Below are 112039 nucleotides of genomic sequence, written 5' to 3'. Positions count from 1 at the left end.
ACGATGGCTTCAACAACCCAACATCCCTTAGTCATTATTTGGATGATGCAATGGTGGTGGTGATGAAGATGGTGAAGATGAGAACGATGATCATTAATATTTTATTTAATTTCAGTCAAGAATTTAAGGATTCAACATTGAGCAGTGCACAGCAAACTGAATCCATGCACAAAATAAGAACTTTTTTTACACCACAGGGTCAAAACTGTAAACTGTCAATTTTGTTAATTTGTATGATTGTGTGCAGTGCTCCCTTGTTAAAGAAGTATTGGTCTCAATAGGATTTCCTGTTTAAATAAGGTAAAAAATATATATATATATAACCTGCTAAGACTGCTTTTCACACCCCAGTCTGAGTTTATCTAAGTGGGTACACTTTTTGGAGCCTCTGAGGAAAGCTTTGAGACTGGTTTCCCAGTGTATATTTTGGTGTGGCCCAGTTGTGAGACGGTGAAACTGGATAGCCGTGTGAAAGCATTAGAGGAATAAGTCAACCTGCAATGGTTGAGCAGGGATACCGTAGGATATCTAAATCAGGAGTCATATGTGTAAACAGACCATAGAGGACTCTAGTTCCCAAAAGTCTGTTTTAACATCGGCAGCCCCATTGAGGACTTTCACCATTTTGAAGTAGTCAGCAGGTGGGACTTCCTATGGGTTAAGAAATGATAACATAATTCCATCCAGGTCATCAAAAGGGATCAGCCAATGAATTATACTTGTAAACAAACATTTCATAACTGCAGTTGGTAGTAAGTCGCCAACCTTGGCGTTATACCTGTTCAAACAACACCCTCCAGTATGCACCCTTTCAGTTTGTTTACCAACTCATAGAAGTCATAGAGGAAGAAAATGTACTACTTTAAAATGGAGATGGCCTCAATGGTGCTGGCCATGCTCTGAGAGATGCCATAATGGGACAGATACAATGTTACGTCGTCCAACTATATGAGACAGACACGTGATATTAGTCTTCTAAAACTTGATTGATAAGTGCCAAAGATGTTTTATCAGTGTAAACCCCACTTGCACAGCATTTCCATATTATTTATTTTAGGCTATCAAAAACTTGATTCAATGTTACTAAAAATAAAAGTAAAATGTATCTATTCAGTATGGCTAGGCTATATGCCAGGGGTCTGTCATGCCAAATAGTGTCCCCCTCTATGTGGTAAGGAGAAGGAGGCCGTTCTGACCGAGATGCATGCTGGCCATTTCGGAGTGAAGCGCATGATTGCCAAAATCAACCTACGTTTCTTCTGACGGGGAATTGTCAAGGAGGTGGACAGCTGGGCAAGTGAAATAACCTTTCAATCACATTCTATTATATCTGAAGTTATTATGATTTCAATTAATGTCATATCAGAGAGCACACAATGTTTCAATTTGTCACTTTTTGCTTAAAGGTCAGTACCCTGACTAGCCTGCCAGAAGACTGTGGCGCCGGAGTTGAAGCCCATCAAAGTTGTTTCACCATGGCATATGATCGGTAAGTGTCCCAATTCAAATTTTGCCCTGATAAGTTGTTTTGTAATGGTTTCTTTATTTGACCACAGCAGAGTTCAAAATTATAGAATATGTGTGCGTGTGTGTGTGTGTGTGTGTGTGTGTGTGTGTGTGTGTGTGTGTGTGTGTGTGTGTGTGTGTGTGTGTGTGTGTGTGTGTGTGTGTGTGTGTGTGTGTGTGTGTGTGTGTGTCAATCTGCATACTGTATGGCACAGATACTGGTAAGAATAAAGTAATCTTCTCTCTAACACTTTAAATGTTATGGTGGACCTCATTGCACCCTTCACGAAATCCAGGAATGGCAACAGCTGGTGTCTGATGGCGACCGATCACTTTACCAAGTGGGTGAAGGCAATACCCATTAAGGTCAGTAAAGGAAGAGCACGTGCTTGTCTCTAAATTCCCTTCTGTAACCCATTAAAAAGGGTGCTTGGAACCAAAAATAAATGTTGCTTTGTATGATACCCATCAATGACGAGACTAGCTAGGCCACCTCCAAGGTGATGGTGGACATCTTCAACACCCACGGTTCTCCTGAGGTCATCTTGAGTGACCGAGGTCGTGAACTCTGGACAGGTATGGATCTTATAGGTTATCTTCTGTCACCAATGGTTTGTTTTATTTATTTTTTACACATTCCATGGTACATTATCAGACATATTTCAATATCTTACATTGTCAATAGATATCGCTTTCCTCCCTCCGAGTACAATGCAATTGTATATACAATTATTGTATATGCTGTAGTCTTTCAAATTTGTGATTAACGTAGTGTTGTTGTTTGTCTATTGCTATGTTTGTATAACGTATTTTCAAATCACTGAAACCCCACCTGATGTGGTGGAAGTTGTCGAACCAGATCAGAACACCTTCGAGTACTACCTTCAGGCACGGACTGAGAAGGATGTGGCGGTTTTTGACCAGGTAAAAATTATTGTCTGCTGTTAATTTATTTTCTGGCCCTCCAAGAGATATGTAAGAAATGTATTTGTAATATGAAATATAATTGCATGTATTTCTGTCATCAATCAAGGTGAGACTGAACATGGACAAGACGCAGGAGAAGGAGAGTTACCGGAGCAGAGTCAAGAAGGGGATCAAGTGCTACGACATCCGGGCGAATTGCTTGGTTTGGAAGAAGGATGAAAGGAAGATGTGACCTGGGAAACCTCGCTGCTCTTTTGCTCCTAGCTGGGGTCACCGTCTGATAAAGTGAGCATAAAAAATATCCTCACTATTTGTATTTGCACACAAAATAACCTGGAGCTAGTTTTAGTTTCCCTAACACTGATATTTTTCTCTTTGTCTTCCTAGGGTTACCTGAGTGGAAGCAAACAATCTTCTGCAGTTGGACAGTTGGACGGTCGACCACTGGAAGCATTGACGCCCTACACTTCAGTGAAGCTCAACAGACAAAGTATGTTAAGCTTTGGTTGACATTTGAGAAAGCAAGAAATGGTAGTTATGCTGAGTTTATAAAAATGTACCTCTTCAATTTACCTCTCCTAATGACTTTAGGACCATTGACTGTCCGAGCCACCCAGGAGGTATCCCATCCACCAGAACCAGAGAGTTCAGATCAGTCTAATTCTCTGTTCTCTGAGTCGGAGGGGGACCAGCTTGAGATAGGCTATACCTTCAAAACTGTTGAAAAGTACATATCTTCCATTTATGACACTGCACTAATCCATCAAATCTTCTCAAGTAAAGTGTAACCTGTGTGTTTTCTTGTTTATGTCGCGATCACCTACCCTGTTCCCTTTAACTCTGCTCGTTCTCCAGGACCTAGGGGTTCTGCCCAACACCCAGACACTAATAGTTTATTGAATCCCATTGTGACCGGGGGACATTATTTGGCATGACAGTACCTGCCGCCACTTTGGCATGACAGGCCCCCAAAGTGGCGGCAGGTACTTTCTGGATCGAATCCCCAAGCTGACAAGGTAAAAATCTGTCATTCTGCCCCTGAACAAGGCAGTTAACCCACTGTTCCCTGGTAGGCTGCTATTGTAAATAATAATTTGTTCTTAACTGACTTACCTAGTTTAATAAAAGTTTTTTAAAAACAAAAAAACATTTTGATTAAAACAAATAATAATAATAATAATTTTTAAAAAGACACATAGAATCACCAGAATCACCAGGAATTCATTCAGGAAATCTGTTCCCAAGTATTCACACAAATAAAAAAAGAGAATGTGATCGTTTATCAATGTAATCCAGGTATGAAATTATTGTTATTTTCAAATTCAATCTCTTTTTCGGTTTAGTTGTCGTCAATTTGCAGTGTACACATTATTATAATTATTTTACAACGTTTCTCAAAGTCTGTTCAAGAACCTACATAACGTTTTGGAAAAACGTGTAGTTCAGCACAAACCGCAACGTAGCAAAAGTTCAAGCGACACCCCCCAGGTCTGTTCATGGACCTGGGTCCGGTTTCCCAAAATCATCTTAAAGAGGCAGTTTCCTACATTAATTTTTTTACTTGATTCTTGAAGAATGCCTCGTGAGCTTTGTATAACTGTCATACCACATCAGAACCCAACATATAAGCTTGTTTTACTCCAATATTGGTAAACAAAGTACATGTAAACTAACACTATATAGCCTCAAAACATGGTTAAAACTATAATTGTGATATCATGGATGGTCAGTCCTTGAATCCATAGCTCTGTCTATGAATTTGAGAGTTGTTACATTTCTCCAGTCCCATTCCTTGGCTTTTTACCGAAACAGGAGCGAATTCACGTGTTGTTGTTTCAGATGCTGATTGCCACTTTAAGGCTAAATTCATAATTAGATCCATAGGATAAATTCTATGGTTGTAAAATTAATTTAGGCTTAAGATGCTTTTGCGAAACCGGGCCCTGAACGTTTCCTTTTTTAAACCTAGGAATCCATCATGGCCATTCCTAAAATTTGCTCCAGCTTCACAGTAGTGTTTTCTGTTGTGACCTAGAAAAGGTTACACTCGTTTTTGAAATTGTACTGTACTCAATGGTCTGAAAAATCATTCCGAGACAGGCGTGACTTCGAATGCGAAAAAACAGGAAGAGGTGTGTGCTCGTGCAGCCTACAGTCTGTCTTTGGGTTAGGTTACAATTTACCCGTTCAGGGGAAAATGGCGATAGGAAATACAATAGCGTAGATTCCCAGTATTATAATTTCCAGAAATTAAACGAAGGTAAGAAAAGTGAAAACAATTAGGCCTACTTCAATATTACTTTGGCATGGATCTTCCTGATGTGATGTATTTTTAAGTTTGAGTAGCGAGGCAGTTTTTGCCATAGGTGGTATATATAGTAGGTCATATGGTTTTTGCCGATGCACGGAAACGCAAACCTAATGTCAGTGTGTCTGCGCCAGTGTTTGTTTTTGCGAGCAAGTTTGTGTTGGGGGTAGGGTTATTGGTCATGTCAGGAGACGGGGATATTTTATCAAATGCTTACATTTTGATCTTGGCCATTTCTCAATTAATTACAATAGGCTTTGGTGGAGGATTCGCCAGCTGATTCGATCCTGCTTATTTACATCCTGTGTATATTAAGGCACGGTGTAGCATGTGCGAGATATAGCTTAGAAACATAGGCCCCTACTTCAATCAGGGATGAGAAATGGGCTTCGAATCGTCCCATTATCCCAACTGTTACACCGAGTAGATTGAATGACGGATAGTTTTTAAGTAAACTGCCGTTTTTGTCTTAGTTATCAATTCTGAGCACAATCCATTTCTCATCCCTGGATTGAGGTATGTTTTCCCGAGCCATATCTGACGTCGGCACTGTGCACGTGCCTTAATATACACAGGAACGCTGCTGTCCCACCCTGGTGCAAGCGTGTCTGTTCAACAAGGAAATGCTCAGATTGGCTAAATGTTCAACCAGGCCAGCTTCTGAAAATATTTTCTGTCATGTAAATGTCAGATATTAGAAGATATATTCATATTACGTTATGTCAATATTCCTTGTATATATCAGGGCTGATGTGTACTATATTAACAGTATTATTGTTGTTGATCATTTTTTCATACTTGTGTGTTGATGATCAGTGCAGTGGTTGTTGCTGAGTCAGAATGGGAAACAACAGCAGCAGTGGTGAGCGGGCCAGTGCAGGTCAGGGTGAGAGGCCCTATCAGCGTGACGATGGACAAGGTGCCAAGGATGGAGCACGGCCCAAGATTATCATGGACAGCACAGATGATGCTGACCTGTTTAACACCCGAGAGGCTAAAAATGTACAGAAATATAGATAGTGAAGTCTAAAGGGGTTAATTCATTCAGATTTACATTGAAGTATTTACAAGGTTGCCTGTAGGGCAGGCTAAACCCAACTTTTTTTTCTGTGGGCCTCAATGTGTAGTGATGTTAATGTGAGTCCAATTGTGCCAGGCTCCTCAGGAGATCCAGGAGTTTCTAGCCTGGCAGCGGGACCTTGAGAGTGACAGTAAATGTCCCAGTCAGGCCAAGCCCACTGTGTTCCGTTGGACAGGCGGTGGCAAAGAGATCTTTGTGTCTGGATCATTCAACAACTGGGCCACCAAGATTCCCCTCAACAAAAGGTGAGCAGGTTTGGGGAAAACCTGAACAAAGCACTTTAATTTGGCAAAATGTGAATAGTTGATACGGATTTAAATTGAATGATGTTTCCTGCTCAATATTCTTTGTATTGTGTTATTTTTCTGACCCAGCCAGAACAACTTTGCAGCGGTTGTGGACTTGCCTGAGGGAGAGCACCAGTATAAATTCTGTGTAGATGGACAGTGGACCCTCGACCCGACAGGGGTGAGTACAAACCCTCTGTCGGAATGATATAATACCATTCCCTCTGTGTTCAGTCTTTCAACTGTATTTCATCCTTCACAGGCTGTGTTGACGACCAAAACTGGCACGGTCAATAATGTCATTCAGGTGAAGAGGACTGACTTTGAGGTGTTTGATGCCCTCATGATTGATTCTCAGGAATGTGCAGACATGTCAGGTACTTACGCTTGATTACCATCATAATTTATGTGTTTTACCAATAACATCTCCATTTAGTGTTGAAGGCCATTTAATTTCTGATGGTAAATTAATTAACGTGCCTAATTTCACCTGGTGGTTTACCTCACATTGAATCATAGTATGTGTCCCTGTGATTTCAGACCTCTCGAGTTCCCCTCCGGGACCCTACCAGCAGGACCCATACATAACCAAGACGAGCGACAAGCTCAAGAACCCCCCCATCCTGCCACCACACTTGCTGCAAGTCCTACTCAATAAGGACACTGGCGTGTCTGTGAGTGATGGTTCAGAGGCTGGAGAACACCTTCATTGGGAGTCATGATTATGGAAATATGTTTTTATTTTCTCTGATTGATGTCAATTTCTTAGTGCTAATTGTTTGTTTTCTATATCCTGAACAGTGTGACCCAGCCCTTCTTCCAGAGCCCAACCATGTGATGCTCAACCACCTCTATGCCCTCTCCATCAAGGTAAATCATTGCTGCTCTCAACTCATTTGTTTCCTCACTAGACCAGACATCTCAGCAGAGATGGGGTCAATTACATTCCCTGTTGTCAGTTGAATTTGACATAGAATAGCGCAATTCAAATCTTGTGTTAAATAGACCTCAACTCTGCATCTCAAGACATTCCTGCCTGATCCGTGTCTATTTTATTTTCTTTCAGGATGGGGTGATGGTTCTTAGCGCAACCCACCGCTACAAAAAGAAGTATGTGACCACACTTCTGTACAAGCCGATCTAATCATGCCATCATGTGCGTCCTGCCTAGAAACGTTTCAAATCTATTCTTGTATAATTCTGTTTTTTATATCGATGATTAAACTTCTATCTCAGATCATTTGTAAATAATATGACCACTTGACCTTTTAAGAGTTCAAATGTTCAGATATCTTCATATTAGCGCATGGAAAAAGACCTGCGTTTGCCAAACAGGCGCTTATCATGCTAGTTAATGGAAAAGTATCATTGTGTAATGGTGAGACAAAACCAGCTGCTACAACACTACACCAGAAAGTGGAGATAGCCATATAAATACACAAACCAAGGTGGACAAAACGTTATTGGATTCAGTCCAGAAATGACCTTGTTAGACTGCTTTTGCATATTGATTCTTGGTCTAACACCTTTTGATCTCACTTCCACTCGTACACTCCAATAACTATATTACAGTGCATTCGGAAAGGATTCAGACCCCTTGACTTTTTCAATATTTTGTTTTTCGAAAATGGATTAAATAGTTTTTCCCCCACTCGTCAATCTACAAGACTACCCCGTAATGACAAAGCAAAAACAGGTTTTTAGAAACTTTAGCAATGTATAAACAAAGAATAACGGATATCACATTTACATAAGTATTCAGAAACTTTACTCAGTGCTTTTTTTTAACCTTTGGCAGCAATTACAGCATCAAATCAAATGTTAATTGTCACATGCGCCGACTACAACAGGTGTAGATCTTACAGTGAAATTGTCACTTACAAGCCCCTAACCAACAATGCATTTAAAAAATATGAATAAGAAATAAAAGTTACAAGTAGTTAAAGAGCAGCAGTAAAATAACGAGACTATATCTGTCGGCACCGACAGAGATGGCCGCCTCGCTTCACGTTCCTAGGAAATATGCAGTATTTTGTTTTTTTACGTGTTATTTCTTACATTGGTACCCCAGGTAATCTTAGGTTTTATTACATACAGTCGGGAGGAACTACTGGATATAAGAGCAACGTCAACTCACCATCATTACGACCAGGAATACGACTTTCCCGAAGCGGATCCTGTGATTTGCCCACCACCCAGGACAATGGTTCGGATCCCAGCCGGTGAACCAAAACAATGTCGCCGTAAAAGGGGCAGACGAAGCGGTCTTCTGGTCAGGCTCCGGAGACCACTCCCGAGCATACTACTCGCCAATGTCCAACCTCTTGACAAATAGGTTGATGAAATCCGAGCAAGGGTAGCATTCCAGAGAGACATAAGAGACTGTAACGTTCTTTGCTTCACGGAAACATGGCTCACTTGATGCCCCCCCCCCCCCCCCAAGCAGACACATCGATGGCCCTGAACAAACGTTATTCCACTCTATGTAAACTGGAACCCACACATCCTGAGGCTGCATTCATTGTAGCTGGGGATTTTAACAAGGCTAATCTGAAAATAAGACTCCCTGAATTCTATCAGCATATCGATTGTGCTACCAGGGCTGGTAAAACCCTGGATCATTGTTATTCTAACTTCCATAACGCATATAAGTTGAGTCGTGGTATCACGACTCCATGTTGTTGCTTCCAGTCTATAGACAGAGACTAAAACAGGAAGCTCCCGCGCTCAGGTCTGTTCAACGCTGGTCCGACCAATCTGATTCCACGCTTCAAGATTGCTTCGATCACGTGGACTGGGATATGTTCCGCATTGCGTCAAACAGCAACATTGACGAATACGCTGATTTGGTGAGCGAGTTTATTAGCAAGTGCATTGGTGATGTACCCACAACAACTACTAAAACCTAACCAAACCAGAAACCGTGGATTGATGGCAGCATTTGCGCGAAACTGAAAGCGCAAACCACTGCTTTTAACCAGGGCAAGGTGACTGGAAACATGACTGAATACAAACAGTGTAGCTATTCCCTCCGCAAGGCAATCAAACAAGCTAAGCGTCAGTATAGAGACAAAGTAGTCGCAATTCAATGGCTCAGACACGAGGTATGTGGCAGGGTCTACAGTCAATCACGGATTACAAAAAGAAAACCAGCCCCGTCGCGGACCAGGATGTCTTGCTCCCAGACAGACTAAACAACTTCTTTGCTTGCTTTGAGACCAATACAGTGCCACTGACACGGCCCGCTGCCAAAACCTACGGACTCTCCTTCACTGCAGCCTACGTGAGTGAAACATTTAAATGTGTTAACCCTCGCAGGGCTGCAGGCCCAGATGGCATCCCCAGCCGTGTCCTCAGAGCATGTGCAGACCAGCTGGCTGGTGTGTTTACGGACATATTCAATCAATCCTTATCCCAGTCTGCTGTTCACACATGCTTCAAGAGGGCCACCATTGTTCCTGTTACCTAGAAAGCTAAGGTAACTGAGCTAAACGACTACCGCCCCTTAGCACTCACTTGTGTCATCATGAAGTGCTTTGAGAGACTAGTCAAGGACCATATCACCTCCACCCTACCTGACACCCTAGACCCACTCCAATTTGCTTACCGCCCCAACAGGTCCACAGATGACGCAATCGCAACCACACTGCACACTGCCCTAACCCATCTGGACAAGAGGAATACCTATGTGAGAATGCTATTCATCGACTACAGCTCAGCATTTAATACCATAGTACCCTCCAAACTCGTCATCAAGCTCGAGACTCTGGGTCTCGACCCCGCCCTGTGCAACTGGGTACTGGACTTCCTGACGGGCTGCCCCCAGGTGGTGAGGGTAGGTAACATCTCCACCCCGCTGATCCTCAGCACTGGGGCCCCACAAGGGTGCGTTCTGAGCCCTCTCCTGTACTCCCTGTTCACCCACGACTGCATGGCCATGCACGCATCCAACTCAATCATCAAGTTTGCAGACGACACTACAGTGGTAGGCTTGATTACCAACAACGAGATGGCCTACAGGGAGGAGGTGAGGGCCCTCGGAGTGTGGTGTCAGGAAAATAATCTCACACTAAACGTCAACAAAACAAAGGAGATTATCGTGGACTTCAGGAAACAGCAGAGGGAGCACCCCTCTATCCACATCGACGGGACAGTAGTGGAGAGGGTAGTAAGTTTTAAGTTCCTCGGCGTACACATCACGGACAAACTGAATTGGTCCACCCACACAGACAGCGTGTTGAGGAAGGCGCAGTAGCGCCTCTTCAACCTCAGGAGGCTGAAGAAATTTGGCTTGTCACCAAAAGCACTCAAACTTTTACAGATGCACAATCGAGAACATCCTGTCGGCTGTATCACCGCCTGGTACGGCAACTGCTCCGCCCACAACCGTAAGGCTCTCCAGAGGGTAGTGAGGTCTGCACAACACATCACCGGGGGCAAACTACCTGCCCTCCAGGACACCTACACCACCCGATGTCACAGGAAGGCCATAAAGATCATCAAGGACAACAACCACTCGAGCCACTGCCTGTTCACCCCGCTATCATCCAGAAGGCGAGGTCAGTACAGGTGCATCAATACAGGGACCGAGAGACTGAAAAACAGCTTCTATCTCAAGGCCATCAGACTGTTAAACAGCCACCACTAACATTGAGTGGCTGCTGCCAACATACTGACTCAACTCAAGCCACATTAATAATGGAAATTGATGTATAAATGTATCACTAGCCACTTTAAACAATGCCACTTAATATGTTTACATACCCTACATTACTCATCTCGTATGTATATAGTGTACTCGATACCATCTACTGCATCTTGCCTATGCTGTTCTGTACCATCACTCATTCATATATCTTTATGTACATATTCTTCATCCCTTTACACTTGTGTGTATAAGGTAGTTGTTGTGAAATTATTAGGTTAGATTACTCGTTAATTATTACTGCATTGTCGGAACTAGAAGCTCAAGCATTTCGCAACACTCGCATTAACATCTGCTAACTATGTGTATGTGACAAATAAATGTTGATTTGATTTGGTAGTCTGCTTGAAACGTGGGTATTACAGACGAGGTCAGGGAGAGGTTGAAAATGTCAGTGAAGAAACGTGCCAGTTCAAGGGTTTGCCTTTATTTTTACTATTTTATACATCAAACCTATGAAATAAAGCATATGAAATCATGTGGTAAATGAATAAGTGTTAAATACATCAAAATAGATTTTATGTTTGAGATTCTTTAAAGTAGCCACCCTTTGCCTTGATGACAGTTGGCGTTCTCTCAACCAGCTTAAGGTAGTCAACTGGAATGCATTTCAATTAACAGGTGTGCCTTTAGTTCATTTTTGGAATTTCTTTCCTTAATGCATTTAATACTACCTTGTGTTTTGACAAGGTAGGGGTGATATACAGAAGATAGCCCTATTTGGTAAAATACCAAGTCCATATTGAGGCAAGAACAGTTCAAATAGGTAAAGAGAAAAGACAGTCCATTACTTGAAGACATGAAGGTCAGTCAATATGGAAAATTTCAAGAACTTTGAAAGTTTCTTCAAGTGCCGTCACAAAAACCATCAGGCCCTATGATGAAACTGGCTCTCATGAGAACTGCCACAGGACAGGAAGACCCAGAGTTACCTCTGCTGCAGAGGATAAGTTCATTAGAGTTAACTGCACCTCGGATTGCAGCCAAAATAAATGTTTCACAGAGTTCAAGTAACAGACACATCTCAACATCATCTGTTCAGAGGAGACTGCGTGAATCATGACTAGAAGCTAAATTTAAATTTGCTATCGTAAATGTTAGCAACACCTTCGCCTTTGCGGGATGCACGGGGGAATATAGTGTAACCAGGAGGTGAGGCCTCATTTAACACAGTAAATTCATCAGGCTTAAGCCATGTTTCAGTCAGGCCAATCACATCAAGATTATGATCAGTGATTAGGTCATTGACTATAATTGCCTTTGAAGTAAGGGATCTAACATTAAGTAGCCCTATTTTGAGATGTGAGGTATCTCTTTCAATAATGACAGGAATGGAGGTCTTTAACCTAGTGAGATTGCTAAGAGATTACATTTGCAAACATTTCTAAAAACCTGTTTTTGCTTTGTCATAATAAGGTATTGTGTGTGTAGATTGAGGAAAATGTTTTATTTAATCTGTTTTAGAATAAGACAAAATGTGGAAAAAGTCAAGGGGTCTGAATTCTTTCTGAATGCACTGTATACAGGTATTCTCCAGTTATTACTTACACAGAATTCTATGTGTTCAATACAAATACAGAACTAACAAACACATACTCAAAATAATGCCATTCAATCATTTAATAGGTCAACAGTTTAATTGGCACAGTAAATTCAATTCCAGCAAACATGACACACATCCATGAAACAGGATTCATAAACATTCAGTGAATCTACAGTAGTTTCAGATGTTTGTACTGCTTCCAGAGGATTTGTCTTGGCTCAGGTGATACAGTGGGTTTTGGGGTCCAGGTTATTGTTCTCAGGGTTGTAGGTGGACTGGGCGAAGCAGTTGGCGGCGACTCGGTCACACTCGCACACTGAGGCCTGGCACACATCGTTGGAAGCTGAGGCGTGAGCAAACAGGTTTAGGCTCATGATAAACATTAGTTGCAGTTATAATCAGAAAGCTGAAACCTCACCTTTACTTCAAAACATCATTGCATCTGACAATATTATAGAGCTTGGGCAGATTGTATAGTTTATTGAAAATGTCCACAAATTATTTTATTATTTCTACAATTCAGTTGTTACCTGAACAGGAGACCTGCCCATTCGTGCAAGAGAATATGTACACCTTGATGTAAGGGACGTCAATGATGGGACGGCACTCTGGAAGATGCCTGCTCGCTCGGTAGCAGAGGTCATGGACCTCACAACACCTGAGAGAAGAAAGTAATGAGTTTTCTGAGATGCACAGAAACACCTGGTCATGATGTCCAACACAAGTGGAATGAAATCCAGTTACCTATCCAGGTCATCCTTGGGAGTCCCAGTCCCCCCCAAGCCACACCAACAGCCATAGTTACTGTACATGAAGGGGTTGACATCAGGCTGGGTGCATGTGATCATTCTGCCAAATTGCCACAGAGCCTGGGGCTGCAGTGAACCATGGGCTGCGTATGCTGGCACAGGAGGGAGGTGAAGCTATCAGTCACACTACTGCACATATTCCTGACATTGAGGTTCCAAATAAGAGTTACAGAGGGCACACACGAGTATTATTCTATCTGAAATCATCTCAGACTGTATGTATATTCTTAGGCACGTGAAAAAGTGGACAACAAGCTTCGGATCAATATTGAAATGTGACAGGCTTACCGGTCAGCAGCAACAGGAGGGATTTTGGATGCATGACAGAGGAAGCATTGAGGGTATACACCAACCTTACCACCTCTTATATTAGATGAAGGGAAGTCAAGGAGAACAAGTGCTAAAATGGGAGGTAAACTGGGAGGGGTTGTGTCATACAGCCAGGAATATGAATGATATCTCAGCTAAAATGCTTTCCTCAGGTTCTAAACTTGTTTACCCAATATTGCTACTGCTATCACGGATACAAATTCAAAACAGAAACATGAGATATGACACGTAATGGAAAACATGGGTTGAATGTGATTTCCACATGACACTAAAATGTCAGGATCTGTTATGCTATTGGGGGCTGCTGAGTAATACCAGCCTCGGATCTATAAAGTAGAGTTTAAGAAATTCAAATCCTAACTGAAATATTGGCTATTGGATGTTTTATGGCTGGATTAAATAAATATTTAAATTATCTATTGTATATCCAAGTCAAATTAGACTGATTCATGTCATTGTTCTTTTTTATTGCTTTCTTAAAGCAGCCATTGTTAGGGTTGAAATACCAGCATTGTCCTCTATCATATCAATTGCTAATACTCTGAAAGGTACATTTTGCATTTCCCCTGAAGTTCTTCCAAAGTACATTCCAGCAGACAGCTGTGTAAATAACAAAACACATGCTTAAATTCTCACACATTTCCATTACACAACTCCAGTCAAGCCTTGTACAATGACCTAATGAGTCTCCTGTATTTCTGCATATTGCTCTTGAAAAATATGTTTAATCACTGAGATTAACCTGGTTAAATTAAGGTTAAATAAATTAAACATGTAACCGGTATTGAAATGTGATTCAATACACCTTTATCACTATACACAAGTGTGTATTAAAATATGGCTGTGCAGTCTACTGTGCACTGTGTATCTCACCCTATCTAATCATCCAAAGCCTGCCCCTAAAGGCCATGATTCTATATATATCAGTTGTGTTCCAGATCAGTGATACTCTTCAACACCAAAATGAGGTCTTCTCACACTCTGCTGCTGTTAGCCTTCTGTCTCCCAGTCTGTAAGTATGATTAATTACACTGTATTTTAAGACAGAGCTTTGATGCTGTCTATGCTTTTTAATAACAGAGCAGTGTACAGTCATCCTGTCATAGCTTTCTTTGCAGAAAATATTCCTTTAGTCAAGTCAGTGTGCACTGCAAAATATTTAACTCACAGCTGGTTGTGCAAAATACATTTACATTAAGCAATAAGGGCTCACCGGTCACGTTGCCCAGTTCAACCATGATGCCGTATGGTTCCATTTGAGTGATTCACTAGTTTTTATTTGTTCCTGATATAAAAATGGTAATGTCCGGTGTAGATATTTGAATGTGCTCTGTCTGTCTGAGACGTGGCCTCTTGTGTGTTTCAGTGCTGGCGGTGCATGAACCCAACCCATGGGCACTATGGCAGTTCAGAGCGATGATCGTCTGTGTTAACCCTAGCAGCTGGCCTGTGCTGGACTACGCTGACTACGGCTGCTACTGTGGGAAGGGCGGCTCAGGCACACCTGTGGATGATCTGGACAGGTACGCAGTCATGGAGGGGAAGATGGGGTCAGGGATAGTGAACATGGCAAGAATCTGAGAAGAGGATTCATTTGAACCTGGAGGTTGTGTACACGGTGTAGGTGGATGGTGGGAGTTATACAGTGTGTTTGGGGGGGGGGGGGGGGCTATATACATTACCTTTAACAGGAAGTCAGTCATTATACTTGTATTGAAACAGATGCCCTCTGTGTGTTCCAGATGCTGTCAGGTTCATGACTACTGCTACTCTGATTCCATGCAGCACGAGGATTGCTGGGGCATCTTTGACAACCCTTACACTGAAATATATAGCTACCAGTGTGACAGAGCCTCTAAGACTGTCACCTGCAAAGGCGAGTGTGATCAGCATACCTATAGGATTCAAAAACAGTCCCTTTGTCAAAATATAACTTTTATTCTGCAACAGCACCCTCTTTAGGATGGTCTAGTCCCCTGCATCTTTTAAATTGGAGAAGCTCTATTTTCCTTCCCCCTTGAAAACCATTTACCATTACCCCATCTTTCTCTCTCGATTTTCCCTCTTCTTCCCCTCCCACCTCCTTATTTTTTCTTCTGTCTCTCTCTCATACAGAAAACAACAATCCGTGTGAGATGTTTATCTGCGAGTGTGACAGACAAGCAGCCATGTGCTTTGACAAGGCGGGGTACAACCCAGAGCATGAGCACCTTCCCGGTGAGCACTGCTAGTATGGTAATGCACGGGGAACCAGGACATAACCTGCAGTGGCCCACCTTCTCTTGAAATCAATAACAGCTGTTATGATCCAATGTGCCTTTGTATTGGTTATTGCTATTCATATACACCCACAGAAAAGACCTCAAAGAAAGCTATTAAATTCTGACATACCAAGGTTTAATTAAACTTTATTCTGTGAATAAGCTCACGTTATACACTGTGTGTTTCTTATGCTCAATACCATAATTTGTGATTGTTGTACAGTCACTGAAAGAAATCCATCCTTTCTCCTGTATCCTGAGACTGTCATGTTATATCAGTCGGGCAGCACTGGGATAGCTTACAGCTCATGTGTCAATGGCAAGCATGGGTCTACTGTTTCTCATTTCCCCTTTGCCTCACAGATGTAATTGTACATTAGGTTGCAGTCTGCATCATTCCAAAGCTTGCGTCGTCTGTGTGGACCGTTATGAAGCTGTCCACAGTCCTCTCCAATCACACCAACCTGCCAGTCGTCTGGCTGCCCTTTATCCCAGAAGCTGAGCAAAGACAGTAGAGGGAAGGATATTACATATTATAAACTGGGTGGTTCGAGCCCTGAATGCTGATTGGCTGACAGCCGTGGTATACCACGGGTATGCCAAAACATATATTTTTACTGCTCTGGTTAGGTTGGTAATCAGTTTATAATAGCAATAAGGCATCTCGGGGGTCTGTGGTATATGGACAAAATACCACAGCTAAGGGCTGTACCCAATCACTCTGCATTGCGTCGTGCATAAGAACAGCCCTAAGCCGTGGTATATTGGCCATATATCACACCCCCTTAGGCCTTATTGCTTAATTATAATGTCTGATGACTGTGTTTTTAGGATGTGATAGACAATATCCCTAGTCCAGAGGAGGCTGGTGGGGGGAGATATAGAAGGATGGGCTCATTGTAATTGGCTGGAATGGAATCAATGGAATGGAGTCAAACAAGTTTTTTTTCATGTGTTTGATGTGTGTGGTGTGTTTGGTACCATTCCATTGATTCCATTTCAGTCATTACACTGAGCCTGTCCTCCCACCAGCCTCCGCTGCCCTACTCTCATCATCCCAGTACTCCCTTACTGTGGAGTTGATTTGTAGTCAGTTCCATCCACCCAGGTCCAGTGGCCCTCTTGTGCTCTCTCCACAAGCCCAACCCAGTATCTCTTTTCTGCATCAATCACTTGAGAGATGTAGTCCTAAACAGCACAAATAAAGAACATTTAACATAGCCCACAGCTCTTGATATGAGACCAATACTACTTCACCTCCTTGGTCTTACCAGCTCATCCTCACTGTTAAGAACAAGCAGGTGTGCTCCCAGCTCAATACATTTTTCCTCTGCACTGTTCCAGTTGAGCTTCCTTTTTGATGCCAGGTAGCAGCTATCCTGGAAGGACCACCATTCTTCACTACAAGTTCCTGAGGAGGACACAATGTTTTGCACAATGGATAGGGATGGACTTTATCTATCAATAAGTCACTTACCTCTCACTGGAATCTGGAATTCATCATAATAGTTATGGTTGATAGTAGCTGGGTCTGAAAGAGACAAGAGTAAGATAATGAATGAAGGAAGGAGTGAGAGATTATGAACAAAGCATCTACAATGTTATCCACTGATAAATAGTGCTTTCGGAAACTATTCAGACCCCCTGACCTTTCCACATTTTTGTTACGTTACAGCCTTATTATAAAATTGATCAAATAGCTTTTTCCCCCCTCATCAATCTGACAAAGCAAAAATAGGTTTTTAGACATTTTTCAAGTGTATTACAAATAAAAACAGATATGACATTTACATAAGTATTCAGACCCTTTACTTGTTGAAGCACCTTTGGCAGCGATTACAGTCTTGAGTCTTCTTGGGTATGATGCTAAAAGCTTGGCACACCTGTTTCTCCCATTATTCTCTGCAGATACTCTCAGGCTCTGTCAGGTTGGATGGGGAGCGTTGCTGCACAGCTATTTTCAGGTTTCTCCAGAGATGTTTGATCGGGTTCAAGTCCGGGCTGTGGCTGGGCCACTCATGGACATTCAGAGACTTGTCCTGAAGCCACTCCTGCGTTGTCTTGGCTGTGTCCTTAGGGTCATTGTCCTTTTGGAAAGTGAACCTCCACCCCTTCCGGTTACTGGCCCAATGCTCTAACCACTAAGCTACCTGCCGCCCCTCCATTCATCTTTTCCTCGATCCTGACTAGTCAAACAAAAAACATCCAGTCCACGGCGGTCCTGTGGGCGAAAACAGCTAGTTGATGAGAGGTTGAAGGAGAATGGCAAGAATCGTACAAGCTAACAGGCGGGCCACAAATAGGCAAATAACGGCACAGTACTAGAGCGGTGTGCAGAATGGCATCTCAGAATTCACAACTCCTTGATCCTTATATTAGGTCCCACCGTTGACAGTGCACAGATCTGGGGAAGGGTACCAAAAGAAATCTGCAGCTTTAAAGGTCAACTAAGAACACATTTGCCTCCGTCATTCTTAAATGTAAGAAGTTTGGAACCACCATGACTCTTCCTAGAGCTGTCCGCCCGGCCACTGAGCAATAGGGGGAGAAGGGCCTTGGTCAGAGAGGTGACCAAGAACCCGATGGTCACTCTGACAGAGCTTCTGAGTTCCTCTGTGGAGATGGGAGAACCTTCCAGAAGGATTATCATCTCTGCAGCAATCCACCTGTAGAAAGGCCCATGGAGTTGGTGGAATCGTTCCTTTAATTCATGGCCACTTACTCAGCTGGGCCAGGGGCACTTTAATTAGGTCAAGTGGAAATGTCCGACAGATCTCAACTCATTAAAAGGAGGAAATCGCCATCGCCAGACCTTGCTGCTTTCTCTTCCTTAACTCTGTCTAATCCAGACATTCTGTGTGTCCATGAATCAACGTAAATCCACAGAATCTGTTACCTTTCATCTGAACTATCTGTTGCGATCGGGAGAGCGGGCCATCAGTTATTGTTTATAGTTATTAGCGTGGAGCGCAGCTTGGAGCACATGCTTCAAACCTATTGTGTTATGTCAATGGACAATGATCACGGCCTTACGGATCATCGCAGCCCAATTATGCCATTGACATATGGTTGAAATGTAACGAAATTACATGTACATATGAAGACAAACCTGAAAGGATGAAATATGAAACATCATTATTGTTTGCTGAACTGATCAATTATGATATCAAACTGATGGAGATTATAGATTAAATAACCGATACCTGATTGAATGATTTGTATTATTATTTTCATGATTATGATGAATACTTATGAGCCGAAATGACTCAATGACGATTCCTATTGACTTCTTAATGAGAATGATTGTTATGATTGTTATGATTTGATCTTTGTGATTATGAATTTGATTGGATACATGTTATTCTGTTTCCTTTGTTATGCAGCACAGACAAACTACCCAATAAATATACCACATTATGGTTAAAGGAATTCCTGCCTCAGTCTCATCCATTCCTCTGTCACCTGACCCATGACCACCTGTTCACCTTCACAGTCAGTCATTCTACCTGTCCAGCTACCCACACAGATTCCAATAATCTTTCATCACCAATCATGCCGTTATGGTAGAGTGGCCAGACGGAAGACACTCTTCAGTAAAAGGCACATGAAGGCCCGCTTGGAATTCGCCAAAAGGCACCTAAAGACTTTCAAACCATAAGAAACAAGATTCTCTGGTCTGATGAAACCAAGATTGAACTCTTTGGTCTGAATGCCAGGTGTCACGTCTGGAAGAAACCAGGCACTGTTCATCACCTGGCCAATACCATCCCTACGGTGAAGCATGGTGGCGGCAGCATCATACTATGCAGATGTTTTTCTGCGGAAGGGACTGGGAGACTAATCAGGATTGAGGGAAAGATGAACAGAGCAAAGTACAGAGAGAACCTGCTCCAGAGTGCTCAGGACTTATGTAAATGTATTATTATTATTTTTTCTAAAAACCTGTTTTTGCTTTGTCATTATGGGGTATTGTGTGTAGTTTGATGAGGGAAAATAACTATTTAATCCATTTTAGAATAAGGCTGTAAAGTAACAACATGTGAAAAAAGTAAAGGGGTCTGAATACTTTCCCAATGCACTGTATGTGTCCAAAAAACTAAAATAATTCCTGAGCTTTCTTACATATTCTAGATATAGGACAGACAATTCAAAACCTAATTTCTTATTATTTATTTTTGGAATGTCTGTTTCACCATTTATGAATGTATTATTCAATGTGTTTCCATGGTCTACAGTAGTAAAGGCCAAATTCAATATTTTATCAAATAATCTAAATTAAGTACATACAGCTGAAGTCGGAAGTACATACACTTAGGTTGGAGTTATTAAAACTCATTTTTCAACCACTCCACAAATTTCATGTTAACAAAGTATAGTTTTGGCAAGTTGGTTAAGACATCTACTTTGTGCATGACTCAAGCCATTTTTCCAACAATTGTTCACAGACAGATTATTTCATTTATAATTCACTGTATTACAATTCCAGTGGATCAGAAGTTTACATACACTAAGTTGACTGTGCCTTTTTCAACAGCTTGGAAAATTCCAGAAAATGATGTCATGGCGTTAGAAGCTTCTGATAGGCTAATTGACATAATTTGAGTCAATTGGAGGTGTACCTGTGGATGTATTTCAAGGCCTACCTTCAAACTCAGTGCCTCTTTTCTTGACATCATGGGAAAATCAAAGGAAATCAGCCAAGACCTCAGAAAAACAAATTGTAGACCTCCACAAGTCTGGTTCATCCCTGGGAGCAATTTCCAAACACCTGAAGATACCACGTTCATCTGTACAAACAATAGTACAAGTATTAACATCATGGGACCACGCAGCCGTCATACCACTCAGGAAGGAGACACGTTCTGTCTCCTAGAGATGAACGTACTTTGGTGCGAAAAGTGCAAATCAATCCCAAAACAACAGCAAAGGACCTTGTGAAGATTCTGGAGGAAACAGGTTCAAAAGTGTCTATATCCACAGTAAAACGAGTCCTACATCGACATAACCTGAAAGGCCACTCAGCAAGTAAGAAGCCACTGCTCCGAAACTGCCATAAAAAAGCCAGACTACGGTTTGCAACTGCACATGGGGACAAAGATTGTACTTTTTTGAGAAATGTCCCCTGGTCTGATGAAAAAATATATAACTATTTGGCCATAATGACCATTGTTATGTTTGGAGGAAAAAGGGGGATGCTTAAAAGCCAAAGAACACCATCCCAACCGTGAAGCACTGGGGTGGCAGCATCATGTTGTGGGGGTTCTTTGCTGCAGGAGGGACTGGTGCACTTCACAAAATAGATGGAAGGATGAGGCAGGACAATTATGTGGATATATTGAAGCAACATCCCAAGACATCAGTCAGGTTAAAGTTTGGTCGCAAATGGGTCTTCCAAATGAACAATGACCCCAACCATGCTTCCAAAGTTGTGGAAAAATGTCTTAAGGACAACAAAATCAAGGTATTGGAGTGGCCATCACAAAGCCCTGACCTCAATTCTATAGAACATTTGTGGGCAGAACTGAAAAAGTGTGTGTGAGCAAGGAGGCCTACAAACCTGACTCAGTTACACCAACTCTGTCAGGAGGAATGGACCAAAATTCACCCAACTTATTGTGGGAAGCTTGTGGAAGGCTACCCGAAATGTTTGATCCAAGTTAAACAATTTAAAGGCAAATACTTATTGACTGTATGTAAACTTCTGACCCACTGGGAATGTGATGAAAGAAATAAAACCTGAAATAAATCATTCTCTCTACTATTATTCTGACATTTCACATTCTTAAAACAAAGTGGTGATCCTAACTGACCTAAAACAGAGATTTTTTACTAGGATTAAATGTCAGGAATTGTGAAAAACTGAGATTAAATGTATTTGGCTAAGGTATGTGTAAACTTATGACTTCAACTGTATATACCTACAGGGCTCCTAAAATTCGCTATCTAAATTATCCATGGTATGACCATTTTTAAACAATTCCATATGTTAGCTTAGTACACACATTCCCCATGTACACATACAAATCAGGTCATGTCTGAAACAATGGGGCAATCTTTGATCTGGCCAATGGAGTTCTGAAATGTCATTTTTTCTTCCCACAAGTGATCATAATGCCATTCCATATGGTAGTGGTTGTTCTTACACTCCCTATGGAATAGTACATACAGTGAGCTCCAAAGTTATTGGGACAGTGACACATTTTTAGTTGTTTTGGCTCTGTATTCCAGCACTTTGGGTTTGAAATTATACGATCTGAAAGTGCAGACTGTCAGCTTTAATTTGAGGGTATTTACAGCAGTTTTTGTACATAGTCCCCCCATTTTAGGGGAGCAATTTTGGACAAATTCACTTATATGTGTATTAAAGTAGTCAAAGGTGTACTATTTGGTCCCATATTCCTAGCAGGCAATTATTATCTTATTATCTTATATATATTATTACATCAAGCTTGTGACTCTACAAACATGTTGAATCCATATGCTGTTTGTTTTGGTTGTGTTTTAAGATTATTTGGTGCCCAATAAAATAAATAATAATAATAAATATTGTGTCATTTTGGAGTCACTTTAATTGTAAATAATAATATAATATGTTTCTAAACACATAATGTGGATGCTACCTTGATTAAGGATTGTCCTGAATGAATTGTGAATAATGATAAGTGAGAAAGTTACACAGATATCATACCCCGTAGACATCCTAACCTCATACCATTACAATAACAGGGGTTATTGATCTTTGTGCCTCTGTAACTTTCTTACTCACCATTATTCACGATTATCCATAATCATGGTAGCATCCACATTAATAAAGAACTGTTCCAAAACACATTTTAGTCTTACTTATAATAAAAGTGACTCCAAAATGACACAATAAATGATTCTCCATTCAGTTCTTATTGTGCAAAACATATTCGGAAACAGAACCACAACCAAAACAAACTGCAAATGCATCAAGTTTGTAGTCAAAAGCGTGCCAGGAATATGGGACCAAATACTACACCTTTGACTACTTTAATGCACTAAAAGTGAATTTGTCCAAATACTTATGAATACTTCAAATGACTAGATACATAAAGTGCTTTTATTTCTAAATGGTAAAACAAATATGTATGACAATACCCTCCAATACATTATAAGGGGAAATTCTGTACTGTCGCCTCATATGAAACATTTGATCTCAAATTATCTCAAATCCAAAATACTGGGCGGCAGGGTAGCCTAGTGGTTAGAGTGTTGGACTAGTAACTGGAAGGTTGCAAGTTCAAACCCCCAAGCTGACAAGGTACAAATCTATTGTTCTGCCCCTGAACAGGCAGTTAACCCACTGTTCCTAGGCCATCATTGAAAATAAAAATGTGTTCTTAACTGACTTGCCTAGTAAAATAAATAAAATAAAGAGGGTAGTGTACATGTCTAATATAATATATAATCCTTCAACAAGGCTCTGAGGATTATTAGTCCTTTAGTAATAAAAGCCTTTAAACATCACTGTACCTGAACTGGAAGATGTGGCACAAGCACTTATCACAGTCTTGTTCAGGGACTCAAGGTAAAGATGGACATCAACTATCGCTTGGTTTAACTGAGAGACTTAGGAAAATGGAGGAAGGATTGATTGAAGAAAAAAAATATGAAATTATGAATTGGTAATAGAGAGTTTAACAATACAATTTGATTTGTCTTTTGGTCCTCTTGAATGATAAATGAACTGTACAATAAGCAAGCCTTACATTTAAGTCCAGTTATCAGCAGTAGTATCAACAGGAGAAGCACCAAGACACCATACAGGAGATGAACCACCCTGCTCTGCATACCTGAAATAATATACAGTGGAAAGAAAAAGTATGTGAACCCTTTAGAATTACCAGGATTTTTACATAAATTGGTCATAACATTTTATCTGATCTTCCTCTAAGTAGACAAACACAGTCTGCTTAAACAGTCTGCTTAAACTAACACACAAACAATTATAATTGTTCATGTCTTTAATGAACACTGTGTAAACATTCACAGTGCAGGTTGTAAAAAGTACATGAACCCTTGGATTTAATAACAGGTTGACCCTCCTTTGGCAGCAACAACCTCAACCAAACGTTTTCTGTAGTTGCGGATCAGACCTGCACAACGGTCAGGAGGACTTTTGGACCATTCCTCTTTACAAAACTGTATCAGTTCCACAATATTCTTGGGATGTCTGGTGTGAACAGCTCTCTTGAGGTCCTGCCACAGCATCTCAATGAAGTTGAGGTCAGGACTGACTGGGCCACTCCAGATGGCATATTTTCTTATGTTCAAGCCATTCTGTTGTTGATTTACTTCTGTCTTTTGGGTTGTTGTCCTGTTGCATCACGTAACTTCTGTTGAGCTTCAATTGGCTAACAGATAGCCATACAATCTCCTGCAAAATGTCTTGCTAAACTTGGGAATTAATTTATCCATCGATGATAGTAAGCTGTCCAGGCCCTGAGGCAGCAGTGGCTTCTTCCGTGGTGCCCGCCAATGAACACCATTCTTGTTTAGTGTTTTAGTGTTTTACGTATCGTAGACTCGTCAACAGAGATGTTACCATCTTCCAGAGATTTCTGTAAGTCTTTAGCTGACACTCTAGGATTCATCTTAACCTCATTGAGCATTCTGCACTGTGCTCTTGCAGTCATATTTGCAGGACGGCCACTCCTAGGGAGAGTAGCAACAGTGCTGAAATTTCTCAATTTATAGACAATTTGTCTTACCGTGGACTGTCTTTTTTAATGGGGCTCTAACCAAAATCTCCAATCTCGTCTCAATGATTCGACTCCAGGTTAGTTGACTCCTGATTAGCTTTTGAAGTCATTAGCCTAGGGGTTCACATACTTTTTTCCAACCTTCACTGTGAATGCTTAAATGATGTATTCAACATAGACAAGAAAAATACAATAATATGTGTGTTTTTAAGCACACTGTGTTTGTCTATTATTGTGACTTAGATGAAGATCAGATAAAATTTTATGTAACATTTATGCAGAAATCCAGGTAATTCCAAAGGATTCACATACTTTTTCTTGCCACAATACATGGAGAAAATGACATGGAATATGAAGGCACATTAACAGATATTGATTCACATAGATGAGTTTACCTCTTTGTGGGATGATTTTCCTCCGACTGTGGTTACTTTCAATGTCAGACGTACCAAATTGATCATACTGAATGGAATCCATTTCTGGAGGAGAGATTTCCATTTTGAAAATGAACGGAGGTCTTTAGTGCTTTTGTATGCCCTGACTCAGAATGAAACATGTCACTCATCGCGTCCAGACATTTCTATGCCCTGACTCAGAATGAAACATGTCACTCATCGCGTCTAGACATTTGCAATTTAGAGATAGAAAAGCTGGTAATCTGTAATGCATCTAAAGTTCAAATGTCCCAAATGAACCTGTGCTGTGGTAGTGAATTTATTCGTGCCAGGACAGTAAAGCAAATGAAAAGACAGTTAGGTGATAGGAGCTCTTGTGTTTTAAGGTCATAGACTAAATAGTTGAATATTAACCTCTCAATCAATAGTCTCTATGCTAACCTGCATCTCACAATCACATGAAATACAGACACCATAATGATTGATTTCCCAATTTGGATTATTATGTGTCTAAATCTCAACACACAGACTAGAGGAAAGTAGAGAATTATGTATTTAGAAAAAGCCGATTAAGTTCAGATATGATATGATTATTCAATAAAAGTCCAGGTTCGAAATGTAGTAGGCTACATACATATCATATCGAAAATGTTTAGGCAAAATCTGATGATGGTGAGAATGATTTTGCTGCCTACTACCAAACACAAACCCCCCAAAATCTTGGAACTCTGACACCCACTCTGCACTTATCCCTTACCTCACTCCTGTTATGTTCATGGAAATGTGAACACCTCTCAGCTGATCTATCAGTCTGTCCAGTCTTCTTATGGTATTTGACCAAAAGTTCAAAGTTGTGTTTGTGTTTAGTCCTCCCACTGAGTTTGTTATATGTGATATTGAACAAAGAACACAAACAATTCTGAGAAGTAACCAATCCAAGCTTGATATAAAAAACAATATAGAAGATTTGATAGCATAGGGCTAGGCTATATAAGAAGTCAAGATTATTATGAACTCATTCAGACAGAGTAGAATTTACCATACGGTTCATACAATTGGGTCCATATTTGATGATTTAGTTTACTGTAGATGCAAAACTGAAGAATCTGGTACAATGTTGGTTAGGGTCATTTTCTCACATAGTCTCTGCGTAGGGCTATAGCTAGTGGGCTACTGTAAAAAAGTTTAGTTAAAATCTCACTTTTAGGCCTCCCGAGTGGCGCAGCGGTCTAACGCACTGCATCACTACAGATCCTGGTTCGATCCCAGACTGTGTCGCAGCCGGCCGTGAACTTAAGTCCCATGAGGCGGTACACAATTGGCCCATTGTTGTCCGGGATTGGGGAGGGTTTAGTGTACTGTGTTTCCTCTGACCCATTGGTGCCTCTGGCTTCCGGGTTAAGCGAGCATTGTGTCAAGAAGCAGTGAGGCTTGGCGGGGTCATGTTTGGGAGGAGGCACTGCTCTCGACCTTCGCCTCTCCCGAGTCCATACGGGAGTTGCAGTGAAGGGACAAGACTGTAACTACCAATTGGAGATCACAAAAAAGGGGTAGAAATGTAATGATTAAAAAAATCTCACTTTTAAAAGTTTATATTCTGTTAACTCATACCCAAATACCCTTGTCTCATCGCGCACCAGCGACTCCTGTGGCGGGCTGGGCGCAGTGTGCGCTAACCAAGGTGGCCAGGTGCACCGTGTTTCCTCCTGCGCATTGGTGCGGCTGGCTTCCGCTGTGTTAAGAAGCAGTGCGGCTTGGTTGGGTTGTGTATCGGAGGACGCATGACTTTCAACCTTCGTCTCTCCCGAGCCCGTACGGGAGTTGTAGCGATGAGACAAGATAGTAGCTACTACAACATACCACGAAATTGGGGAGAAAAAGGGGTCAAATTCAACAACAAAAAACACAGCCATGAATAAAGAATGTGAAAGGGAAATATTTGCTTCTGCCAGAGGGTGGTCATATGGTTGTAGAGGTGTGTATTTCCCATTAAGATATTTCAAGCTAACTCATGCATTGTTTTGACTTCATTGACATTTTTTGGAAAGAAAAGTATTTCACTCTTATTGTATTGTGTCATTGACATTTTTTGGAAAGAAAATTATTTCACTCGTATTGTATTGTGTTTTACCTCTCTTTTCAGATGACCGTTCTAGGTGGTCTGGTTGTTGATTTAAGCAGAGCACGTTTCCCCTACATCACTTCCGTTCATCTGCTAATCGAGTCAGAAAGACAGTGAAAATGGCGGCTTTCGGACGAATTTCTCAAACGCTCCTGCGGTCCTCATTGATCCAGACTCGTCAACTCTCTGCCACAGCGGCCCATGGTCATGCAGAGCAAACCGGTAATGCCACACAAACATTGCTCAAAGGACACGATTTACGAATGACAAAACCATAGCATATTCTTGGAGGACGTGGTACCTCCGTGACCTTGCTAGCTGACGTTCACGCGAGGCAGCATACAGCTGCTGTATTCGATACCTTTAACTAGCTAGGTTAAAGAAATCGACCACATACCTAGCTACACGGGACTCGTTGTCAATTGCTAAATCCCCATTCTATCCTAACCAGGTGGCTGGATTAACACAATGTTTGACTAGTTAGCTAACTAGAGTTCATTTGCAGAATCAACATGACTCCCCGTTGAATTAAATGTTAACTACGATAGTTAATGTTTTTTAACTTTTAAATAACTAGATATTTAACGCTAGATAGCTAGAACTGTACACCCTATTGCTAGCTTTCAAACCTACCAAACATCTGTCTAGGTTTTGTTTTGAATGTCCCATCTCAGATGTAGCTAGCCAACGTTAGCGCAGTATGTGAAGGCAATGAAGAAACCAATTATTAAATCCGTTTCACAATTGTGATTAACAATGTCAGTCATTGATCAATTAGTGAGTTAAAGGCGTTTACTCATTTCGACCGTAACTGAGGCCTTCAGGGGTAGCTCTCCTGTTTGCCCTCCATGACCATAGGGGGTAGGAAACCTGTACCTCGAGTGCTGCCAGTACTGCAGGACTTTGTCAACCTAGCATGACACCTTATTCATCCAATAACCTCTTTACCAACAGTAACTTGCTTAATTCTTCATCTGTTCTCCCAGGTCAGCAAAATGTTAAATCTAAAAGATTAAGTGCTGTGGCACTCAACTGTGTGCAGTAGTTCAAATGTGGTTAAATACTCTACTAAACCTTTTTTATTTAACTGACTTGCCTAGTTAAATAAAGGTTAAGAACACATTCTTATTTGCAATGACGGCCTAGGAATAGTGGGTTAACTGCTTTGTTCAGGGGCAGAACATGCATGATCATGGTTGATCATGGTTTATATTTGTAAAAAAGTATGTGATTGGATTAGCTAAATTAGAGGCTCTTTGGAAATGGAAACTCACCAGTACACAGCCTGCACCTGTTGCCTTTGACATTGACATGTGCAGAGATTGAGATACTTCGGATCTCAGCGGAGCACACATTCAAAGGAAAGTCAAGTTACAGATTTAGTATTCCAGTGATTAGCTGTTTTCAACATGCCTGTCACATCACAATGTATTTAAACAGAACATTAAGGTTAAATGTACTATAACTGGCTTAAGTGTAAATGAAGCCTTTGTTACTTGTCAAACAATGTATATTTTTGTTTTCTTCTCCAGCCAGAACATGGAAGATCCTCTCCTTTGTGGTTGCCCTTCCGGGAGTTGCAGTGTGCATGTTGAACATGTACCTGAAAATGCAGCACCATGCTGCGCACCATGTGGAGCCAGAGTTTGTCCCTTACAGCCATCTTCGCATTCGCAGCAAGGTGTGATAAATTATGGCAAGATCCTAAGTAGTTATTGTTGCAAAACACATTTCTTTGATTATATACTTTTTAGCATGGTCTAATTTTGCCTTGAGTATTTACATTTGAGTCTGCCCCCTGTTAATTTACTTTGTCATTATGTTAACTTGATTCTTCTCTCACCAGCGTTTCCCTTGGGGAGATGGCAACAAGAGCCTGTTCCACAACCCTGAAGTGAATGCCCTCCCTGATGGCTATGAGGGACGTGACGAGTGATCTCTCCCTCAGACCACCTCACACACTGGGACCAGTCTCTTTCTTCAATTCATTACTGTTACTGGACCACACTCTCCAAACTGTTTACTCTTCTCTATTCTATTATGTTTACCTCTGTGCACCTGCCACAAGGGACCCAAAATCTTAGTTATGTTTTTCTGGACCATTTAACACAATTTCTGCTTAATTTAAATAAAAATAAATAATTACTACCAAAATACGTTGTGGTATTTTTAACTCTCAAATTGACACTATGTTTTTGTTTTTCTCCAAATATGTTAAAGAATAATGAAAGGAGTTTAGAACTTGATGTTTCAGAACGACACTGCTTGACTCCAATTACACCTGTACTTTCACATGACTAACTTGTATTACTCTTTCAAACCAGTAGGGTGTCACTAGTTACCACAGCCACAAAGTAAATTGTCTATCCTGAAAATGTAAAACAAATTACATTTGTATCAAAGGTGAGGCATAAGGTTAGCAGTGTGGTTGGGCTTGAAATGAGATGAAGAGATTGTATAAATGGGTGGGGTTTAGCCATGATCATGGCTGTGGTAACTGACGACCTGCGAGTAAATCTGTTTTCAATTCCGTTGTAAAATTGTCTGAAACTGTTGCAAAGGTTTATGAAATGTAAAAGTTTTCTGCTGAGTTGACTTTAAATGTGTTTCCTTGAAAAACAGGAAGAGTGCGTGAACTTCATTTGGAACAAGATTGTTGGAAAAGCTAAACGTCAGCCAGCTGGTAGCTTGCTTGACATGGCACAGTCTGCAAAGTGAAATGATGTTTTCCAGTAATACGTTTGGGCTATTCTTATCAGTTATTTTTATCAAGCAGTCTCCAATTGCTGGCAACAGTTGGTTCAATAGTGAATGCATAGCATATCAACAAACAGTATGCCTACCTATGCATTTTACCTGGGATCTAACTCAAATTCGACAATCCACTCGTATTATTAATCTGTCCTTAAATGTATGGCTGGAGAGGGATAAATGTGGGCAGCCTTTGAGCGAACCAGTACAACCCACTGACAGCTATGGCTGAGATCACTGCCTAACTCAGGGTGGGACTGTCACCTGATCTGAGGTTCTATTCTCCTGTATTTGATTGGGCTTCTGTCCTTAGTCAGCCATTCTATAGTCCCTACTTTTCTATTAGTAGTATTGGTATGGTGTTATGTAATTTTACACTGATTTCTTGGTGATTTAGAAATGCATTAACTTCCTGTATGATGGGTCGAGGGTGACCCAACAAGAGCTGGAATCTGCTACTTCTATCCTGAAGAGGTAGGGACATCAGAAGATGTGTTCCCTAGGCGAGATTATTGAAACTAACTGCGTACCAAGAATGATCCCTGTTTTTATGATACTATACCTATATGACGGCCCATAAGAAATCTTCAAATTGAGGAAATGCTTCCAGATAAAGTGCAATGGTCTTATTGATACATTCACCCACATCTCGGATGTATAGACCATTGTAATGAGAATGCTCGTCCACTAAAACCAGTTAAAATGCCACAGTGTTGTTTAGTGATGTTTTTGTCTCTCCATCCCCTGTGTAAATGTCATCATTACTCACCATGCTGCTCTCTCTCAGGCCTTAAGCTGTTAAGTGGAAATACCAGACATCAGTATCTGTGACCTCGATCAGCTTATAAATCACTTTAGTTTTTATAACGGCCCTATCCGCCAGAGTTACCAGGTACAGTCATATCTAACACTTATCTTAGCTGAGTACAGCAATCTGTCATATCCATGTCAAATCAAATTGTATGTCACATGCGCTGAATACAACAGATGTAGACCTTAGTGAAATGCTTACTTACGAGCGCTTAACCAACAATGCAGTTTAAAAAAGTCTTAATTTCACATTGTGGATTATTTTTTTGCTAATGCTAAATATGTCTCCCTCTGATTTGCCTTGCATTTAGATCTACAGTCAGGAAGATTTTGCAGTTCGATGGGCACAGTACCTCTACCACTTACAAGGAGGCTCCATTGAACCCCACCACATCTTCAGTTGCTTGAGCACCATTGACTCTACACATGTAAGTAATAAGGAGTTTGTTGATATATCGATACCTATTTCATTCATCTTTTATGTTCATTAACTTCTGGCCTAGCCTGGCAATTATTTCCTTGTTTCATGTGTGACATTTTGATTCTCAGATTGACCCACTTCTCCTACCCACGGCTGCCCTAATTCTGCAGGCCTGTCAGCGCTGCCCTCTAGTGTTAGCTGGTTATTTATCCAGGGAGGTAAGCTGTCTGACCTTTGCAGCACCAAAGGACTGGAATAGTTAACCACAGATTAGAATCAGACACTAACTGTATATACATGTCTCAAAAAACAAGTCTTTGCTCCACAGGGTTGACAGCACACAGATGCCCCATAATCTCACAGTGAAAGTCATGGTTCATGAAACTGAAACTGAAACGTACAACCAGATAACAATGGCTGATAATTTAGGTGCTTCTCTCCTTTGAGATTTTAGCAATCATCTTGTGATCATCTTAATTTGTTGAGGTTCCTTCTAAGTTGTGTTGTTGTATTATGCATCACTATCTGAATACAAAAGCTATGCTTTAGAATGGTTTACAAAGTCAGCAGTTTAAGTAACAGGCCTTGACATACATTTTTGCTTATACTTTGCCTTAGGACCAGAGACCCGATGGACTGAGTTCCTCCAGCTCTTCTGGCAGCACTCCTCTATTTAGCGCAGAGACCTCCACCACTGTGTTCCTGACCGCCACCACTGTGTTCCTGACCGCCACCACTGTGTTCCTGACCGCCACCACTGTGTTCCTGACCGCCACCACTGTGTTCCTGACCTCCACCACTGTGTTCCTGACCGCCACCACTGTGTTCCTGACCGCCACCACTGTGTTCCTGACCGCCACCACTGTGTTCCTGACCGCCACCACTGTGTTCCTGACCGCCACCACTGTGTTCCTGACCGCCACCACTGTGTTCCTGACCGCCACTGAACTACAGTATCTGCGCTCCTCTTCTGTGTACAGAGCATCCAGGTACTTCACCCCCCTCAGGAAGAAACCCACCTCCATCCTCCAATGTAGAAACACTTTCCTTCGTAACACTTTATTTAGATAGTCTGTAAAGCATCTACAGATGGACTATCAGTAACAGTTCAACTATCTATCTACTAACCCTAGCTCTAACCCTAACCTTACCAAGCAGTTGCTAATCAACGGATTAGGGTTAGACACGTTTGGAATGGTTGCAACCCTGAGTGTAAATTGTTGAGACTCTTTGTCCTACAGATCCCAATCTACTCCAAGGGAGGTAAAGTGACCCAGGAAGTCCTGCCTCCTGTCAAGAACCCTATCTGACACACCAACCACTGATCCATCTGACCCGGACCCCACCCACTATCTCTCCACTACCCTCCACTCCCGGGGTCATCCATAGCTGATGAGTTGCTATTTAGCCCAAGTCCTTAATTTGACACTCCTGGCCCTCTCAGCCCCTCACCTATCAAGGTCGCTCCAGAGACCTCTCATCATACCTTGTCCAATGGAAAGCTGTCCCATGAGGTGGAAGAGGGTGAAACAGGAGGTTCGTACGACCACAGTTTTAACGACATAAAGGGTGGGAGCAATGAGTCAGGTCTTGCGGGAGAAGGCAAGTCAATACAAAACAACGACAGACGTCACGTCAATGGACAGAATGGAGGTAGTATTGCACTGGGTGGAGAAAAGTCCACAGGAGAAAAGCCCACAGGTTCAGTGGTGAGAAGTCTCGAGAGCCTGGCAGTCAGAGGATGGGGAATGTGGGAGATAAGGCATTTAGGGTGAAGGAATGATAGGGGAGTTAAGTCCAGCAGGTTCCCCGCCCCCCGCCTCCCCCTTGCCCTGTGAGAATTCTACAGATGCCCCTTTGCTCCCCATGGCACTGTACCAGCACAGGGTGAGAGGGCTGGTACTGGCCCTACTGGTAGAGAGACAATTCCACAGCGACACTGCAGCCACAGAGGAAGTGGTGAGGAACTGTTGGGGAATATGGGAGGGATATGAATGTTTGTTTATGTATGAGTGTTCCACAAGAGATTCCCTTGTCTGGACAACCGCATGTTCAACTGTTAGAAAATTAAATAGAATATCTCCACTATTGCCCTACATGTTATTACAGCAGTTTTATATTTTGTCAAACCATTAAATCAGCTATCACCCTGTGGTTTATCCCCAGTATCTCAGAAGCCTGGCATCTTTGAAGGGACTGGAAGCACATCTGAGGACTACTGCTCCAGGGCCTCTGGCCCTCAGGGACACTACACACTGACTGTATACAGAACATGCTCACAAGTGAGGCTCTAATATTCTCAGAGCTCTCTGAAATGTTGTCAAACCACGGTATATTCCATAGCTCTATTTTTTTCTAGCTGTCCTATCTGACTTTGACCTTTTATCCTCTCTCTATTTGTCTGTTGCTTATGATATTTGTGGAACTCTATCTCCCAGCGTTGACCTTACTGCTGGAGTGAGTAGTAAACTCAGTGCTTTGCAGTAGCTGATTGGGATGTTTTGGGACATTTTGTGGGGCTGTGGTGCCTTGTGAAAATTCGTTTTAGCTGATTGTGGAATCTTGGGGCATTTGTAGTACTTAGTGGTGATTTAAGTTAGTAAGATGCTGTATAGTGTATATACCACCTCTGTCTTTTACTTTCATGATCATCCATGTTTGTGTGGTATTTGTAATGAGTGCTTATGCTGTGTCCCTGCAGGCAACCTGTCTGGTAGGCCAGGGGGAGCCCAGGACCGTTCTTTTGTGAAAGCCACATCGCTGCTCCACTCGCATTTCTCTCACACTGAAGCTCTGCAGGAGGCTATTGTCAGGTCAGTATGACTGGCAGGGGGCTCTCTCAACATGCATTACTCCTCCTCAAGTCAGATGATGGGGGAGGGGGAACAGGCCATCATTATGCAGTTTGTATTATCTTAAGATAAATCCCTGTTCCCATTGAGTTGTAATGTGTCTTACGTAATACAAGAGTGCGGGTGCAGCTGTGTACGGGACCCACAGTGTGGCCCAGGAGACGTACTTCCTGCAGCAAGGCGGAGCGGTGAGAAACTCTGGCATTCCCGACCACCAGGACAATGCTTTCTCTCTGCCTAGCAAGGCCCGACACAGGTTACTGAAGCACAGGGTTAACCTGCTCTGACCAACTGTGACAAGTTCCACCAGAACCACTGTCTACTCAGTCACTTCTCTGAATATGCTTCTCTCTAAATTCATTTCAAACAATGAACTTACACTGAACATTTTTCTAAGATAAACACTGTGTAAAGAGTTTTAGGAAGTTAAATGATTTACAAGAACCTTGGTCAAGTCGTATACTGTGTTGTATTGATGTGCAGAGGACCATGATCTCTGTCAACACTGCAAAGGCATTTTGCACAATATATAATGAAATTCCAAACCAACACACCACATGAAATGTGAGCTTATAGAGATGTTGTGGAACAAATATTCAATGTACAAACATCATGAAGACATCATGGCTGCCGGGTTTCCTAATTACTGTAATCCTTTTCATTTGGATAAAGATAATCAGCTACCCGTGAATCCTTCACCACCACCCACAATGTATTTAAAAAAAATAGATATTATGTTGTACCTAATGACAAGACAAGGTCCATACATCGGTGTTAATTTAGAGTGGATATATTGTAAATAATCATATTTGAATTAATGTATTTGCAATGCTTGGAAGGAAAATGCTTGCCTTTTGACCAAGGCATTTTTTGTGTGTTAAGAATCATCCATTCATTATTTTTGTTGTTGTTACAAACATAGTCAATCTTTGTAAAGAACCTTACGGAATATTATTGGCAAATGATTCATGTGCCCCATTAATCAGAGAGTATCACATTTAGTGTATTCAATGGCTTTTGGCTTGATTTCAGAGGTGGTCAAAATAAACTCTACAATGAAAACCCAAGAGTACACTCTCAAGACAGAATATTACACAAAAAAAACACACAAACAATATGACATGATATCTGTAATTATATACAATACGTTTTTCCTACATACGGTATAATTACAGATATCATGTCATATTGTTTGTGTGTTTTTTTTGTGTAATATTCTGTCTTGAGAGTGTACTCTTGGGTTTTCATTGTAGAGTTTATTTTGACCACCTCTGAAATCAAGCCAAAAGCCATTGAATACACTAAATGTGATACTCTCTGATTAATGGGGCACATGAATCATTTGCCAATAATATTCCGTAAGGTTCTTTACAAAGATTGACTATGTTTGTAACAACAACAAAAATAATGAATGGATGATTCTTAACACACAAAAAATGCCTTGGTCAAAAGGCAAGCATTTTCCTTCCAAGCATTGCAAATACATTAATTCAAATATGATTATTTACAATATATCCACTCTAAATTAACACCGATGTATGGACCTTGTCTTGTCTAAATGAGCTGCACATTGCACTCTAAACTACAGGGGCCATCGTGGTCCCTATAGTGCCATAACGACGATAGTACTGTAGCAACAGGCACACAGCTCAAGCTAAGCATAAATACGGCGCCCACAGTACTTTACAAACCCTAAAGTACGAACACTGTTATCATGGTAATTATATTGCTTTGGGTGAAGGGGACGAACAATGCCTAAATGTAAGTTTTCATGAAATGTAAGATAGCTGGACTGTCTACGTGCGTAAATATATCAAAATAGAATGTAACATCGGTTTCTGTTCCTAGTGTCCTGGAAATAAGTAGTCTCGAAAACCCAACCCTAAGCCATAATCACTGTTGCCTATGGTTGGGTTTTCGAGACTATCAAATGAGACCTTTCTTGACGGTCCAAATATAGTGTAATTAGGGTCATTAGATACGCGGTAGCTGAATTTGAATGACTGGAGTCGGTGTTTTCGGAGTGCCTTATTATGCAAACTCATTTTATGGGTCAGTGGGGTGCAAATGGGTAGTTAGGGGCACGAACAAAACAGGGGGGTGGAGAAACAGAATTAAAATTCTAAGTGGCAGAATGCCCCATTGTCAGTGGAGGGGCATACCCTATAAACCACGCAGATAAGCGGTCTTTTTCAGAAACACCGCACCACTGGACGGAGCTGGTACAACTGTGGAGCTCTCCAACTACGGACCCATCACCATGGCTTCTACCACATGCTCTTGGATTGCCTTCATTGTCTTAACTGTGTCTACTAATTTCATTGGAGTACAGTGTCGCGCGGTGCAGGAGATACTGTCAAAGTCCTCCGCTTTTCAGGATGGTCCCAATACTTTACCCACCGATATCTTGAGACGATGGCGACGTGAGAGCGATGAGACGCAGCGGCAACATTGCGCAATGTTGTCAGCTCCTTGGATGGAAACCAGCGCGTACCCGATGGAATTGGCACTGCTACATCGTCTCCGGGTGCGTTCAATGGCCCAAGGAGGTTTACGGCGCACAGTCTTTCCTGAGCAACCACTATTTCATTTTGTCAGACGCGTCTATCATTGCTGCCAGTTAGGTTTTCATTGCAGAGGCGTCAAAGGGATTCAGGGCAGTATCAGTGGAGGTAAGAATCTAAATCCAGTCATTTGAAGTAGCTTCTTAGCAATTTATTAAGCCTACTCTTGGACTAAATTTGTATCTAGGCCTACTGTAGAGAATCTCAATTTTAAAGTGCCCGTAGACTTAGTTTTATAGAATATATAAATTATTCTACTCAGGAATGGGGCCACTCTCACATTCTCAGTAGTGCTTATTTCATTTAGGCCTTACAGTATTTTGTTGATCTTTTCCCACCCTAGATACAGATTTGGAGTTCCTTCTCAGTCAGGATGTTCTGTCAGTGACAGTCATGAGAGCTGAGATTCATCTCTATGTGTTGAATCCTCAACACCTGAACATAGAGCCTGTTCTTCCATACATGGCAAAACGCAAGCTTCCCACACGGTAAGAGTCCTGGTTGACATGATGACACACTCACTTAGCTGTCATACCTCAACTTTTTATATAACTTTATTCCATATCTATGGAAACTGAAAGTTGTAATTCTTAGGCTAAAGTACTGTGGGTCCTGTCTTAACCTTTTATTCCACAGATACAGTTTTGGGTCAAGGGAGAATGTCCTGGAGCTTCGAGTGGATCTGCTGTTCCTATTCCAAGGTCTTCAGGAGGCAGCTGGTGGTGTCAGAGGGGAGCCAAGTCTGGTTGACATGCGGAAAGTGGGGGAGCTTTCAAGCGGGGGTCCACGAGAAAGGCCAGTAGCTCCATGGTCTCTGCAGGACACCAATGCTGATCTGTTAGGGGAGGGGGTGGGCCCCCTGCTGATGGCCATGGAGCTGGGCCTGGCTCTGGCCCTGAATTGTGACAGGGGGGGAGTGGAGGTGTCTTGTGAGCACAATGGAGTCCACCTATTACACTCTCCATTCATTGCTCTCTCCTACAGATAAAGATGACACAAGCCAGTATTGTACACACCATCACATTTTACCTTAAGTTGCACCATACATAACCCCATCTCCATGTTGTCTCTAATGTCCTCAAGTCTATGAAGCTGCATTTATCTCTTGGTGGGCAACATGTCAACTTTTATTATTGATATGTGAAGGAAGTGGATCGGATGTCTTAACTACATAACTTTTGCAATAACCCTTTGCAAAATTAAACATTGTCTTTAATGTTGTGAGGCAAAATATATTTTTTATATACCCCAACGTGTATGTGGTTCTGTGCACTTCAGAAAATGCTTGAATATATTAACTTATCAGTGTTGTGTTTTGTAAGAAATAAATAAATTTGTAAAGATGTAAATAGTGTATATTATCACATATGTTTATTGGGAAATTGTTTTGGGTTTTCCTTTATTGAAATGCAATTGATTAAATTTGTGAGACTATGGGTGATGTGTCAGTGTCATTTTGTTGTTGCATTAACCAAAAGCGGTTCTTAAAGGAGTAAAGTCCTTTACAATGTGACCCCCGTAGCGTTATCTTGTTTCTTATGTATCTGTTCCTCTTGTTTTCAAGTTACAGGTGGGGGTTTCCTCTCTCAGCCGAAAGAGTACCAGATCAAAATAACGACCTTGTCTCGCTAGGCTTTACAACTTCTGACAGTTGGTGTGAAAAACGTGGTGCAGAAAAACTCCACCTGGACCACTATCATCAGAAACCAACAACTAGCAAATTCTGTGCATCTGTGCTGAGTTGCTGACACTTTCTTGTCCATGGTGTCTTGTTTGGCACACTTTCTACAAAATAATAATAAAATGCAGTACTACAGGATATTTCTTAACGTAGCTCTTTATTAGCTAGCTACAACTTGCATGTTCACTTATCTCCAACCATGATCAACTGACCATGACCTAACCATCTGGGTGGTCTTAACTAGAGGTCAAACGATTAATCGGAATGGCCGATTCATTCGGGCCGATTTCAAGTTCTCATAACAATCGGAAATCGGTATCTTTGGACGCCGATTTTGCAGATATATACTATTTTTTACAACTTTATTTAACGAGGCAAGTCAGTTAAGAACACATTCTTATTTTCAATGACGGCCTAGGAACGGTGGATTAACTGTCTTGTTCAGGGGCAGAACAACAGATTTTTACCTTGTCAGCTCAGGGATTCAATCTTGCAACCTTACTGTTAACTAGTCCAACGCTCTAACCACCTGCCTCACGAGGAGCCTGCCTGTTACACAAATGCAGTAAGAAGCCAAGGTAAGTTGCTAGCTATCATTAAACTTATCTTATAAAAAATAATCAATCAATCATAATCACTAGTTATAACTACACATGGTTGATGATATTACTAGTTTATCTAGCGTGTCCTGCGTTGCATATAATCGGTGCGGTGCGCATTCGCGAAAAAGGACTGTCATTGCTCCATGTTTCATTATTTATTTGAGGCTAAATTGATTTTATTGATGTATTATATTAAGTTTAAAAAAACAGTTAACCCACTGTTCATCACTGGGGCCGAGCTCCCTGCCATCCAGGACCTCTACATCAGGCGGTGTGAAAAGAAGGCCCAGAAAATCGCCAAAAGACTTCAACCACCCAAGCCTTTTGGCGATTTTCTGGGCCTTCTTTTCACACCGCCTGATATAGAGGTCCTGGATGGCAGGGAGCTCGGCCCCAGTGATGTACTGGGCTGTCCTCACAACACTCTGTAGTGCCATGTGATCGAGTTCGGTGCTATTACCATACGAAGCAGTGATGCAGCCAGTCAATATGCTCTCAATGGTACAGCTATAGATTTGAAGGTAGTAATGCTGAGTTTATAAAAATGTTGCACGGCAAGAGGTACCAGTACATAAAATCTGACACCAACAAGCTCTTGAACAGATTCTATCCCCAAGCAATATTGAGGGGCGGCAGCATAGCCTAGTGGTTAGAGCGTTGGACTAGTAACCGGAAGGTTGCAAGTTCAAACCCCCGATCTGCCGTTCTGCCCCTGAACAGGCAGTTAACCCACTGTTCCTAGGCCGTTATTGAAAATAAGAATTTGTTCTTAACTGACTTGCCTAGTTAAATAAAGATAAAAAATAAATCAAATAAATATGACTGATAAATACTTAACAAAATAGCAAAACGGGCCGAATTCACCTTGAATCTTTATTGACCTCTTCCCATGGCGGTCTGGTTGGTTCGTTCATCCAAACCTGGAGGATGATGATGGCCATCAGCACCTTGAAGGTGGCATAGACAGATTCTATAATATTGAACTCTGCTGTGGTCAAATAAAGCAACCATTGCAAAACAACTTATCAGTGCAAAATTTTAATTGTGACATTTACCGATCATGAGCCATTGTGAAACAACTTTCATACATTTCAAATCCGGCGCCACAGCCACCCTCAAACTTCTGGCAGGCTAGACGGACCTTTAAGCATGAAAGTGACAAATTGAAACATTAGGTGCTCTCTGATATGACATAAATTGAAATCATAATAATTTCAGATATAATATAATTTATAAAAGTTTCTCACTTGCCCAGCTGTCCACATCATTGGCAGAAGGTTGATTTTGGCAAACATGCTTTACACTCCGAAATGGCCAGCATGCATCTCGGTCAGAACGGCCTCCCTTTCCTTCATGAAAATCACCCTCCTGTGTTGCTGGCCATTCACTGTAGGTACATGTTATTGCCTAACAAATTGGAAGAGAAGAGTTGTTGAAATACTGAAGTCCAAGTAAATTTGCACTGCTGTCTTTCTCTCTGTCTCCATCTCTCTCTGTCAGTCTTCCACTTACTTCCCACCTCTCTCTCACTCACTCTCATCCTTTCTTTCTCACTTTCTTCCTCTCCCCCCTCCCTGTGTCTAGCAAAGACACCTAGTTAAGGGCAGTTGGAATTACGATAATTGCTTACACCTATCCATTTGATTGGTCAGGGTTTACTTATAGCTAGATACCTCAATATGACAGACATACTGTATAACTACATGTATAGTTAGCAACATGTATATGACCAACTAGTTAGATGGAAATGGTTGTTAAAAAATGGTAGTACATAGCTAAATCCTTCAAGTAATCTAACAGAAGTTGACTGCTTAAGCATTGAGGACAGCATTTTGTTGACAACATGGTAGTTTACACTATGTCTACTGTGTGTGAATGATGGAATAATCTTACCCCAGCTGTAGGTCCATTTGAGCGTGTGTCGTCACTTAGCCCTGCACATCAACCAGTACTGGGACCATTGGAAACTTGCTCAACAAAGAGCTGCTTGAATGTCTTTAAGTACAAAATGGAGGAAGTTAACAATCTAAGGCTTAGATTGAATTCAAAGTTGAGACAAAGACTGTACCACACAGACTAGTACAATAGCCTACACATAGAAAGGAACCTAAAGGCACATACAGTACTACCCGACAGACATGGCGGGTGTGGACCAGTGTTGTCTTGGCTACAGTCTTCTGGTTCACAGCTGCTTTTAAATGCATACCAATTCATTTAAAACACACCATAGTAGGTTAGACTAAATAAGATTACATAACCTTGCCTACGAGCTATACTGATGATCTGCTGTCCAGAGGGTAACAACAAACATATCAATATTTTCCCAACACACCATAGTAGGTTGGACTAAATAAGATTACATAACCTTGCCTACGAGCTATACTGATGATCTGCTGTCCAGAGGGTAACAACAAACATATCAATATGTTTGTTGGTGTAAGCACATGGTTGACTCAAGAGGATGCTAATCAGTCCATCTCTGAAACCGCTCAAAAAGAGAGACTAAAATCATACAGCTAGCTAGGGCAGCTACAAGTCAAGCAGTACTAGAAATAGGCTACCCACAAACATTATCAAGAACACCTAGCTCTAGCTTATCTAGCTAGTTACCTAGCAAGCTAGACTGGTGGTTTATAAAAGTCAAAGAAAGCTCAACTCGTTTTTATGAATTACTCATGCATTTAAAAAGGCTAGACAAATAGACAGCTAATGTAACCTCGATTTGGCAGTCTCATCTAGATCATCATAACCCTGGTGAGTAACGTGAAGCTTCAGACAGGAATTTGTTGTTCTGCATGACAGCCACATTGTCAATTATATTTATTTATTTTATTTGGGGGGGGGGGGTGTTATATATTGATAAAAGTCACCTTGTCCGAGAGTGATTAACATGGAACCATTTCTGTGTTTGACCGCTAGGTTTTATGGGTATTATGACTCATACTGTGGGACTCAATTAATGTGGCACTTTAGGAGAACTAACGCAGCAGGTTAGGAGAACTAATGTGTCAGGTTAGGAGAATTAATGTGTCAGGTTAGGAGAATGAGGTTACATTTAGGAAACTCTAGTTAACTCTAGTTAAGCCATGGAATGAGAGAGGCCTCTAGTGGCCAAAAGGCTGTTTTTGCATGGGGCAGCACCATTGAGGGCTTCCAGCATGCTTCAGACATTTTAAAGTAGTAGTCAACTGGGTGGGGATTCCTATAGGTTGTAGCCTCAATGGCGCTGCCCATGAGGTCACAGACGTTATAAGGGCTAATGTTGTGACGTTATAATAACGTTATTATTGTTTATTTCGCTTTTGTATATTATCTACCTCACTTGCTACTGGCAAATGTAACACATGTTTCCCATGACAATAAAGCCACTTGAATTGATGAAGATGAGTCCTCTATCTATCTCTATGGGTTAGGCTTAGCTAAAATGCTACACCGGTTTATCTAGTTGTCCACGCAATCAGCCACGCAAAACGGTGTCAACAAATCTGCCCAATTAGCTGATTCGCTTTCCACATTCCAACGTCTGTTGATCCACCCACTACTTTCGCAACGCCCACTTTCAGACACTCCACATAAAAATGTTTACCCATGACTCAACATTTTAAAGACAGCATGAAGTGTTCGAGCAGTAAGTCTAACAAAGTCGACTTCTTCATATACCCCCATATCAAACACTCACAAACTGATAGCATAACATGGGTACTATTAAAGCTGCAGTATGCAACTTTTTGGGCGACCTGACTAAATTCACATAAATGTGAATTATAGATCTGTCATTCTCATTAAAAGCAAGTCTAAGAAGAAGTAGATCTGTTCTATGTGCACTTTTTCTATGCTTCCCATTCTTAAGTTTATTTTTGCCGGCTATATCAAGTAGGACATAGGCCGCCATTGAAAATAAGACTTTGTTCTTAACTGACTTGCCTAGTTAAATAAAGGTCAAATAAAAATAAAATAAAAAGATGAATACAGGACTATTAAAGGCCCAGTACTACTTTGATGAAAATAAATAATTATAATTTAAGCTGTTTTTAAATTGACGTTGCTATACACAGTACCTACTGTATTTACCTCAGCCTGCTTAGTCAGCTAGGTAGCTAGACTGTTTTTTTTGTGCTAATGTTAGCTAGCTAACTGTTATTGTAGCTTTCTGTTTGTATGTAGTTTACACTTCAATGGCATCACTCGAGGAGATTTTCTTTTATCTTTCCAACCAGGCAAAGTATAATGAAGGCACTACTGACCTCGACAAGAGGCACAACATTTGTGGAGGGCAGAGAAATTCACAATTCAGGGTAATGTTAAGTTGTTATGTCTATTGTTCAATTTGTGGAACTGCTGTGATCACTCATTATCTTTAATGTTGTGATTCACAGACACACGATGACCACGATTTGAATGCTGCAACTGAGATGGAATGACGTCATTGGGACACACTCTGAGACCTCCAGTATGACTTGACTCGGGCCGGATATTTGTGACAGATCTAAAATGGGTGCCGAAGCACACCAGCACCCCATTTTATGTTTATTCTATGGCCAACCATCTCTCTAGCTCCCCATTATGCCATTTATGCCCCAGGGTCAATGGTCCCTCAACTTCAGACACTTTGAAACTCTCCATCTTATCTCTAGAAACCCACCCTTCCTTCACCCATTTTCCCTATGCTTCTTCCTTCACTTGTTAGGGCCAATTTCAAGTTTTCATAAAAATCAGTAATCAGCCTTTTTGGACACCGATTATGGCCGATTACATTGCAATCCACGAGGAAACTGCGTGGCAGGCTGACTACCTGTTACGCGAGTGCAGTGTCAAAAGGTCCTTGTGGCTGCAAGGAGACAAGGTAAGTATGCTACATAATTATGACATAACATTGAATTTTGTGCAATGTAACAGCAATATTTAGACTTAGGGTTGCCTCCCGTTCGATAAAATACAGAACGGTTCCTTATCTCACTGAATGAATAAACGTTTCTTTTTGAAATGATAGGTTTCCGGATTTTACCATATTAATGGCTAGTATTTCTGTGTGTTTATTATATTATAATTAAGTCTGATTTGATATGGTTTGACTGAATGCTCGTAAGCATTCATTCAAACAGCACTTTACTGCGTTTTCCAGCAGCTCTTAGCAATGCTTGAAGCACAGCGCTGTTTATGACTTCAAGCCTATCAACTCCCGAGATTAGAATGGCAATACTAAAGAGCCTATAAGAACATCCAATAGTCAAAGGTATATGAAATAGTAATGTTGTAATGAGAAATAGTTGACCGTCATAATTCCTATAATAACTACAACCTAAAACTTAACTGGGAATATTGAAGAACTGGGAATATTGAACCACTAGCTTTCATATGTTCTCATGTTCTGAGCAAGGAACTTAAACGGTCTCAACCTTTAAGTCTTTACTGAAGACTCATCTCTTCAGTGGGTCATATGATTGAGTGTAGTCTGGCCCAGGAGTGTGACGGTGAGCCCTTGCTGTCTCTGCCTGGCCGGTTCCCCTCTTTCCACTGGGATTCTCTGCCTCTAACCCTATTACAGGGACTGAGTCACTGGCTTACTGGTGCTCTTTCATGCCGTCACTTCAGTGGGTTGAGTCACTGATGTGATCTTCCTGTCTGGGTTGGCGCCCCCTCTTGGGTTGTGCCGTGGCGGAGATCTTTGTGGGCTATACTCAGCCTTGTCTCAGGATGGTAAGTTGGTGGTTGAAGATATCCCTCTAGTGGTGTGGGGGCTGTGCTTTGGCAAAGTGGGTGGGGTTATATCCTTCCTGTTTGGCCCTGTCCGGGGCTATCATCGGATGGGGCCACAGTGTCTCCTCACCCCTCCTGTCTCAGCCTGCAGTAGTTTATGTGTCGGGGGGCTATTGTCAGTTTGTTATATCTGGAGTACTTCTCCTGTCTTATCCGGTGTCCTGTGTGAATTTAAGTATGCTCTCTCTAATTCTCTCTTTCGTTCTCTCTCTTGGAGGACCAGAGCCCTAGGACCATGCCTCAGGACTACCTGGCATGATGACTCCTTGCTGTCCCCAGTCCACCTAGCCGTGCTGCTGCTCCAGTTTCAACTGTTCGGCCTGTGGCTATGGAATCCTGACCTGTTCACCGGATGTGCTACCTGTCCCAGACCTATTATTTGACCATGCTGGTCATTTATGAACATTTGAACATCTTGGCCATGTTCTGTTATAATCTCCACCCGGCACAGCCAGAAGAGGACTGGGATACCCCACATAGCCTGGTTCCTCTCTAGGTTTCTTCCTAGGTGTTGGCCTTTCTAGGGAGTTTTTCCTAGCCAACATGCTTCAACACCTGTATTGCTTGCTGTTTGGGATTTTAGGCTGGGTTTCTGTACAGCACTTTGAGATATCAGCTGATGTACGAAGGGCTATATAAATAAATTTGATACGTTAGCTTTTTTACATGACACATATTGCACTTTTTATTTTTTGCATAATTTTCTTTTGCATTATTTAAAACAAATTGAACATGTTTCATTATTTATTTGAGACTAAATAATATTTACGTATTATATTAAGTTAAAATAAAAGTGTTCATTGTTCATTCAGTATTGTTGAAATTGTCATTATTACAAATATAAACTCAGCAAAAAATAAACGTCCTTTCACTGTCAACTGCATTTATTTTCAGCATGTGTAAATATTTGTATGAACATAAGATTCAACAACTGAGACATAAACTGAACAAGTTCCACAGACATGTGACTAACAGAAATGGAATAATGTAATCAAAAGTAACAGTCAGTATCTGGTGTGGCCACCAGCTGCTTTAAGTACTGCAGTACATCTCCTCTTCATGGACTGCACCAAATTTGCCAGTTCTTGCTGTGAGATGTTACTCCACATTTCCACCAAGGCACCTGCAAGTTCCCAGACATTTCTGGGGGGGAATGGCCCTAGCCCTCACCCTCCGATTCAACAGGTCCCAAACTTGCTCAATGGGTTTGAGATCAGGGCTCTTCGCTGGCCATGGCAGAACACTGATATTCCTGTCTTGCAGGAAATCACACACAGAATGATCAGTATGGCTGGTAGCATTGTCATGCTGGAGGGTCATGTCAGGATGAGTCTGCAGGAAGGGTACTACATGAGGGAGGAGGATGTCTTCCCTGTAACGCACAGCGTTGAGACTGCCTGTAATGACCACAAGCTCAGTCCGATGGTGACACACCGCCCCAGACCATGACGGACCCTCCACCTCCAAAAGGTGTTGATATAGTTGTGTTAAGGCATGGCTTCCTTGTTTTGAGTCTGTTAAATGTGTTTCTCATTCTGCTGGAGTGACCTAGTGTTTTACATAAAACTTACCATACGCATTCAGTTTTTCCATTTGTAACTCACCCACCAAAATCACAATATGCTGTTTTACATTGTGTTACTTCTGCTGGTCTATTTCCTCATATGGAAAAGCAGAAGAATCTGTGTGCTCTCGGACAGTAATAATAGTTCCTGTGGTGCACTTCGATGTCCCATGTTTGTGACATTGATCAATAAATGTAAGGTTGACTTAAATTCAGAAGTGTATATATTATGTATGAAAGGCACATGTATGCATTGTTTACTATTTTGATTTATTTAAAACAATGTAATTGTTGGTTCAGGTGTTTGACGTGATTGATGGGGGACTAGGTGCCTTCTTGTCAAATTAAACATGCTTATTCATTCATGATTACGGATACATTCTGCAATGAGTTAATCTGGCTTTGAATCTTCAACAGAAAACGTCAAGTTAGTTCTAAATTGCTTTTATAGAGCAGTGCATTCGGACACTATGAATTTAAATATATTTCACCTTGTTCATATAGTTGTCAGAAATGATAAGCGATTAAATTAAAGACCTCCACTGGCTGAAGGAGAAGAGGATCTGGTAAAGTAAGTATGTTGCTAATATCATCTAGGTAGGTACAGTTGAAGTCCGAAGTTTACATACACATTAGCAAAATATATTTAATTTAAGTTTTTCACAATTCCTGACATTTAATCCAAGTAAAAATGTTGTTTTATTTCTTTCATCACATTCCCAGTGGGTCAGAAGTTTACATAAATTGGGTGCATTTTGGCCCATTCCTCCTGACAGAGCTGGTGCAATTGAGTCAGATTTGTAGGCCTCCTTGCTGACACATGCTTTTTCAGTTCTGCCCACAAATTTTCTATAGGATGAGGTCAGGGCTTTGTGATGGCCACTCCAATACCTTGACTTTGTTGTCATTAAGCCATTTTGCCATAACTTTGGAAGTATGCTTGAGGTCATTGTCCATTTGGATGACCCATTTGTGACCAAGCTTTAACTTCCTGACTGATGTCTTGAGATGTTTCTTCAATATATCCACATAATTTTCTTTCCTCATGATGCATGTGAAGTGCACCAGTCCCTCCTGCAGCAAAGCACCCCCACAACATGATGCTGCCACCCACATGCTTCACGGTTGGGATGGTGTTCTTCGGCTTGCAAGCCTCCCCCTTTTCCTCCAAATATAATAAAGGTCATTATGGCAAAACAGTTCTATTTTTGTTTCATCAGACCAGAGGACATTTCTCCAAAAAGTACTATATTTGTCCCCACGTGCAGTTGCAAACCATAGTCTGACTTTTTTAATGGTGGTTTTGAAGCAGTCGCTTCTTCCTTGCTGAGCGGCCTTTCAGGTTATGTTGATACAGAACTCATTTTACTGTGGATATAGATACTTTTGTACCCGTTTCCTCCAGCAGCTTCACAAGGTCCTTTGCTGTTGTTCTGGGATTGATTTGCACCTTTCTCACCAAAGTACGTTTTTCTCTAGGAGACAGAACGCATCTCCTTCCTGAGCGGTATGACGGCTGCATGGTACCTTCAGGCATTTGGAAATTGCTCCCAAGGATGAACCAGACTTGTGGAGGTCTACATTTTGTTTCCTCAGGTCTTGGCTGATTTATTTAGATTTTCCCATGATGTCAAGCAAAGAGGCACTGAGTTTGAAGGTAGGCCTTGAAATACATCCACAGGTACACCTCCAATTGACTCAAATGATGTAAATTAGCCTATCAGATGTTTCTAAAGCAATGGCATCATTTTCTGGAATTTTCTAAGCTGTTTAAAGACACAGTTAACTTAGTGTATGTAAACTTCTGACCCACTGGAATTGTGATACAGTGAATTGTAAGTGAAATAATATGTCTGTAAACAATTGTATGAAAAATTGTGTCATGCACAAAGTAGATGTCCTAACCGACTTGCCAAAACTATAGTTTGTTCACAAGAAATGTGTGGAGTGGTTGAAAAACTAGTTTTAATGACTCCAACCTAAGTGTATGTAAACCTCCGACTTCAACTGTATATACTACATACTTAATGAGTATATACTACATACTATAAATTCAATGTAGTATACTGTAAACAAACAAGTATCCTTTCAGTTGAGCATACTAGTTCTTCGCCTGTCTACCGGAAGTTGATGCTGTTGCTATGCAACCTTTTGCTAGCTAGTTAGCATAACATTATTACTAGTTAGACATTTTACGACTTCAGGTGTGTGTTTTTAATTCAATCTGGGGTGCCAGAGTGCGGTCGTAAATTCAGAGCATTGCCAGCTTGTCCAGCGCACAGGAAGAGGAGTATGGTTGATTTGAGCATCCTGTCCTTATGTAACCGATGTGAAATAGATAGCTAGTTAGCAGGTTGCGCGCTAATAACGTTTCAATCGGGGACGTCACTCGCTCTGAGATCTTAAGCACCCAAGCTAACGTTGGCTAGCTACTTTCATACAAACATGGGACAACTCTGACCATTTTACTCACCCTAGCAGAGCTGGTTAGACAGTGTTTATGTTATCAAGAATGTTGGTGACTAACTGTGCAGCTGGCAACAATTTAAGTACGCTTTTTGGCCGTCATATTCGACGGGTGTTGAGCACGAGTAAACGCATTACTCTGTGCTTGTACTCAGACGAGTGCGCTCTGAAATAACAGTAGATAACCCGAATGTCAATTGAGAATGCACACGACTATACCATTTAGCTAAGGTAAAAATGAAGGGGATAATCAAGTCAATAAAAGTTGGGTAATTAATTATTTCGCCTATAGTTAACATACTGTCAAGTTTGATGTATAAGCAGCTAGCTAACATTCCGGTACATACTGCTGTAATGATATGCTATGTGGTTCGTAAGGGCAGCGTAGCTAACAAATTATCAGCCAACATAACGTGCTAGGTAACTTATTTTGAAACATTTGTAGTTAAAGCAATGAATTTGTATCCGCTCCGCTGCATGTTTTCTACCATTTTCTTCAGATCTGAAAACGCACATTTCCTGAAGAATTGCACTACGTATTACCTTACGGAAATAGTGTCCTCTGTGTGTATACTTCATATTTTGGCGTATTTAGTACGATATCCGGGAACTTTAGGCATACTAACTATATCCATACTATGACCAATAAGTACACTATATACTAAATTCACGTCACAAATAGTACGGGTAGTATGAGTATTCGAACATAGTTTCACTCTTTCACGTTCATTTTCCTACCTGCTATGTTAATAATTAACATTAGCTATCGATTAGTTCAAAAATGTTGGGTTGTTACTACATTTCCCATAATCCCTCCCCGTACAAAAGAACAACCACGCCGATCTCATCTGGGTCTTTATGGTTCCTGTTGCCATTATTAGGAGATCGCCCATGCGATCATATTTTTGGTGGAAAACTGCACAAGTGTCCGTTTGGACGGACCTTGGAGAACGGTCGAAGCCTTGTTGGGGCCAAGTGTTTCCCAGAACGCTAAAAAGCAGAACTTTACGGGGTCTTGGCCCCGCTGTGTGAGCCTTCGTTTTCTCTTTCTACACCGCCTCCATTACTGAGACGCCCAAATTGTGTCTCTATTTTTCTATTGTTTGTTTTGTTGTCAATATGTCGCCGTGATGGAGTTTCTGTGTTTGACAGAAATGAATCAGGGTCTGACCCGCAGTCGCAACAACCCGGTCTCCTCTCCCTTTGCCCCATTTAATGCTAGAGCGCACGGACGCTCTCTCCCTGGAGCTCGGCCTAAACACCGCTCACCGAAAAGAGACAACTATGGAGAAGAATCCAAACAGCAATGCCAACAGCAACAAGGTTCCGCCCCGTTCGAGTTCTACAGGCCCAACAGCCGGCGAATCTAAACCGAAAACAGGTGAACATTTTAATAATTCAAACCAAATCCTAGTTAATCTTTCCTGACTGGTTTAACTACCCAGCCAACGTTCTCTTAGCTTGCTAACTTTAAAGCTGGCCTAGCTGTAGTGCATTGTTTGTTTACTTGATATGGGAGATGACGTGTCTTGACAGAACGGGTGCGTTCGCTCTGGCTATCCGATTTCAGACCAGTCTCGTCTGAGTCTGCAAAAGTTCAGAATAACTGAGGTATTTACGAACGCTCAACATCCGTTGAAGGTGTCAGTATTTTTTATTTAACTTTTATTTAACTAGGCAAGTCAGTTAAGAAGAAATTCTTATTTACAATGACTGCCAACAAAAGAAACCCAAACCAGGACGACGCTGGGCAAATTGTGGCCTTCCCTATGGGATTCCCGATCATGACCGGTTGTGATACAGCCCGGGATTTAACCGGGCTCTATAGTGATGTGATGTGCCTCTAGCACTGTGATGCAGTGCCTTCGACCGTTGTGCCACTTGGGAGCCCAAGTCGGCAAAGAAGTCTGCAAAAAGCTATTTCAATTGTAGCCACCCTTTGACAGCTTTGCACGTGCTTGGCATTCTCTCAACCAGCTTTGAGGTAGTCACCTGGAATGCATTTCAATTAACAGGTGTGCCATGTTCAAAGTTAATTTGTGGAATTTCTTTCCTTAATGCGTTTGAACCAATCCGTTGTGTTGTGACATGGTAGGGTTGGTATACAGAAGATGGCCCTATTTGGTAGAAGACCAAGTCCATATTATAGCAAGAGGAGCTCAAATAAGCAAAGAGAAACCACAGTCCATTATTTAAGTCATCCTGAAAATTTCAAGAACTTTGAAAGTTTCTGCAAGTGCAGTTGCAAAAACCATCAAGCGCTACGATGGAACTGGCTCTCATGAGGACCACCACAGGAAAGGAAAGGATAAGTTAGAGTTACCAGCCTCAGTAATCGGCAATTAACTGCACCTCAGATTGCAGCCCAAATAAATGCTTCTCAGAGTTCAAGTAACAGACACATTTCAACATCATAAATTAAGGTTCAATAAAAAATGAACTGTTCAGAGGAGAATGTGTGAATCAGACCTTCATGGTTGAATTTCTGCAAAGAAACTACTAAAGGACACAAATAATAAGAGACTTGCTTGGGCCAAGAAACACGAGCATTGGACATTAGACCAGTGGAAATCTGTAATTTGGTCTGATGAGTCCAAATTTGAGTTATTTTGTTCCAACCACTGTGTCTTTGTGAGACGCAGAGTAGGTGAATGGATTATCTCTGGATATGTGGCTCCCACTGTGAAGCATGGATGTGTGATGGTATCCGGGTGCTTTGTTGGTGACACGGTCAGTGATTTATTTAGAATTTAAGGTACTTAACCAGCATGGCTACTACAGCGATATGCCATCCCACCCGGTTTTGCACTTAGTGGGCCTATCATTTGTTTTTCAACACGACAATGACCCAAAACACACCTCTAGGCTGTGTAAGGTCTATTTGACCAAGAAGGAGAGTGATGGAGTGCTGCGTCATATGACCTGACCTCCACAATCACCTGACCTCAACCCAATTTGAGATAGTTTGGGATGAGTTGGACCGCAGAGTGAAGGAAAAGTAGTCAACAAGTGCTCAGCATATGTGGGAACTACTTCGACTGTAGGAAAAGCATTCCAGGTGACCAACTCTTGAAGCTGGTTGAGAGAATGGCAAGTGTGTGCAAATTTGTCATCAAGGCAAAGGGTGGCTACTTAGAATCTCAAATCTAAAATATATTTTGATTTGGTTAACACTATTTGGTTACTACATGATTCCATATGTGTTATTTCATAGTTTTGATGTCTTCGCTATTATTCTACAATGTAGAAAATAGTAAAAATAAAGAAACCCTTGAAAGAGTAGGTGTGTCTAAACTTTTGACTGGTACTGTATATTCAATAAATAATGCTGATATCTAACCACAGGTTAACTATTGTTCAGTTGAGAATCTAGTTATTTAAAGGGTCTGTTTCATGCATACACTGAGTGCTTACTTAACACCAGAGGCTGGTGGAGTTAAAAGTGAGCTTGCCCAATAATGGACTAAAGTAGCCTTACATTACAACTTCTAGTCCAAGGACCTTACATGTTCTGTTTAGAGGTGAATTGTTCTTGTAGCCAAAACCGCTAAATACTCCATTGACATGTGAATTGATTCTCAATTGCATTAAGGTTCTAGAAACCTAAAGCCCTCTACTTTCATATCACATCAAAATCATTTCACAAATGTGAAATATACACTTCATGTACACTGTTTTATAACAGCTGCAGCCAACAGTATTTTCTTTGTCACAACACGTTTGTAGGGTCAATCTTCAGTTTACACACAGGTGTTCGGACATGCAGATGGCTAATTGGCACAGGTATGTCTCTGTTTTCCGTAAAGTATCATCAAAATATGGCCGAGTGGGAATCCTAACCCTATAAAGGTGTGTAGTAATTTTAACCTTTTTGCTGATTTGAAAGATAAGTTACTATGTTTCCATAACCGTACCGCAAGTGACGCGTTTTATCTTTCGGAACAAGCTTCGGGGCTCTTAACAAAAACCCCGGGCCACCAGATACTATTGTCATTAGGTGCTAATGTAGTTAGTGTCTATGCATTGGGTAAAAGGGAGTTATAGACAGTGGAGGACGCCATCTAGTTTTAGCAATGTAGATTGTCTCCCTTTGCCATTCATTTGGGATTGAGGCATATGTTTTTAACAGGAGCTACACAACATGTCCAACAACTCCTGACAACTTTGATTTTAGAGTGATCTATCACTTTAAATGTAAGCAATTATGAGTTGACTTGCTCTGGCTTGTGCTTAAGTCCATGCAGCCTACCCAGTGCTAGTCATGTGGGTTCTCAATATCAGCTTTCACAGTTTGCTCAATGTTCACTTTGTCTAGGATTTTGAAAATGAGATGGCTTGCAGGATTTTGTTTCCTTTTCACCAATAGGCCTTTCAGTATTGTTGTCTTTTAGAGACATTGCCTTCAGAAAGTTTTCACCCCTTGCCTTTTTCCACATTTTGGGTTACAACATGAATTTGAAATGGGTTAAATTTAGATTTTGTTTGGTCACTGGCCTACACACAATACCCCATAATGTCAGTGGAATTATGGTTAGTAGCTTTACAAAAAAATGTAAAGCTACTAACCAATAATGCAAAATAATTATTGGCAAAGCAATTAACTTTTTGTCCTGAATACAAAGTGTTATGTTTGGGGCAAATGCAACACATTTACTGAGTACCACTCTCCATATGTTCAACCATAGTTGTGGCTGGATCATGTTATGGGTATGCTTGTAATCATTAAGGACTGGGGAGGATAAAAAAGAAACAGAATGGAGCTAAGCACGGGCTAAATGTTAGAGGAAAAACTTGTTCAGTCTGTTTTACACCAGACACTGGGAGACCAATTCACCTTTTGGCAGGACAATAACCTTTTAAAAACGAGGCCACATCTACACTGGAGTTGCTTACCAAGAAGACAGTGAAAGTTCCTGAGTGGCAGAGTTACAGTTTTGACTTAAATCTGCATAAATCTTTGGCAAGACTTAAATGTTTGTCTTGCAATGAACAACAACCAATTTGATAAAGCTTGAAGAATATTGAAAAGAATAAAGGGCAAACAATTTACAATCCAGGTGTGCAAAGCTATTAGACTTATCCAGAAAGACTCACAGCTGTAATCGCTGCCTAAGGTGATTCTAACATGTATTGACTCAGGGGTGTGAATACTTATGCAAATTCAATATTTATGTATTTCATTTAATACATTTACATACATTTATTAGAATGTTTTCAATTTGTCATTATGGGGTATTATGTGTAGATGGGTGAGAACATCTATTTAATCCATTTTGAATTCAGGCTGTAACATAACAAAATGTGTTTTAAGTTAAGGGGTATGAGTACTTTCTGAAGGCACTGTAGGTATTTCATACAACAGTAATAATATCAGCAAGATCTTCATAATCTTCACCCCTTCCTTAGATTGATTTGTTTTGTACTTTACATCAGAGTGCCTCAGGGAAATTGTGCGAAAGGCAGATAAAGCAATGCAAATAATGCAGTCCGGTGGGAAATTCACTTTAGGGTCCACTGGCATGAATACGGTTCAGCAGCTCAAATCAGCAGGATCGGGGGCATTGTATTTAGGAGGCCATGGATCACTAAAATAATGATTATGGTTATAAATATTATGGGGACACCTACACATTTGGCACCCAAGCACGAGTTATCAGTATTAGAGATCAACCGATTTATTTTTCGATACCGATTATTGGAGGACCAAAAAAAGCAATTTTCCCCTTTCATTCTCCCCAGATGGTAAGAATAATGGAAGCTCTAAGCGCTACAGCCGCAAACGAGAGCCCTCCCTTCCCAAGAGTGACAGTTTCCCTGGCCCTCGTCGCACCAATTCACAGAAAAGCAAGAATTTTGACAAGAGGCCCACCCAGAGAGGTGAAGCCCGGCAGTATGGCATTACAGGTGGAGGAAGACGTGAAGAGGTGAGCATTCACAAGACTTGACAGTTATTTATCCTTTTTTGGATATGGAATAACATCAGAAGTCTATTAAAAAGAGCGCTTAGTTAGGTCCTATATGTATCTTTCCACATTGAATTAATATCAGTATAATTGCACTTATTGACAAATTAATGGTAGAATTATGAGTCACTGAACGGTAGAAACAAGGCAGCATCAACCCACATACAGTAGGACATCTAACTGGAATTGTATTATTCCTACCTGTCAATCAGAAAAGTTGGGCTCTAATTTTCTTCTCCCTTCCCCCAGGTAGCAGAGTGCCGCCGGGCCGAGTTCAGCCCGGCTCAGTTTGCTGGACCCAAAAAGATCAGTTTGAACCACTTGCTCAACTTCACGTTTGAGCCTCGTGGGGGCCATGGTGGCCTAGGAGGAGAGAAACACTCCTGCTGGGGCCGCCACAACAAGTGGGGCCACAAGCATAAGCCCTTCAACAAGGAGCTTTTCCTCCAGGCCAAGTGAGCTCCTGATCAATTCAGTCTACTTTGTACAGTATGAATTGTTAGGTTGCTATTTATTAACTAATTTGTGTTTTTTTTTTGTGCCTTAGCTGCCAGTTTGTGGTGACTGATGACCAGGACTACAAGGCTCACTTCACTGACCCAGACACTCTTGTGAACTGGGACTGTGTGCAGCAAGTGGTAAGTTCCGTACACCAGACCTCTTTGGCTTGAAATCGCCACATCTAATTAGACTTTTAATGTAAATATTATTTCCCTCCAGCGCATCTACAGTCATGAGGTTCCCTCCTGCCCCATCTGCCTCTACCCCCCTGTAGCGGCTCATATCACCCGCTGTGGCCACATCTTCTGCTGGCCATGCATGCTGCACTACCTGTCTCTCAGTGACAAGAGCTGGTCCAAGTGCCCCATCTGTTATGAGTCTGTACACTCTGACGACCTCAAAAGGTTAGAGAGAGATCGATGTTAAACAGCCTTATTAGAAAATTCTGTATTGCTACCTTAGGGAAATAAAATATTGTGGTTGAAAATGGTTAGTAAAATGCTCTATCCCCTCGTATCTCACTGCAGTGTGGTTGCAATGGAGACCAGGCAGTATGCAGTTGGTGACCTCATCACCATGCGCCTAATGCGAAGGGAGAAGGGGGCTCTGGTGGCCATGCCCACCTCCCAGTGGGTGAAGGTGGAGGAGCCTATTTGCTTTGGAGGTGAGAGATTTTAATTTTAGCAGATGGTCTGAATATCCAGTGACTTATAGTTAGTGCATCCATCTTAAGGTAGTTAGGTGAGACAACCACATCAGTCATAGTGAGTACATTTTTCCTCATTAAGGTAGCCATCAGCAAAGTCTGTGCTAGTAAGAAAAGACAGGTGTTAGTGCAAAGAAGGCAAGGTTGGATGATGACCAAATGTTTACCACATAACTGTCTGTGGTATGCTATATGTGAGTTGTTGTACCCCTGTGTTGTAGATGTGCACCTGAGCCCGTACTCCAAGCTGCTGCTTGCCTCTCAAGAGCAGTTACTGGGCCTGGTGGCTGAGGAGAAGTTTGTTTTGCAGGCTCAGCTCACCCTGGAGGAGGATGCCATAGCCTGTTTCATCCAGAGCGCCCTGTGCAGTCTCCAGGTAACACTGACAAACGAATAGCTTGTCATTTAAAACACAGGTAGTGTATGCTGCATTGTTACCCAAACTTGGTTCAAGTCATATAGGCCTAGGTAGCATGAACTAATCCCCTCTTTCCTCTGCTGTGGTCCAGGAGCGAGAGGAGGCTCTGCTGAAGCACCAGAAGGCATGTACTAAGGACAACATAGAACTGTCGAGTCTCACTCTGGCAGACCCCCCCTCCCCTGAGGAGGAAGTAGTGACAATCTTCAGCAGTACCAAGGTAAGTGTTGCCATTTAAAACTCCTTTATGTAACATTACTCTCCAAATTCACCTGTGTTATTGGGTCTGAGAGATTATCTGTGTTTTACTCTTTACAGCCGGTGCTGCAATACTCCTCTGCATTTGATGATGAGGTAGCAGAGGTTCCAGAGGAGGACCCAGAGGATGTGCCTGGTGAGGAACCAGAGCTCCCGGAAGGGCTCCTGGAGAGAGTGCTGGAGGAGTCCACTGAGGCCTCTGGGGATGCAGCTCCAGAACCCCAGCCTGCTGAGGAGAACCCTCCCAGCCAGGCTGAAACAATGCGCCCCCAAACCTCAGAGCATGGCCCCTCCTATTACTTCTACCAAGGTAGGATACCCTTTAGCAAAATGTCTTCATCAGTCTCTCCACTCAATGCCTACCTTGTCATCTATATTGTCATCAAAAGTCCAGTCTCTGTACTTACTCCTTTCGTTCTCCCTTCAGCGGAGGACTGCCAGCAGATGTTTTTGCACCCAGTGAACGTGCGCTGTCTGCTGCGTGAGTACGGCAGCCTGGAGGCCAGCCCTCACACCATCACTGCCACTGTGGTGGAGATTGAGGGGCAGACTATCACAGAGGTAAGTGATTAGATCTGTAACATACTACTTAAGTATGTTTATTCATGAAATGCACCAATACTTTTTTTTTCTTCTGGCTCATTTCATTGTTTTCATTCTCTTGGCTACAGGAGGTTCGCCGTCGACACCGCTACCTGGCTCACCTACCGCTCACCTGTGAGTTCAGCATCTGTGAGCTGGCCCTGCAGCCCCCCACCCTGTCCAAAGAGACCCTGGACAGCTTTGCAGGTTAGATATCCTAACACACAGTCTATTCATGGGTTGTTACAGTACTACTCCTCATATCCAAGTCTTCTTTCTCCGTTACTCTTATGTGACTCAGATGACTTGGAGAAAAGAAAGCGTCTTAGACAAAAGAAAGCAAGGGATGAGAAGCGTAGGGAGAGGCGTATTGAGATGGAGGAGAACAAGAAGCAGGGGAAATGTGAGTACATTTGACTTTAGGTTGTTTCTCAATGTAGAATGTGTAATTAAAAACCTGTGGTCAGATGGGATATCTTAAATTTACGGTCTTCTCTCTCAGATCCAGAGGTGCATATTGGGCTGGAGAATTTTCAGCAGTTCCCGGCATTTGGATCACCACTTCACAATGGCAGTCCACCTGTGTACCCTGAATTTCTGTTAGCCCCTCCCTCATTCCTCAGCAGCAGCCCTGTCTCTGGTGAGACCAACTCTTTCAACTGTCCCGTCTTAGCGACTTGAGATTTTGTGACATGGAATTCATATTTTGGACAAAATATAGCGCATTACAAACAGTGCCTTGGATGTGTGAGCCTTGTGAACTGAAAACACCATTTCCCTGTTGCAGATGGGCTGATGTTCCCCAGTCTGAGTGGACACAGCCCTGTGCCCAGCGTGGGCAGTGTGGAGGATGACTCTAACTGCATGTCGTTCGCTCAGGTCTGTTGGCCTAACTCATTCATTTACTCACTCCTAAATGTATTATTTTCATTACGGACTGATTACCTTGGATGTCAGGATGTATCACGGCCTTTGGATATTGACAATGAATACCAGTAATAGACCATTTGTATAACTTTCTCGCTCATCCCTTATTCTCCCCTGAAAAGATGCTGAGAGATGGGAAAGCCAGGGTAGATGCTGGGCCATGGACCACCTCAAAGAAAGGTGACAACTACACATCTAAAGCCTTCCATTTCTCCTGTGTCTGTTAGTGCTTGCTCAAATCAGTTGGCCAGACAAGTATTGTCAGCTGAAACCTATATTGGACAGCGAAGTGTCAATAATGGGCAGTGTTGGACCATGTTTGACTCCTCTTTTTCTGTTCTGCTCCCTCATACATGCTGCTGGCTCCTCCAGTGGCAGATAGTGATGGAGAGAGTGATGGAGAGAGTAACCGGGTCCCAGTTCCCAGCTTCCAGAACTCTTTCAGCCAGGCCTTCGAGGAGGCACTCCTGCAGCACCAAGGTCCAACTGCTCCAACCCAGCCGTTGGTCATCCCTGGTCAGTCTTTCACTGTGTCTTTGCTTGTGAGTGATTACTTATTTATGGCATTAGACTGCATACTCATCTCATTCCTCACTCTCTTTCAGAGGAAAAGAGAGGGAAAAAGAAGAAGAAACAGAAGCTTCTATTCAGCACCTCCATGGTTCACACAAAGTAGACTACACTGAAGTTGAGACTTCTCCCTTTACCCTCTCACTTTTTATTTGATCCATCTCCTGCTATCACTCTTGTCATTTTTCCATGCAGCTCTATTTTAGAATTATAAGCAATGGAGAATTCTTTTTTTTTTAGTATGTAGCCAAAGGAAGTAATACCTCCACCACAGTCCCACTCACTATTTCTTCACTGGAACACCATGAAATTGTTTTATTATGCATTCTACAATAGTGCGAGCGTGCAAAGATTTGTTCCACAACAAAGATTTTGTCAGACATACTTTGGGGTTAGACGGATCAGTTTACCATAGTAGGATCTACTTAAGGTTGATTAAAATTGAATAAGTTTAAGGGATTCATTTTATATTTGGGGTAGCAGTCAGCCAATGAACTCTTCAGATTTTCAATCCTGAGTCTGAACACTGTCAGCCATGAATTTGGTCTTCAAACAAATGTCTACTTAACTAACTAGTAAAAGGCAGAAGCTGACGCACACCTCAAACACTTTTAGAGGTGCAGACTGAGCGTAAACTAAAAAAATAGGCGCACACTGTTTCCAAACATTTTAATGGGTATAGTAACCAGCATTGCTGAAACATTGGTTGGGAGTATAATTAGTGTGCCACTATTTTTATACTAAACTAACAAAATCCCTTCCAATGAAAGTTGTTATATTTGAGCTTCATGCTGAGATGGCCTGAACATAGCAGAACCTCTATGCATGAGTCTGATTCTCTTAAGTCTGGAGGGAATGTAAGGAATACAGTGTAGCTTGTATTAAAGGGTCTTGAAAACCTGTTGTGTGGGTGGCTGAGAAATGCACTGTAGACCTTGTTTGATTTATTAGACCATGCATATTAATTTTCTTCTCTTTGTTCAGTTTTTCCCTTTTACCACAGGCATTTTGCTGTCCTTTTCCTCATTTTACTTTGAAGAACTAGTGTGTGGTCCAATTTGTAACATTGTCTTTTTATCCCCTGGTTTCAATTCAGTATTGCAAATATAGTTTTTGTGTGAAGCTAGAGATTTGCATACTTTTGATTGCTTGCTATATGAGTGAAAAGGTGGGATTTAAAGACACTATGTAAGTTTTGTTTGAAGGTTATTTTATTTACCTTTTTGATTATTTGGGGGCAAACATGAGTAAACATGAAATAGGCTTACATTAACTGGCCTGACATTGGAATGAATAAAGGGTTATGCTCAAGCAAACTAATTGTCTGGATATCTTTGGTATTGCAGCAACAATGAGATGGTATTGATGCGCCATTGTACTAGGTAACTAGGAAGAATGGGTTCATTTTTGAAAAATGTATCGGGAGTTGAAAGAATGTCCCTAATTAGAACCTACCCATATATCGAAGGAGATGCATTTACATCTCACCTGTCGCAGACCATGTCAGTGTAGTAATGAAAACTGTCCACATGGTGGGACACCATACTGTACCTACCAACTTGTAGCTAGCAGGCAGCCAGCCAACTACAGTATCAAAACAAATCCCTCACCTCTACTACCAAGTTGGAGTGAGCCAGGTGGCAAGGGTGTGAGGAGAGAGAAAAGTAAGTCAACTAGTTAGAGATGGCTATCAACTCAACTTGTTTAGCCAGTTTCATGTGTATCTATTGAAAGCTCATGTCTCAGAATAGCTGCGATTCAACCAATAATTGTCTTGACATTTGGTGCTGGGAGTCTCCCAGCACAATGTCAAAAGACAATTCTTGGTTGAATCGCAGCTAGTCTACGAGCAACCTGGCTACTAGTGTGTTCGCAACAGGTTCGCCTCTGCCGGACTGATATAACGTTACCCTTTCCCACACCGCAGATCGATTGACTGAGGTTTGGTAGAATAAAATTATTAGGTCCCTGGTGAAAGGTACGGATAAACACGACAGGTGGATGGATTTCTCAGTGAAGTAAGTTAATTTCGCTTTCTGTATTAAGGTTAGCTAGCTAAGGACTAAAAGCTGCGACGGGATAATAGTTCACACCAGCCAGGTTTTGTAGCTGTAGATACTCATCTGACGATTGTTTTAACGAATCGATTCGCATAAAAACGACAGGGATACGCATGGCTAAATTGGTAAGTAAGCTAGCAGCTAACGTTAGCTACATTGAGCTAATTGTCAGATAGCTAGCTAACGACATCAATATACTAGCAAATTATGCCACGCTACGTATCACTTGCTAGTTTGTACTTTTTCTTCTCTGATCTTCATGGTTTCACACTTGCTGGATAATATTGTAATGTTGAAGTAGTTTGTCTGTTTTGCCAAATCAGTAACTGTAACCTTATACTAGCTAAGCTCCGACATAGATAAGACTCACTACTCGTTAGTTAACTTTTCGCAAAATTACATGAAATGCATTTTAAAGAATCGATTCAGGATCGCATGTAGCAAGTGTTACATCAAAGGCTAAAAGTTTGTTAGCCTACATTTTCTTTGTGCTCTTGCGCTAACGTTAGCTAAACAACTAATGAAAACGTTAGAGAACGTGTAGGGCCAAGACGAGACTGACCGCCGAATTAAATATCACAATGCATTATGTTATCACTTTCCTGGGCAATGAACTATCATCGATCTGACAGAATAAGAGTGAACACGTTAATAGGAAAATAATCGCACCCCTATTTTCTACACCCCCACACTACTAGTCTCTCACAAGCAACTTCTCATCGGTTAAAGTGTGTGTTTTTTTTCACCTGTATTTAACTAGGTGTTGCTTAGTTTTTGTTCACACAACAGTTTGGTAAGTATTTTTCCTCTGCTAAACCAGACTGTCATTGACATGACAATGTTATCCACACAATGCCAAGGCACAGTACAGGAAATTAGGTTTCATTTGAACCATTCCAGATGCCTTTGTATTACATGTGTATGCTAGTGTTACTCATAACCATTTCAGACAGAAGATGTGCTATATTTCCTGTAATATATATTTTTTTAAACTTTCAAACAGACCCTTATGTACCACTTTCTTGCAGCCATACCGTTGGTATACATATCAGTGGGTAACTGGCAAATCAGGAGAGGTGGGAGGGTGTTTTCATTTATTTTACCAGATAAATTGACTGAACACATTCTCATTTACAGCAACAACCTGGGGAATAGTTACAGGGGGATTAATGAGCCAATTGGAAGCTGGGTGTGTTTAGGTGGCCATGATGATATGAGGGCCAGATTGGGAATTCAACCATGTGGTCTGTTTGCATTTCAAAGAGGTATTAAACACAGAAGTGTTAATTTTCCTACAAAAAAGCAGGGAACCATTCACAGATCTGGTACCTGTATTTTGCTTACAGGGTCTGTGACTAGGTCTTCATGTGGCTTTTAATATACCATGTTTTTTGTACCCACTACCCTATTTAGATATATATATGAAAAAGCTGGTATAACATTTTTTTTTAAAGCAGGCATGGTAAATTAGTGGTATTTTGGGTCTGTATGAAGGTATGCCAATGGTGTCACCTAATGAGTAATGACTAGTAGTGAGTACAATATATGTATCCAGACCACACTGTCAAATAGATCCTTAGTTCCTCTTAAGAACAGTAACTAAAGTCTAAAAGTGTCTACACTTACCAATATGATAGAGGACATAGTGGTGTGCATGCACCACACACTGACACTAGCAGGTTGCAAAAAATAAATGTAGCCTAATTCAGATTTTGGCTCAGAAAAGTGCTAGGCCTAATATTAAGTTCTCTATTGTTCTTTACGTTCCTCTCTTCCTCTTAGGATCTTATCTTTTCCTTTCATCTCCCAAATTACTTTTGTTCTCTAGTAGTCAAGTCACCACCAAGTTATTCCTCGTGAGTGTCAGTGTGTGTGTGTGTGTCCCTAATCGTTGCTTATGTTCTATATATGTTTTTCAAATCAAATGTAGGCTCAATGCCGTGTTAAAGCCTGCAGGATTGCTCTATGGACATTGCATTCTAGGCCTTATCTCAACCTTTGTTCTGCAGGTGTACTGCACTCATAGACAGATTCTCAGATCACAGAGGCTCTGGTGTGCTGTCGTTCTAAATTATATGTGGTGATGTCCATGTAAAATGACCCATGAGCACCAACGTAAAGTTCATAGGATCATGTCAAACTGGGTGTCTATTTTTATTTTTTTTTCCATCCTAAAAATGTTAACTAAAGCAAAGGCTTTGGTTTCTGGGCAGGTGGGAAAGGTGTCTCAGAAAACATGTACAAGAAAAAGTCTTAAAAGGTATTAGATATACATCAAAACAAAATGTTGAAGACCCCAGCCAACTAATATCAACACTTTTTTTTAAAACTACAGGACCAAAAGTATGTGGACACCTGAATGTCTATAATGCTGTAGCATTCAGATTTCCCTTCACTGGAACTAAGGGGCCTAGCCCGAACCATTATTCCTCCTCCACCAAACCTTACAGTTGGCATTATGCATTCGGGCAGGTAGTGTTCTCGAGGCAGCTCTAGCAGGGCAGATATTTGACGAACTGACTTGTTGGAAAGGTGCCATCCTATCACGATGCCGCGTTGAAAGTCACTGCGCTCTTCAGTACGGGCCATTCTGATGCCAATGTTTGTCTATGGAGATTGCATAGCTGTGTGCTCGATTTTATACTTTCTCTGCCATCTGTAAGTCTAAGAAACATTTCCTTGTGCCTTGAACACACATCTTGAACAAAAATATAAATGCAACATGTAAAGTGTTGGTCCCATGTTTCATGAGCTGAAATTTGATATAAGTATTTCTCCTTTGCCAAGATAATCCATCTACCTGCCTGACAGGTGTGGCATATCAAGATGCTGAATAAACAGCATGGTCATTACACAGGTGCACCTTGTGTTGGGGGCAATACATGGCCACTCAAATGTTTAGTTTTGTCACAACACAATGCCACAGACAATGTTCCCTCTAACTTGTTTGTCAGGTCTGTTGAGCGCAAACTTGAACGTTGTGAGAATTCTGTGCAACTTCCACCGCGCATTTACTGTGAACACTGAGGCTGTACCTGCTTTATGTTAGTTTTAACAGTGGTCACGTAGGCTACTGTTGTTATTTGATCATAATGTATGCCTACCAGCGTGGCCTACCTTTTAAAAAAACAATGGAGAAAATGCATCCCATAACATATTAACATGTTAATAGCTGTTTTATCATTTAGCCTACAGTAGCAACCAATGTGTGGTGTTCAGTGTAGGTCGACATTCCTTCAGACTTTTGGAGAAAAAAACCATGCAGGGCTTGATATTAACCTGTTTATCCACTTGTCCTAAAGACAAGGAAATGACTGAAAATGTTGTGATGTTTGATGCAAGAAACCACTTTACAAAATAAAATGCATCATTATTCCCATACCATTATTACAGAGAATCAGACAAGCTATGCTACCCTCTCCCTATTGGCTATGTACAGTGAGGGAAAAAAGTATTTGATCCCCTGCTGATTTTGTATGTTTGCCTACTGACAAAGAAATTATCAGTCTATAATTTTAATGGTAGGTTTATTTGAACAGTGAGAGACAGAATAACAACAAAAATCCAGAAAAACGCATGTCAAAAATGTTATAAATTGATTTGCATTTTAATGAGGGAAATAAGTATTTGACCCCTCTGCAATACATTACTTATTACTTGGTGGCAAAACCCTTGTTGGCAATCACAGAGGTCAGACGTTTCTTGTAATTGGCCACCAGGTTTGCACACATCTCAGAAGGGATTTTGTCCCACTCCTCTTTGCAGATCTTCTCCAAGTCATTCTGGTTTCGAGGCTGACATTTGGGAACTCGAACGATGATCCAGCTGGATGTGGAGGTCCCGGGTTTCTGAAAACCAAAGAATTTCTGCACAAATTGTCAGCCACCTCAGGGAAGCTTATCTGCATGCTTGTTATCCTCACCAGGGACTTGACCTGAATGCAGTTCGGCATCGTCACAGAGATACCGCGACGAGATCCTGATGCCCATTGTCGTGCCATTCATCTGCTGCCATCAACTCATGTTTCAGCATGATAATGCACGGCCCTATGACGCAAGGATCTGTACACTTCCTGGAAGCTGAAAATGTCCCCCGCAGTTCTTCCATGGCCTGCATACTCACCCGACGTCACCGATTGAGCATGTTTGGGATGCTTTGGATCGACGTGTACGACAGTGTTTTCCATTTCCTGCCATTGAAGAGTTGGACAACGTTCCACAGATCACAATCAACAGCATGATCAACTATGCGAAGGAGATTTTTTATTTTTATTTTTAATTTGACCTTTATTTTATAGGCAAGTCAGTTAAGAACAAATTCTTATTTTCAATGACGGCCTAGGAACAGTGGGTTAATTGCCTGTTCAGGGGCAGAACGACCGATTTGTACCTTGTCAGCTCGGGGATTCGAAAATGCAACCTTTCGGTTACTAGTCCAACACTCTAACCACTAGGCTACCCTGCCGATGTGTTGTGCTGCGTGAGGATATTGGTGGTCACACCAGATACGGACTGATCCAAGCTCATACCTTTTTATTGAGGGTGTCTGCACCCAGCAGATGTGTATCTGTATTCCCAGTCATGTGAAATCCATAGATTAGGGTCTAATGAATTCATTTACATTGACTCATATCTTTACATGAACTGTAACTCAGTAAAACCGTAGGAATTGTTCCATGTTGATTTATTTTTATTTTTGTTCAGTATATTTTCTAAATTCTCTCCCTCATGAGGAGGGAGGATAATGAACATTCACAGAAGTAACAGGTCGAGTTAGACCTGTCTTTTTTTTTTTATGAAGCGATTTGAAACTCAAATTTCCCAAAAATCGATAATGGAATTTCTGCAATTGAATTTGCTACAATGGGAAATCATAATAGTCACAAACCACTGGTTTGTTAAACTATGAAATTAATGTTTTTTGTTTGGCACACATTTAATGCCCATGTCAAACACATATCTATCTACAATATTCTCTTCCCCAGTTGCGATGAGCTTATTTTGAATCTGTCTCATAACAGGGCTCATTCTATGTTTTTACCTCATTTGTCTCTAGGTGAAAGGTAGGCTAGTCCCTACTCAATTGAACTTGGTTAGATCTGGTCCAGATTTAAAATTTGTGTTTGTACTTTAAAAAGCAAATGAGCTGTTTGCAAGGGCAATTGTGGTTGTGCAGTGCAATTCTTCCAGCCAGTGGTTTTTCCTCCAGTCCCTGCTGTGTTGCTGGACCCATCTACAGGGAATGTTTAGCATTCCAGCTTTGCAAAAGCGTTTCCTGTCAACAACCACTGCCTCAATTTATCAGCCCCCTGCTAGCAGTAGGATACTCTTTCCCTTTACTCTTTCTTTTCTTTCTCTTCTCCATGTTTTATCTATTATGCAAGTTGTGAAATCTACAATTTTTGTTTACATCCTTCAAAATGTATGTTAGGGTATTTCTCTGTCTGTATGTTTCCATAAATGAAAAATGCTAAGTGGATTTCCGGTGGGAGGTCTGAGACTATAGTAACGATGCTGAGGTCTGTGCTACACTTTGATGTATGCAGTCGCAGGGTCTAATGTTACAGGAAACAGAGTTCCTTCCTTTGTAATGACACCAAATTGTGCTCTCTCCCCAGGCACCTACTCCTTACACCAGTGTGATATGACATCACTGAGTGGTTACCACAGAAACCAGGGCTCCACTGCAGACGGTTGACAGCCAGTCAAGTGAGTGATGATGGGATTGCCCATAACAACTAGGACGTGTGTGTGCGACCAATAACATTTGCGACCGATGACATTTTATTTGAACTGCAGTCAATCCCTTACAGAGAAGCCTAACTCAAGAGAAGAACATGTGGAAAACATGATCAGATCTGCAGGAGCCTCTTAAAGGGCAGGAGTCCACCAAACATTGTTGCTTTGATGTTCTTGCTCTCAAATCAAATGTTATTGGTCACATACACATATTTAGCAGATGTTATTGCGGGTGTTGCGAGAAATGCTCTCCCTCTTGATGATGGGAACATGTGATATGACTGTGTTTACTGTACGTTAATTAACAGTCAATTACTGTTTGACCAACAATTATTTGCTTGACAATCACCGGCTGATAATGTAGTGACCGCCTCAGTACTAGTAGAGCACTTTAGAAGGGGAGGGGCCAAATATCTAATTACTTGTGTAGCTTTTCAATGGAATTCCCCTTTTACTGCCATAGGTGAGACCTGCCTTGCATTACTACACTGACTGAATGGAAAAGACAACAATGACACTCATAGGAGAGTGAGCCTTCCTGCCTCACTGTTACTGCTGTCTGGTGCAGCTCTGTAATCTTCAGATTACTGTAGGTCTTCAAAAGGAGCGTCAGACGGTCATTGTGATGGCAGGATTTCTGCTGTCTCAACTGTAGCTACATTGATATTTTCAGTTCTTAGGATTATAAGGTTCTAGCTACAAAAAGATGATTCTGAGATAATTGCCTTTAAAGTTCCAAACCCTAATTGGTTTGGTGTCAGCTATTTTTATTTTGAATTTAGAGTACTATATAGTTCACTGTCTATGTCAATAATTACATTTTGACAAAAATGCAGATAGAACCTTATAGTCCCAAGCTAACGATGTTGTCTCAGACTTTGTGTACTGGTTATCTCTGAGTCAGACCCAGTCGCGGCAGATGGAGAAACAGTAGATGGAAACGATGCTGGCAGGGAACTGAACCTTTCACCGTACCCGGGGAACTGAACGCTTCCCCGTACACGGGGAACTGAACCCTCCAGAGGTGATGGATCTCTCCCTCTCCCCCTGGCTGAGGCCTGCCATACTAATGAATGGCCTGTGTTTAACAGCCCATCTGCTTCTAGAGCAGCCAGCCACATCTATGGGTGCATGACGCCTCCCAAGGCAAAGTCCAGAGTAGTGCCAGATAACCAAGACAGCCTTTACTTCCTCTGTCCCATGTTCCTGATGTGAATGCACCAGTCGTAATACAGTCATTGCATTGCATCAGAGAAAGGAGTGGCAGTATGACTCGCTGAATAGATCATTTATTGGACTTTGTTTATGGTTTTACTGCTAGACCAACAGTTAATGGCCAAAGGTGCTGATAGAGATTTGTACATTCCTCTCCCTAGGTGTTTTTCCACAGGGATGGCTGCACAAGTGGAGGTGCAGACTGGGGAGGTGGAAAGGATTGGTGTAGGGAGACGACTGCACCTCAGCCCTCTGTCTGACTCCAGCAACAAGAGCCTCACGGAGGGTCCCTCCAACACCCAGGCCTCCCTCATCATCACTCCAGAGCCTAGTAAGCCTGTCCCTACACCCAAACCACGGCTCACTCCCAAACCTTTCACTGTGGAGAAAAACCCCACCATCCGGCCCATACTTGCGCCTAAGCCTAATACCAACCCCCGACCAGTGCCCACTCGCCCTACTTCTTACAAGCCTGACTCACCCAGCACCCCAAAACTTCAGCAGCCGAATGTCACCAGCAAACACAGGCCAGGGCCGACCAACCCCAGCTGTCCTGCTCCTAACTCCTACAAACCCTCTCATAAGTTGAGCATGGGACAAACCACGAAGCCTGTAGCCCAGCCCTTCAAACCCGCCCCTCTTCTAACCCCTGGGGACCCCAGCAAACCAACTCCCTCCCAACCGGTGCGACGTCAGAAGCCAGCTGCGACAGGCTTGTTCCACTCACGGGGCCCTAAGAAACAGCCTTCAGCAGAATGGTCCGGATCCACCAAACCGGAGAAGGAAAGGAACAAAACAGGATCCAGTATCAGAGCGGGGGCAGCCTCTATGACCAGAGCCAAGTCTATGGGCTTCCTCAGTCAGATAGGGCAAGATGAGGAGGAAAGGAAGGGGGATGAAGGGCCCAAGGTCACAGTTCAACTCCGATCCCAGTCTAGAGCCTCCAGGCCCAGACCTGTGTCGGCCATCTTCCTGCCCTCTCCCACTCAGGCTGAGTCGCCCACCCCAGCTGCTCGCTGGGCAGTGAGACGTCCCCTCTCAGCCGACCTCACCTCCAAGTTTGAGTCCATTGGCCTGTCGCTGCACCACGGCCGACCTGCCAAGCCCGACAGAAAGGAAAACACTCCAGGGGAACCGCTACGGAGGACAGAGGGGACCAATGTTACACCACCGGCCCCAGACAGCAAGCCCTCAGCCCTCGTAGGAGGGAGAGAGAAGAAAACAGAGGAAGAAGAGGAGGAGGATGATGAGGGAAAGGGTGGAGGCAGCATTAAGAGACGGATCAGTCTCTTGCTTGATTCCTCCTCTTCTTCCTCTCCTGTGGTTCCTCTCCGTGTTGCTGCCCAAAGACCAGGGTCTAACTCTCCAGTACAGCCCATCCAAGAGGCAGATGTAACATTGGATGGTGTTAAACAGCGAACCAGGAAGCTTACTGAAGATACTGTTTCACCACCAGCCCAGACCCCTGCTGTTAAACCACAGTTCAAGTCCCACCCTCTGCCCCCTGACCTGACCAAAAGGTAGGAGCTCCTCACCACACTGTCTGTCAGTCCTTTTATGTGTCTCCCATTGGCATGTCTTATGTGATATGTGTGTTTCTCTTCATCAGGCTTGGCTCTGAGAGGTCCACAGACCTCGGCAGTCCCTCCCCCAATGAGGCAACCGCCCGCCGTGAGAGGGACACTGATCCTCAAAGGAGGGTAAGAGAGGCTCTGGGATTTGCTTAGGTTAATCTGGTGTAGGTGGTTTGGTGTAGGATTGCAGTGAGAATTGTTCAAACTCCTCTGCCTACCAGGCAAACCCAGTTGAAACACTACTGTCTATGATAGGCAAGCAACGAGGTAACAGTTCAAGCTAGAATCCTTACTTGGTGAAGCTGCCATGTTTGTTTGCGATATTACAACAACAATGAAGTTACTGCAAACAACCAACACTGTTTTATAAGATAGAACAGCAGAATATATACTGCAATTTTTTTTACAACGCTGCCAGATGCTCCTCACCTCAAAACACTACACTGCCAGACGCTCCTCACCTAAAAACACCACGCTGCCAGATGCTCCTCACCTCAAAACACCACGCTGCCAGATGCTCCTCACCTCAAAACACCACGCTGCCAGATGCTCCTCGCCTAAAAACACCATGCTGCCAGACGCTCCTCGTCTAAAAACACCACGCTGCCAGACACTCCTCACCTCAAAACACCACACTGCCAGACACTCCTCACTTCAAAACACCACACTGCCAGACACTCCTCACTTCAAAACACCACACTGCCAGACACTCCTCACCTGCCAGACACTCCTCACCTCAAAACACCACGCTGCCAGACACTCCTCACCTCAAAACATCACACTGCCAGACACTCCTCACTTCAAAACACCACACTGCCAGACACTCCTCACCTGCCAGACACTCCTCACCTCAAAACACCACACTGCCAGACACTCCTCACTTCAAAACACCACACTGCCAGACACTCCTCACCTGCCAGACACTCCTTACCTCAAAGCACCACGCTGCCAGACACTCCTCACCTCAAAAGACCACACTGCCAGACACTCCTCACTTCAAAACACCACACTGCCAGAAACTCCTCACCTGCCAGACACTCCTCACCTCAAAACATCACGCTGCCAGCCACTCCTCACCTCAAAACACCACGCTGTCAGACACTCCTCACCTCAAAACACCACGCTGCCAGACACTCCTCACCTCAAAACACCACGCTGCCAGCCACTCCTCACCTCAAAACACCACGCTGCCTGACACTCCTCACCTCAAAACACCACACTGCCTGACACTCCTCACCTCAAAACACCACGCTGCCTGACACTCCTCACCTCAAAACAACACGCTGCCAGACACTCCTCACCTCAAAACACCACGCTGCCAGACACTCCTCACCTCAAAACAAAAACAAAGGCGCTGCGACGAACAGTGGTGCTGTTTCTCCAAATGCGAATTAGATTTTTAATCCCTGGTCTTCATTAACCAGGTTTCCATCCAACCTTTTTATGTGAGTGAAGTACAGATAAAATGTCTGGTAAATGTCACAACACGCCCAATGGAAACAGCTAAGTTGTCTGTAAACTTGACCAATGTCGACAAAACAAAATACGCTAGACAAGGTGGGATCTTTTTGTGTCGGTATAATTAATTATGCAAGAAATGGCGGTGTAAATGTTTTTATCTGCAAATATTGATATAATAACCATTATATCGATGTAAACTTGAAGTCACGTGATGGCATGTTGTGTGGTCTTCCTACTACGAGTTGGGAAAGCATGCAGTTTATTAAGCTACAGATGAAATACGTTATGATGAACTTCACAGGGTGGTGAAAGTGCAAAGTGATTTAGCTTGATGCTGCTTTCAAATAAATATCATGATGTGTGGCAGGTAGCATCGCGGTTAAAGAGTTGGACCAGTAATGGTTGCTAGTTCGAATTTCCGACAAGGTGAAAAATCTGATCTGCCCTTGAGCAAGGCACTTAACCCTAATTGCTCCAGCATCGCCGTTAATAATGACTGATCCCTGGCCGCGACCCCACTCTCTGAGGGTGTCTCAGGGGGAGTGGGATATGCAAAAAAAACATGTTTCCATTTCACACACATACTTGTACAGGTTGCACACTTGTACATATGTGAAACAGGACAAATACAGTGCCTTGCAAAAGTCTTCACCCCCTTGGCGTTTTTCCTATTTTGTTGCATAACAATCTGCAATTTAAATGGATGCAACAAAGAGACCAAAGATAACCCTGAAAGAGCTGCAAAGCTCCACAGTGGAGATTGGAGTATCTGTCCATAGGACTACTTTAAGCCGTACACTCCACAGAGCTGGGTTTTACGGAAGAGGGGCCAGAAAAAAGCCATTGCTTATTTTTTTCTTTAAGCAAACACATTTGGTGGTCACCAAATCCCCACAGTGAAGCATGGTGGTGGCAGCATCATGCTGTGGGAATGTTTTTCATCAGCAGGGACTGGGAAACTGGTCAGAATTGAAGGAATGATGGATGGCGCTAAATACAGGGAAATTCTTGAGGGAAACCTGTTTCCGTCTTCCAGAGATTTGAGACTGGGACGGAGGTTCACCTTCCAGCAGGACAATGACCCTAAGCATACTGCTAAAGCAACAATTGAGAAAGCCCAGACCTCAATCCAATTGAGAATCTGTGGTATGACTTAAAGATTTTTGTACACCAGCAGGAACCCATCCAACTTGAAGGAGCTGAAGCAGTTTTGCCTTGAAGAATGGGCAAAAATCTCAGTGGCTAGAAGTGCCAAGCTTATAGAGAGAGATCCTGAGAGACCTGCAGCTGTAATTGCTGCAAAAGGTGGCTCTACAAAGTATTGACTTTGGGGGGGGGTTCAGTTTTTTGTAATTTTTTCTTGTTTCACAATAAAAATATATATTTTGCATCTTCAAAGTGGTAGGTATGATGTGTGAATCAAATGATACAACCCCCCCCCCCCCCCCCCCCCCCAAAAAAGGCAACAAAATAGGAAAAATGCCAAGGGGGGTGAATACTTTCACAATGCACCCTATTTGACATTTTACCTTTTAATACTTGGCTGCCTTTTGAGAAATATTATAATCTCAACATGTGGGTTATACCTGCGCTATATATGCGAGCTGTTGGTCAGGACGCACGTCACAATACCAGAGTGGGCATATTTAACGCAATCGTTTTTTGTCATGAGAAAACCATCAGTGGAGTTGAAAATGTGATGGAAACCCTTTTCACTTGTATTTTTTTTAATGGAAATTTAACCGCAGAAGTTATTTTTTATGTGTACTATGTCATCACGCACAGCCTTTTATCCACAACAAGTCAAATTGATGGAAAAGCATCTCTCGTGGGAAATGCTCATTGTTTTTATGCAGATTCTTGAATATATGCATGAAAATCTGTCGCCAATTGGAAGGAAACTTAGCTAGTGACACAAAATAAAGTGGTATCGTTTGCTATAAAACAGAATGAGAACCATTCCAGCAATTTACTAATTCCCATCCAATTTGAGTTTACTGGCAAATTACCGAAGATGTTGATAGATAGATCACAACACTGGGGGATTGGTAAGTGCTTGTACTTTTTGTTTCCTGTCTTGTTTTACGGTCACTGTTTGTTTGTTTGAGCAACATTTGAAGATGGTGTTAACTTAGTTAAAGCTTTGTGAATACAGTACAGTGGGGCAAAAAAGTATTTAGTCAGCCACCAATTGTGCAAGTTCTCTCACTTACAAAGATGAGAGAGGCTTGTAATTTTCATCATAGGTACATTTCAACTATGACAGACAAAACTAGGAAAAAAAATCCAGAAAATCACATTGTAGGATTGTTAATGAATTTATTTGCAAATTATGGTGGAAAATAATTATTTGGTCACCTACAAACAAGCAAGATTTCTGGCTCTCACAGACCTGTAACTTCTTCTTTAAGATTCTCCTCTGTCCTCCACTCGTTGCCTGTATTAATGGCACCTGTTTGAACTTGTTATCAGTATAAAAGACACCTGTCCACAACCTCAAACAGTCACACTCCAAACTCCACTATGGCCAAGACCAAAGAGCTGTCAAAGGACACCAGAAACAAAATTGTATACCTGCACCAGGCTGGGAAGACTGAATCTGCAATAGGTAAGCAGCTTGGTTTGAAGAAATAAACTGTGGGAGCAATTATTAGGAAATGGAAGATATAAAAGACCACTGATAATCTCCCACGATCTGGGGCTCCACGCAAGATCTCACCCCATGGGGTCAAAATGATCACAAGAACGGTAAGCAAAAATCCCAGAACCACACGGGGGGACCTAGTGAATGACCTGCAGAGAGCTGGGACCAAAGTAACAAAGCCTACCATCAGTAGCACACTATGCCGCCAGGGACTCAAATCCTGCAGTGTCAGATGTGTCCCCCTGCTTAAGCCAGTACATGTCCAGGCCCGTCTGAAGTTTGCTAGAGAGCGTTTGGATGATCCAGAAGAAGATTGGGAGAATGTCATATGGTCAGATGAAACCAAAATATAACTTTTTGGTTAAAACTCAACTCGTCGTGTTTGGAGGACAAAGAATGCTGAGTTGCATCCAAAGAACACCATGCCTACTGTGAAGCATGGGGGTAGAAACATCATGCTTTGGGGCTGTTGTTCTGCAAAGGGACCAGGACGACCGATCCGTGTAAAGGAAAGAATGAATGGGGCCATGTATCGTGAGATTTTGAGTGAAAACCTCCTTCCATCAGCAAGGGCATTGAAGATGAAACGTGGCTGGGTCTTTCAGCATGACAATGATCCCAAACACACCGCCCGGGCAACGAAGGAGTGGCTTCGTAAGAAGCATTTCAAGGTCCTGGAGTGGCCTAGCCAGTCTCCAAATGTCAACCCCATAGAAAATCTTTGGAGGGAGTTGAAAGTCCGTGTTGCCCAGCAACAGCCCCAAAACATCACTGCTCTAGAGGAGATCTGCATGGAGGAATGGGCCAAAATACCAGCAACAATGTGTGAAAACCTTGTGAAGATTTACAGAAAACGTTTGACCTCTGTCATTGCCAACAAAGGATATATAACAAAGTATTGAGAAACTTTTGTTATTGACCAAATACTTATTTTCCACCATAATTTGCAAATAAATTCTTTCAAAATCCTACAATGTGATTTTCTGAATATTTTTGTCTCATTTTGTCTGTCATAGTTGAAGTGTACCTACGATGAAAATTACAGGCCTCTCTCTTTTTAAGTGGGAGAACTTGCACAATTGGTGGCTGACTAAATACTTTTTTGCCCCACTCTGTATTCCTTTATTTCATTGTTTTTTTTACTAGTTTCGATTTTTGAAAATGTAATGTATTTATATAGTTTCTGTGTTTGCCACTGTAAGCCCCAAAAAATAACTTGATCTTCGTGCAACGTTTCCACTATAAGGACTATGTTCAAGGAAAATTCTGATTTGCAATTCGTCTCTCAAACAACCTGAACACGACATTTTCTCCTAATCAGTCTTTGCTCTAGTTATGGGAAAGTATGTCCCGTAGGAAAATGGGGCATGGAAGCGAAAAGGAACACCACTGCCACAGAGGTACAAAGAACTGTGAAACCTAACCTGGGGCATTCGTCATCTCTGCTGGTTCTGTGTGTTGGTTATGAAACATGTGGGGAGTGAAGCACTGGGGTAAAGGTCAACATGGAGAGGCTTTGATTACCACATCAGCATCACACCTACTTTTATGGACCCAACCAATAGGAAGTGGAATCCCCTTTCTTCCCAGACACAATGCCTCGCTCAGTCACTTCACTTTGTATCACGCTCTCTTTCTCTGTCCTTATGTAATATTTAAAACAAATCGGACTATTTGTCAAACAGACACGTTCACTCCCAGATCTTGTATTATCCACCAGCTAAGTGTATCTGTTGAAATTAATTTCTTGAAAGACAATGGCAGATGATATTGACTTTCAGCTATAAGAAAATTGTCCCCTTACCAATTTCTTATCCATAGTTAAGTTTATTGACATGAGCACTCATAAGTAAATTAATAACCAGTGAATAAATATTGAAGAAAGATTGATTTGAGATGACATGCAACTTGTTAAGGCAGTGCTCATAAGGATTATTGCAGAAGTGCCCACAGACTGTCTGACTTAATGTAACCAAACTCACTAAATTACTTATTTTTAGGTGGAGGACTCCGTTTACACCTTCAGTGACCAAAAAAAGGTGGATGACGACATCCGAGGCATACAAGAGCAGCCCCCCCAGACCACCTCTGACCCTTCAGCAGTACTGACTGAGGCAGGGCGATGGATGGAGAGCTGCCCCAGCAGTGGGGCACAGACGGTGCGAGCAGCCCTGTTTGAGAATGTGGTGGAGAGACACAGCGTGCTGGTGATGGAGGAGGATAGGGCACAGAGTGCCACAAAGGGCTGTCCCAAGAGAAGTGTGTCCCTCAAACTTGGGGATGGGGAGAACGACGGCAGCCTGGTCACCGCCACCTACCGCAAGCCTGTGTCTCCCTCCAGTCCACTTCTTGTAGAGCACTTGTTTGACACTGTGCAGGCGGTGGGAGAGAGGAGAGCCGTTAGTGAGAGTGTCCCTTTGGCTCAGCTCGAGGACAAAGCCATGACCCTCCGTTCCAGGCGTTCTGAGGGGAATCGGTCAGCCAGGGCTGAGCCAGTGGAGGAGAGGCATGCTCAGGTCCAAGGAGTCCTCAGTTTGGCTCAAAGGAGAGCACCAGCCTCCCAACAGGAACAGGGACCACACTACCTGAGGGTTGGAGTTCTGCAGAAGTGGAATACCACTGAGATGGATAGGGAGGCAGAGGTAGAGAAAGGAAGGGAAAAGGAGAGGGAGAGAAAGGAGGATGAGAAAGAGAGGCAGAGGGAAGCGGAGAGGAGGATGCAAATGGATGTAGACAGGGAGAAGCCGACAGAGCAGGACAGGGAGAGAGAGGAAGTGGCAGCACCGAAGCGGTTGAAAATGCTGGAGGCAGATGAGCAGCCACCCAAGCCCAGGGCCACCTACTTTGCTCTGACCGGTCAGATCCAGGAAGCTGTATCCGTTGGGGACGAGGAAACCGAGAGAGGGAATGTGGAAGTTCCCTTTGACAATTTCTCTATGAAGTCTGGACAATGGGGCTCTCAAGGGAAGGTCTTACAAGTACGAAGGAACCCCTCTCTAGATGAAGCTTTTGGAAAAAGCTCCCAAGGTCAACAACAAGAAGAACTGGTGGAGCGGAATCAAACACAGGAAAGGGAGAGAGGAAAGGCATGGGACAGACAGACATGGAGGGAGGAGCTGGGAATAGAAAAACAAAAACAAGTAGACCTTGAGAAAGTAAAAGAGTTGGAGAGGGAGAAAGAATGGCAGAGGGAGAGCAAGGAGTTTGAGAGGGAGAAACGGACACAGCTGGACATGGAGAGACAGAAACCGTTAGAATATGCAAGAAAGAGAGAGAAGGAAAAGCTACAAGAATTAGAAAGAGAAAGACACGAGTTGGAGAACGAGAGTCTGAGTGAGAGACAAAGAGAGCTGGAAAGACAGCGATGGCACGAGCTGCAGAGGGAGAGCCAGATCGAGTTGGAGAGACAGAAAGAGTTTGAAAAGGAGAGGCAGAGACAGTTAGACTTAGAGAGACAGAAAGAGTTTGAAAAGGAGAGGCAGAGACAGTTAGACTTAGAGAGACAGAAAGAGTTTGAAAAGGAGAGGCAGAGACAGTTAGACTTAGAGAGACAGAAGAAGTTGGAGAGAATAAAGGAGATGGAGAGAAGGCAAATGTTTGAGTTTGAAAAACAGAAGCAGAATGAGAGAGAGAGGCAACAGCTTCTGGAGCTTGAAACGCAGAGACTAAGAGAGAAAATGGAGAGAGAGGAGCAGGAGAAGATGAGACAGCAAGCCATACAACACGAGGAAGACAGACAGAGAGAGTTGGAAAGGGAAAGAGTGCAAGAGTTGGAGAGAGAGAGGCAACGCGATCTGGAAAGACAAAAACAGAGAGAGTTGGAGAGAGAGAGGCAACGCGATCTGGAAAGACAAAAACAGAGAGCGTTGGAGAGAGAGGGGCAACGCGATCTGGAAAGACAAAAACAGAGTGAGTTGGAGAGGCAGAGACAGAAACAGTTGGACTTTGAGAGACAGGAATTGGAAAACCAGAGGGATAGAAAAAGGGAGTTAGAGACAGAGAGACAGAGGGTAGAAGAACTGGAGAGAATAAAGGAGATGGAGAGAAGACAACTGTTTGAGTTTGAAAAACAGAAGCAGAATGAGAGAGAGAGACAACTGCTTCATGAGCTTGGAAAGCAGAGACTAAGGGAAAAGATGGAGAGAGAGGAACAGGAGAAGATGAGACAGGTAGCCATACAAGAGGAGGCAGAGAGACAGAGAATCATGGAGAGGCAGAGGAGAGAGAACCAAGAGAGGGGGGTGCTGGACTCTTTACCTCTCAGACCTAAAATGCTGGATCTAGACTCTGGGTGCTGGTCTTTGGGTGACCTGCACTCCAGAGGCAGTCCCCACTCCCCTAGTGTCCGATGGAAGCAGCCCTCTCCCTGGGCAGATGACCACTACAGACCTGGTATCCTGGACATAGACTCATTCAGGTCCCAGACCGAGACACAACCCTTGCCCACTAGAGAGGTGTTCCCTGTTACTGGCATCCAGGGCTCAGACCCAGGTAATGGGGTGAGATCCCACCCCCACTCTCCAGAAAGGGAAGGTGGCTATAGGAGGGCTCCCGAGGGCGCAGTGGGGCGACCCAGTACTGTGTGGGCCCCCTCTCAGCAGGAGCTGTGGGAGCAGAGGCTAAGCATCGACGAGGAATCAGTGGATAGGCCCATGGCTGGACCAGAGCCACCCAGGAAGCCTGCCAATAAACCCAGCCTGGAGCAGCTCCTCCACGGGCTGGAGGACAGGGCCACGGCCCCCATCCTGGTCCCAGAGAGACGCTGGTCTGGTATGCCCAGTGAACCATCATTCCCCAGGAGAGAGCCCCACAGCCCTGGGTCCCCCATGGAGCAGACCTGGTTCCCCCAGGACTCAGAGCCCCAGGGGCACAGGGTAGAGGCCAGAGGACAGAGGAGATCTCAGGGCTCCCAGGTAAGAAACAGTATCATAAGGAGAGACATAGGCTATGTGAATCAGTGGCATCTATAGGATTCAATTAATTCAACCAGTACATGTGCTTTTGTGTAATGTTCTGATTATGGGGGGTGGCAGTACACTACCAGGATACACTTCCACACTCCTTCCCCGGGGGGCAGCACCGACCGGGGCAGGTGCTGTGCCAAGCCTTATTAAGCCCACAGGTGGAGGAAATGGAAAGATGATTAGGGTGCAAGCTTGCAGAACCAGGAGGATGCAGGGTAATTTTTCTCAGTGCTTTGGTTTTGTCCTTTTGTTGTTGTTTATTTTTGTATATGTATTTCTGTCACCATTTTGAACGAACAATAATCTGCTCGGGCTAGCTGAGGAGGCGTTAAGACTGAACCTAAGGCAAGGTTGCTGTCTCCTTGATACACGTGCATACAACACGGTCCTCATACGCTGATTTCTTTCAATCAGGTTACAGACCAGTTAACCAGGCGTAAGACCCCTAGACTTTCCAGCATATCAATATTAGCAGGCTAGTAAACTGTTCTGTAACAGCAACCATTCCATTTCATTCTACGCTCCCCATGTCTTAGGAGCTGAACCGGATGAGGTCTCGCAGCGTGTCCCGTAGATCAGCCCCGTCTGACAGTGCTGTGGAGGGGAGCCTGTCCAGGATGAGGAGCAGGAGTACACATAGAGAGAGAGGTGGACAGAGCTGGGTGAGTCCTGATGCTCTATTTCTCTACATACAGGTGTACACACACACACAATCACCTCATTTCTGACTCAAAGTTGGGCAAGTTTCAGAAATGAGCTTCTGCTACAGTGAAATTACACTGCTTCATCATGGTAACAATTGGAGCCCCCCAGTTCTATGTTTTATCACTGTTAATACTTTTGAGCTGAATCTCACAGAAAACCCTGGTGATTTGGAAAAAATGTTGGGTTGTGGGTTGTGTGTAGTACACCTGTGTGTACAGGTTGTGTAGTACACCTGTGTGTACAGGTTGTGTAGTACACCTGTGTGTACAGGTTGTGTAGTACACCTGTGTGTACAGGTTGTGTAGTACACCTGTGTGTACAGGTTGTGTGTTACAGTAGGGTGTACAGGTTGTGTGTTACAGTAGGGTGTACAGGTTGTGTGTTACAGTAGGGTGGAGTAGGAATGCAGTTAGTCACTGGGGGTAAAGAGTAAAGTGACAGTCAAAAGCAGAGAAATGAAATCATGTTTTTAGGCCTGTAATTCAGGATTATGTGCTGCTCATTTTGACAGCCTTCTGTTTGCATAGCTGAAGAAAGGCTCTGCAGTGACATTTCCCATTTGTGTGATAGACATTCCTTTTATTCAAGCACCTGTCTTAATACTTTAGTGTTTGTGCTCCTCTTTACCACTGGTACACTACAGAGACCCATGCACCATGTAAATAGCCTGTGCTACAAAGCAGATTCCATTCAGAGACAAGGCTGCCCTGTCCTCCCCTCCCCCAATAAGCCCTCCCTGTCCTCGCCTCCCCCAATGAGCCCTCCCTGTCCTGTCCTCCCCCAATGAGCCCTCCCTGTCCTGTCCTCCCCCAATGAGCCCTCCCTGTCCTGTCCTCCCCCAATGAGCCCTCCCTGTCCTGTCCTCCCCCAATGAGCCCTACCTGTGTTACTTCATGCTGTTTTCTGTGTGTCTGTCACCTCCTGCTGGTCTGAGTGGTGCTGCATTTACCGCAGGGATTCTAGTTTTTAATTGTTTGTAGACCAACTGCAGACACAAGTGTGAAATACCTGGTCTAGAATGAGTTATTATTGTAACCACTACCAGAACATTAAGCTAGCCAAGACCAACAACAGACTATACATACACAGACAATACTAAACCATGTCATGATTCCAAGATGGCGTAGCAGTAAGTCGTCCTGTCCTGTCGTGTCCCTGTATATATCGTTTCTTTTTCGTTTTTTACATATTTTTCTCCGCATATCTCTTTAAAAACATTTTGCTAAACCTAAGCTTCCAAATACTCTTCTGCAACCCGCCTCACCCAATGTAGCTATTTTTCCTAAAGTATTTATATTTACTTCGGAACCCCTCAACTGAAGCTAGCCAGCTAACCACCAGCTATGCTAGCGGTCTTCAGCTAACCGGTCATCAGCTAACCTGTAGTTCGGAAAGCTCTCGCCAGTTCGAACAACGCGACTCCAACCAGAGCATAACGGACCTATTTATTTTTCATCCCCGGATTCATCCCCGGATTCATCCCCGGATTCCCACCGCAAACGGAACATCTTTCAGCTGGATTTTTCAGATGGATCTTCACAACTAGCTATCTAGACAAACCGCAACCCCGGATGTTTACTCCTGGCTAGCGTTTCCACCCACTTAGCTTGAAGCTAGCCCGGCCTGCGCACCTGTGCTACCACCGTAGCATACTCCTGAGCTACAATACCCGGGCCCACGACCGGTCTATCGATGTCACCGCATGAAGAGGAATAAACAGACTCACCCCATCGCGACGTCCCCCAAAGGCTAACTCTCTAGCCCTCGCTATCTCCCTGCTTGCTAATTCGGCCTGCTAACTGCTAGCTTGTCCAGCTCCGGTCCGCTAACTGCTACCTTGTCTAGCCCGGGCCTACAAACTGTTAGCTTGTTAGCACAGGCCTGCTAACCGCCTGAATCGCCGCGTCCCAAACGCTCACCGGACCCATATTTACTTTCTATCTCATTTGACTTTTAATTTGTTTATACCTTCCGGAAACCTGCCTCACCCAATGTGATACGGAATCGCTAGAATTTTTTTATTTTTAGAACACACTCAAGAACCTCCAGAAGCTAACCAGCTAACTAGCTACAAGCTATTTAGTCATTGTTAGTTTTTTTTTTTTTCCTGGATAACACTCGCCAGTCCAGCTTCCCTGCCCCATCCACCGCTGCCCCCTGGACACTGATCTCTTGGCTACATATCTGATGCACGCTGGACTGTCCATTAATCACGGTACTCCATTCTGCTTGTTTGTTTTATCTGTTGGCCCCGTTGCCTAGTCTACGCCATTTTACCTGCTGTTGTTGTGCTAGCTGATTAGCTGTTGTCTCACCTACTGTTTTAGCTAGCTTTCCCAATTCAACACCTGTGATTACTGTATGCCTCGCTGTATGTCTCTCTCAAATGTCAATATGCCTTGTATACTGTTGTTCAGGTTAGTTATCATTGTTTTAGTTCACAATGGAGCCCCTAGTTCCACTCTTCATACCCCTGATAACTCCTTTGTCCCACCTCCCACACATGCGGTGACCTCACCCATTACTACCAGCATGTCCAGAGATACAACCTCTCTCATCATCACCCAGTGCCTGGGCTTACCTCCGCTGTACCCGCACCCCACCATACCCCTGTCTGCGCATTATGCCCTGAATATATTCTACCATGCCCAGAAACCTGCTCCTCTTATTCTCTGTCCCCAACGCTCTAGGCGACCAGTTTTGATAGCCTTTAGCCGCACCCTCATACTACTCCTTCTCTGTTCCGCGGGTGATGTGGAGGTAAACCCAGGCCCTGCATGTCCCCAGGCACCCTCATTTGTTGACTTCTGTGATCGAAAAAGCCTTGGTTTCATGCATGTCAACATCAGAAGCCTCCTCCCTAAGTTTGTTTTACTCACTGCTTTAGCACACTCTGCTAACCCTGATGTCCTTGCTGTGTCTGAATCCTGGCTCAGGAAGGCCACCAAAAATTCAGAGATTTCCATACCCAACTATAACATCTTCCGTCAAGATAGAAGTGCCAAAGGGGGAGGAGTTGCAGTTTACTGCAGAGATAGCCTGCAAAGTAATGTCATACTTTCCAGGTCCATACCCAAACAGTTCGAACTACTAATTTTGAAAATAACTCTCTCCAGAAATAAGTCTCTCACGGTTGCCGCCTGCTACCGACCCCCCTCAGCTCCCAGCTGTGCCCTGGACACCATTTGTGAATTGATCGCCCCCCATCTAGCTTCAGAGTTTGTTCTGTTAGGTGACCTAAACTGGGATATGCTTAACACCCCGCCAGTCCTACAATCTAAGCTAGATGCCCTCAATCTCACACAAATCATCAAGGAACCCACCAGGTACAACCCTAACTCTGTAAACAAGGGCACCCTCATAGACGTCATCCTGACCAACTGGCCCTCCAAATACACCTCCGCTGTCTTCAACCAGGATCTCAGCGATCACTGCCTCATTGCCTGTATCCGCTACGGAGCCGCAGTCAAACGACCACCCCTCATCACTGTCAAACGCTCCCTAAAACACTTCTGTGAGCAGGCCTTTCTAATCGACCTGGCCCGGGTATCCTGGAAGGACATTGACCTCATCCCGTCAGTTGAGGATGCCTGGTCATTCTTTAAAAGTAACTTCCTCACCATTTTAGATAAGCATGCTCCGTTCAAAAAATGCAGAACTAAGAACAGATACAGCCCTTGGTTCACCCCAGACCTGACTGCCCTCGACCAGCACAAAAACATCCTGTGGCGGACTGCAATAGCATCGAATAGTCCCCGTGATATGCAACTGTTCAGGGAAGTCCGGAACCAATACACGCAGTCAGTCAGGAAAGCTAAGGCCAGCTTCTTCAGGCAGAAGTTTGCATCCTGTAGCTCCAACTCCAAAAAGTTCTGGGACACTGTGAAGTCAAGAACAAGAGCACCTCCTCCCAGCTGCCCACTGCACTGAGGCTAGGTAACACGGTCACCACTGATAAATCCATGATTATCGAAAACTTCAATAAGCATTTCTCAACGGCTGGCCATGCCTTCCGCCTGGCTACTTCAACCTCGGCCAACAGCTCCGCCCCCCCCGCAGCTCCTCGCCCAAGCCTCTCCAGGTTCTCCTTCACCCAAATCCAGATAGCAGATGTTCTGAAAGAGCTGCAAAACCTGGACCTGTACAAATCAGCTGGGCTTGACAATCTGGACCCTCTATTTCTGAAACTATCTGCCACCATTGTCGCAACCCCTATTACCAGCCTGTTCAACCTCTCTTTCATATCGTCTGAGATCCCCAAGGATTGGAAAGCTGCCGCAGTCATCCCCCTCTTCAAAGGGGGAGACACCCTGGACCCAAACTGTTACAGACCTATATCCATCCTGCCCTGCCTATCTAAGGTCTTTGAAAGCCATGTCAACAAACAGGTCACTGACCATCTCGAATCCCACCGTACCTTCTCCGCTGTGCAATCTGGTTTCCGAGCCGGTCATGGGTGCACCTCAGCCACACTCAAGGTACTAAACGATATCATAACCGCCATCGATAAAAGACAGTACTGTGCAGCCGTCTTCATCGACCTTGCCAAGGCTTTCGACTCTGTCAATCACCATATTCTTATCGGCAGACTCAGGAGCCTCGGTTTTTCGGATGACTGCCTTGCCTGGTTCACCAATTACTTTGCAGACAGAGTTCAGTGTGTCAAATCGGAGGGCATGCTGTCCGGTCCTCTGGCAGTCTCTATGGGGGTGCCACAGGGTTCAATTCTCGGGCCGACTCTTTTCTCTGTGTATATCAATGATGTTGCTCTTGCTGCGGGCGATTCCCTGATCCACCTCTACGCAGACGACACCATTCTATATACTTTCGGCCCGTCTTTGGACACTGTGCTATCTAACCTCCAAACAAGCTTCAATGCCATACAACACTCCTTCCGTGGCCTCCAACTGCTCTTAAACGCTAGTAAAACCAAATGCATGCTTTTCAACCGGTCGCTGCCTGCACCCGCATGCCCGACTAGCATCACCACCCTGGATGGTTCCGACCTAGAATATGTGGACGTCTATAAGTACCTAGGTGTCTGGCTAGACTGCAAACTCTCCTTCCAGACTCATATCAAACATCTCCAATCGAAAATCAAATCAAGAGTCGGCTTTCTATTCCGCAACAAAGCCTCCTTCATTCACGCCGCCAAGCTTACCCTAGTAAAACTGACTATCCTACCGATCCTCGACTTCGGCGATGTCATCTACAAAATGGCTTCCAACACTCTACTCAGCAAACTGGATGCAGTCTATCACAGTGCCATCCGTTTTGTCACTAAAGCACCTTATACCACCCACCACTGCGACTTGTATGCTCTAGTCGGCTGGCCCTCGCTACATATTCGTCGCCAGACCCACTGGCTCCAGGTCATCTACAAGTCCATGCTAGGTAAAGCTCCGCCTTATCTCAGCTCACTGGTCACGATGGCAACACCCATCCGTAGCACGCGCTCCAGCAGGTGTATCTCACTGATCATCCCTAAAGCCAACACCTCATTTGGCCGCCTTTCGTTCCAGTACTCTGCTGCCTGTGACTGGAACGAATTGCAAAAATCGCTGAAGTTGGAGACTTTTATCTCCCTCACCAACTTCAAACATCAGCTATCTGAGCAGCTAACCGATCGCTGCAGCTGTACATAGTCTATTGGTAAATAGCCCACCCTTTTTCACCTACCTCATCCCCATACTGTTTTTATTTATTTACTTTTCTGCTCTTTTGCACACCAATATCTCTACCTGTACATGACCATCTGATTATTCTTCACTCCAGTGTTAATCTGCAAAACTGTAATTATTTGCCTACCTCCTCATGCCTTTTGCACACATTGTATATAGACTCCCCCCTTTGTTTTCTACTGTGTTATTGACTTGTTAATTGTTTACTCCATGTGTAACTCTTTGTTGTCTGCTCACACTGCTATGCTTTATCTTGGCCAGGTCGCAGTTGCAAATGAGAACTTGTTCTCAACTAGCCTACCTGGTTAAATAAAGGTGAAATAAAATAAAAATGTCTTACCTGTGAAATGTTTTCACACACAGCTATGTGTAGCCTACTTGGACACCAGGTCTCCACAATTTCCCACGCCGAATAGCCAGAAGCCACAGGGCTCTTCACGCAGGCTCTATGTGGGAGTATGGTGAACTGTGGGTCAGAATCATTTACCTGGTTACATGTACATTGAACAACACAGCAGCTTTTCTGCAAAAAATGTACAATGAAGTTGGGTCTTTTACACTGGGGGTCCATTTATTGGCGTGGTTGAGGGGACCTCCTTGTTGAGTGAGTGGATTTGGAGTATCAACACGTGTCAATGACTTGATGTTGTGGTGATAGTGTTTCTCTGTATCGGTGTGGAGGTTGGGCCTAGTGTGAGTGCACACTATGGTCACCAGGCTCAGACTACATGAGCTGTCTAAGGCATCTACACTGGCTGTGATGGGGGATGATTCATCAGAGCAGGGAAACCAGGGAGAAGACAGACGAGACGGATACAACTGAAGTCATTAGGCCAATGTCCCTTTGTGGACTCTGTTTAGAGGTGACTTGAGGGCCGTCGTTTGTTGCTGGACAATTGTTATTAGCAAGACTTTTTTCCTGTAGTAAAATTGTTATCTTCATAGTTGGTGTTGATGAAACTTGAGTCTGTGTGTTTGTGGAGAGAACTGTGATTTCCAGCTATAGGATGGTTCCTGGAGGGAGTCTGTTCTAAAAGCAACAATGCTCCTCAGAATTGTTCTCCAGAAGTCCACCAGGGGGCACTTGTGGGCAGCTCTGAGTAGCAGTCATCAGCCTCTGCCCCAGTTTATTCTCAGGATGTTTCTGTTTGAGAATAAATCTGTGGTACTCGGTTGTTTTATAGACTAGAGTGTCTTACTTACTCACTAAGGCTTAATTCAGTGAGATGAATGCTAGGAACGGTGGAGTACTGAAAGTGGGAAAGGACAGAGTTCTGTGACCTGACATGCAGTTTGCATGAGTCAGGGAGACATTTGTTAGGCAAACTCTGACACACTGTCGTGATTCCTCCCTTTAGCCATGAGCTCACAGCTGCTGACAGCCACAACCCCGGCTCTTGAAAACCGCTACACCGGTCTCCTCCTTGCTCTTTTGCTCCCTCTCTCTTTCTTTCAGGCACGCATTCTCTCCATCTATCTGAAGGTATAGGCTCAACATAAAGTTCCTATCACTGTCAACCCTTCCTATGTTTGCTTTCTACCCCCTCTGCCCTGTGCTGACTCTGCCTGTGAGAATTCTCTCTTCCTCGATGCAAGCAGAAACATGCAGGCGAGATGGAGCACCGCAGAACATATCGCCCTCCCCTCCTGCACTGCAAATCAGGGCCCTCCCTCTCTCCGCTTCTCCCTGCCTCCTCTCTCCCCTCCCTCACTTTGTTCGCTCAATTTCTCCTTGAGCGTGAGTCCTGTAGTGCTGGGGAATGGGAGCAGGAGACTGACGCATTTCTCTATTGGCCTGTACCTGCAGGGGGAGAGGAAAGGAAGGAGAGTGCACTGGTCTTTGTCTCTCATGGATTTGACCTTAGCATCACAATCTCCTCTCCTGTTTGTGCTTCTATATCCACGGTGCTGCTGTTGGTGTGCTGGGTACTCCGAGGGAATAGGAATCAGTACAGCCTCCTGCCTGACACCAGCTGTTCTGTTCAGCACCGTTCTTCCTGTACCGTTTTCCACCAGGAAGACGACTGCAGTGTGGGGTCTATGGAGAGGTAGATTTTAAAAAATTGTGTTCCTCCGATTGCGGACGTGTCTGAGCGGCAGCTTCAGAGTCCCGCTGTGAGGGGCGTGAGAATCAGAACAGAGGAGCTATGTTGTGACATTGCATTGCACTTCTGCGTCTGTGGGTTTATTGCTGCTTCTTGGTCTGATCATCACTATGTGGCTCAAGAACCTGTTTGCAGACGGTGCAGCAGTATATCTGCTGTGAACGCATCGTCACACCTGAGCCTCTACTAGCTGGGCTTGTCTGTTAAACAGCCCTAACCCTCTTGGGTTCCCCGCTACGGTCTTGCCCTTCTGTATAGCTGTATGGAAATTTGCAGAACAACAGAAAGCTTAGAGTTCACCTCGCTGCCGATGATGGACTGAAATGGAGTCATGATGCATCTGACTGGCTGTGCTATCCCTTACAAACAGCCCAGCTACTGCAGCATTCACCTAGCTACGCACCTCAACAGTATCCAGGACACCAGCTCTCGTCCTGGATGACTACCTGGCTCAAGAACTCCCCATCGACCACGGTATCACACTGGACTCAGGACCTACAGTACCGGACCACAGCCTGACCGAGTGCTCTGTCCGGACTTCATTCTGTGACGTTGGTCTTTTAGTGATCTGAGATGGAGTACCTGGGGGACAAGCTGTCTGTGGCCCAGTCCCAGGTGTCTGGTTGGATGGGGAGCGCCCGCCGGTCCCTGCAGGGGGCGCTCAGCTTGGTGTCCAGTGCAGTGGAACGTAGGGGCACGGGGGCCGAGGACAGCCCCGGGGACTTCAAGAGGGCCAACTCATTACGTTCTCTGGCCTCTCGCAGCCGGGACTCTTTCCGTAGGTTCTCTCTGCGCAGCCAGCAGCGCCTGTCCCTACGCAGGCGTCCTGGGACCAGCACCCCCAACACCCCCACTGCTGTAAGACACACACAATTTGACACTTGCCCCATCAATCCTTCTCACCACCAACTGTCCTTTCGTCAGTCACTGCCCATTCCAAGCACCTCAAACTTGTCAAGGCCTTCTCTACTTGTGTTTTATGTCTGTCTATTTGTGTTGCAATGTGAATTCTCTCTCTGATCCTGGTAGTTCCTGACTGTTCTGCTTGTCTTCGCTGTTGAGTGCTCACCCCCCTCTGTGCCTCATCTGCTTCTGTGTCCTCTCTCTCGCCCTATGAGTCTCATACCATCTTTGACATAACACTGACCTTTGTCTGTGTGTTCACCATATCTCCCACTGCAACCGCAGTGTCACTGGCTCCTCAGGTCATAGTTCCCACTGCAACCGCAGTGTCACTGGCTCCTCAGGTCATAGTTCCCACTGCAACTGCAGTGTCACTGGCTCCTCAGGTCATAGTTCCCACTGCAACCGCAGTGTCACTGGCTCCTCAGGTCATAGTTCCCACTGCAACCGCAGTGTCACTGGCTCCTCAGGTCATAGCTTACTGTGGGTTGGAGTTGTTTCTCGCCCCCTGTCCCTCCCTCCTAAACTAGGAGGGTTTAATCTAGTCAAATCAAAGTTTATTTGTCACGTACGCCGAATACAACAGGTGTGGTAGACCTTACAGTGAAATGCTTACTTACAGGCTCTAACCTATAGTGCAAAAAGGGTATGAACAATAGGTAAGTAAAGAAATAAAACAACAGTAAAAAGACAGGCTATAAAAGTAGCGAGGCTACATACAGACACCGGTTAGTCAGGCTGATTGAGGTAGTATGTACATGTAGATATGGTTAAAGAGACTATGCATATATGATGAACAGAGAGTAGCAGTAGCGTAAAGAGGGGTTGGCGGGTGGTGGGACACAATGCAGATAGCTGGAATCCATGTATGGATATAGACTAGCTATGGATCCCATGTAGTTGCAGTAGTTGGTCCTAAGTTCTTAAGCCGAGTCAGTCAGGTTTTAATGACATTCGGTTCTGCATTCTTAGCAAACACTTGGCACCTTGTTTGTACATTACACTGATGTAATAATGACTGAACAAAATACCCTGTCAGTATCCTGTTCAGGTCAGTGTTTTGCCCTCTCACTGTCAACTGCGTTTATTTTCAGCAAACTTGACATGTAAATATTTGTATGAACATAACAAGATTCAACAACTGAGACATAAACTGAACACGTTCCACAGACATGTGACTAACAGAAATTGAATAATGTGTCTCTGAACAAAGGGGGGGTCAAAATCAAAAGTAACAGTCAGTATCTGGTGTGGCCACCAGCTGCATTAAGTACTGCAGTGCATCTCCTCCTCATGGACTGCACCAGATTTGCCAGTTCTTGCTGTGAGATGTTACCCCACTCTTCCACCAAGGCACCTGCAAGTTCCCGGACATTTCTGGGAGGAATGGCCCTGACCTCACCATCCGATCCAACAGGTCCTAGACATGCTCAATGGGATTGAGATCCGGGCTCTTCGCTGGCCATGGCAGAACACTGACATTCCTGTCTTGTAGGAAATCAGCCATACTGCTTGTTCTGTGCGTGGTGGCATTGTCATGCTGGAGGGTCATGTCAAGATGAGCCTGCAGGAAGGGTACCACATGAGAGAGAAGGATGTCTTCCCTGTAACGCACAGCATTGAGATTGCCTGCAATGACAACAAGCTCAGTCCGATGATGCTGTGACACACCGCCCCAGACCATGATGGACCCTCCACCTCCAAATCGATCCCACTCCAGAGTACAGGCCTCGGCGTAACACTCATTCCTTCGACGATAAACGCGAATCCGACCATCACCCCTGGTGAGACAAGACCGTGACTCGTCAGTAAAGAGCACCTTTTGCCAGTCCTGTTTGTTCCAGCGACAGTGGGTTTGTGCCCATAGGTGACGTTGTTGCTGGTGATATCTGGCGAGGACCTGCCTTACAACAGGCCTACAAGCCCCCAGTCCAGCCTCTCTCAGCCTATTATTCAGTCTGAGCACTGATGGAGGGATTGTGCGTTCCTGGTGTATCTCGGGCAGTTGTTGTTGCCATCCTGTACCTTTCCCGCAGGTGTGATGTTCGCATGTACCGTTCCTGTGCAGGTGTTGTTACACGTGGTCTGCCACTGCGAGGACCATCAGCTGTCCGTCCTGTCTCCCTGTAGCGCTGTCTTCGGTGTCTCACAGTACGGATATTGCAATTTATTGCCCTGGCCACATCTGCAGTCTTCATGCCTCCTTGCAGCATGCCTAAGGCACATTCACGCAGATGAGCAGGGACCCCGGGCATCTTTCTTTTGGTGTTTTTCAGAGTCAGTAGAAAGGCTTCTCAGTTTTTATAACTGTGACCTCAATTGCCTATCGTAAGCTGTTAGTGTCTTAGGTGCATGTTCATTAATTGTTTATGGTTCATTGAACAAACATAGGAAACGGTGTTTAAACCCTTTACAATGAAGATCTGTGAAATTATTTGGATTTGTATGAATTACCTTTGAAAGACAGGGTCCTGAAAAGGGGACGTTTCTTTTTTTGCTGAGTTTGTGACATGTGGCTACAGTGCTGCTCTGTTGTTGACAGGGGATTGGTGCTCATGAGATCTGTAGTCATATTAGGATAGCTGCAAAGTGTCGTCGTTGACCAGTCCACTCCATGATCAATGTGTTTACTGTTAAACATTCCTACTGAGGAAGACTCCACCTAGAGGGGTTAGAGCAGGAGAGAGGTGTTGGGACGTACTGGGGGCGGTGTGAGGTTTGTTCTGCAGTGATCGTGTTGGGGTCATTGTACCTGCGCTAAGTAACCGGCCTGCTAGAGTTGTCTGTTTCCAGGCAGCAGGACCATATGTTAAATGTCTTCGAGCTTCACAGCACTTCCTCATTCGTGGAGCTGTGTGTCTGACTGGCTGTTATTCAGGGCCGATATGAATGATTGTTTTGCAGTAAGGAAGTGGATTAATCCAATTTAAAGTGACTATGCCTTCACAGTAACGTAATAGGCCCAGCATGTGTTTCATCTCAACCCAAAGTAGGCATATTGTATTAAAATAAGAAGGGGATTTAAGGTGAACATTTTCATAAATGTGATGATGTCATAACACCAGGATGTGTTTCAGAGCCGTGATGTCTGGCAGGTCTAACTTTCCAAGGCCTTGGCTCCTCTACTTCCTCAAACATGTGTTAGATTCTCAATCACCCTTTCTCTCCTCCCTCCTTCTATTCATCCGCTCATTGTTCTGTCATTTCCATTGACACCCCCTTCCTGTCCACAGAGGGGGTATCTTAGCAGAGGAGGCTGGCCAAGGCTAATGTTATTAAGGAAACATCTACTTCACTACGGCTCTGATTCACAATAAGGTGCCATGAAGGCCTGCTCTTTCATCGTGTCCAGAGTGCGTTGTTGATAGCAGAGCCGACGCCCTCACATGGTCAATACTACAGGGCTTTAAGCAGCACTACAAGTCGGACTATGTTATTTCTTAACCCTCTCTGTCTTGCTGCTGTTGTTTGGTTGGCAGGTAACCGGGTAGCCTCAGGAGCGGCAAACACCAAGCGAGGGTGTGTTTGGGTGTGCTAAAGTTCAACCACGTACACGGTGGATATGGTACAAGTTCAAGGAATTTAGATTACAGGAGGTTTGCTTATTGAATCCTACATGCGTAGTCCTGTGAATTAGTTGTACTAAATCTTAGGCTGAAATTCATGATATAGAGGGATTAAGTGGGTGTGAGAGGTCTATTTCTCTGACTGTCTTTTGACCTATCAGGAATCATTCCTGCCAGAAATGAGGGGTTTAGAAGCCAACACTTTATTGTTCATCTCTTACTGTACCTTGTTGGTCTCTTCACTGTGTTGTTATTGTTACTCCTATGCTTCTCAGTAAATCCCTCACTTTCTCTTCACTGTGTTGTTATTGTTACTCCTATGCTTCTCAGTAAACCCCTCACCTTCTCTTCACTGTGTTGTTATTGTTACTCCTATGCTTCTCAGTAAACCCCTCACCTTCTCTTCACTGTGTTGTTATTGTTACTCCTATGCTTCTCAGTAAACCCCTCACTTTCTCTTCACTGTGTTGTTATTGTTACTCCTATGCTTCTCAGTAAACCCCTCACTTTCTCTTCACTGTGTTGTTATTGTTACTCCTATGCTTCTCAGTAAACCCCTCACTTTCTCTTCACTGTGTTGTTATTGTTACTCCTATGCTTCTCAGTAAACCCCTCACCTTCTCTTCACTGTGTTGTTATTGTTACTCCTATGCTTCTCAGTAAACCCCTCACCTTCTCCTCACTGTGTTGTTATTGTTACTCCTATGCTTCTCAGTAAACCCCTCACTTTCTCTTCACTGTGTTGTTATTGTTACTCCTATGCTTCTCAGTAAACCCTTCACCTTCTCCTCACTGTTGTTATTGTTACTCCTATGCTTCTCAGTAAACCCCTCACTTTCTCTTCACTGTGTTGTTATTGTTACTCCTATGCTTCTCAGTAAACCCCTCACTTTCTCTTCACTGTGTTATTGTTACTCCTATGCTTCTCAGTAAACCCCTCACTTTCTCTTCACTGTGTAATTGTTACTCCTATGCTTCTCAGTAAACCCCTCACTTTCTCTTCACTGTGTTATTGTTACTCCTATGCTTCTCAGTAAACCCCTCACTTTCTCTTCACTGTGTAATTGTTACTCCTATGCTTCTCAGTAAACCCCTCACCTTCTCCTCACTGTGTTGTTATTGTTACTCCTATGCTTCTCAGTAAACCCCTCACGTGGAGAAACGTAGCTGTACCATAACACTGACCCAACCTAATCTGTTTGAAAGGCCTATGCATGTAGATCGATTAGCATTCCTGTTTAATTGACCCGGAGCCCAGCCCACCTGTTAGCCTGAGGCATTAGTCATGTGACCAACAGCATGTTCAAACTAATGCTTGTTTAACTGCTGAAGGCAGATTTGGCAGAAAGATCAGTGTGGATTTGAAAACAAGCCTAGGTTACTGTGCAGTAAATATACTTTTCTAGGGCTGTAAAGCCTGGAGAGGAGCTAATGTACTTTTGGTGCAAGTGCTTTCTCAGATGGAGGGAGTTTCTTACTGTTCTCCTGGCGTTCTTTCTTCCTGTCAGGAAAGGCATTGATGATGAATGACATCCTGTACTGTTGTTCTCCCTTTTCTTTAGACATGGTGTTGTGGTGCATCTGTATAGCACTGTCAAGGAAGTCAGTAGAGATCATGGAAGTTCAGCAGTATTTCTCTATTTCTATACAGTATGTGTGTGCACTTACACAGGCTTGAATGCATGCACAGGAGCAGTGAGTGTGTGGTTTTAGGACAGTGTGCCCCCTGTAGAAGCCTCATTAAAAGAGCCATGGTTCAGTAGACGGCAAACAGTGTCTCACCAGTTTCTGGCCCTGTGAGTTCATCCCATTACCTCTCATTATCCTTCTCACCCACTGCTGGCCTGGCCATAGCCACACAATACAGGGCTATCAGGACCAGCGTCACTCTCTCTTTCTCTCTCAACTGGCCAACTTTGTTACTGTAGGCTGGGCGGGGTTTCGCTCCACAGGTGTGGTGATGGATTGAACCGACAGCCAATAAGATGCTTTGGTAGTTTGATTCAGGCTGATGGAGATGAATCCAGTTCTGTCATATTCGAATGTGTTCCCTTCGACCCCCGAGGGGTACTCCAATGGCACATTACAGTGCATTCGGAAAGAATCCAGACCCCTTCACTTATTCCACATTTTTTTATGTTACAATCTTATTCTAAAGTTGAGGAAATCGTTTTTTTCCCCTCATCAATCTACACGCACTACCCCATAATGACCAAGCAAAAACTGTTTGCGTAAGTATTCAGTACTTTGTTGAAGCACCTTTAAGTATTCAGTACTTTGTTGAAGCACCTTTTGGCAGCGAATACAGCCTCCAGTGTTCTTGTGTATGACGTTACAAGCTTGGTACACCTGTATTTGGGGAGTTTGTCCCGTTCTTCTCTGCAGATCCTCTCAAGCTCTGTCAGGTTGGACGGGGAGCGTCACTGCACAGCTATTTTCAGGTCTCTCCAGAGATGTTCAAGTCCGGGCTCTGGCTGGGCCACTCAAGGACATTTAGAGACTTGTCTCGGAGCCACTCCTGCATTGTCTTGGTTGTTTGCTTAGGGTCGTTGTCCTGTTGGAAGGTGAACCTTCACCCCAGTCTGAGGTCCTGAGCACTCTGGAGCAGGTTTTCATCAAGGATCTCTCTGTACTTTGCTCCGTTCATCTTTCCCTCAATTCTGACTAGTCTCTCAGTCCCTGCCGCTGAAAAACATCCCCACAGCATAATGCTGCCGCCACCATTCTACACCTTCCCTCCAGAAATTATGCTTGGCATTCAGGCCAGAGAGTTCAATCTTGATTTCATCAGACCAGAGAATCTTGTTTCTCATGGTCTGTGAGTCCTTTAGGTGCCTTTTGGCAAACTCCAAGCGGGCTGTCATGTGCCACTCTACCATAAAGGCCTGATTAGTGGAGTGCTGTAGAGATGGTTGTCCTTCTGGAAGGTTCTCCCAACTCCACAGAGGAACTCTGGTGCTCTTTCAGAGTGACTTTCAGGTTCTTGGTCACCTCCCTGACCAAGACCCTTCTCCCCTGATTGCTCAGTTTGGCCGGGGGGCCCGCTCCAGGAAGAGTCTTGGGGGTTCCAAACTTCTTCCATTTAAGAATGATGGAGGGCACTGTGTTCTTGTGTACCTTCAATGCTGCAGATTGTTTTTGGTACCCTTCCCCAGATCTGTGCCTCAACACAATCCTGTCTCAAAGCTCTACGGACAATTCCTTTGACCTCATGGCTTGGTTTTTGTTCTGACATGCACTGAACTGTGGGACCTTTTATAGACAGGTGTGTGCCTTTCCAAACCTTTCAAATTTTTCAATTGAATTTACCACAGGTGGACTCCAATCAAGTTGCAGAAACATCTCAAGGATGATCAATGGAAACAGGATGCACTTGAGCTCTATTTTGAGTCCCATAGCAAAGGGTCTGAATACTTATGCAAATAGAAATGACTTTTTAAAATATAATTTGCAAACATTTCTGAACTTATTTTCATTATGAGGTATTTTGTGTAGATTAATGAGGGATTTTTCTTCTTCTCCCCTTTAGAATAAGGCTGTAACATAACAAAAAGGGGAAGGGGTCTGACTGGTCATTTTCTCCCTGTCCATCTCGCTCTCTCTCAGGAGCAGTTGAAGCAGAATGTGGACGGTGAGGAGGGGAGGGACATGGACACACTGGTCCATGAGACGGACAGTCAGTACGGGACCTGGGAGACAGGACTGCACACTGATGATAGGTGAATATATACACATACACACACACAAACAACCCATCACAGGTGTGGCTCCTGTGGGCTGGACCTATGAAACAGGATGTGCTTGTGTTTTTGGTTACTAAATATGCTGATCCTCATTCCTCTATGATGACTAATTTCCCATGAGGCTTTACCCTGATATCAAGACATCTCGACATCCCTAGTACCGAATGCCTCCCAGTCACTTCTCCCTCTAAATATACAATCCTCAACCATTTGATCTGCAATTTAACACCCCCTGGATTGATAAGTAGTATTGAATGGATGCAGCTAAAGGGAGAGGTGTGCTCTATCGTCTCTTCTCCTGGAGCAGCATTGACCTTAAGACAAAGTCACGGAGCCGCATTGGGTCAGCTAGATGTGGCAGAGTGGAGGATTATCCGCAGGCAGTGGATTCTCTGCTGTCCCACCATTATGGCTAATAATCATCTCAACCTTTTTCCTTACAACATACAACACCCACAAGCATCTCCTCCAAGGCAGAGACAGTTACTGATGTTGAAATAAATCAACATACTATGGTATCTATAGGTACTTCCTGTACAGATACAGTAGAATCTCAGCACTCCTGACACATTGTGGTCAAGGAGTAGCAGCTCACTGAAACCTGGTTTACGCCAGCACTCAAAATGGCCTCTCTCAGCAGGCTGGTCTATCACTGACCTCCTGTGGCTAGGAGATGGTATCACAGCAACACAAATCTGGATAATGTTTAGTAGAAATGACTGGATGCTGTAGTAGTTTCAGATAAAGATACGATATAAGGGACTGTCAACAGATAGTGGGTCATTTTAATGTAATTCAAATGAATCACCTCAGGGATGATTTGGAGCTAGTATGATAGTGTACAGTAGGTGACTCACCACTGTTTGCTTCCCTCATTGTGAAATAAAGTGGAGCGTGAGTCTGCCTGTCCTCCTTTGTCATCATGCACATGCATCCTCTATGAAATGTGATGCTCCTACAGTAAACCCAGACAGGAGAATATTACTCGATCACAGAGCTAGTAGACCAAGTACCTGACACGTTGTTCTCTCATTGGCAATGCATGCATTTAACAGACTGTAGTGTAGTTTTAGGAAGGTAGCCTAAAGTACTCTTCTGTTTGTTCCTGTCTGTCCTTCCTGTAGCCTGACTCCTGCCACGCCCACCTCAGACAGCCATCCCAGTCAGTCCCCTAGGAAACCCAGTCCACTTTACACGCCAGGGGAACATGTCCACACCCCGCCCAGTGACCTCGACACTCCAGACGGCTTCTCTGCCCAGCCCGAGATACAACCACTCCCCTTCCCTGAGGTAAGACTGACTTCACCTTTTTAAAAAGATGTAGAAGTCAGAGTTTCTTTGTTTCCACAGATTTGCTTTGTGTTTCTCTCCAGGCCTCCACCAGCCTACTGGACTCCAGTGCTCTGCGCTGCAGGGTGCAGTTGAGTAAGATGCGGGGGCCACGTTCACGCCCCTCCAGGGTCTCTCGTCAGACTGCTGCTCTGTCTGTACACCCAGAGGGACAGGCCACGCCTACTGAGGACTGGCGCTCTCGAGACTCTACAGGTCAGCCTTGGACTCTGCTCTCATGTAGACCCCCTCGGCCATATCTCCATCCACTACCTTGTTCTGCTGCATACCTTCTACTATGGATTGAGCAGACATGATTCCACCAGTGAGACTGGAGATGTGACTTAGATGGTCAAAGATCTGTTAGACTTCTGAATAACATATTTGTTTTGATTGTGAAATGATGTACTCAGAGGTGTGTTGTCCTCTACAGAGGACAAAGTGAAGTCTTCCAAGAAGGATTCAGACTCTGAGGAACAGGCGAGAGGAGCAGTCCCCCACTCTGCTGCTGCCTCCTCCCAGCCCCAGAGAGTCGCCCTCTTCCCTGGGATGGACCCGTCTGCCCTCATGGTGAGGCTCCCCAAGAGAAACAGACAGTTGACCAGGAGTGTAATGTTGTCACTCAGACTGTTCTGAGAAATGCTTTTGTTTTCCTGATGGTTTCTCCCTCTGTTTGGCAGGCCCAGCTCAAGAAGAGAAGTGACTCTGACAATCAGACAGAGGGACCCTCCACTTCTCCCTCCCAGTTATCCCGTTCTCCTAAATCCCCCTTCCTTCCCCGGGCGTCCCGTGTGCTGCCCCCCTCCGGAGGGAAGGAAAATGGGTAAGATAGTGACCCTGTCTCTTCCCTCTGTTCAGCCTCGATCTGATAACCCAAAACAGGGATTGTTGATAGTTGGAACAGAAATATTTACCAGTTGTAATGTCCGTCTCTCTTAGTGAAGAGGCCTCACCACAGTGGCTGAGAGAGCTGAAGTCCAAGAAGCGCTTGAGTCAGTATGAAAATGACAGCTAAGTGTGAATGATCAAGTGAGCTCTCTTCTCACAAATGTTCCTCATTATGAATCATTCTTTATCATAGGGTGTTGTATGCAATAAACCTGCCATTTTACCACATTTTCATAATTAGACAATATTCTAGTGTCTGTTTTGCTAATACGTAACCCTAAAATGCTGATGGTTTGTATCGTCCCTCTGTAGGTTGCCTTAACTGAAGAATCTGGTGGAGAATCGGACAGTAGCCTTAACCTTGGACCCTGAGAAAATGGGAATTCTGCTGCTGACATTGTAATTCGTCATCTGTTTGTTTATTTTCTCTGTTCTCTTCCTGCCTGGCTCAAATCCATGTGCATGGTGCCTTCTTACAGACAACCTCGGTCTTATGGATGAAACGAGCAAGGGGCTGCTCTGCTCAGAGCGTCCAGTTCACTGCTAGCTCCTCCACCTCCTGTGTCAGGGGGGTCTTTGCATAAAGCCACTTTACCCTCTCACATGACAGGGGAGACTACGGAAGGGGGGGGATCCCATTCTCTCCTGTCAGGTTGTGTTGTATTTCATTAATGGTTAACTTGTGGGACCACATGCCTCTTAACCTGGAAGTGCTTCAATAAGCTGGAGGACAGTATAGCACCTCCACAAGACATATTTTTATTTTGTTTTCTCTTTTTAAATATAATTTTCAGGTTAGTCTATGCTTTAACTGTATCTGTCAGTGGAGGAGCGTAGGAAAATATTTCAGATTTTATTTTTTGTCATGGATCATAGAGAACAAAACACTGCTGAACTAATGGGCAGCCAGGGTGTATTATGTGTTACTAATAAATATGGTATCTGTAATCATGAAATGTTATATTTGTATTGTTGCTAATTTGAAAGCTGAATCATAACATGTCAGAGTGTTGGGTTTGTATGGAGAGCATTTAAAGCATCACTACAGCAGAGGCCCCCAACCCCATTCCTCTGAGCCACTCAGTGACTGATGTCATGAACTAACTGAGAATCTGTTGTGTTGACATCATGCAGTCCCTTTAAACTTATGGCTAAAGAGGAATGCTTTGTGTTCGCTGTTTTTTCAATCATGTCTGAATCTGTTTCTACTGGTGGAAAAGGGGAGGGGAAGGGTTAATCACAATGGAAATCTACCTCCATCTCAATTACACGCGCGCACACACACACACGCACGCATGAACACTAATCAGCCTGTTCTTCCTCCCTTCACCTCCACTTACCTCTTCAGTGAAAGATCAAATGATTGTGTGTGTAATACTGATGGATGAGTGAGTAAGGATTGCAAGGAAAATGTACATGTTACCAATGAGCCATACATTCAATGTGCACTTCCTGGTTTCTGTGTCTGCAACACATCTCCCATTTAGCGACCTCACGTGCATTGTCCCATCATTGTTTGGAAAAGTATGTGCATGCACAGTCTCTGGTCCTTTTCATCATGCTTTACTCAGACACTTAACTGAATGGCCACACCAAGTAGCAGTGGTACAATCACAGTCTGGATATCATGGCTTCATCCACAACTGTAATGGTCCCATTGTGCACATGGTCGGTGCAGCGGTGTGGATGTATGGTGGAATGGTAGGAGTACGGCTTCCACTACCCCAGTGGGGAATGCAAGTGAAGTATATTGTTTTGAGATGAGGGTGGTAATTTACCCTTTTCTTCTGCACGTGACTTGGACTATTTGCACCAGTTGTTTTAGGGCTTGTTTGAGCTGACTTAGGCCATTCCCCTGACCATGTTAGCCATGCTCCACTGTCCCACTACTTCCACTACAGGCACTGACCGCATTCCACATTTTCGTAGACAGACGTTGGAACGCTAATGCAAGTGAATGTTTTGAGGGAATTTTTTGAGTTGTCCCTTTGGTGTCTGTCCATGGCGTTTGACTTTGTCATTATTTTTTCTCTCTCGTTTTATTTGAAGTAAAATGTATATTGCACTGTTGTAAGGCCGTTGTTCAAAAGTGTAAATTCTCAATAAAATGTACTGCGTTAAGCTTCTGATTTGGTCATTATTGGGCTAAATATTACAGTTCAGACCCCCCCCCCCCCCCCCAGTCTGCGGTGTTATGATATTAAACTGGTGTCTTTTGTGTAACAGAGCGGTCTGAGTTGTGTAGGGAGGTTTAAGAGCGGTAGAGTTGTGGAGGGAGGTTTAAGAGCGGTAGAGTTGTGGAGGGAGGTTTAAGAGCGGTAGAGTTGTGGAGGGAGGTTTAAGAGCGGTAGAGTTGTGGAGGGAGGTTTAAGAGCGGTAGAGTTGTGGAGGGAGGTTTAAGAGAGTTGTGTAGGGAGGTTTAAGAGCGGTAGGGAGGTTTAAGAGAGAGAGTTGTTTAAGAGGGGTAGAGTTGTGTAGGGAGGTTTAAGAGAGGTAGAGTTGTGCAGGGAGGTTTAAGAGAGGTAGAGTTGTGTAGGGAGGTTTAAGGGAGGTAGAGTGTTTGATGTAGGGAGGTTTAAGAGAGTTGTGTAGGGAGGTTTAAGAGTGGTAGTTGTGTAGGGAGGTTTAAGAAAGGTAGAGTTGTGTAGGGAGGTTTAAGAAAGGTAGAGTTGTGTAGGGAGGTTTAAGAGAGAGTTGTGTAGGGAGGTTTAAGAGAGTTGTGTAGGGAGGTATAAGAGCGGTAGAGTTGTGTAGGGAGGTTTAAGAGCGGTAGTTGTGTAGGGAGGTTTAAGAGCGGTAGTTGTGTAGGGAGGTTTAAGAAAGGTAGAGTTGTGTAGGGAGGTTTAAGAAAGGTAGAGTTGTGTAGGGAGGTTTGATAGAGTTGTTTAGGGAGGTTTAAGAGAGAGAGTTGTGTAGGGAGGTTTGAGAGAGAGTTGTGTAAGGATGGTTTAAGAGAGAGTTGTGTAGGGAGGTTTAAGAGAGAGTTGTGTAGGGAGGTTTAAGAGAGAGAGTTGTGTAGGGAGGTTTAAGAGAGAGAGTTGTGTAGGGAGGTTTAAGAGAGGTAGAGTTGTGTAGGGAGGTTTAAGGGAGGTAGAGTGTTTGATGTAGGGAGGTTTGAGAGAGATTGAGGGTCAGGGTTTGGTCAATGAAGGTAAATGATGTCAACAGGATATAGTAAAATGTGGTCAATGTTATGTTTGTTTTTATGAATGGTTTGGCTCCTTATTGTGTGTTGATGTTATTGGTCAGAGTGGCGTGAGGAGGTTAGGTGATGTTTAGACTGCTAGGTGTGGTTAGTGTGTGTGTGTGTGTGTGTGAGCGTGTCTACCAGTTTGTGCTGAGTGGGGATGTTTGCTGAATCCTCTTGGCTCCCTCTCCATATACCCCGCACATACCACTCTCTGGCAGCCAGGCGGACGGGCAGGGTAGCGTGTGCCAACACAGCTGCATATTGAGAGGTAGCGTTATGGACACAATGTCAGCGACAGACTTGCTGTATCAACAGCTCCCCCTTTTCTGCTGTTGTGGCCAGAAATAAACCATAAATACCCCCCCTGCCACTGCCCTCCAACGGCTCAACCCCAAACACCAAGTGGCACAGAGAGAGAGAGGCTATCAATACACAGCAGGCATATCCAGGTAAAACCAGCTTGGTTCTGCACAGCAGGATTAACAAGGTTTTAATTGAACTTTGAAACTGATTTTACATGAAAAGTAAAGGAGACCCCACAGTCATGATTGTTGACGGATGGAGAAGGAGAGGTTGGATGGGGTGGGGGGATAGGAATGATAAGTGGAGTATTTTTAGAGTTGGTAAAGATAGAATTTGGTATGCTTAAATGTTTGCAGTAAAATATATGATTGAGCAAGTGAGGAGTTTGCAGAATAGAGTATTATAGAATGTGTGTTGTTTGTAGTGATAAGTTTGATTGAGTCAAGGGGGTGCAGAACTGGCTATGATACAGACTGAGGCTTGCAGAGTTGGACATGATAGACAGCGAAATGTGGAATCACTGATTTGAAAGGTTGCACACAGAATAACATGTTCATAGGGGGATGACTCTGGGCCCTAGATATAGCCTACGGTCAGGAAAAACTCCTGGCCCCAGGGGCTTTTCCTGGAGAGAGAAAAGTGTAGAATACAGCCCATCAGGTCCTTATTCTCAGCTCAGGTTACGTCTGCACCAATGGGCTCTTCTGCTCTCTGAAGTGGACGCAAATCTTGGCTGATTCAAAGGAGTAAAAGGATCCATTGCTACTGAGAGGACTGATGGTCATCATTGTGAAATGAAAGTCATCATGGTATCTGTGTTTCTCTTTTCTCTGTCTCTCTCCTGATTGTGCTCCTGAGAGAGGAGTAACCAGTGGACCAGGAGGATGTCGGAGCAGCAGAGCGCCCCTGAGCAACTGGCTGCAGGGAAGAGCCAGGGTGGAGCAGGAGCCACTTACAAGGTACTGTATCCTCCCTCTCCCCATCTGTTATCTGTCTATTTCTCTCTTGTGATGTTTCTCTTCATTTATTTTTCTCTCCTTCGCCCACTTCTCTAATTTCCCACTTCTCTATAAACCCTCTTCCGTAGTCCCCCATATATTTCCTCTCTTTATACTGTAAGCTTGACTTTCTCAATATTAGTATCTTTCCTCCTCTTTCCCCTCTCTGTCTCTCCTCCTCTCTCTGATCCAGGTGGTGCTGTTTGAGTTTGAGAATTTCCAGGGCCGCAAGGCTGAGTTTTCTACTGAGTGTAAAGATGTTTCAGAGAAGGGCCTGGAGAAGGTGGGCTCTATGCTGGTTGAGTCTGGCCCGTGAGTTCTGGTGCATTGGTGTCATTCACAGACTGTCATATTCTTACACATACAGAATATATATTTTCAGGTTCAGGTTTAGTGTTCACTTTTTTTTTATATACTGTATATCTGTTACCACATATGGCCAAATACAACGTCATACATGCTAAGGAGAGATATTTGAACTCAGCCTCGTTCTTGTCCTCTCTCCTGTAAGATGGGTGGGGTATGACCGCCAGGGGTTTGCAGGTGAGCAGTTTGTTCTGGAGAAAGGCGAGTATCCACGCTGGGACACCTGGACCAACAGCCAGTACAGCTACTCCTTCTGGTCCATGCGGCCTCTCAAAGTGGTGGGTAGCACTCAAACAATGTCTAAACATACCCCGTGTAGCACAGTTGGTAGAGCATGGTGCTTGCAATGCCAAGGTTGTGGGTTCGATTCCCACAGAGGTACCGATATGAAAATATATGCACTCTGGATAAGAGCGTCTGCTAAATGACAGAAATGTAAACATGCTCAACATACTCACTGACCATGTTAGCACATTTACTATCTCACCACCCTGCATTCCCTACCTATCTCTATCAACATTCTCTGAGCCACAATCTATCTACAATGTTAAAGCTGATCTACACTTTATAAAAATAGATTATATATTTTTTTAATTATACTAAAAAACAAATATTCTCTGAGCATCTCAGTACTCTCATTTATCTCTACACTCTTTAACCATTGCAGAACTCCATGTTCATCTCAACAGTAATTTGTCACCTCAGCAGACGGCTCTCATTGGCTATCTGAATGCTCACTGATTACCTGAAGCCTCTCTCTATCTCAGCACTCACAGTCTATCTCAACAATCAGCTCTTAGTAAACATCTTAACACTAAGTGAGTCTGTTTGTGTGTGTACATCTCTCCATTTTTCCTCTTTAGGATAGTGCCGAACACAAGCTCCATCTGTTTGTGTGTGTACATCTCTCCATTTCTCCTCTTTAGGATAGTGCCGAACACAAGCTCCATCTGTTTGAGAGCCCAGGCTTCACTGGTAGAAAGATGGAGATTGTTGATGATGATGTTCCCAGTTTGTGGGGACATGGTTTCCAAGATCGCGTAGCGAGTGTCAAGGCCCTCAACGGAACGTAAGAGCTCCCTTTCACCCTCTCTCATTTTCTTCCTTTTTCACTTGCCCTCTCTCTCTCTCTCCGTCCTTGTTCTGTTTCTCTCATGTCTCACTTCATCTCTCGTCTTTCTCCTGAAATCCTTTAAAAGATGGTCAATTATGCTAACTGTAAAATATTTTGACGTCTATTTTGGTTCTGTCTCATGGACTCCTTATATGTTCCTTTGTTGCAGATGGGTCGGCTACATGTACCCTGGCTACAGGGGATGCCAGTACGTGTTTGAGTGTGGAGACTTCAAGCACTGGAACGACTGGGATGCCCCTGCACCTCAGATCCAGTCTGTCCGACGTGTGCGAGACATGCAGTGGCACAAGAGGGGGTGTTTCACCGTTCCTGCTCCTTCCCCTGATCCAGCTCCTGCCCCCGCTCCTGCCCCAGCACCTGCACCCCCTGCACCCCCTGCCGCCTCCGGGGCCAGCTGAAGAGGATTCTAAACAACTTCCCCCCCAGAGCCTCTTCCATGAGCCTCTTTCTACCATCAGTGCTTGCCCTCTGCCTCACCCTAACCATGGCAAATGCTGCTCCAGCTTAGTGAGGAGAAGCGCTATATATGTTTCAGTGGCAAATAAAGTTTGTTTGACCAGAAATATATTGTGTTTGTTTGTTGGTGCTGTTACTATTGTTGAAATCCTTGGGTTTGTCAGGTGTAGGGTTGTAACATTCTGGTAACTTTATAAAAATGCCCAGTTTTTCAAGAAATGCTGGTTGGAGGATTCTGGATTTCCTGTATGTTTCCTCCTCATTCTGAGAATCCTGGGAATTTGGGGGAAATTACTGAAATTTCGCTAACCTAGTCAGCTGTGGAGTTGGTTGAGTCAACAATAACAATGTTACTGTAGATTATTGTTGCCAAATTACACAGAACATATATAAATACAAATTCAACAGTAGGCTTTAGTTACAAATCTGACTCATAGATTAGTTTCGACATAGATGCCTCTTCAAGTCTTATTTCTACATTAGTTTTCCACAGCTTTTGTTGAAGTCATAGAGGGATATACTTTTTAAGTCTTAATGACAGTTAACAGGGGAATTCTGGCATGAACAACACATGGTATGTTAGAAGAACGTCTCTCTGGACATGCTGATGTCACATCATCTCATTTACATCTTATCTCCACATTTCCTCAGCTGGCCATCACTGTCTTGAAATAGTGTTGTGAAATGCTCTTGATAAAAAAGATAAATAGTCAACAAAAAAAAGTTTAAAAAACGAGAATACCTTTAATTGAATCACACCAAGACTAATGTCTCAAGTTCCAATCTTTATTCAACGCACCTCAAAGATGAAAACAGGAAGGGTAAATACTTGGAGGCTGGGATTGTACCAAAGTAATCGACAAAAGTTAATCTACTTCATATGCTATTATTATCATCCTAATATCATATTTTAATGGTTAAGAACCACAAATACACTATCAATCAGACAATTTTTTTAAATTAAACTTTATTTAACTAGGCAAGTCAGTTAAGAACAAAATCTTATTTACAATGACAGCCTACCGGGGAAAAGTGGGTTAACTGTCTTGCTCAGAGGCAGAACGACAGATTTTTACCTTGTCAACTCAGGGATTTGATCCAGCAACCTTTTGGTTACTGGCTCACCGCTCCAACCACCAGGCTACCTGCCGCCCCAAGGGTCCTAACAAGGGTCCTATCATGGTCAAACACTTATCAGGGAGTGTTACACTTATATGCTGATAGAGGGGAGACCAGCCCCTCGGTGCTTAGTTGGGTCAGTCTTCTCATTCTCTGAAGCTTGGTCAGGTGAAGCCTGCATCGATGTGCTCTTCTGCTCTCTGAGATTTGACTGATGCAGTGGAGAAAAAAGAAACATTTATTGTGAGAGTATTGATGGCCATCATGGTGAAATGTTTAGGTTCAATTAAATCTCATAATTAGTTATGTCTGTATGAAATGTGTTATGATAGAGTAGGGCCAGGATTAATTCAGATGATTCCGCGGTAAACGACAATCGCATATATTTTCATTGCTTTTGTGTGTTGGATGTGTAACTGCATTAGAGCTGCCAAATTGGTGGGTGGGTGCTCTTGTTGTCATTCACGAAACTACACCCTTCCCAGAACGAGAAAGTGTTGGCTTTATAGAAATATTATCCTGTATGCTCCTCAGCATTTTTACTAATGCGATTTCTGTGCTTTCAATGGCAATGTCTGCATAGGTATAACGCCGGGAGCCGCTTGTGGAATTGACAGCTCCAACGCAGTTATACCTCGGTCACCACCTAAACCAAAGCAATGATAAACTGCTATTTTTGGTTACCACTGGTGAAAATTGATCTGATTGAATCCTGGGCCTAGATTAGGCCTACACACAACAACAAGAATATTGTGGGACTGTGCTAACTGTATACAGTATGCAGTGCATCCGATAGTCACTCTGACAGAGCTCCAGAGTTTCTCTGTGGAAATGGGAGAACCTTTCAGAAGGAAAACCATCTCTGCAGCACTCCACCAATCAGGCCTTTATGGTAGAGTGGCCAGATGGAAGCCACTCCTCAGTAAAAGGCACATGACAGCCTGCTTGGAGTTTTCCAAAAGGCACCTAAAGGACTCTCAGTACATGAGAAACAAGATTCTCTGGTTTGATAAAACCAAGATTGAACACTTTGGCCTGAATGCCAAGCGTTATGTCTGGAGAAAACCTGGCACCATCTCTACGGTGAAGCATGGTGGTGGCAGCATCATGCTGTGGGGATGTTTTCATCGGCAGGGACTGGGAGATTAGTCAGGATCGAGGGAAATATGAACGGAGCAAAGTACACAGAGATCCTTGATGAAAACCTGCTCCAGAGCGCTCAGGACCTCAGACTGGGGCAAAGGTTCACCTTCCAACAGGAGAAAGACCTTAAGCACACAGCCTTGAATGTCCTTGAGTGGCCCAGCCAGGACTTGAACCCGATCAAACATCTCTGCAGAGACCTGAAAATAATTGTGCAGCGACGCTCCCCATCCAACCTGACAGTGCTTGTGAGAATCTGCAGAGAAGAATGGGAGAAACTCCCCAAATACAGGCGTGCCAAGCTTGAAAAGTCATGCCCAAGAAGACTCAAGGCTGTAATCGCTGTGAACCTGTTTTTGCTTTGTCATTATGAGGTATTGTTTGTAGATTGATGAGGGAAAAAAACTATTTAATTCGTTTTAGAATAAAGCTGTAAAGTAACAACATTTTTAAAAAATCAAGGGATCTGAATACTTTCTGAATGCAATGTACTTTGGTAACCGATACATGTAACCAATAAACTGTAATACCTCCACTGTATTCACATCCTACCATACCCTTGTCTGTACATTATGCCTTGAATCTATTCTTCCACGCCCAGAAATCTGCTCCTTTTACTCTCTGTTCCAAACACATTAGACAACCAGTTATTTTACCCTTTAGCTGTACCCTTGTCCTACTCCTCCTCTGTTCCTCTGGTGATGTGGAGGTTAACCCAGGCCCTGAAGCCCCTAGCTCCACTCCCATTCCCCAGGCGCTCTCATTTTTTGACTTCTGTAACTGTAAAAGCATAGGTTTCATGAATGTTAACATTAGAAGCCTCCTCCCTAAGTTTGTTTTATTCACTGCTTTTGCACACTCCACCAACCTGAATTTCCTAGCCGTGTCTGAATCCTGGCTTAGGGGGGCCACCAAAAATCCTGACATTTCAATCCCTAACTATAACATTTTCCGACAAGATAGAACTGCCAAAGGGGGCAGAGTTGTAATCTACTGCAGAGATAGCCTTTAGAGTTCTGTCATACTATCCAGGTCTGTGTCCAAACAAGTCGAGCTTCTACTTTTAAAAATCCACCTTTCCAGAAACAAGTCTCACACCGTTGCCGATTTTAATAGACCCCCTTCAGCCCCCAGCTGCGCCCTGGACACCATATGTGAATTGATTGCCCCCCATCTATCTTCAGAGTTCGTACTGTTAGGTGACCTAAACTGGGACATGCTTAACACACCGGCCGTCCTACAATCTAAGCTGCCCTCAATCTCACACCAATTATCAAGGATCCTATCAGGTACAACCCTAAATTCGTAACCATGGGCACCCTCTTAGATATCATCCTGACCAACTTGCCCTCTAAATACACCTCTGCTGTCTTCAACCAGGATCTCAGCGATCTCTGCCCCATTGCCTGCGTGCGTAATGGGTCCGCGGTCAAACAAACATTCTTCATATCTGTCAAACGCTCCCTAAAACACTTCAGCGAGCAGGCCTTTCTAAATGACCTGGCCCGGGTATCCTGTAAGGATATTGACCTCATCCCATCAGTAGAGGATGCCTGGTTGCTCGTTAAAAGTGTTTTCCTCACCATCTTAAATAAGCATGCCCCATTAAAAAAATGTTGAACTAAGAACAGATATAGCCCTTGGTTCACCCCAGACTGCCCTTGACCAGCACAAAAACATCCTGTGGCGCTCTGCATTAGAATAGAATATGCAACTTTTCAGGGAAGTCAGGAACCAATATACTCAGTCAGTTAGGAAACCTAAGGCTAGCTTTTTCAAACAGAAATTTGCATCCTGTAGCACTAATTCCAAAACGTTTTGGGACACTGTAAAGTCCATGGCGACCAAGAGCACCTCCTCCCAGCTGCCCACTGCACTGGGGCTAGGAAACACTGTAACTACTGATCAATCTACAATAATCAATCATTTCAATAAGCATTTTTCTACGGCTGGCCATGCTTTCCACCTGGCTACCCCTACCCTGGCCAACATCTCAGCACCCCCTGCAGCAACTTGCCCAAGCCCCCCCACCCCGCTTCTCCTTCACCCAAATCCAGATAGCTGATGTTCTGAAAGAGCTGCAAAATCTGGATCCCTACAAATCAGCTGGGCTGGACAATTGGGACCCTCTCTTTCAAAAATTATTTGACGTAATTGTTGTGTAACGGATGTGAAATGGCTAGCTTAATTAGCTGTGGTGCGCGCTAAATAGCGTTTCAATCGGTGACGTCACTTGCTCTGAGACCTTGAATTAGTAGTTCCCCTTGCTCTGCAAGGGCCGCGGCTTTTGTGGAGCGATGGGTAACGATGCTTCGTGGGTGACTGTTGTTGATGTGTGCAGAGGGTCCCTGGTTCACTCCCGGGTATGGGCGATGGGACGGTCTAAAGTTAACCTGTTACATTGGTGACGTGACCTGCATCACTGGTTGCTGCGGAAAAAGGAGGAGGTCAAAAGGGGGGTGAGTGTAACGGATGTGAAACGGCTAGCTTAGTTAGCGGTGGTGCGCGCTAAATAGCGTTTCAATCGGTGACGTCACTTGCTCTGAGACCTTGAAGTAGTAGTTCCCCTTGCTCTGCAAGGGCCGCGGCTTTTGTGTAGCGATGGGTAACGATGCTTCGTGGGTGACTGTTGTTGATGTGTGCAGAGGGTCCCTGGTTCGCACCCGGGTATGGGCGAGGGGACGGTCTAAAGTTATACTGTTACAGTTGCAACCCCTATTCAACCTCTTTTTCGTATCGTCTGAGATCCCTAAAGATTGGAAAGATGCCGCGGTCATCCCATTTCTTCCAACGGTGAGAAACTCTAGACCCAAACTGTTATAGACCTATATGCATCCTGCCCTGCCTTTCTAAAATCTTTGAAAGACAAGTTAACAAACAGATCACCGACCATTTCGAATCCCACAGTACCTTCTCCGCTATGCAATCCGGTTTCCAAGGTCCTAAACGATTTCATAACTGCCATCGATAAAAGACAGTACTGTGGAGCCGTCTTCATCGACCTGGCCAAGGCTTTCGACTCTGTCAATCACCGCATTCTTTTCGGGAGACTCAATAGCCTTGGCTTCTCAAATGACTGCCTCGCCTGGTTCACCAACTACTTCTCAGATAGAGTTCAGTGTGTCAAATCGGAGGGCCTGTTGTCCGGACCTATTACAGTCTCTATGGGGGTGCCACAAGGTTCAATTCTCGGGCCGATTCTTTTCTCTGTGTATATCAATGATGTGGCTCTTGCTGCTGGTGATTCTCTGATCCACCTCTACGCAGACGACACCATTCTGTATACATCTGGCCCTTCTTTGGATACTGTGCTAACAAACCTCTAAACGAGCTTCAATGCCGTACAACACTCCTTCCGAGGCCTCCAACTGCTTTAAATGCAAGTAAAACCAAGTGCATACTCTTCAACCGATTGCTGCCCGCACCCTCCTGCCCGACTAGCATCACTACTCTGGATGGTTCTGACTTAGAATATGTGGACAACTACAAATACCTAGTTGTCTGGTTAGACTGTAAACTCTCCTTCCAGACTCACATTAAGCATCTCCAATCCAAAATTAAATCTAGAATCGGCTTCCTATTTCGCAACAAAGCATCCTTCACTCATGCTGCCAAACATACCCTCATAAAACTGACTATCCTACCGAACCTTGACTTCGGCGATGTCATTTACAAAATAGGCTCCAACACTCTACTCAGCAAATTGGATGCAGTCTATCACAGGGCCATCCGTTTCATCATCAAAGCCCCAAATACTACCCACCACTGCGACCTGTATGCTCTTGTTGGCTGGCCCTCGCTTCATATTTGCCTCCAAACCCACTGGTTCCATGTCATCTATAAGTCTTTGCTAGGTAAAGCCCTGCCTTATCTCAGCTCACTGGTCACCATAGCAACACCCACCTGTAGCACGCGCTCCAGCAGGTATATTTCACTGGTCATCACCAAAGCCAAAACTTACTTTGGCCGCCTTTCCTTCCAGTTCTCTGCTGCCAATGACTGGAACGAATTTCAAAAATCACTGAAGCTAGAGTCTTATATCTCCCTCTCTAACTTTAAGCATCAGCTGTCAGAGCAGCTTACCGATCACTGTACCTGTACACAGCCAATCTGTAAATAGTACACCCAACTACCTCATCCCCATATTGTTATTTATCTTCTTGCTATTTTGCACCCTCTATTTGCACATCATCATCTGCACATCTATCACTCCAGTGTTATTGATAAATTGTTATTATTTCACATCAATGGCCTATTTATTGCCTTACCTCCCTACTCTTCTACATTTGCACACACTGTACATAAATTTAACTGTTGTGTTATTGACTGTACGTTTTTTTTATGTGTAACTCTGTGTTCTTGTTTTTGTCGCACTGCTTTGCTTTATCTTGGCCAGGTCGCAGTTGTAAATGAGAACTTGTTCTCAACTGGCCTACCTGGTTAAATAAAGGTGAAATAATACAAATATCTATAAAAAAAACATGCACAGAGTTTCGAAACCCATAGGCCAACATCGCAAGACTTCCAGGAATGCTTGCAAAGCAGATCAAGCACACCAGTGTTCTCATTTATAAACAGTGCATAACAGTTGAAGTCGTACGTTTACATACACCTCATCCAAATACATTTAATCTCAGTTTTTCACAATTCCTGACATTTAATCCTAGTAAAAATTCCCTGTTTTAGGTCAGTTAGGATCACCACTTCACTGTAAGAATGTGCAATGTCAGAATAATAGTAGAGGAGAATGATTTATTTCAGCTTTTATTTCTTTCATCACATTCCCAGTGGGTCAGAAGTTTACATACACTCAATTAGTATTTGGTAGCATTGCCTTTCAATTGTTTAACTTGGGTCAAACGTTTCGGGGTGCCTTCCACAAGCTTCCCACAATAAGTTGGGTGCATTTTGGCCCATTCCTCCTGACAGAGCTGGTGTAATTGAGTCAGGTTTGTAGGCCTCCTTGCTCGCACACTCTTTTTCAGTTCTGCCCACAAATTTTCTATAAGATTGAGGTCAGGGCTTTGTGATGGTCACTCCAATACCTCGACTTTGTTGTCCTTAAGCCATTTTGCTACAACTTTAGAAGTATGCTTGAGGTCATAGTCCATTTGGAAGACCCATTTGTGACCAAACTTTAACTTCCTGACTGATGTCTTGAGATGTTGCTTCAATATATCCACATACTTTTCCAGCCTCATGATGCCATCTATTTTGCGAAGTGCACCAGTCCCTCCTGCAGCAAAGCACCCCCACATAATGATGCTGTCACCCCCGTGCTTCACGATTGGGATAGTGTTCTTCGGCTTGCAAGCCTTCCCCTTTTTCCTCCAAACATAACGATGGTCATTATGGCCGAACAGTTCTATTTTTGTTTTATCAGACCAGAGGACATTTCTACAAAAAGTATTATCTTTGTCCCCATGTGCAGTTGCAAACTGTAGTCTGGCTTTTTTATGTCGGTTTTGGAGCAGTGGCTGCTTCCTTGCTGAGCGGCCTTTCAGGTTATGTCGATGTAGGACTCGTTTTACTGTGGATATAGATACTTTTGTACCTGTTTCCTCCAGCATCTTCACAAGGTCCTTTACTGTTGTTCTGGGATTGATTTGCACCTTTCGCACCAAAGTACGTTAATCTCTAGGAGACAGAACGCGTCTCCTTCCTGAGAGGTATGGCGGCTGCGTTGTCCCATGGTGTTTATACTTGCATACTATTGTGTCTACAGATGAACGTGGTACCTTCAGGAGTTTCGAAATTGCTCCTAAGGATGGACCAGACTTGTGGAGGTCTACAAAAACAATTCTCAGGTCTTGGCTGATTTCTTTTGATTTTCCCATGATGTCAAGCAAAGAGGCACTGAGTTTGAAGGTAGGCCTTGAAATACATCCACAGGTACACCTCCAATTGACTCAAATGATGTCAATTATCCTATCAGAAGCTTCTAAAGCCATTACATCATTTTCTGAAATTTTCCAAGCTGTTTAAAGGCACAGTCAACTTAGTGTATGTAAACTTCTGACCCACTGAAATTGTGGTACAGTGAATTATAAGTGAAATAATATGTCTGTAAACAATTGTTGGAAAAATGACTTGTGTCATGCACAAAGTAGATGTCCTAACCGACTTGCCCAAACTATAGTTTGTTAACAAGAAATGTATGGAGTGGTTGAAAAACAAGTTTTAATGACTCCAACCTAAGTGTATGTAAACTTCCGACTTCAACTGTACATACAAACTACACAACTGGGTGACAGTTGTCATGCAAAAGTTGTCATTTTAAAAAATGCAACTTGATATGAGAATGTGCTCATCTCCCAGCTAACTTTAGACCATGAGTACACACATCTGCTAGTGTATTGT

General features: G+C 43.4%; 9 protein-coding genes and 1 pseudogene across 19 annotated transcripts; 8 read left to right on the top strand and 2 right to left on the bottom strand.

Moving 5' to 3' along the window:
• Nucleotides 1–4526: 4526 nt before the first annotated feature.
• Nucleotides 4527–7346, top strand: LOC109878455 (5'-AMP-activated protein kinase subunit beta-1). 3 transcript variants are annotated; one of them, XM_020470682.2, is made up of 8 exons: nucleotides 4527–4693; nucleotides 5558–5743; nucleotides 5898–6067; nucleotides 6197–6290; nucleotides 6372–6486; nucleotides 6650–6783; nucleotides 6911–6979; nucleotides 7176–7346. In XM_020470682.2, exons 2-8 carry the CDS (start codon nucleotides 5582–5584, stop codon nucleotides 7251–7253), a joined length of 822 nt encoding a protein of 273 aa, XP_020326271.1. In that variant the 5' UTR covers nucleotides 4527–4693; nucleotides 5558–5581; the 3' UTR covers nucleotides 7254–7346. The 3 variants fall into 3 exon arrangements, with proteins under 3 accessions (XP_020326271.1, XP_020326279.1, XP_031675182.1); XM_020470690.2 differs by having other exon boundaries at nucleotides 4563–4693; nucleotides 5563–5743; XM_031819322.1 differs by lacking the exon at nucleotides 4527–4693 and adding an exon at nucleotides 4843–4907 and having other exon boundaries at nucleotides 5563–5743.
• A 5073-nt stretch (nucleotides 7347–12419) lies between these two features.
• On the bottom strand, nucleotides 12420–13590 carry LOC109878434 (phospholipase A2, minor isoenzyme). The gene is made up of 4 exons (XM_020470667.2): nucleotides 13455–13590; nucleotides 13102–13258; nucleotides 12888–13015; nucleotides 12420–12700 (listed from the first exon to the last, which is right to left on the bottom strand). The coding sequence occupies exons 1-4, from the start codon at nucleotides 13486–13488 to the stop codon at nucleotides 12576–12578; spliced, it is 444 nt and encodes a 147-aa protein (XP_020326256.1). The 5' UTR covers nucleotides 13489–13590; the 3' UTR covers nucleotides 12420–12575.
• Nucleotides 13591–14374: 784 nt separating this feature from the next.
• Nucleotides 14375–15921, top strand: pla2g1b (phospholipase A2, group IB (pancreas)). The gene is made up of 4 exons (XM_020470658.2): nucleotides 14375–14508; nucleotides 14863–15019; nucleotides 15239–15372; nucleotides 15612–15921. The coding sequence occupies exons 1-4, from the start codon at nucleotides 14460–14462 to the stop codon at nucleotides 15725–15727; spliced, it is 456 nt and encodes a 151-aa protein (XP_020326247.1). The 5' UTR covers nucleotides 14375–14459; the 3' UTR covers nucleotides 15728–15921.
• On the bottom strand, nucleotides 15885–26727 carry asgrl1 (asialoglycoprotein receptor-like 1). 4 transcript variants are annotated; one of them, XM_031819301.1, is made up of 9 exons: nucleotides 26516–26727; nucleotides 25636–26401; nucleotides 24879–24962; nucleotides 23491–23574; nucleotides 23255–23350; nucleotides 17235–17288; nucleotides 17029–17168; nucleotides 16830–16945; nucleotides 15885–16255 (listed from the first exon to the last, which is right to left on the bottom strand). In XM_031819301.1, the coding sequence occupies exons 3-9, from the start codon at nucleotides 24958–24960 to the stop codon at nucleotides 16099–16101; spliced, it is 729 nt and encodes a 242-aa protein (XP_031675161.1). In that variant the 5' UTR covers nucleotides 24961–24962; nucleotides 25636–26401; nucleotides 26516–26727; the 3' UTR covers nucleotides 15885–16098. The 4 variants fall into 4 exon arrangements, 3 of the variants coding, with proteins under 3 accessions (XP_031675161.1, XP_020326237.1, XP_020326230.1); XM_020470648.2 differs by lacking the exon at nucleotides 26516–26727 and having other exon boundaries at nucleotides 25636–26490; XR_004208569.1 differs by lacking the exon at nucleotides 26516–26727 and adding an exon at nucleotides 20401–20544 and having other exon boundaries at nucleotides 15888–16255; nucleotides 24879–26499.
• Nucleotides 26594–29156, top strand: LOC109878445 (cytochrome c oxidase subunit 6A, mitochondrial-like). The gene is made up of 4 exons (XM_020470672.2): nucleotides 26594–26853; nucleotides 27022–27222; nucleotides 28533–28681; nucleotides 28847–29156. The coding sequence occupies exons 2-4, from the start codon at nucleotides 27120–27122 to the stop codon at nucleotides 28934–28936; spliced, it is 342 nt and encodes a 113-aa protein (XP_020326261.1). The 5' UTR covers nucleotides 26594–26853; nucleotides 27022–27119; the 3' UTR covers nucleotides 28937–29156.
• Nucleotides 29157–29484: 328 nt separating this feature from the next.
• LOC109873468 (uncharacterized) lies at nucleotides 29485–33118 on the top strand (annotated as a pseudogene).
• Nucleotides 33119–35358: 2240 nt separating this feature from the next.
• On the top strand, nucleotides 35359–37825 carry LOC116368904 (uncharacterized). 2 transcript variants are annotated; one of them, XM_031819299.1, is made up of 3 exons: nucleotides 35359–36506; nucleotides 36742–36886; nucleotides 37035–37825. In XM_031819299.1, the coding sequence occupies exons 1-3, from the start codon at nucleotides 36095–36097 to the stop codon at nucleotides 37384–37386; spliced, it is 909 nt and encodes a 302-aa protein (XP_031675159.1). In that variant the 5' UTR covers nucleotides 35359–36094; the 3' UTR covers nucleotides 37387–37825. The 2 variants fall into 2 exon arrangements, with proteins under 2 accessions (XP_031675159.1, XP_031675160.1); XM_031819300.1 differs by having other exon boundaries at nucleotides 35359–36886.
• Nucleotides 37826–49284: 11459 nt separating this feature from the next.
• On the top strand, nucleotides 49285–59704 carry LOC109878400 (RING finger protein 10-like). The gene is made up of 17 exons (XM_020470631.2): nucleotides 49285–49849; nucleotides 54208–54392; nucleotides 54681–54886; nucleotides 54979–55069; nucleotides 55152–55336; nucleotides 55460–55596; nucleotides 55860–56014; nucleotides 56148–56276; nucleotides 56375–56624; nucleotides 56742–56875; nucleotides 56986–57103; nucleotides 57198–57299; nucleotides 57399–57536; nucleotides 57684–57775; nucleotides 57946–58003; nucleotides 58196–58339; nucleotides 58429–59704. The coding sequence occupies exons 1-17, from the start codon at nucleotides 49684–49686 to the stop codon at nucleotides 58497–58499; spliced, it is 2361 nt and encodes a 786-aa protein (XP_020326220.1). The 5' UTR covers nucleotides 49285–49683; the 3' UTR covers nucleotides 58500–59704.
• Nucleotides 59705–59935: 231 nt separating this feature from the next.
• si:ch73-138n13.1 (titin homolog) lies at nucleotides 59936–99095 on the top strand. 4 transcript variants are annotated; one of them, XM_031819275.1, is made up of 13 exons: nucleotides 59936–60057; nucleotides 66071–66161; nucleotides 67568–68926; nucleotides 69016–69106; nucleotides 75086–77998; nucleotides 78586–78711; nucleotides 94616–94728; nucleotides 95877–96042; nucleotides 96126–96297; nucleotides 96515–96651; nucleotides 96762–96904; nucleotides 97021–97110; nucleotides 97282–99095. In XM_031819275.1, exons 3-12 carry the CDS (start codon nucleotides 67584–67586, stop codon nucleotides 97094–97096), a joined length of 5280 nt encoding a protein of 1759 aa, XP_031675135.1. In that variant the 5' UTR covers nucleotides 59936–60057; nucleotides 66071–66161; nucleotides 67568–67583; the 3' UTR covers nucleotides 97097–97110; nucleotides 97282–99095. The 4 variants fall into 4 exon arrangements, with proteins under 4 accessions (XP_031675135.1, XP_020326218.2, XP_031675134.1 ...); XM_020470629.2 differs by lacking the exon at nucleotides 59936–60057 and adding an exon at nucleotides 60128–60411 and having other exon boundaries at nucleotides 97021–97073; XM_031819274.1 differs by lacking the exon at nucleotides 59936–60057 and adding an exon at nucleotides 60128–60411.
• Nucleotides 99096–100490: 1395 nt separating this feature from the next.
• On the top strand, nucleotides 100491–103526 carry LOC109871758 (beta-crystallin B3-like). Of its 2 annotated transcripts, none has more exons than XM_020462750.2 (6): nucleotides 100491–100608; nucleotides 101321–101421; nucleotides 101654–101772; nucleotides 101972–102104; nucleotides 102753–102895; nucleotides 103110–103526. In XM_020462750.2, the coding sequence occupies exons 2-6, from the start codon at nucleotides 101347–101349 to the stop codon at nucleotides 103357–103359; spliced, it is 720 nt and encodes a 239-aa protein (XP_020318339.1). In that variant the 5' UTR covers nucleotides 100491–100608; nucleotides 101321–101346; the 3' UTR covers nucleotides 103360–103526. The 2 variants fall into 2 exon arrangements, with proteins under 2 accessions (XP_020318339.1, XP_031675133.1); XM_031819273.1 differs by having other exon boundaries at nucleotides 100558–100608; nucleotides 101307–101421.
• Nucleotides 103527–112039: the final 8513 nt, after the last annotated feature.

This window comes from Oncorhynchus kisutch, linkage group LG3 (assembly GCF_002021735.2).
Source record: "Oncorhynchus kisutch isolate 150728-3 linkage group LG3, Okis_V2, whole genome shotgun sequence".
NCBI classification, from domain to species: Eukaryota; Metazoa; Chordata; class Actinopteri; order Salmoniformes; family Salmonidae; genus Oncorhynchus; species Oncorhynchus kisutch.
Note: the sequence above shows the minus strand (reverse complement) of the source record. Positions and strands in the feature narration are given on the sequence as shown.

Bases quoted from the DNA above. Each gene is read 5' to 3' on its own strand.
- LOC109878455 (XM_020470682.2), top strand. From the start codon at position 5,582: ATGGGAAACAACAGCAGCAGTGGTGAGCGGGCCAGTGCAGGTCAGGGT. The intron at 5,744-5,897 runs GTACAGAAATAT...CAATTGTGCCAG, and splicing joins ACACCCGAGAGGCTAAAAAT to GCTCCTCAGGAGATCCAGGA. The intron at 6,068-6,196 runs GTGAGCAGGTTT...TTTCTGACCCAG, and splicing joins AAGATTCCCCTCAACAAAAG to CCAGAACAACTTTGCAGCGG.
- LOC109878434 (XM_020470667.2), bottom strand. From the start codon at position 13,488: ATGCATCCAAAATCCCTCCTGTTGCTGCTGACCG. The intron at 13,259-13,454 runs GTAAGCCTGTCA...CTCCTGTGCCAG, and splicing joins CCTCCTGTTGCTGCTGACCG to CATACGCAGCCCATGGTTCA. The intron at 12,701-12,887 runs GTAACAACTGAA...CTCACGCCTCAG, and splicing joins TGGGCAGGTCTCCTGTTCAG to CTTCCAACGATGTGTGCCAG.
- pla2g1b (XM_020470658.2), top strand. From the start codon at position 14,460: ATGAGGTCTTCTCACACTCTGCTGCTGTTAGCCTTCTGTCTCCCAGTC. The intron at 14,509-14,862 runs GTAAGTATGATT...TGTGTGTTTCAG, and splicing joins AGCCTTCTGTCTCCCAGTCT to TGCTGGCGGTGCATGAACCC. The intron at 15,373-15,611 runs GCGAGTGTGATC...TCTCTCATACAG, and splicing joins TAAGACTGTCACCTGCAAAG to AAAACAACAATCCGTGTGAG.
- asgrl1 (XM_020470641.2), bottom strand. From the start codon at position 24,981: ATGGAAATCTCTCCTCCAGAAATGGATTCCATTCAGTATGATCAATTT. The intron at 23,575-24,878 runs GTAAACTCATCT...ATATTATTTCAG, and splicing joins GAAAATCATCCCACAAAGAG to GTATGCAGAGCAGGGTGGTT. The intron at 16,256-16,829 runs GTAAGGGAGTAC...GTCTTTGCTCAG, and splicing joins GACTACAAATCAACTCCACA to CTTCTGGGATAAAGGGCAGC.
- LOC109878445 (XM_020470672.2), top strand. From the start codon at position 27,120: ATGGCGGCTTTCGGACGAATTTCTCAAACGCTCCTGCGGTCCTCATTG. The intron at 27,223-28,532 runs GTAATGCCACAC...TTTCTTCTCCAG, and splicing joins TGGTCATGCAGAGCAAACCG to CCAGAACATGGAAGATCCTC. The intron at 28,682-28,846 runs GTGTGATAAATT...TTCTCTCACCAG, and splicing joins ATCTTCGCATTCGCAGCAAG to CGTTTCCCTTGGGGAGATGG.
- LOC116368904 (XM_031819299.1), top strand. From the start codon at position 36,095: ATGGCTTCTACCACATGCTCTTGGATTGCCTTCATTGTCTTAACTGTG. The intron at 36,507-36,741 runs GTAAGAATCTAA...TTCCCACCCTAG, and splicing joins TCAGGGCAGTATCAGTGGAG to ATACAGATTTGGAGTTCCTT. The intron at 36,887-37,034 runs GTAAGAGTCCTG...TTTATTCCACAG, and splicing joins AAACGCAAGCTTCCCACACG to ATACAGTTTTGGGTCAAGGG.
- LOC109878400 (XM_020470631.2), top strand. From the start codon at position 49,684: ATGCTAGAGCGCACGGACGCTCTCTCCCTGGAGCTCGGCCTAAACACC. The intron at 56,876-56,985 runs GTAAGTGATTAG...TCTTGGCTACAG, and splicing joins AGGGGCAGACTATCACAGAG to GAGGTTCGCCGTCGACACCG. The intron at 57,300-57,398 runs GTGAGTACATTT...CTTCTCTCTCAG, and splicing joins GAACAAGAAGCAGGGGAAAT to ATCCAGAGGTGCATATTGGG.
- si:ch73-138n13.1 (XM_031819275.1), top strand. From the start codon at position 67,584: ATGGCTGCACAAGTGGAGGTGCAGACTGGGGAGGTGGAAAGGATTGGT. The intron at 78,712-94,615 runs GTGAGTCCTGAT...GCTCTCTCTCAG, and splicing joins AGAGAGGTGGACAGAGCTGG to GAGCAGTTGAAGCAGAATGT. The intron at 96,043-96,125 runs GTAAGACTGACT...GTTTCTCTCCAG, and splicing joins AACCACTCCCCTTCCCTGAG to GCCTCCACCAGCCTACTGGA.
- LOC109871758 (XM_020462750.2), top strand. From the start codon at position 101,347: ATGTCGGAGCAGCAGAGCGCCCCTGAGCAACTGGCTGCAGGGAAGAGC. The intron at 102,105-102,752 runs GTGGGTAGCACT...TCTCCTCTTTAG, and splicing joins CCATGCGGCCTCTCAAAGTG to GATAGTGCCGAACACAAGCT. The intron at 102,896-103,109 runs GTAAGAGCTCCC...CCTTTGTTGCAG, and splicing joins GTCAAGGCCCTCAACGGAAC to ATGGGTCGGCTACATGTACC.